Source organism: Xenopus laevis, chromosome 1L (genome assembly GCF_017654675.1).
Source record: "Xenopus laevis strain J_2021 chromosome 1L, Xenopus_laevis_v10.1, whole genome shotgun sequence".
Lineage (NCBI taxonomy): Eukaryota > Metazoa > Chordata > Amphibia > Anura > Pipidae > Xenopus > Xenopus laevis.
The window spans coordinates 138,853,612-138,997,790 of NC_054371.1; the positions used below are offsets into that span (position 1 = coordinate 138,853,612).

Sequence of the window (144,179 nt, forward strand, 5' to 3'; positions counted from 1 at the left end):
ATTTGAAATCCTGGCAGGGAAGGAGGGACTAAACACTGATGTTACAAATTGTAACAACTTCTCCACAGCTTACAGACAGCATGCAGGAACAACATATCCAACAATTAGGGTTGCCACCCGGCCGATATTTTACCGGCCTAGCCGGTAAAACACCTGCCAAGGCCGGGGCCGGTATTACAAATTCTATTCCTTATTGAAATCACGTGTGCAGGGAATTGTGGGGTTTGGAGGATGTAGGCTGAGGACAGATGGCTGTTGATACAAAGTAATAGTAGTCAGACAGCTCAGTAAATTAGTCAGACAGATCAGAAGGAGAGCAGGGGGCTAAGCTTAGGGAATTGTTCCAGACCACTTAAAGTCATAAAAAAGCGGCATATTTTTTAAATTTGTGTATATTGCAAAGTTGCTTGGAATTATGTTTACTTTTCAAAAAGCTTAAGTTATATTTTTGTGGAGTTCCCTTTTAATAGGACATATCTTCAGTTGAACCACTCTCTTTAGAGTTCCTGTCTCTGAAAGTCGTCAGCACAAGAACTATTCATTATGAATATGAGGTTTTTCTGGTTGATCTGAGGCAAACAAACCAAAGACCAACATGTGCCAGGCAAGCGCCGGCTGTATGAGTTTGGCAGATGCCAGGAGAGCACTTGTCTGCCTGAATGCATAATGGTGATGATAACATTCTCTGGTTTGTGCCCTTGCTCCTATATAAGCCATGACATTCTTGACAACTGCCACCAACAATGTTTGAACTTCTAGTAGAAATCCCTCCCAGAGGGGTAAAGGCTGTTTAAGCAAGATATAAAGGACTGATTTCATAAACCCCTTAGGGGCTTCAGACCTTGTTTAATCCATTAAACTAAATGGGCAAAAATTCTTGCAGCAAGTAAGTTCTGGCAGAAAACTGCTTTGGATGAATGCCGTATTTTCCCATAGCTTTATCAAACAGCTGCTCCCATTTACACCACATTTTTACACACGAATGCTGAAAATCAATGCAAAGCTTTATAAACAGGTCATATTTTACACAGGGATGCATGGTATTTTGTCTCAGTTGTTGTACACAGTGTGATATATAGGTCCCTTGGTGTAGGAATGAAAGGTTGGACAGGAAGGTGTCTGCATACTGTTGACCATATAATGTACATGTACAATGTATACAGGTATGAGACCCATTATCCAGAAAGCTCAGAATTTATGGTTTAAATGTTTTTTTTAGTAGACTTTAAGGAATGGAGATCTAAATCACAGGAAATCTGGGAAACCTCAGGTCCCAAACATTCCGATCAGGTCCCGTACCTGTATTATCTCTTCACAATACTTGAGCTTTACTCACAGCTTATTCCTGGTCTGGTCTGAGAATCAAAAAAGGCCCTTACTTTTCCAGCCCCCACCAGTCCACTAAATAGTGACTGTCTATGGCAACTTACAGCAGCCCCTCTAGCGATTGCCAGTCTGGGCCTGGCTTATTTCTACTTTTTAAAGTCTAGCAACAGGTCTTGCTGAATAGTTTGTGGCGTTACCGTACAGTAATGGAGGCAATGGATGCTCTCTTTATTTTTAATGGAAGAACACAGACTTGAGGTGGGACCACATAAAAACACAGTAAATATAAAAGTTTCCTGGTGCAATAAGGTGGATATCAGTGCATGCAGGTGAGCAGTTTGTGGAATGGGCAGTATATAGCAAACACACACATCTGCTCTGATAACTATTTTCTATGTGATAGTCTGTTACATGAGTAATGTGGTGCTAGTGTCTAGTTTCTATATCATATCAGGCTGTTTTTGCCGAGATATAACCTTGTGAATGTTATACAAGTAAGTTGACACAGGTCTAACACTGCCACCCAGTGTATATTTTGTTGCTTGAGTGTGCACAATGCAAGGTTTCCCCTCAAGCTGCCAAACTGTAACAGTATATGAATGCTTGTCTGTAATCTATATTGGCTTTCATGTAAACAGAACATAGAAGCAGTTTAAAGAAGGCTGTACAATTTTGGGAGCAGTTTTCCTATTGCCCTGGGCAGGGTGTGCTACCAGAGAATAAGCCGCCGAAAGTTGTTTGGCAAATACCAGGGAGGGCAGACATTATATTTATTTCTTTGACAGGACAAACATTTTGTCCTACTGAGTGATAATAGCTAAGAAGCTCAAGGGCATGTTTATACAAGCTGTTATTAAGCAATTCAGTCTCATATTGGTTATTTTCGGTCAGCCAGTCAAGAACACTGGGTTTAGACTTGAAACAGTGAGCAGAATGCCCCTGCACTCAAATGCGGGTAACAGAAAACAAACAGAAGCAGGTATTGCAGCATTCTATTTACTATTAGAGGTAGGCCCCCCCAGCAGTGACTGCAAACAGAATGTACCACCCCAAATAAACTCAGCTGGTTAGAGGGAAATACACTGTTTTGCCATGGTCACAGAAATGAACAAGACTTGGATAGGATGGAACTGTTTTCATGGAGTTTGTGTTCACCCTTTTGCTCCTGCTGAAAATAACGCTAATTAATGGGTAATAGCGCCAAGCTGTATAAATAAGAAAATAACAATAGGATACCAACGTATTATAAAAATGCTCCTGCCTGCAATGTCAGTTTAACATGTCCAGGAATATGCATTGCAGTTTAATGGTAAGGAAGCTCAAGACAGTATCTTTATTGTACAACTGAGTGTATGTGCCCTGCCCTATGCTGCCTGCGTGTGCCATACTCTGTCTGCTCTGCCTGTGGAAGGTGAACATGGTGAGTTGTTAGCATTTGGAAATACGTGTTAGGGTGTTTAATCATGTGCTGGGGTTGCAGAGGGGAATCATATGACTTAAAGGTGTTATTCACCTTGTAGACACTTTGTTTAAAGTTTAGTTTCAGCTCACCATCGATAAATGTTTTTCAATTTTTTTTTTTTTACTGTATTTCCAAAATTGAAGTTTAATGTTCCTCCCTCTGGCGTTTCCGTCTGGCAGCTCAGTAATCCAGGTGCAGAATCTGAACTGTTACAATTTGCTACAACAGTTGATACATCAGCATCTGTGGGATATTAGCAACTATTTTATCAATTGAATTTTTTCACAAGTGATATCCCTGCAGTGAGTGCCAACCATTGTCCTACCAAAATAAACGTGTGCATGTTCTTGTAATGACATGACTGTGGTTTAAAAACTGGGCATGGTCATCGCTGGCTTCCATCACCAGCCCTCCACCGATATTAATATACAAACTTTAGATAGGAAAGAAGAAATAAAGCAGATATGGCTGATTCTTTTCTATAACTACCTACCCCACAAAACTTCATTTTTTCATCTCTCCTTCTACTTTTTTAGACTTTTCTCCTTCTCTCTTCATTTTTGTTCCCTCTGTTTCTCCTTTCTTCTTAAAGTAATTCCACTAGAAGTGCCTATAAAACTGGTGAATAAAAAGCCTGTTCATAGGACACAGCTCTGCACAATATACTGGCGCTCTAAAAATACATGTTAATAATAATAGGACAGAGATGGTGAAACCTTTCAAACTTTTTTTGGTGCACAGACAGGAAACAAATAGGATGGGGAAAAATACAGTTGGAGTGGGATCAAATGGGCCTGTGTATATGGTCATTGTAGAGCCTCACTCAACATAAGCTTGAGGTACAAACGCTCAAATGAGTGCACCCCTTTTGCGGCTAAATATCCATCCACCTGGTGGCCCTGCAATGTAGCAGATCTCACCATGTACAGCCATCTTGACTCAAGAACCCTTAAAGGGGACCCGTCACCCAAAAAAATTATTCAAAATCCTATTTTATCACATTAGTCAAGCAAAATGAACTTTAATTACACTATATAAATTATCTGAATATTTTTTCCTTCCGTTTGGGAATTCAAAATGATAGCAAGCAGGCAGCAGCCATTTTGTGGACACTGTTATTAAGGCAAGTCTTGCATCATCTCAGAATCTTGTTGTGCACTAGAATGGGGGACTCGATGTCCATCTCCATGCCCTGGCTACACAATTAAATGGTAAAGAGAACGGGGGGATGTGGGGAGAGCAGTGACATCTAGGAAGTGCTGAATGGAAAGTGAAAGTAATTGTCTGCCCCGCCTCTATGCCCATGGCATAGAGGAGGGGCAGACAATATTTGATTGACAGCTGAGATTTTTAAATAAGTTTACAACAGCTATGAATGCTTTAATAAAAAATAGAAATTGGATTTCATGTTTAATTTGAAAAGGACTTTTATTATACAGATTTGTGTGTCTGGGTGACAGGTCCACTTTAAAGCATCAAAAAGGAATGTGTTGTTCATGTGTCAGAAGTATTCATGTGCCTGGAGAATTCAATTCACATTTTGCAGGAAAGACCAAACAACAAAATTGCTGGAATTTTATTTGCCTCAGGCTTATGAATTGCAACCAAAGACATTGTGCAAAGAAAGCAAAGATTAAGTACACTTTAGGGAAAAGCTGATTATCCACATTGGTAACAAAGGTCAGTTTAAAGAAAGGGGAGGAATAAGCATACACTATATATAGTTTGCAACGTCTGATAACAAGGTTAAACAAACTGTGTATTTTTGATAACAAAGAAAAATAGTAAAAGGAAAAAAAGAAAACGACTTTAGCCATATAGTTTAAATGTGTAGCAGAATTCTGCAATCAAAAGCTTTAAATCAAGGGGGGCAAATAGGGTAGTGGGAGGGGGTGGGGATATGTTTTAACGCCTTGCGAGCTGTGTGAGCCAATATATGCGAAGCAATGTTTTGCAGGCCCCTCCAGCACTCAAAGGGTTAACCCATACTTAAGAATGTGCATATATTGAACCACAATGATAAAAAAAGTAAAAACAAAAAACACAAATACTGAACCACAGCAACGTAAAAACTGCTAAAACTGCCTGATGAAAAATAAAATTGCCAGTTACGTCTGTTGGTGTCTTGAATGACTTGCTACAAAATATCATGTTTTCAGCTCTGCAGGATTGGTAGCGATCTTTAAAGACGGGCAATGGCCCTTTTCCGGGTGAATCTTGACCCACAGTGATAACCAACTGATCCACAGTTTTCCATCAAAGCTTGGGTGACTTGCTTCATGTGGGAGGCCCATTTGCTCACAATATGTTACAAAGGTTTTTATTGTTTACACGATGACATCATAGTTTGGCTGGCACTATTCTATCGCTACTTCTAGATGATGAAAGTACAACCCCAGTGTTTATTCTTAGAAAAAATTTATTAGATGGTTTGGAAATGTAGAAATCTGACCAGAAATCAAGTCTTGTAAGGATCATTCATCATCACTGCCACTTCCTTCTGATGGTTCCTAGGTGAAAAAGAGGGACACCTGTAAATCTGCATTATTTCTTGCAAATCCATTATGGGCATCCTTTAAAATTGATGCCATTTTATTTAAACAATGGGTTCTATAGAGAATACAAGTTTGGGGAAGAGCTACTTACAATAACAAGGGACTTTATATACACCACACTTTTTATATACCTCTACTACACACACATTTGTCTGTGAATGCTGCTTAACCAGTGTTTTCTAGTCTGTAAAATTTAAATATTTCAAGTTTTAAAAAAGTTCCATATTTATCTTTACACATAAAGCGTATATGAAGTGCTGACTTCTAAATATTAGGCATTAGTTGAAGCAGAGACTACATTTGTAAGCATTGATAAGGTTCTGTCTAGAAAAAAAAGCAAGCAGGTGTACATTCAAAGAATGGAATAAACATTATTTAGGTATCACACAATCCCCCACATCAACGCGATTTGGTTCTCTTTTAATCATCGTCAGGATCCATCCTTGAATGGGAAGCACCCGGAAGTTGGCTGAAGGTTGGTGAATGCTGGTGCATATATACACATATATATATATATATTTCAACAATTATATATATATGGGCATTTGGTGTTATGTGTCATATGATTTATAAAATAAGGGGGTTAAACTCACATTGTCATCTTGATCTTCATCACTGTCATAGTCACTCACAACTGGTTTGGCTTTGCCTCGACTTTGCCTCTTTTTTCCTTTTCCCTTTTCTCTGGCCTTGTCATCCTTCTTACTCAGCTTAATTTTGACCTTCATGGACTTAGCTGTGAAGTATGAATAAATCATTAGCAAATCATTTTTTTTTTAAATATAAATATACCACTTCTACCTAATCATGTCTGAAGCACTGCAATATCAGTTTAGCAGAATACATTCTGTTTTACAATCCATTCAAGAGGCACATTTCTCTCCTAACATTGTACATGCTGTATTCTGTGCCATCTGGATATTCAGTTGTTTGCTCTAGATCTTGACAAGACATAGATCATTACATATAAGGGGTTCTGGCCTTGCAGATGTTGGATATTCTGAATGATCATCTACTTGGTACATTAGGCTGAATAATGACTGCAACTACAATGTTTATGGCAACACAAAAGGCCACCACTAACCTACCATTGTCTGCCAATTAAGTTAATATTCTTTATCAGTACATGATCTCATGTAACTCACTAGCGTCTTGACATGATTCTGGCCAGCATAGGTACATATGTAGGTTTTCAGAAGGGAAACCTGATATTTCAATTAACTTGGTGGGAGGCAATGACAGGAAACATTTAGCAAAGGAAAAAAGTACAGTGGACAAAATTGTTGCTATTGTTAGTCAATTACTTTTTTTGGATTGTGATAATAGATTTTATGTAACTGTAGATTGAAAAGTTGCATTTTGATTCATAGCAACATTTTAAACTCTTACACTCAGATTCTGATTCATCGTCTTCCTCATCATCATCTTCCTCATCATTGCTATCTTCTTCACTCTCATCTTCTTTGACAATCTTTTGCCTTGCACTCCTGAAGACTGATTGTAGAACAATGGAATCCTCATAAATCTAAAAACCAAAGCAAAAAATGTATTTTGTAGATTCAGAACAAGCTGAAATTCTCCAAAATGCTAAGCTTTATTCACACTACCTACAGATTGCAATACTACTACCAATTTTTACTGCATACAAATGAGATCAGAATACATTTTGAAGCAACTGCAAATGTATATAAAGATTTCAGTAGGAGGCATTTTTTAAAGGAAAAAAATTGTGATGAAAAATTGCATGTAAATATCAAAAGAATATTGCACCTCACTTTGTTTCTGTATATCAGGGTGTATATTTATAGAAACAAACCAGCAAGGTGCAATAATAAAATGCAATATTCTTTGTGTAATGTCATGGTTAGAGGGATGGACTTTGGGAAATAAAGGCACTAATGAATAGATAGGACTAACCTGGGATCCTTCCAAATTGAATGTCTGAGCATTATGACACAGTAACATGATATCTTTCTCAAGATCACTAATACTTCTGTATTTGTGATTACGGATTCTCTCCTGTTAATAAACAAAAGAAAGGAAGAAGTCAATCAGAAATGTGTATAAACACTAATAAGCCTACTGTCATTGCCATTGGTCGGTGTTTGTATACTATTTATATGCTCAGCTTTCTACAGCAAAATATGTTAGTGTTTTATAAATAATCAGCTGAATATTATATCACTTTACGTGACTTTTGAGAGCAAATAAGTGTCTATTAGTGGTCCGGTGCTTAAGTCAAGGATCCTCCACCCCTATTTATACTTTCCAAAAAGTAACCAAACACATAAGCATTGCCGTGGTTACCATGAAATCAAAACACATCACTTAGAAAGAAAGAGACATTTATATTATATATCATAATCATCAATTTAGAGGGCCGTGCCTGCTGTAGCTTTGGAAGACCATTGTTGATCCTTTCTGACTGGCTATTCATATGTATTGTATTTCAGTTTCACAAAATAAGAAAGTTAGAATCCACCAGTAAATATTACAAGAAAACGACTTATGTTTATTAAAGATTCTAGCTATTGTTTAGCTGACTGTCTAGCTGCACACACACACAGTACAGTGCCGTGAGGGCAGTACATATGGGATCCATTATCAAGAAAGCTCCGAATTACAAAAGGCTGTCTCCCAAATAATCCAAGTTTTAAATAAATTATTTAATTTACTTCTGTAATAATAAAACAGTACCTTGAACTTAATCCAAACCAAGATATAATTAATCCTTATTGGAGGCAAAACCAGCCTATTGGGTTTATGTTTACTTGATTTTTTAGTAGACTTAAGGTATGAAGATCCAAATTACAATATGTTATCCAGAAAGCACCAGGTCCTGAGCATTCTGGATAACAGGCCCTATACCTGTATTATAAAAGCCAGTAAATTGTTATGGGATTTATTTCAGCATTACCTGTACTACAATAAGACATACCTTTATTTTTTTGAAGTCAACAGGTTTGCGGATCAGTTCATAATACTCTGGCAATTCTTTCCTAGAAGGAAGCTGTATGAAAACTTCACTAAGTTGCCTTCCATTGCTGAAAACAAACAAACAAAAAATACTCATGTTGAGAAATACATTTCTATGTGGAAATGTTCATAGATACAATCATTTTGAGAAAACTCTGCTTTTACCTTCCTGTTTACAGCTTTTTGGCAATGTAAGTTTTTCAAGAATGTTTTCTATTAGTATAGGAATAAGCTTTGATTGGTTACACATCCATGCTCAGCATCTCACACTGGGCATGTTACTGGTTCTCAAATAACAGAACAAAAAAAAAAAAACCCCTGCAAGTTTTAAATTTTAATTCAGTATCGGATAATCTACTGGAAACAAACTGTGTTACAGAAAAAGCTGAAGGATTTTTGTCAAATATTCTACTATAACTTATGCAACCCTGATACACAGTCATTTGTTTGTACTTAAAGAATACATTACTGTGATAAAACTTTTTCCTTTATGAATTTTAGTAATCTCTTATTTTCTATAAACCTTACAGATTAGCTGCTAATAAAAATACAAAGGCTTCAGACAATTCTATATGGATATGGTGCCACCTACTGGAAATTTTTATCAGTGTGGAAAAAAAATAAGACAAAGAGAATCCCCCAAACAAAGCAAAATCCCTGTATATATTTTGAAGTAACATAACAAACAGACATTTACATCTTATGATCACCTGACCTTTCTGATCAATATATTAGATTATAAGTCACATGCAGAAAACGGTTCTACTGCTTCTGCACATTTCAGTGTCCTGACATTCATGTTAATGGTGGATTGTAACCTAAAATGGATACCATTCATTTAGTAATAATAAGCTTCAAGGAGGAGACCAATGCATACAAGGAATATAAGATTAAATGCCTTCATAAGAAGAAAAATAAGCATTTTGTAGTAAGTGGTCAGACAACAAACATTCATTGATAAAACCGTTTAAAATAAATAAAACAGGTTTAAGAAAAAAAAAATGCGATAGCAATAATTAGCCATTATTTTTAATAAAATTTGAATTAGTGATGAGTTTTTTGTTTAATGTGCAGAGAACGCGGTGTGTTCTTGCTCTTTAGAATATATAATTTCCTGGCACCTAATATTTGTACATAATGCTGGAGCAGTACATGGCTGCACAAGATAATGTCCATTTGCCCCGTATTGAATGTAATTCTTGCTGGGAGAATGAGCGGTACAGGCTCCACGGAGCTACTACAGTTGCTAGGCAACGGGAGGATGCCTGCTGCAGCCTGAGCGGGACTGCATTAATGGGCAGGGTGATGCAGGTCTAGGCAGGTGCTCCCACACTGGATTTTCTGAATGCAAGCAGCACACGTTTAGCAGCAGACACCCAATTTTGATAAGGGATCCTTAACAAAGGCCCTAATGTGGGCCGAAATGTCGGACATGCACTAAATAAACACATTTACTTCACATAAATACAGAGTGCTGGTCCTTCTATCAAGATATATATATATATAATATATACATACACACACACCGGCAGCCACACTCTTGTGGGTGCTGGATCAAATCTTTTATGTATAATTATTCACATAGAACCGCACTCCAAGTTTTAAAGTGAATCACACCTCCTTTCTTGCATAAATCTAAATATATATATATATATATATATATATATATATATATATATATATATATATATCCCTTATCTTATTAAAACATTTGACTCCCCATTCTCTTTTACTTGTTTTTTTAACTCCTTCCTGACAAGATGCATGTGTCAGCTCTTCAGATCTGTGTTATGATGAACTATTTATAGCCGGTTAACGGAGTGATATTTAGAGCTTGTACAGCACATGTTAAAACAGAGGGCAGCAGAGTATTTTCAGTTATACTTCCACCAACTCTTCCGCAACTGCTGTGGGCCCCCAAGTGGTAGAGCTGGCCCAGTGAGGCATGAGCTCTGCATACCCCCCCCCCCCCTTCAGCCCTTTATTGTAACTGTTTTGGCTTAGGGATAAGGAAAAGACAATTATGCAGTTAGTAATCTACATTTTTAAGAAATTAGAAACATGGAGGACCTTCAGTTTGCCATGTGTGGCCCATCTAGTATGGTATGTCAGAAGTCCTCTACTTGCTTGGCTTTCCAGTAAAGGTTAAAGTACTTCCTGTTCATATAAAAAGTAAGGCTTTGCCTTTATCTAGGACTTCTGGAAAGTGGGTTTTCATATAATAGTTCCCATACATGTATTTTTTAAGGCTGACGGTAATTGTGAGTTTAGAACCAGCAGAGTAGCACCTAAAACTGCTCCTGTCATTTCCCATTAAACACTGCTCACTGCTTGAAAGCACCAGTTCTGGTCATTCTTATGCTGAAGAATGCTCTATTGCCTTTTTTCCCCAAGTCAAGAACAACCACTATTAGTGCTTCCAGATGATTCAAATTACATGACAAATGGCAAGATGGTTTGAGGTGCTTGTCCACAGTATTGTAAAACAGTGGACAGAGTTTGAGAACAGGCAATGCAGTGACCAGGCCATTGCACAACATTCACCTTTTTGTTATTGAACTATTCCAGTGTTGTTAAAGGAACAGTAACACCAAAAACTGAAAGTGTTTTAAAGTAATGAAAATACTATGTAGTGTTGCCCTGCACTGGTAAAACGGATGTGTTTGCTTCAGAAACACTACTATAGTTCATATAAACAAGCTGCTGTGTAGCAATGGCGGAAATTGAAAAACGGCTAAATGGCACAGGATAGATAATGGATAACAGATAACACCATTAGACAGACAGAGCTTATCTGCTGTCTGCTGTGTAACTTGAGCCTTTTCTCCTTTGAATGGCTGCCCCCATGGCTACACAGCAGCTTATTTATATAAACAATAGTAGTGTTTCTGAAGCAAACACAGCAGTTTTACTAGTGCAGGGCAACACTGCATTATATTTTTATTACTTTAAAACAATTTAATTTTTTGATGTTACTGGTCCTTTAAAGAAAGATACATACAGTTCTTTTCAAAAGTAAAGATCCCAAACAAAAGGGCAGTCTGCCTACAACATAATTTTAACAACACAAAATTGAATGCCAAAGGAGCTCAAGATATGCGGTAGGTGGCATACTAGTTTTGGACTAATAAGGAATCATCTAATTAGGAGCATCCTTACAGTGATTCTTATTGCAAAGCATGCACTCAAATCGTTACCTGACTTTATCATGAAAATGGTCCTTTAAAAGAGAAGGAAAGTTAATCACTGGGAAAGAGGGGGTTAGCCAAAAGAGGATTTTATTAATATACCGGACACCCCAGGCTGGTGTTATTTTCCAGCAGATAAACATGCATAAAGGCGTATATAAGAGCCATTAAATGTCAAGCCTTACCCATCCTTGTAGTTGATAACAGTATCCACTACAGCATTCATCTGCTTAGTAAGCTTGGGTGGATTTGGAGATAATTTTTCTGCAGGTGGCCGTCCTCTTCTCTTTTTGGTCTTTTCCCCATCTTCTTTAACAACATCTTTGTCCACATTTCTGCGTCTTTTGCGTTTCTTCAGCCGTACTTCCTCTTCCATTTCCTCCAAGTTTCCGTCTTCGATAGCCTGAAAGGGTTCAAGTTCAGTTTTTTCAATATTGTTCGTTCCACATGCATTATAGAATTTGAAATGCAAATGCAAGTAAACAGAGTCTAAACAAGAGACTTTTTTTTACAAGTAAGAGTGAAGGGGGGACATTTTGAACATTCAAAACCAATTGTTCATACATTTCAAATACACACTATTCTGTTCTTACACAAATATATTTGAAGCAAAAGGAACATTAAGTGAAGAGTTAACAGTATATTAGACAAAAGAAATAACCTTTTCTAAACTGCAATACATTGATCAATATTATGTAAAAATAAAAATAGTATGTAAAAAAAAAACAGCAAGTGTTGCACTTTATATTCTATATTTTCAATATTTTTGTATGACATTTGTATGTTTTTAAAAGCATGGTTCTCACGCCCTTTATCTGTGTGTTGTACAATAAAATGTAAGAACATCTGCTTCACATTACTTAGCACTGTATGCTGGCACCTACCAAATATACAATTACATGAGAAGACTATTAGAGAAGAAATGTTCTATCCTCTCCTACCTTTGACGTTAAAAAAAACAAAAAAACCCAGTGAATGAAAACCAGAAACATGAAATAAATAAACATAAGGCTGGTTATGCCTGACCAACTCTATATCTCATTACTTACAACATTTGTTCTTTTCTGCTATTCCCAGCCTCATCTTTAAATTAAATTTAAAGATAATCTGCTTTTTTTTAAAAATTTCTTTAGATTCTTCTTATTATTTTTATGTATTTTTAGAGCGTCAACGTTGTGTAAGAATAAGCTAAAGCTTATTTATCCTAGCAACCAGACAGCAGATAGTAAGAATATAATATTAATAGGAGAGGGCTTTAATAGAAAGATAACCACTAAAAATGAAGAAAAAACAGTCAAACTGGAGCCTCTATTTCCATCTGTCCCAAAGAAACAGAAAGCATTTCCAGCTGGAAAGAAATAGAAATAATAATTTCCCTTTAAGCTATTTAAGCTTTATTTTAGCATGATGAAGACAGTGATATTCAAAAAGGTTACAAAAAATATATTATCCAGAAACCTGTCATCCAGAAAGCTCCAAATTATGGGAAGGCCATCTCACATATTTGGTCCAAATAATCCAATTATTTCCTTTTTCTCTTCAATAATAAAATAGTGATTTGTACTTGATCCTAACTAAGATATATTTAATCCTTATTGGAAGCAATACCAGCCTATTGGGTTTACTTTATGTTTACAATATTTTCTAGTAGACAAGGTATGAAGATACAGATTATGAAAAGATCAGTTATATGGAAAATCTAAGGGTCCCAAACATTCTGGAAAATTGGTCTCATACAGTTAGGTCCATACATCTTTGGACAGAGAAATATTTTTCACCCACTGAATTAAAGCTGAAAGTCTGCAGTTCAACTGCATCTGAGTTGTTTCATTTAAAATTCATTGTGGTAATGTACAGAACCAAAATTAGAAAAATGTTGTCTGTCCAAAGATTTATGGACCTACCTGTACCTGTATGTGTGGTTGTTTCTAAATTGATACATTTCTTATCTTTGGCCCGGTTGAGCAGAATCCTTGAGTTTCATTAAAGGCAGCTAATATAGTTGCTAATATTCCACAGATGCTGCTGAGAAATGTATAAACTAATGTATCTAATTGTAACAGTTCAGAATCTGCACCTGGATTACCGAGCTGCCAAATGGAAACAGCAGAGGCACAAAAATTAAACTTTCATTTTGGAAAGAAACTGAAAAAGGTCTTTATTTCTAGCGAATAATCCAAAAACAACTGAATTGAAAATAGTGTTTGGAAGGTGATGATCCCCATTTAATTTGTACCAATTTACCGGTTACCTTCTGGGTAGCTTGGCAAGGTATGGGTTCCTTTAACAGCCTGGTACAAAGTAAACATGACACACTTGATGTATTTATAATAAGAGTAAATATGGAACTCTCTGTTTTACTGGAACACGTAAATCAGAAGCATAAACAAACAATTACAAACAATATCAGTAAAGAGCAAGGTAATACTGTTATTAACTATTTATTAACCCCTGTGCTGCACCACATATAGCTGACAATTCAGGCCTGTTTGTTGTGTACACTTTATGTTGGTGCGCACTTATCTGTAATCCCTGGTGTTGCCTCCATGAATTCCAGTACATCCAGTAATCCATACGGTATTCCCAGAGAGAGCAGTGTCCAATAGATAGTCCTGGCTCTCCTTTGGATAGAACTGGGCCAGTAACTAAGCCGGGGTGACTGATCCTAACGGGCACTGGAACCTGGGGTCTAACCTACTCTGATCAGAGAAGGGACCTGACTAATGAACATTCTGGTTCTTATGGAACAATTCCCCGAGTCCCTAACTGGGCCCTAGATCTGCAATAGCTACAGTGGGGGCCTATTGGAACACGAACCTGAGGGACTTAGATGAAGAGTGAAGTCCTTCCCTGACTGACACTCACTGACACACTAAGTGGAATCTGCAGTTGGTGCAGCTTTCCCTGCACTTTACCAACTTCACCTCACAGGGGATCTCTCTCTCCCTGCTGCTACCAGATCTGTGCCAGCTCTCTCCTTGCTTTCCTGTCTTGTCTTCTCCTTTCCCAGCATTCCTCACACAGTCACATGGCCTCAGCCTTACTGTTTCCGGATTACCTAACACTGCCATCTGCAGGCTGGAGGTGACCTTTGCATCATCCTCATTTGTCTGTGTATTACACTGCCCCCTCCTCTGAAAAGATGCATCCTCGCATCTGGATAACTAAACACAATAGTCTGAGTGCCACATGGGTGCCTTTCTCTGTCTCTGGGGCCTGTGTTGTGAGGCAGGAGGATCTGTGAAGTTCTGTGGCCCAGGATCTATAGTGACATCAGGCATTGGGGTGGCATGTGACAATGGTTCCTCATCAGTTTCAGAATCGGAGTCCTTGGACCCTTCAGCATCAGTCAACTGTAGGTCATCTAGGTTGGAAGGATTGGATCCTCATCAGACAGTAGGATTTGAGATGTGCCAACTGGTGGTTGGTCAGTTGACAGAGGGCTTGGGGTGGGGGGCTGTGCAGCCAACTGAGTCCAAGGACTGAGAAACGGTTTCAAGCATGCATAATGTTGCACGGAACTGTGTTTTCCATCTGTATCACCTACTCTATACAATACATCAGGCAGTTTCTGGACAATTTCATATGGACCTTTATACTTTGGTCGTATTTTAGGACAAACACCTCTTTGTCTGGTTGAGTCTCTTACCCATACTTTTTCTCCTGGTTCATATACATGGGAAGTGATTTTTAAGTCATAGTACTCTGTTTCCCAGTAGCTTTGGCCTGATGATATTTAACCATATTTCTGATGCCTGCCAACCTGTCTGCAACTTTACTTACATAGTTGGTAAGGTTGGAAATTTTTTCATCTACATCCCCACCATTGACAAGGTCTAAAGGCAAACCACAGGGGTTAATAAATAGTTAATAGCAGTATTACCTTGCTCTTTACTGATATTGTTTATGCTTCTGATTTACGTGTTCCAGTAAAACAGAGAGTTCCATATTCACTCATTATAAATCATTATCAAGTGTGTCATGTTTACTTTGTACCAGGCTCTTAAAGGAACCCATACCTTGCCAAGCTACCCAAGCCGGTTTATTCCTTGACTCCACAGTGTTAGTACCTGAAATCCAACCCGCCCAGGTCAGCTCTGCAGGGACTGGAGGCCAGATCCATAAACCAATTTTTAGGCCTGATCCATTTGATGGAGTTACTAGGGAATGGACTGACTGGCTTGAAAAGTTTGAGCTCACTGCTACTATCAATACCTGGGATGAAACTGCCCGGCTGCGGGTGCTTAACATTATGCTACAAGGGAAAGCCAGACAAGTGTATCAAGGCTTTAATGCTGAAATTAAAGGGAACTACCAACTGCTTAAGGCTGCTTTAAAGCAAGTTTTTGATCCTGACTTGGGGATAGAATGGCATTGTCAGAATGTTCTTAATAAAAGGCGAGAACCACAAGAAATTGTTGCAGCATTTGGATATCAACTACAGAAATTGGCAGTAAAAGCTTTTCCTCAGGCTACACCAGAGATGAATGATTCACTAGCTCTAGACCAGTTCCTTCAACATGGAGTACATAAAGAATTACGCATGCAGCTGAGATTATTTAAGCCAAAAAAAACTATCAAATACAATACAACATGCTATTGAGCTAGACATTTTGCAAAAAAATTGAGTCAGGATCCTTAGCAGAAAGTAACAAATGCTATCCAACTACAGCTCAGCCTGTCAATTGACAGACAAATGAGGATGATGCAAAGGTCACCTCCAGCCTGCAGATAGCAGTGTTAGGTAATCCGGAAACAGTAAGGCTGAGGCCATGTGACTGTGTGAGGAATGCTGGGAAAGGAGAAGACAAGACAGGAAAGCAAGGAGAGAGCTGGCACAGATCTGGTAGCAGCAGGGAGAGAGAGATCCCCTGTGAGGTGAAGTTGGTAAAGTGCAGGGAAAGCTGCACCAACTGCAGATTCCACTTAGTGTGTCAGTGAGTGTCAGTCAGGGAAGGACTTCACTCTTCATTTGTCTGTCTATTACAATATCTTATGCAAGCCGAGCACTGCCGAAACCTGAACGGAAGTATGCAACAACTCGTAAAGAATTGCTAGCTGTTGTTACATTCACGCGCTACTATAGACATTACCTACTAGGAAAACAGTTCATTGTATGTATTCATGAAGGATTTGCACATATTGCGGACCCCCTGCACAAACTGGCCGAGAAAGGTGCAAAGTTCATATGGAACAAAGCCTGTGATGCTGCTTTTTTTGGAACTGAAACAACGCTTACTGTTTCCGGATTACCTAACACTGCCATCTGCAGGCTGGAGGTGACCTTTGCATCATCCTCATTTGTCTGTCTATTACACTACTAAACACACAGCTCTGTCAGAAACATATGAAGTAAGGAACTTGAAACCGACCTGGCCACCTAGTCACCTGACCTTGAGTGACTTGAAGAATTGGATAGAAAGGTCAAGACTAAACCGTCAATTATGGCAGTTTCTTAGTGGGCACTCCTGCAGCAGTGTTTGAATTGAACCTTCAGATACCTTTACTCAATAGGCTGCCCTTACTGCCTCTGTTGTGATCACTGCAAACAGTCAACTCCAAGATATAGCCTGTCATGTTTCCTATGTTCTAACACAGGATTTGATCATATCCTATTTTTGGTGCAGTTACTTGTTCAATAACAATTTAATTTGGTTTGGACTGTGACTTAACTTCACAAAATGCAGACATGTCGACATGGATTCTTTGTCAGTAACCATATTTTGCAGTCACTAGCAGCATAGAGTAGGGAGAGCAGGTGTAGCCAAGACACACCTGGGACTTAAAATCTTTGGGGGCAATCTCTGGCAATCTCTCCATAAAGCATACATAGTTGCATTTAAAGGGGTTGTTCACCTTCCAAACAGTTGAGTTGTTTTCAGATTGTTCTCCAGAAACCAAATGGATGACCTATGTTGGGAAATACAGTCACACATTTTCTTCTGCTCCCTGTATACAGATTCCACACATATAAAACATAGAGACATATGTACAATAACACTGTATCTCAATAAGCTCCTGATGTAGGTGAAAACAAACAGCAAAAACAATTACATTGTGTGCATGAATAACAATTATATATTTAACGACAAGAGAGACAACCTGACTTCCATATAAAAGAAATATTCCTCTGTGCACCTATCTTACTTTACCAGTATCTGAATGTATGAAATGATCCCTCTTTAGTCTGAGCAAATTGTTAATATTCAACCCAAATTTGGTAAGCAAAGCTTCTTTGATCGTCAACAAAAAAAAATCCAAATCTAGTTGAGAAAGAGTGATATTAATTTCATGCAGTAATACACACAAGCCTTTCCAGACAACACAGAGCGTACTAGCTAAATGTTTGTAAACAGAAGTGTCAGGAAAGTAACTTTGCCCAAGGTTTGATGAAATCAAACTCAGGGTTTCAAGAGTAAAGTCTTCAATACAGATAATACCAATGCCACAGTTCGCCACACACCGGCAGATAAGGTCATTCAAGCTGAGCATATTGGATTTTGTCAAATTGGGAAGACATGGATAAAGCTGGCCATACATATGGAGATCCTCTCGTTTGGTGAGGTCCCCAAATGAGCAGATCTCTCCCCAATATTGGGCAATAATAATTGTAGGCAATATGGATCATAAAGAGGAGAAACGGGAAGTTTAAAGCCCAGTCGATCGACATGGCCAGATATCGATCGGGGAAGCCCGTCGGAGGTTCCTATACATTGGGCAATAAACTGCCAACTTAATGTAACTTAAGGTAATTATGGCCCACATACACAATACACAAATATCAATCCACTATAGCTGAAATTGACTAAACTTGCCCATGTGGCACTATCTTAAAATGTGTTTAATTTTTATCTACAAAAATGATTTTTTTTTTCCAATGCACAATATCTGCAGTCAGCAAAAATTCTCCAAACATAATTCATTCTAATTCAATACACTGTAAACAAAGTTACTCAGAAGAATAAAGCCTGAAATAAGTTACAGGTTATTTAGGGTATGTTGAACATACTTTTTGTAACAGAATTGTTACACATCTCTTTACATGAATGCAGCTCTGAGCTGTTCTGTCTAGACATGTTTTCATGTCTAAAGCCGATGGACTAGCTAAGCACCCAAAACCATATCATTATTCTTTTGGGTGCAGACCACCCAACTCTGCAGGGACATGTGATTTAAACAAAGTAATAATAATTGGTAGGGAACAGTATTCAGAGATAAAACTGCCCTGGAGCAAGCTTTAAAGAAATAATGACACTAGAATATAATCTTTTTTTTATACCTATCATAACATTGTCTCTAAATGCAATAAAAGTATTTGCCTGATGCTTTTACATTACCTTTCTTACCCCCATGTTCCTCTATGGGCGGGGCTGCCATATTTGTGCAGCAATAGTCTGTTAGCATTAGAAACTCTGACAGGTTAAGAAGGGACAGTCAGGTTGACAAAGCAGTCAGGCTTAGGAACTTCAATTACTTACAAAATTTGGACTATCAGCGAAAAATCATTAACAACCTATAGGCAACTTTTAATGTAGTTTAATATTTTGAAAAGAAAATTTTTAGTGTCAGTATCACTTTAAGGGACAGTATTCACCTAAAAACACCTTTGTTAAAACAATGATCACATAAAATAGGACTTGTGTTGAAATTACATTCTGCCTATTGTTTTAAAAAACAAAACAAAAAAAATCTATATTTTGGCATTATAAAGCACTAATTTGAAATTTGGGACATATTCACTCACCACCCCCTTCCTTTAACAGGGACATTTAATCAGAGCTCCCTATATTTCTTTGAACACACAAACCCCTCCCTTCTCAAATAGCAGCCATTGAGTAGTTAATCATTAGGGGCTTCTCAGTGAACTGGTAATTCGTTTTATCAGCTAATTTGAAGTTTTTTGGGACCAGAAGTAACAGAAGTACTAATCTGAAAAAGGCACCATATTCTTGTTTAGTGCCAGAAATAACAGAAAACACAGATATTTCTTGATTAAAACAATAAAACTATTTTAACATGTTAAAAAAAAAAAAGGAGTGTATACTGTCCCTTTAAGACTTCTAGAAATAGGGGCCCCAGTACAGTTTTTTGTAAAGCCTCTGTTGAATTAAGGGAAACAGTCTTTTAAAGGCACGACTGTAAATGCATGAAAAGATATATGATATTTGACACGGCAATGTAATTTTCATACATGTAACTCATTTACCTATTCCTCAGATGGAATAACCCCAATGCAGACACAACTACTATTAAACTAATTACCTTTATGTTGTAAAACACACACTTGTTACATAGTTAAACCCTTATTACTCATATATACAACAGAACTATCATGCAATAAACAGTGTTTTTGAATGACATATGGATTTTATGGTCCTACATTCTGTCGAAAATAAATTGTGGAAAGAAATGTAAAGCAAGAAAAATAGAACGGAGAACGTTCTCTAACCTGGCATGTTAAAAATCCACAGGGATATAAAAAACCGTCACCTATAGATCCCTCAGATGTCTAGAAGAAAGGTGAGCTGTACATTCTGAGGGACAGCTCTAGTCTAGGCCTTAATAATCAAATGTCAATTTCTAACATGCTTCCTGCGTTCAGACATAACGACACTAAAAAATCTATTGAGTTCAAAAAAAGGAGGGGGGGGGGATAAAGGAAAAATATGTATAATTACTATTCAGATGATTAAACCACCATCCCTCCCCACAACACTTACAAAGGGATCACAATAAAAATTTCCGTCATATTCTCTGTTTTGTCTGAAAGCTATAATTTGTAATAAAAAAATGCAGCAAACAAGGCTGTCAACAGTTAATGGCACTGCTTACCCTAAGCACTCAGATGAGCAGGGAAATAAGAGGAACACAAGCTTTTCAAGTGTTACACATCTACAAATCCCTGTGATACAAGTAACAACTGAATCTTCGAGACGACAATAGAAAAAGGATATTTACCTTACCACTATCAGCAGGCCGGCTATCGGAAATCACAGTTAGTGGGGACAAAATTAACAAGCCAGCAAAGCAGCGAGCTGCTAGTCTCTTCATCAGCTGATCAGGGAAAAAAAAAAAAAAAAAAAAGGAGCCGGAGAAAGGCTATGTTTTCATATATACAAGTAAATTTTATTTTACAGAAAATGTAATAGTTAGAGGATTGGGATACTCAAATCTGCTGTTTCATTCTATCCTACCACAAGGCCCCAAAGCCTTCTTCCTACAGCTTTGCTTTAATATTGACAACTACTTATCATATTTACCCTTATTACTCCAGGCACAAGAAAAACATTATCATCATGGGCATTCATCCTTTCCGACCTCTAATTTAATACCAAAATAAAGGGGAAAATAAGGAAATGAACTGGCTAGAATCGCTCACAAACACATACATGCCTATTATCTGTAATGAAACCCCTGATCACAAACTCTTTTTTTTTTTTTTTTTTTTTTAAATTTCGGCAATGGCTGGGAATGATCTAAAAATACATATTTCCATAGAGCAGAATCTGTAAATATGGGTCAGCCTTACCCTACAGAAAACCTAAGTGAATGAACACATACACATGTACACTTAAATGCCACAGAGCCAATGGGAAATAATCACACCTAATTTGGAAACTAATGATTATATTCTTCTGTCAGACTCAGACGTAAGATTTGCCAAAAAAGAAAAAAAAAAAAAAACATTCAAAAACGTATAATTGAGAACTAATTTGTTTCTGTTTTGCCTTTTTCACCAGCTACTTCTGTTTGGAAATATAGAACAAAGTATACTAATTCTATTCAAAATTAAAACTTGCTGCAAAAAATGAATCAAGCAGACCCATTAACATTACAATAGCATGTCAGTGAGATTCTTAAAAAAAAAAAAAAAAGATCATCCAGTACGGCTACGTTTTTGGTGCTAAATTGTCCCTTTAAATGAAAATGCATGCTTCCTTTGTATGCTAAAGACATAGCTGAAAATGGAAACGGCTGCAGTCCTGATGCACGACAGGCTGCTTAGAGAGAAATGTGTGTATACAATACACAACTAGACTCCAAAGGACAACTTACTATACAAGGCTAGACTTTCAGTGATTAAGGGTGCCATGAAACAAAACAGAAAGAAAACAGAGAATGCCCATCCAAATCTTCAGCACGGTAATTATAAATCACAAAGACAAATCCCACATTTCTGATTGGTGACGTGCTGCAGCGAGACCTTATTCAGCATGGTGACGCCTCTCCTGCTGATCGGCTTCAGTTTAGTGAGGTGAATGAAAAGGGAGGCACAAGGACCGAGCGGAAGGAAGCTTAACCCTTGGCAACCCAACAACCGGACTGAGGATTTCAGTGATTCGGGTCCTTGCCGTCCATGTACTTGTGCATTCTAATGAGCACTGTAATTTATGGCACGCCTCTAAAGCAATGCTATTATATAAACAGAGAATGCAAAGGGACAGTAGAAAACTACATTAGCACAATACACTTGCAATAGCACAAAGAGACACTCAGATAAGTACTGCTGTCTAGGGGTATCCGTCCACAGAACGGATTATAGACCTGAGATAATGTTTTTTATTTTAGCTTTACGGAGATGTGTTTACAGTTGGAGCTTAAATACAGAAGCCTTGGAAGAGAAACAACTTAACCAAATTGTGCTCATATTTTTGGCATCCTTTGCACACTGCTCACCTGTGATGCCCTCTAACACAAACACTATAGCTTAACAGCTGGGATGCTTTTAGAAGTATTATTAAGTTTGGGACAGGTAATTAACCCTATACACACTTACAGTCAGTTTGATAGGGCATCAAACTAACAATAGCTCAGAAACAAAGCAGGATCCAGCTTTAACATGACAAGTGGAATTGCATAATAAATACTATTTTGCTTTAGTGGCCCAGCAAATGAGAGAATTTTCTTTTAAAATTCCCAATAACAAGTGGCATGGAGGTTGATTTAACCAACAAGCGTAGGAGTCCCTGATAGCTTCAACATGGCACTCCTCAATGCTGGAAATACAGGTATGAGATTCATTATCCAGAAAGCCACATTTTTAAAAATGTACTTGATCCAAACTAAGATAATTAATCATCATGGGAAGCAAAACCAGCCTATTGAGTTTAATGTTTACTTAATTTTTTAGTAGACTTAAGCTATGAAGATCCAAATTAGTGAATAATCCGTTATCCGGAAAACCCCAGGTCCCGAGCAGTCCGGATAGCAGGTCCCATACCTATACGCTAAGCAGCAATACCAGTCAACAGAGCAATTTTTAAGGAGAAACATACTCATTTCCCTAATGGAGCAGAACATGGGGATATAAATATAAAGTCATCCATTTTTTCACAAGCAATGATTTGGAGAGATTTTTAGTCGGGTTAGGGCGATGTTTTGTTCAGAAGTTTTACCTGAAACCCCAGGCCAGTGTTCCTATCAGCAGAAAACTGCACCGGTTCGGGGGTTCTTCCAGCAAGCACCACGGAACGATTGGCTTCCTTCTTCTTTCTTCAAATTTCCCAGGGCAGAGACACATTTACAGTGGAACGAAATAGCCGACTTCTTCGTTAAAGTTTGGCTTTTCGTGCTACTGCGTATATGCACCCTTGCGAATTAAGAAGGAGCCGGAAGCTGATCGCTCCGTAGTGCTCACTGGAAGAACGTGTGCAGTTTTCTGCTGATAGAAGCACTGGCCCAGGGTTTAAGGTAAGTATATAAAATCACAGGGTGCCTAACTTTTGGCACCCCCAAGTAAATACAGCCTTTCCTTCTCCTTTAAAGGTGAACCAGCCCTTTAAGAAAAGGTAAACACTAGCAAATATTTTTTCTGAAATCGCAAATACATTTTTTACACTACTGTAACTGTACTTTTCATAATACTGAAAACATCTCGCGAGAGTTTGGCTGCCATATTGAAAATATGCGTCGTATTTCAGGTGTATTTCCAAACCTGCGGATCCCACAGAGATCAATAATATGGCGTTTCCGTGGCGTATTGGCGTTTCTGCTGAAAACCGCAAATACTGGCACACAAGCGCCCCGTGGGATTTGCTATAGTGCATATTCCATTAATTTAATTTTGTGCATTAAAATACATGGTTTTAAAAACAAATCTTAAAAAAACGCCCCAAGTGACCTCGTCCTTAGTGTTCCCTAATGGGAATTACAGGGGTCAAATTTGAATTTGTCTATTACCTGTATATTTTTTTTATGCAAACAGAAAATCAGTCTATAACATCTTCAGAAATCAATTATCCCCAAAATGACTCGCTTAGCATTACACATTGTTGCAGGAAAACAAGTTTGCTACAAACAGACCAACTCATTTCACTTCCAATTGTCAAGAGAACGGTCTGCTTCTCTCCTTTGGTCTTTTTTCAACCCAACTTCACTATGTAATTATGCAAAGCCATTTCTCTAGAAGTGCAAGGGAGTGTTTGCTACAGCAAATGTAACATATGCTGTAAATCTCACATTGATATGATTTGCAGAACCATATGAATAAGACATTACCACACAGGGGTCTCAATACACATCTAGTTTATGTAGCACTGTGCCACACTTTTTAACACAGCTTTCATATGGGCGCTGTTAATCTTAACTTAAGTAGTTATTTTAAAGTTATTAAGCCATAAAACATCTGGTACAAAACGTAAAATATAACTGTCCTGTTCCCTAAAGCTTGTCACCCTGCAGAACTATTTTGGAAATTAGATAGCTAAAACTGAACACATCGGTACCCATGTCTGATATGCACGGCTGAACTGTATTGCAGATTGGAATAAATGTGGGATCCAGCCATAAAGCAGCCATAAAACTACTTGTTCACAGATGTGTTGGTTTAATTCTGTCAGCAATCACACAAATTTATTTGCTATTTATTCAAAAATCCTACTTTTAGCAGCTCTAACGCAGCTCAATCCTAACATAACTATTTACAGTATACACTTTCAGAATCATTTCTAACAGCAAAAGTTTTAACATCAAAATTGATAGAAAACAGGTACAGGAACCATTATCCCTTATTATTATTATTATAAACCTATTAACCAGAAAACGCTGAATTATGGAAAGGCCCATAGACTCCATTTTATCAAAATAATCCCATTTATAATAATGATTTCCTTTTTCTCTGCAATAATAAAACAATTCCTTGTGCTTGATCCAAACTAAGATATAATTAATCCTTATTGGAAGCAAACCACCCTATTGGGTCAATTGAACTACCTTTCTACCTTTAACTTAAGGTAAGAAGATCCAAATTCTATTCTATATCTATTAACCTGAAAGCCCCAGGTCCCAAGTATTTCCATACCTGTACATACTCTTCTGCTTTGATTCAACACAAAAGGTTTCTTCAAATGAATTATTCTGTGATTTGATAGCTTTCTAGAATGGATTTCTGGGGGTTAACACACAATTTTTTCCTAGTTTGTGTTGCATAGTGTTTCCAAATCTTATCTCAGCTTTAAAGAGGACACCTTTGGCAACACAAGCCACTGTATTTCCCCCAACAAACAAGCCTTAGTTTTTAGATCCTCTAATTAATGCATGAAGCCAAACAATTGATCTTATTTGGATGGATAGGTTTAGAGGATGGGTTTGAGATGGCTCAGGACAAACAAATGAATTACCTGTATCCCCCACACAATGAACCACTCCATAAATAACCTACTAGGTTTGCTTGCTGCAGCGTTGTAGACTCATGTTTGGCAACACTTTTTAACGCTTTACCAAATGAAAACTCTATTGAGGGCTATCGAAAAAAAAAACTGGAACCAAATTGGGAGAAAAGTTTTTTTTCTCCCCAAATTGAATCTTGCCCATAAGTTTTCACGTGATAAACCATAAAGAAACGTCTTCTCATGCAACTGAATTTGGCAGATTATATCAGAAGAGTTCTCCATTAACCTGCTGGCTTTACCAATAAAGTTTTAGACACTAGTAGGAAACAACAATGCAGAGAACAAAAACCATTTAAATGTGTTTATTTCATGTTAAACTGGAAGGTTCTTAGAATCATTAAGGCTATGGCTATGTTGTCAGCGGCTCAGTAATTTTGCAGGCTGAGAGAAGCAGATCTGCGGAGTGTCCCTGCTCCATCAATGTTTTTTAAATGCATTCTCGCATGCACGGTTCTCTGTCACTCTCTTTTCCTTAATTAACAAATGCAAATTCGGATTTGGATTCGGTTTGGTATTCGCCCAAATTTTTCACAAAGGATTGGGATCGGCTGAATCCTAAAATAGTGGATTCAGACCATTCCTAGCTATTATGAACCACCGAATGTCAATGGATGATTAAAATCTATGTGACCGTTTCTGAAGGTGAAAACGTCATCAGTGAGATCATACTACATACTACTATAACAAGAAGACACTTGCATAAAATTAGTCAGCTAGTTCTAACTAGCTAAAATATAGTTTTACTCCCCCTTAAATCAATTGCTCTGAAACAGCACAATTTTTTTGTCTTTTAAGAAGTGAAAATTCTGTGGAATCTGCTGTTTCGCTTTTCCGCAACATAAAAACAAGAAAGGGAATTGGAAATAAAGAACAAATCTAACATTTGCTTTTATAAAAGCTCAAAGTACCTCCTCAGAGTGAATTTACCCCACCAAAGCTAAAATAATGAAAAAAAAAAATCCAAACTTACTCTTATCCACTGTTTATCTGTGAGTGCATCACTATAATCCACATCCCTGCGCATACGTGACCCTCTGCCAAATATCTTCTCCTCTTCTTCACAGGTTAACCTCTCAACTTCAGCATCATCTTTAATGATCCAAGAGGGCAGGTCATCTTCTTCCATCAGTCGTGGCTTGCGGTTTGGATTGCGAGCATCCTCTCTACGTCGATCAAGATCCATCCGCTAAAAAAATAAATGATCACTATGTTAAATACAGTTCGCAGATAATATTTCATAGAGTTTTTTTATACTGGTAAACTGTAACCTCCCCATCCACAAGGGGGTTAGTAGAATAACTTTTTAGATGTATAGATATGAAGATAATAAGGGAACAAATAGAAAGTTACAACATAGGAACACATCACAAAGTAGAAACTCACCAAAAAACTAAGCTAGGGTAGTGGAAATCCATAAAGAAATAAGATAATGGGCAATAAAAGAATTCACAAAGGCCATATAAATGTAAAAATTAATTTCATTTCAGCCATCATCTCTGTAGCCTTGCATGTTTCAGGCTATAATTAAGTGCCTTTGGAGCATAAATCAAGTAAAGTATTCCTTGAGCGCCAACTGTTTTTTTTTTAATTGGAAGGCCATACCTAGTAAGAGGTTGGGGGGCAGACAAATGGATATCAGGTGGATCAATGGTAGAAAACTGGGTGCAAGATGGTGGCTCATGTGAAAATAACGGTCGGTTTTTCTAGTTATGTAGTAATGTGCATGTGTGTATTTAGCCTGTCTGCAGCAGCCTGTCTGTACTTTCATGTAGAAGATAAAAATTGCAGCAAAACAGGATTAAAGCACATGTAGAAGATTATGTGGATAAAGAATTTCTGCTGTCTTTCTGGTACTGGTGCAATATACATAATGCCAGCTACTACATTATATTTCCTGCAATCTCCCCAAGTGGGAGAAATTTCAGTCCACTTCAGGTGAGTGCATTTCTGCCTCGTGGTGAGCTAGAGTGCAATGATCCAATCATTTGTTCCTTGGGCCAAGTGGATCACAGAATCACATACACGTCCAGGTGATAAGTCTTCCTCATCTGTACAGTGTTACTGATATTATGAAATGATTCAAATGACTTCCTTATAAAGACGTTGTACTATTTACTCCTAACATGCGATCACAGTACCTGCTGGTACACATTTCAGTGGCATAGCTAGCATGATGGGAAACTGAGTCCTTATGCTTTCCCTAATGGGTTTGTGCAGTGTTTGCAGTGACATTCCTCCCGTCCTTCAGTTTCATTATTGGCAAACTTCATCTGATGACTATAAACTTTCATATCGTGTTTATCTGGTCACTACGCTAACATTTGATTCATCTTTTAATACTTTACTTGCTTTTTGTTCATGGACTTCTATTAATGTCACTGCTTTTAGTTAACTAGTTCTAGATCATTAGTTAACAAGTTCATTTCATCCTTTTTTATACGGCACACGTTATAATTATTAAATCACAGAACTATTTATACTTTATTACTATACAGCTACCACCTCTGTTTTGTTTACAAAATATATGGTCTCCTAAAAACTAGCTTTGCCATTTCTAAGGTGGGGGGGTCCTCAACCACTTTTGTTACCTTGTAACAAAAGTCTCAAAGGAGACTGAATCACTGGTATTTCAAATTATATGCAGACAAAACATACATTGTCCGCAAATTATAATTTACTGTATGAAAACAAATGGCATAAATATTTTATGTATGTACAGTATATGAATATTTGGTCTCAGCAGAAAGTATTTTCAATTAAAAATATTTGAATATAACTTATTTGCACGACTATTTGGTTCGAATGCATTAATGGCAATGGGCGGCAGAATAATTTTGACGTGCGGCAATTATTTTTTTTCGCTGCAGATTTTTCGCCAATATTCTCCACAGGTTTTTCAGATTTATTTGCGGTCAGTGAAAAGCGGTAATTCCCCGCAAATCTATGTATGCCTGACGAATTTATTCGGCCATCACTACCACAAATCAGTGCTGTCCAACTTCTGTGGTACCGAGGGCCGGAATTTTTTTGGCCTACATGGTGGAAGGCCGATAATGGAAGCCACTCCCATTTTAAACAACACCCATGTTACCACAAGACCGTGTCCACATTAATGGTGGTAGCACACCAAAAAAACCAAATGGTTTTCATTCATATGTGAAAAAATTAAGTCATATTAAGAGATACCCTTAAATCCATATGCCTCATTTTCCCATGTGGATAACACAGCACATCCCCAGCACACTATTAAACACCTTAGGGGCCCCAAACAACAATTTTCAACAAACCCCTGGGAGCATAGGGAAGGCAGAATATGGCACACCCAAGGAGAATAGGGCAAGTATAGTATGGCAAGGAATAGGGCAGGCATAATATGGCACACCCAGGGAGCATAGGGTGGGCAGAGTACGACACACCCAAGGAGCATGTGGCAGGCAGAGTATGGCACACACAGGGAGCATAGGGAAGGCAGAGTATGGCGCACACACAGGCAGAGTAGGACAGAAAGTATGGCACACAGAGGGAGCATGAGGCAGGCAGAGTATTGCACACACAGGGACCATAGAACAGGCAGAGTATGGCACACACAGGCAGAGTAGGACAGGCAAAGTATGGCACACACATGGAGCATGGGACAGGCAGAGTATGACACACACAGGGAGCATAGGGAAGGCAGAACAAAACAGGAGACAGGAAAACTTATCAGGACCACTAAGATGTGCTACATACAGTTACACAATGCTGATGCCCCTCCAGCATTTTGTATGAGTGCCTGTCAACTGTCAAGTCAGTGGGAAAGCAGAGAGCTATGGGCCTAGGAGGGCATTATTTGTCCAAGATATGGAATTAATTACGAGTAATCACTTTACTCAGAAGTTTTTAAATATTTAAGCAAATCTTTACATAGTTAACAACCAAATTAGGGATACAGTGAATACCATATTTAAGTTATGTACTTGGCAAAACCAGCATTTTTTGCAGGCTTATTCTAGAGTACCTGGCCAAATAAATTCTAAACTGTAAATAGCAAGCGATTTCAGAGTCACTTGAAACACCTTTATGTCTTTGTATGCTTTAAGTGCACTGCCTCTCCAACAAACAATAAAACAACTGGTGTTCAGGATCACTTACCATAAAAAGCTCGAATTCTTCTTCGTGTCTTGCTATCATCTGATTGAGGGTTTCATCATCAGGAACTTCATCTTCTTCCTGATAACAGGCGACAAACATGCTATAGTGAAGTATGTACGTTTCGCTGCCAGACACTAGAATATCTACTAACAAAGAGAAAACACTTTATATCATTTTGCTTCAGGATGCATAAACCAGGAAAACAATTACTGCACAATAATATATAGGGAAAATATAAGTATTTTTCGCTACACTCTATAATTTACGGTCAGTATAAAGATATATGAAACACCCTACATTCGTGGTTCCAACCACAGTATGCCCATCTTCTAAATATTCTTATCATTTGAACAAAGTGCACAATCGGAAAGAAGCTATGGTTCCTGTTTACTTCCTCGTCTGCTAATGTTCTATGAGCTGGCAGGTACCGTGCAATGGTAACTGAACATTTTAGGGTTCGGGCGACTTCGGAAAATGAAGCGGCGCGTTTGCTTTAGAGCAGGCGACTTTTCCTTATAGTGTACGGGAAGACATGCAAAGGCAGTTCGGGGAGATTGTTGCCAAGAAGAAGAGACGATTAGTCACCAGGCGAATAAATCTCCCCGTATCTGCTCGTGTGGACTAACCCTTAAACCTGCCCATCCCAAAAAAACCTTAATACATGGATATTGTTCAGGACTGGCTGGACCCCATACACAAACCAATAATCGTATGGTATTGGTATGTGAGTAATGATCTAGTAGTTTCAACACAAAGTTTCATCAAAATTTTTAAGGGGTTGTTCACCTTTCAATTACCTTTTAGTATGATGTAGAGAGTGACATTCTGAGACAATTTACAGTTGGTTTTCATTTTTTATTTGTGGTTTTTGAGTTATTTAACTTTTTATTTAACCGCTCTCCAGTTTTTTGTTTCAGCAATCTGGTTGCTAAGGTCCAAATTACCCTGACAACAATGCATTGATTTGAATAAGAGACTGGAATATGAATAGGAGAGGAGTAATAAGTTATAGAACATAGGTAGCAATAACAATAAATTTGTATTATTACAGATCATTTGTTGCTTCAGATGGTGTCAGTTACCCCCATTTGAAAGCTGGAAAAAGTCAGAAGAAGAAGGCAAACAATTCAAAAACTATAAACAATAAATAATAAAGACCAACTGAATAGTTGATTAGAACTGGCAATTCTGTAACATACTAAAAGTTAACTTTAAGGTGAAGCACCCCTTTAAGGGTATATTGCACATTACTAAAATTTGCTGTTTGAAGAACCAGTGAAATAAAAATAGTGAAGATTCCGCAAAAAAAATAAAAAAAAATAAAGCATGAACATAAGCCTTTTTCTAGTTTAACTAACAGAATACAAGCAAATCCAGAGAGATGGGTAGGCATGCAATGAATATAACAGAAGCAAAGCTGCAACTTTCCACTGGTTTCAGGAAGACAGAACCAGTTTAATACTCACTTTCCTTCACTACTATGTATCGGTTGAAATTTTTTTAAGCATAAAAAAAGAAATGCACCTCAACCTGTCCAGATTGCTAATTATACTTACAACATGATCCTCACATAGGCAGTTAAGGGTAGGGACACACTGGGCGATTTGGGGAGTTTTAGTCGCCTGGCGACTAATCGCCGCGACTTTTCTCCCCGAATGCCTCCCCTCGCTCTGCGCCTGGCTAAAATGAAAAATCGCCTGCGCTAATCACACGCGGCGATTCGTTTTCCGAAGTCGCCCGAAGTTTCCTCGTGAGGCAACTTCGGGCGATTTCGGAAAACGAATCGCCGCGTGTGATTAGCGCAGGCGATTTTTCATTTTAGCCAGGCGCAGAGCGAGGGGAGGCATTCGGGGAGAAAAGTCGCGGCGATTAGTCGCCAGGCGACTAAAACTCCCCAAATCGCCCAGTGTGTCCCTACCCTAAAGGAAAATACAGCAAACTTCTCGAAACAATGGGTAAATTCCATGAGTTTGGTAAGAGGGAGCTGAAATTAGACCATGTTCTTTCTGCAACAACCACAGCACAGTAGCAACAATATGCACTTGTCCAAATTCTGATTCCCCAGTGCAGATCGCATGCGAGGACAATTTGGACAATTATTTTCTGCACTGGAACAAATCGGTCCAGCCAGGAAAATTAAATAAATATGAGAGGCTCACTAAAGTTTTGCTGAGCAGCAATGATGTACTTTTAGTGCCAAAAATATACTTGCCAAATAAGTGCTATGTTGTAGTTGTATATCATTTTTCAGTATTTTATTGGGTGATGGGTGATTTCTATATTTCATTTGTGGTATCACTGTATTGCTCTTAATTCCAGGGCTACTTCTACACTTGTACTCATGGCCAGGAGAAATCTACATACTGACACTTTCTTTACATCTCCTGCATATAATCACTGTCACACAACTGCAGAAAACAATCATACAGACTATGCACAGTTACAAACACACACACGGGAATAAGCTCATTATAATTAACTCCGGGGGGCAGATTTACTAAAGGGCGAAGTGACTAATGCTGGAGACGATTCGCCAGCGTTAGTGTTTTCAGGCACTTCGCCGGTTTACTAATGGGTGCAGGCGTAACTTCACTACCGAAAGAGACAGATACTAGCAGTCATTCGCACTGTATTGCCAGGCGAATTTTGGCTCTGGGGAATGGACGTTACTCCGCAAATTCACTAAGATGAGGATTTTACTGAACGTTACCTCTTTTGCCAGACTTGCCTTCTCCAGCTCAGACCAGGCAAAGTGCATTGGAGTGCATAGATCTTCCTCATTCTCCTGTTACTTACATCATATTTTTAGTCCCAAAAAACGCTAGCGTCTTTTCATTTTTTCAGAGTGAAAGCCTTACATTTTTTTTTTTGCATAACCGGGTTCCCCCATACATTTTCTAACATATGGAACATTAACTATACAGTGGGCTCATGTGTAGGGCATTATAACAACTCTATTCTCTTTTTTAAGGTTCCCTGGACTTGTGTAATGTAATGCATTTGCTGCAACATATACGTCCATTCAACTTTACAATTTCCTGCCGTATGCAAATTAGCCTGAGCGAAGACCTCTAACGAAGCTGCAATAGGCATCTTCGCTTGGATTGCCGAAGTAGCGCTAGCGAAAATTCACCAGCGTTCGTTGCCCTGGACGCAACTTTGCATTTGAGTAAATTAGCATTGTCTGAGCAAATTTTCGCATGGTGAAGCGTTGAGATGGCTGCAAAGCCGTCGCTGGTGAATTTTCACCAGCAACGGCTTCATTTACCCCCAGGACTATTAGGCCCTTACTCCAGCCCTGGGTGGCAGTGCACACTGCTCATGTGTCAAGAGTACCAACACAAATATTTCACTGTTAAGAGATAATTCAAGATACCAAAAAAGGTACAGGCCTAGGAGTGCAATAACCCTCTGGGAAAGAGGTATGATGCCTCAGGTGTCTCTGTCTGGGCCCCATTTACAAATTCTGCACAGCTTTCCAACAGGCTGGACAGAAATTACTTGGAGCGCTAGAAATCGAAACTCCAACTTTTGGTTTCATAAGTCATAGAGCAAAGTCTGTACAAGTATGGGATATTTTGTCCAGATTAAGGGAAGGTTTAAAACCTCTAATACAAAACTTTGACAGGTAAAAATTGTCGAGGTCCTACAGAAGTCAATGGGAGCTGCACTGATCCTGATGGATCGCTTTTATTCAATTCAGATTTTTAGAGGCTTTTGTATTTATTTCTTCAATAGGAATAGTCAGAAAAGCTGGAAGGTATCCGTATTTTTCTTTGTACTTTTTTTTATTTGGATTTTTTTTATAAATCTTGCGACATTTGTAGTTTTTGAGTTTGTAAGTTTAGTCGTGGTATCAAAAACCTCTAAAACCACTAAAATCCAATCTTTGATAAATAAGCCAAAATTACTAGCCTTATCTGGAAAACCCCAGGTGCCTTTCTGGATAACAGGTCTGTACCTGTTCTATACCTCTGCCTCACTGTAATGCAATCTGCAATGCTCATAATGAGAGTTAAATCTAAATGTGCAACATTGGTCCTTGGTAAGAAGGACTGAAAAGTAGTGTAACAATGACTTAAACCAAGCATGCTGCTGCTGATGGCATGCTAGGAAGACTCATGGGAATACGCTATAAAGGAACCAATAACTCTCTCTCTGTGTTTTTCTATGGGAAGTCCTTTTCACATTCTGGGTGATTTTCTGTTGGGATCTAATAACTGCTGAAATATTTCCAGTTGGCCATTCGCCTCAACGGGAAGCTGAAGACACACTGTAAATAATGTCTTTATTTTTTCACAAGATGTTACCTGCTCATTTACTAGTTTTAGTTTTGTATGAGCTTTTCATTAAATGTTCCTAATCAACATAAACCTCCAGTAGTAATACCATCATATTGCTCTTGACGAGGTATAGTCTACTGTCCCTACAAGCTTTCAATAGGCATAGTGGATATTCCAGAAAACATAGCTATATTGTATGCAAGCTCCTCTAAACAGATGGAGCCACAGAAGAAAACCAAAACAATAGATGTAATATCAAATCCAATATTAATTTATTTAAGAGCTCCAACTCCAAGACTCATGAGTAAGAAACATTCACTGATACACAACCCAACTAAGAGAATAATGTATTAAAATTGATTGTGACAACATTGGCCTGACTGATGTTCTTCGGTGTAAGTATTTCTGTACTGTTTAGCCAATGGTACAACTAATTGCACAGTAAAGGAAAAAATAAATAAATAAAAAAAAAAAAAAAAAAAAAAAATGATATATATATCTTTTAACAGTATGCCTAACTATATAAAAGAAACAGGGAAATGTTAACCACACATTATGTGAAAATATACATACATAAGAAAACACAAAAGCAGTATAACAAATACAGAAGCTAGAGCAACAGCGACTAATAAATTTGGCACGGTGTGCAAAGTGACAACCTGTGAATGCAGTATGCAAAATAAAGAAAATCACAAAAATATGAATGAATGAAGCACTACATGCATAACAGACCGACAACTGTAACAGTCCATGAAAAGCACCAACCTGGCTTGCAACTTCTTGGGAATTATCTCCTGTAAGGTCATCTTTCTTTTGGCTCTAGGTCAATCAGTACAACACTATATTAGGCACATAACTTGAATCACAGCACACCAGCAAACCTACAATTCTACAGGGTCAGGACAGAGACATTCAGACACACACCCATTCAAAATGCAGTGGTGTCAGGACAAGATCCAACCTTTAAGAGTATTAATGATTCATGTAAATCTGACTCCATTCAAATGAAAGGATCATTGTTAAGTAAAATAGTCCATGTTAGCGAATGCTGCAGCAGAATTATGTATAATCTGCCTAAAACAATCAATTTCCCAAATTATAGAATTAAAAATAAATCTTTAAATCATTTACTAAATGGCTCTGGCTGAAAACAATAACATTACCGTAAACTGGTTTTTCGTGTAACAACTGGGCAGTCAAAGTTATTTTGATTCTGATTTGAGTTTGGTAACGTTCAGTAAACCAACTTTTAATCAAAACAGGCAGTTGTAATACATTGATACATTCTTTTTTAATCAAGCACAAGATTGGCATGCAAACTACCAATAAAAGTAAGTCCCTTAAGGGAATAAAAATATCAGTGAAACCTGTAATGGTGATTTAGACAGCTCAACCTGCAGTCCCTCATATGTACTGAACTGCCAGAAAAAGAAACAAAGTTTCTAACTTAATTGGCTTTTGGCAGAGAGACCAGAACAGCTGCAACAGACGATAAGATACATTTGTAACAATTCAAATGTATCTAGATAAGCAATCTAGATAAGCAAATAAGTAATTGTAACAATATAAGATAACAGGTCCCTTGGGAAAATTTTATTAGGTATGCTTTATCCTTAGGATTTTTTTTAAATGTTACTGTGAAGTCTATATAAAAAATATATATCTGTAATATATGGGTATTGGACCCATTACCCTATGTCCAGGTATCTGGAACAATCCTACAATCCAAAACCCTTCTTTTGAACCAGAAGGGCTCCTGAGTTAAGGGTAAGTGCACCATGGTCTTATTACTTATTAGACCATTAGTCACATGGTCTACTTGGGAACTTAATTTTAAATGCACTACAAACTTAGGATGCTAATAGATAGTACAGGAATGTAAATACTCATGTGTATGTTTGTTGGCTGGGGTTTAAAAGCTCCCTGCTTTCTCACTACAGCTCCTGAGCTAAGGGTAGGTGCATACTGGTCTTACTACTCAGTCACATTGGTTGTTGGGGGACTTGATTTTAAATACACTACAAACTTAGAATGCTCACAAATAGTGTAGTACAATGAGGGGCCTTGATGGAGCATGTGAGCTTACATATTTTGGCCCAAGTGTGGTACCAACACCTCATTTTTTTGTAATAATTATTTTTAAAGGCAACACGAGCGCTGGCAATTTTTCTCTCTCTCTCTTTGTGTACAAATATTGCCTTTTTATAGCAGCTGGTCAACGACAGATTGTAGTTTGGACAGAGCGCTGGCACATAGCAGCTGGTCAACGTCACAGCGTGGGTTAGACCGAGTACTGGTGATTTTTTTCTGTGTTTCTTGGCTTTATAATGTTGGTTGACTGACAGTGACCAGACAACCAGGCATTTATTGACTAAAACGCTGGAAAATTAATAGCAGAGGGTCTGAATGAGTACAGGTATTATCCAGAAAACTCAGAATTAGAGATAAGCCGTCTCCCATAGACTATTTTATCCAAACAAACAACATTTTTCAAAATGAATTCCTTTTTCCTCTATACTAATAAAACAGTACCTTGTACTTGATATAAACTAAGATTTAATTAATCCTTATTGGAAGCAAAACCAACTTATTGGGTTTATTGAATGTTTACATTATTTTCTAGTAGACTTGTGGTATGAAGATCCAAATTACAGAAAGATCCGTTATCCAGAAAACCCCCCATATCTCGAGCATTCTGGATAACAGGTCTCATAAATGTGAATATGAATACAAATCTGTCTACAAGTATAGGACATAAGAGTCTAGCACTAAATTGCCATATAACAATTTAATGAGACAAATATATATAAATGCATAAAATAAGCGCACCCCCCCCCCAGAAAAAACAAACCACATTTTTTTGATCATTCTGCAGTGAACAACCAGTCTGATTACCAAACTCATGAACAAACTATATACCGTTACACTCAGTCAAACAAAATTCGAAATATTTCACAAGTAATATGCCCTGTAAAAGTTGCATGCGTGTAAAAATAGCAGTAAATAATTGTACTATGACTATCAGATACGTCAAGGTCATAAATCCAGCACTTTGCAGTTGGCCTCTGTGGCATAATCCTCACGTGACCATATCTGTTCATGAACTTCCCACAATAATGGTTGTCCTACTAGAAACCACTTTCTACAGCTAACATGGAGAGGAGTTATATAAAAGAGTGCATCTAGAAGGGACCCAGATAACAATTTTATATATGATGTATTATTGCATATTTTATGTAGTTTACATTCATGAAGAGTTGAGGGATATGGCTAGTCTGTGGAAGAGAGTGGTAACTGGACACAGTGATGTTTGGGTACTATCTAATAATGCAGTTGGGCCCTGAACTATTATATACAACACTGATTTCCAATAAACATAATATGTTTTCTGCCGTGTTTCTGGGACCTAAAAAGTGGCATCTAAGGTTTCTCAGTACTGGGAAATATTAACACAATTCATAGGCAAATTATTGTAAAATGAAGTGGCTGTGCATTTTATATATCATATACGATGCGTGGGCACTTCCATGATGCAGGTCGGAATTTATTTCCGAGAGTGTGCAAACATGGTCAGGAGCCAAGAATACTAACAGATCTAAGTGATTTATAAGGGCTTGCGACATATCATCTGTGGGTGTTCAGTCTTCTCTGTTACTTCAATTAACATTTGTGACAAAAGCAGACAGATACTGTCATAAGCATCAACTGCAACTTATGTTTATAAAAAAAAAAAAAAATCGACAAGACTTTACACCCACATTCAAAAATATTTTGACAGAAGACTTTAAATAGATAGGAAGGCAGCTAACCCATACGTGGGTATGTCTTCCCTTCTATTAGAGGAAATCAGACCTATGCTAAAAATGTGTTCAGCCTATTGTTATAAAGTAGAACCCGCATTTTTATATTATTCAGGGACAAGAATGTAATGGTATAAAATCATGGAAAATGTTAAATTAGGGAAATGTGTTAATCACAGGATGTGATGTGATAAAGGCACAGGAGGACAATAAATATCTTACCTCTGTGAGGTATCTGACCCCATACTGGTTATACTAAACAAATTAGAGTAAGATTCCATGGTATATGACCACAAATAGCTTTGTAAAAGTCATTCTGAATTTAGAATGCCAGTCGGATGACTAGTGAATTGTCTTCAAGGGTAGAAAAAAAATACAGCAAGTCCAGTTGATTTGACCTGGTTGAATAAGATCCTTCACAGACACACGCACAGGAGGGCATTTTACTATGAAATACAATGTTTACAGTGAAAATGAGATGCTTTGCAGCATTAATATTACACTATGGGGCAGGATGTGCAAGGTTGTAAATCAGTCAGATGCACAATCCAAAGCAATATAAATCTGATTTATGCATGGCTGTATGGGGTGCACATTAATTCAGTATTTCCAGACAGAACCAAGGCAAATTATGCCCTGGTATCTCCTAATGTCACTAAAAAAACAATTGACAGAGGACAAATAGTCATTTTGGGAAAATCAGGGCAAATTTGGTGGAAAATCTAGACATTCATCCACTAAATGGATTAAAAGGATGTAAAATGAGGAAAATCTTAAAATAAAATTGAAAAAGTTAATTTATTTACACCCAACTTGAGCCCTTTATTTACATCCAACTTGAGCCCTTTACATACAAACAGGCTCCTTAGCAATCACAAAGTCTGCTACCCATATTATTAAACCTCTAATGAAAGTGCGAAGACACCCCTATTAATAAGCTTACAAGATATGATATTCTTTGAAAATAGGCAAAACCTATACAAGTATATAAGTCCAGTTTATTGGGCATTGGCTGAACATACTGCCTCATTAATAAGGGAAGGGGCATTTACAGTATATATCCTTTTGGTTAACTTTTTTATTGAATATGATTTTGCAGCAAGATAAACACTGGGGATGTTGTGGGGATGCTGTTTTGTGTTGAGCTAAGAAAAACTAAATGAGGGTGACACCTAGTGGAAATTATGGGGCAATCAAAATGTATGCTTTCGGTTTTGCCTTTAAAGCACATGAAACCAAGCATGCTGTGGAAGCAATTGTACACTCTACTCCTTCTAAAACAATTTAAAACAGCAAAATCAGCCCACGGTTTACTAAAGCATTGCACCCCCATATCATAAATAGCTGGCTGGGAAATAAGCAAATCAATCATTGGTTGCTGTGGGTCCAAGTTCAGGTGTAATTCTGCACAATGCTCTTAAATAAGCCCCCTAAGTTTTCTATGCTGGGCTACTACAGAAGATAAGACTGCCTTCATTGCTCCTGTGCATTCCTTTTTCATCAGGTTAAAACAAAGCAGGCTTGGTGATGTATAAACTGTATATCAGAGGAGAGAATGGCATGTAAACCATGAGACCTACAGATGATTTTCACATAAAGGAAGGTGAGTGGGCAAGTTTTATGAGGAATGTACACCACAAACTCAAAATACCAGTATGCATATTATTAAAGAACAGTTAACCACTGACATTATTCAGAAGTAGATCAGTTCATGCCTATCCTATACTGCAACTCCTCATGCCAAAGGCTAAACTCGCTTATAGCTTTTCTTAAAATACTAAGCAAAGGAAAAGTATGCAGAGTTTTTTTTCCATGTAGTTTTCCCACCAGATTTTACAAGACAAGATTATATTCTAGATAGAAAATTCAGCCATGGAACTAATAATGTACACGTACAAATACATAGATAAAACCATTATATCTAGTTAGGAATATCACGAAGGAAAGAAAGAGGCAAGGTGCACAGTGTTTGGATATCAACAGGCTTGTGATTAAAAGGTAAAATGCAAAGTGTTAGTTTTCACTGATATTCTGATGATAATGGCTACTTTTAATATGTGTTTGGTTCCAATAAGCATGCTCCAGAATTCACTGGTTTGCCTCAAACGGAAGGCTTTACAGTGTGCATTTTACATGGTGCCTTAAAACAGAGCACCATGGGTTTGAACAACCTTAATGAGCTGACTAATCCATTTTATCACTTTTGCTTACTGTGTTTATTCCCCCTGCAAGTTAATACATGCACAAAGATTATAAATTAGAATGTAATTTCTTACAAAAGCTGTATTTAGTGACAACTGTACCTCATTCTGTTCTTCATGCTCCAGTATAGCTTGAAGGAATGCCCTGCGTTCATGGCCTGAAGATTTCTGGTCAAACATGCCGGCTTGGATAACCTTCTGATCCACATTCAGCTTGTATTTGGCAGCTGCCAGAATTTTTTCCTCTACACTATTCACAGTGCATAAGCGAAGCACGCGAACTTCATTTTGCTGGCCAATCCTGTGGGCTCGGTCCTGTGCCTGCAAGTCCTGTCCAAATTTGTTTAAAAAGTACACAATGAAAACTTTGACAAGGACTACAGAATGACTTGTTAAAAAAAACTAGAATCATTTTATTGTCAGCAACCCTAAACGTATACATTGCATTTAGCCTGGAGTAACATTTCGTCAGGAAATTCTAAAGGTCTCTGTACCGAGAACCTGCTGACAGCATGTTGACAGGCAAATAACACAATACAATGGGACAGAGGATGAACCTCAAAACTTCTATGCATTAAACACCTTAAACAATGGGCATAATGAAACTAAAAATACAATATTTACATAGTAAAATAATTACAAATACAGTTTGATAGCTAAAGTATGTCCATTACAACTTCCATTACAACTGTGTTTATATTACCTGGGGTAAATGCTTAATGTGTACAAAAGTTAGGGCTTCTTGGTTTAATTAAAAAGCAAAAAGTACATTATTCACAAGCCCTCTTCAATTAAACAGTTAAAAGTGCCAAAATAAAGTGAAAAGATGTTGAAGAGAATTATTTTTCGACTTTTAAGAGAAAAACTGGCATTAGTTTGAGAGCCCTTATCTAGAACCCCAGTTACCAGAAAGCTACAAATTAAGGAAAGGCCATATCCCGTACACTCCATCTTAAGAAAATAATTCAAAAACGATTTCCTTTTTCTCTGTAATAATAAACAGTGTATTTTACTTGATGGTAACAAAGCAGTATGCATCCATATTAGTGGCAAACCAATCCTACTGGGTTTATTTAATGCTTAATGATTTTTATCAAAGTATGGTGGTTCAAATCCTGGAACGACGCATTAAATGGAAAATTCCAGGTCCCAAGCATTCCAGATAACAGATTCTATATCTAAAATCAGCGAGCACTGTATCCAAGGGAAGGCGAACAGTGTTTGCTGCTATTTAATACATATCTACAAGAAATGTGCTAGAGATTACATAATCATTTTTCTAGCACATTTCCTTCAATCTGTTTCACCACAGCAACTTGGAAGACAGTTAATTATGGCATCATTTAACTGAAGGTGGTGGCTTTATTTTTAGAAACATTTTGACAAAACAAAGCTGTTGTGTCCGATGTCCAAGATTTAGTTTCATATTAAGCACCATTTAATTTTCATATTGCCACAAAGGCATTAAAAGGAGTGCAGTGGTATGTTTTGAGTCAGCCTCCATCTGCTGTTTCTGCTGTGATACATTTAAGAATTGGCATTCACACACTGCAAATAACAATCCAACATTATCAGCCTTGTTAATTATTTCCAATACATAAACAGCATACAAATCTAAAGGTCAGTGTGACTGAAATGGTTGTTTGTCTAAATAGTATGTATTTACAGCCAGAACATGTTATGATTCCTTGTTATATATGGCAGGGAAAATAAGTATTGAACATGTCAACTGTTTTCTCAGTAAATATATTTGTAATGGGGCTATTGCCATGAAATTTACACCAGATGTCAGTAACAACCCAAGTAATCTACACATACAAAGAAATCAAAACTAATAAGTCCAAAGTCCAAGTTTCACCAAAGAAAAATTCTACAAACCTGGTGAGGATTCCAGTCACTGTCAAAAATAACGACTGTGTCTGCAGCTTGAAGGTTCAGTCCAAGACCTCCAGCTCTGGTACTCAACAAGAAGATGAAGTACGGAGATCCTTCTTCATTAAACTTTTTCAGCAAGGCAGCACGGTCCTCTGACTTGGTTGTACCTTAAAGAAATATATTGCAGTCAAAGGCAACATATCAAAATCCTTTAAAGGGGGAGGGAGAAATGATGTGTATATATTAGCTGTCAATAAATTATGAACCGATTATACAGACTATAAAACAACACATTAGGGCTCATTTACAAACTAGAAGGCAAGGTGCAAAGTGGTAAAAAAAACAGGTAAAAATCTGCACCCTACCTTCCAGCCTAAAGGAATTGCTCCCTGAGAACAAAGGGGCTCTTGTGCTCCTTCAGTGCTTTTGCACTTCTACCCTTCTATCTAGTAAATTACCCCTGTTTTGTGTAAAGTAAAACAAAAGATAATTCTGCTAGCTACAGTGGTAACAGATTCAAATATCTTCAGACCACACATACATATCGACACCATTGCAATACTTCAAGTTGCATATTAAAAACATCAGTAACCATTCCCACTTTGATGAGACTAAACAACAGCTACCTACCATCTAATCGAAGGTAAAGAAAGTTTCGGAAAGCAAAATAGTCTTCCATGATAGTCATGAGTGACGTCATCTGACAGAAAAGCAGGACTCTGTGGTTTGTGGCTCGCAGCTTTGGTAGGATTCGATCAAGTAACTCAAACTTTCCAGAGGTTCTATAAAGATCAGGCCTAAATGACAAATTCAGAGTTATTGTTGATTTCATTTTTCAGATTCATTGCTTAATATCTTAAAGTCATGTAAACATAAGCTGAAACTGTGGCCTATCAGATTTCTGTTCATGATATATAATTTAAAAATAAGTAAAAGATAAGTAGCACCACAATCAAACCATATATTATTTAGGGGCACATTTATCAAAATGTGAATTTAGAGTTTAACAAATAAAAACTCACCCATAATCTATTAATTTATATGGGATTTTTAGAACCGTATGTATCAAATTGGGAGTTCTAACTTTCACCCACTGATAAATTCAATTCTTAAAATTCTATAGGAATGAATAGATTGTGGGTAATTTTTTAATTTATTAAGCTCTAAGCTCACATTTTGAAAAATCTGCCCCTTAGTCGCTACCCCTGTGAACAGGGAGAAGAGACTGGGGGATTACAAGGTCAGTATTACTTTAATTGAAGGTAGTTCATAAGTCATTAAAGGAATTGTCCAGCGTAAAAATAAAAACTGGGTAAATAGATAGGCTGTGCAAAACAGAAAATGTTTCTAGGCTTGAGTGACTGGATGTCATAACAGCCAGAACATTAATTCCTGCTTTTCAGCTCTCCTGGTTTCCACTGGTTATCAGGCAGTAACCAGTCAGTGACTTGAGGGGGCGGGGTCATAATTGTTGCTTTTGAATCTGAGCTGAATGCTGAGGATCAATTGCAAATTAACTGAACGGTTATGCCCCATGTGGCCCCCCTTCAAGTCGCTGACTGACTCAGATTTAGAGAGCTGAAAAGCAGGAAGTTGTGTTCTGACTATTATGTTAGACATCCAGTCACTCCAGCCTTTATACATTACATTTTTGGCTAACTAACTATATTAGAAACATTTTTTATTTTGCACAGCCTATCTATTTATACAGTTTTTATTTTTACACTTAACTGTTCTTTTAAGGGAAATATTCCTCCTTTTTGACATAAGCTCATTCAGTTGGAATTGGGTAGGTCTGTTTAAAATATGAATTTATGTTTATTATTGGAAGTTCAGATAATGTTTATGCACCTTTTCTACATAAGCCCAACTGAATCCACTTATGCTAAAAAGGGGGTATGTTTTCCCTTTAGGAAGACCTATTGAGAGTCTCAGTAAATAAAAGTATACAATATATTGATGGTGAAGTAGTTAACACAAAATATAAAATTAATTTAGTATTACTGAAGTTTCATATACAAAGTCTCCTATGGGAACTAAATTATATAAATTAAAAATTCATAAAATGTTTTCTTAACAGCACAGTCTCGCATTAAGAAAAAATTGAAATACCCATTGATGATGCCATTGGCATATCCCAGATGTTCAGCAAAAGATTCCTGAAACAAGTTAAAAAAAACAAAACATATGAATTGTATAAAAAAACCATCAAAATGCAAAGCTTTCTGCAGAGTCTATATTCGTAGGAAATTTAGGGTTACATCAAATAGGGTTATCTAGCATCAACTACAATGGCACCTATAGTCTTTTTTGAAAAAGTTTCAAGTACATACTGTAGCAATTAGCAGTTTATTTGTGAAAGTGAATAAAAAAAAATAAAGGTGTCATTTCTTAAAGGGATCCTGTCATCGGAAAACATGTTTTTTTCAAAACGCATCAGTTAATAGTGCTACTCCAGCAGAATTCTGCACTGAAATCCATTTCTCAAAAGAGCAATCAGATTTTTTTATATTCAATTTTGAAATCTGACATGGGGCTAGACATTTGATCAATTTCCCAGCTGCTCCTGGTCATGTGACTTGTGCCTGCACTTTAGGAGGGAAATGCTTTCTGGCAGGCTGCTGTTTTTCCTTTTCAATGTAACTGAATGTGTCTCAGTGAGACATGGGTTTTTACTATTGAGTGTTGTTCTTAGATCTACCAGGCAGCTGTTATCTTGTGTTAGGGAGCTGCTATCTGGTTACCTTCCCATTGTTCTGTTGTTTGGCTGCTGGGGGGGAAAAGGGAGGGGGTGATATCACTCTAACTTGCAGTACAGCAGTAAAGAGTGATTGAAGTTTATCAGAGCACAAGTCACATGACTTGGGGCAGCTGGGAAATTGACAATATGTCTAGCCCCATGTCAGATTTCAAAATTGAATATAAAAAAATCTGTTTGCTCTTTTGAGAAATGGATTTCAGTGCAGAATTCTGCTGGAGCAGCACTATTAACTGATTCATTTTGAAAAAAAAAATTTTTCCCATGACAGTATACCTTTAAGACTTTGAAGCAGTGCTGTCCAATTTATATGGTACAGAGGGCCGGAATTTTTCTAATCTACATGGTGTAGGGCCGATAATGGAAGCCAGTGTTAGCCACTCCCTGTTTTTAGACCACACCCACTTTAAACCACACCCATGTTACCGCAAGACCATGTCCACATTAATAGCACACCAAAAAAACAGATGGTTGGTGCTCACTGTAGGGATCAGGGCTGGAACTAGGGGTAGGCAGAGTAGACGGCTGTCATCATTGAGGGGCGCACTTTTAATGGGATTTTTTTCTCTTTCATTTTTTTATTTTTTTCAAGCGTTTATTTAATAATTTGTTTCAGTAATCATGGTCAGTCAGTCATGTGGAATCCCCCTCTTTCACCTTCTCCCTCTTGCCAGCAAGTAATAGCTCCTTCTGTGTGGTGTGGCAGTGCAGAGCAACGTGCGTATACGCGTCAATGACGTCACTGATGCGGTTGGATGGCAGAGAGGCGCAGAGAGCTGGCGGCCTTCTTGGTGTGGCTCGCGCTTGCTACTCTCAGCCTTGCACAGTTGCTGAATTGAAGACATTCTTTCTATTACTGCGAAAGTGTGAAGCTTCCTGCTTGCACAGCCAGGTACAGATTTTTGCTGTTGCTGCTGGGCGTGGCACAGGTACATAAATACTTGGGGCAATATGATGTGATCAGATTTATTTTTGGCTGCTGCTGGCACAGGTAAAGATTGGGGTCAATATGATGTCTGCTGGAGGGCTGTACAATGGATGGCTGCTGAGCTTGCTGGTACAGGTATGGGGGGCAGTATAATGGATGGCTGCTGGCACAGGTACAGGGGAGGGGGGCTGTATTAGGGATGGAAAATCAGGACCACTGTATGTACTACAAACAGTGACAGTGCTGGTGCCTCATTAGCATTTTTAATTAAGTGTGAACAGGTGAACAATGTGGGCAGTTTCAGTCTGGGTCTCAGGAGTGAACAGTACAGGGCTTTAGGGTGTAAACAATAGAGGTATTACGAGTGTGAACAATGCAGGGGGATTACATGTGTGAACAATACAGGGGATTACAGTGTGGATTTGAGGTTTAAACTATGCAGGGGCCAATTAATCTCTGTAGTGATACCTTTTAAACCTTACAAATGGTAAGCAAGCACAGCAGGCAGACTTTGATGTGGAGGGGGGGGGGATCGCGGGCCAAAAGTTGGACAGCCCTGCTTTAAAGCATAGAAAATGGACATTTGTAGACTGAATATAGTATGGTCTGAAGTATAACTATAGACCTCGGTCTAAAAATGGGGTCTACTATGCTGTGTATAACATAATCGTTATATAAACCACTCCAGAAAACTTAGAGTATGCCAGCTAACTGTGCCAATATATGGCAACAAAGCTTTAAAGAAATGTACAGAATTTGTTACTAAATGCATATTCTTTCTTTTAGTAGTGCTTATAACCAGGGTTGTGGAGTCGGTACATAAATCCTTTGAATCCATCTCCTCAGTTTATGGTACCTCCAACTCCTCTGTTTTTAAAGTTACAGTGACACCAAAAACTGAAAGTGTATCAAAATAATGCAAATATAATGTATTGTTGCTCTGTTCTGGTATATAATGTATTGTTGCTCTGTACTGGTAAAACGGTGTTTGCTTCAGAAAGACTACTATAGTTTATATAAACAAGCTGCTATGTAGCCATGGGGGCAGCCATTCAAGATGAAAAAAAGGCACAGGTTACATAGCAGTTAACAGATAAAACACCATTGTATTAGAAAGGGCGTCTCTGTTATGTGCTATGTAACCTGTGCCTTTTTTCTTATTTTTTTCAGCTTGACTGGCTGCCCCGAGGCTACACAGCACTTGTTTATATTAACTAGAGTTGTCTTTCTGAAACAAACACGCATTTTTTAATAACTTTAAAACACTTTAAAACGTTAATAACTTTAAAACACTTTAATTTTTTGGTGTTACTGTTCCTTTAATATACCAATGTATTTTCCATGTTGATTAAAAGAAATTAAGTACAACAAATAAGGCATTATTTTATCAATGCCAAAGATCAAAAATATAAACCATAATTCTAAACCAAAATCAAAGTTAAACTACATAAACCAAAAACAATCTAACAAAAATCTAAAACAACTTATATATTACTTGAACCTGGCATCTAGCTGTAGAATAGCTGCTGAATACAATCTAAAATTAACTGTTAAAGTATAGTTCTTAGAAACAGAATTGCTTCTGCCATATCTTCCTTTATAGAAGCTCTTAAATCTGATTTGATTATTTTCAGTGCTTCTATTTAAAGCAATTAGGAGTCAGAGTTGATACATTTTTGGCGACAGCGACGCCATAGCTCTGCTTATAACTAAGTGCAAAAAGTACAGTCAATCAGATATGCAAAACAAAAACCTACCTCAATATGCTGGAAAATGAAGGGGTGGTTGCATATTTTTCTTAACTGCATAATGGTGTTCATGAGAGTTTTTGCTCCTCCTTTACCCTATGGAATGATGACATTTATAGTTAGCTCTTTCCTTGGGAAAGAAAAAAACTTAGAACTCATTTTTGTTCTCAAGTGCAGGATGCTAATTAAAATTCTGATTGCAATTTGCCATGTATGTTACCCAGAGTGCAATGTTTTCCTCCACTACTCTAGAAGTATTGCAGCCACAAGGGGGATTTGCACAAAAACATTGCCAATGGCATGTGCACATGTAGACTTGGATGCATTTGCCCCAAATCAGGATTGCATAATTTCTGCTACTTCACATCAAAATTATGCTTGCGTGATTCTTTAGTCGCAAGTATGCCGCACACAGTAGGAACCCTGGTATTATGACCAGCTTGAAAGTGACAGTAGCTCTAGCTCTCCTGCTTCAATAGACACTTGCGTGCAAGGTCATACGTAGTTGAAAATTCAGATCGGCCAGAACAGTACGGTATTTTAAGGTAATTTCTATCGGGACACCTAAATATTGATTTCAAGCACTTCTGATTTATCAGTTTTTATGAAATAGCTATATTCTAATTCTATGGCTCCTTTAGGGCAAGTACAGCGACATGGTGGGTTTATCTTTTGCACACTTTTGTTGCTGTGATGCCTGAAAGTTCCCTCCTATTGCAGGTAATGAGAATCCCTGAATTTACAGTGCAAATGTGCCTTCTTATGCATTTCCATGCATTGCGCCACTGCAACAAAATACCCAGTCTGTCACTGCCCTTAGATGTGCAGCCTTTTAAGTTGCTATCTAATCATAGTAACACCGCAGTATCAGCTCAATAAATATTGCAATTTATACACACCTTCTTATCTTTTTCCGAGCCATCTGTAAGAAGGATCCCCTTGGCTTGCATATGGCGATACAGAATCTTCTGAAGAGCTGACATATCACATTTAATCACATACTCAACCTACAAGAAATGAACAGAAATGAAAGATCTCTTTCTACATATATATCTATATATATATATATAGATATATATGATCCTTGGTGCATCATAAACAACACACTTTTACATATTTAGGTATATTTCCCCTTTAACTTATTTTTACTGTATATGTAGAGATAAAAATAAAATAAAATTTTATCTTAATGGAAAACTAAACTCCCCCCCCCCCAAACAATATATTGTAAGAAACAGCTCATACAGTATGTAAACCCCTGCTTCATGTAAATAAATTATCTTCATAATAATATACTTCTTTAGTAGTATGTGCCATTGGGTGATGATAAATAGAAAATTGCCATTTTAAAAAACAAGGGCTGCCCCTTGGGATTCTAGGATTCACGGTGCACACAAACAAACCATACATGTTAGGTCACATGAGGCAATTAACAGACAGACAGAGTTCTGTCTTTTGATTCCACGCTTCTTTCTGTTATACTTATTGTAGTATTTCTGATGAGGTGAACTCTGAGGCAGCACACAGACCATCACAAAATGGTGGTTCAAGGCAAGAGATTTAAAAGACTTAAAATATTTACTTAATATATATTCCAGTTTGATAAGATTCTTTAATATGCCACTTAATTTGATATAAACGATCTCTTGCTCATGTATTCATTTTGGGGGTATAGCTTTCCTTTAAAGGGGAACGATCGTGAAAATGAAAATGGAATATAAGCTTCATCATACTGAAATAAGACACTTTCTAAATTCAATTAATCAAATATTCGGCATCGTCTCTGAAATAATCAAGTTTATCTTAACTATGCCTCTTCAGCATCTGTTTCTCTACATTCGGTCTTCTTGCAGGAGTTGGGTTTCAGATATTCATTGACAGTTAGATCCAATATATCTTGTAGGGGGGGGGGGTCCCTTTCCTAGCAGATGTATTAGAGCTCACTCAAATAATGGATTCAAGTACAAAAAAAAAAGCTTTTGCACAAATCCTTCATGTAGCTAGACATGATATCTAGTGATTTTAATAGAGCGAGCTCAATGAATATCTGACACCCAACTCCTGCATAAAGAGAAACAGATGCGGAGAGAGGGATAGTGAAGACATACTTGATTATTTCTGCAAAGTAACTGACTTTGGCACAAATTCTGCATGTGGAAAAACAGGATTTCTGGTGGTTTTAAGAGTGAGTTCTAATACTGCTTCTAGGCAAAAAGCCTGAAGCCTGTTATTCAGACTCCCAAATCCCGCAAGATGAGAAAGTGAAGAGAAACAGATACAGAGAGGGGGTAGAGTGATGAGTAACTTGATTTCAGATATGGTTCAGAATTTTTAATTGATTATGTTCTTATTTCTTATTCAGTATGATGAAGCATATAGTAAATTATATTTTTTGCATTAGTTCCTCTTTAGAAAGTTTGTATTTCACACTAATTCACAGCTCTTATATCACAGCCTCTTAAAGGAACAGTTCAGTGTGAAAATAAAAACTGTGTAAATAGATAGGCTGTGCAAAATAAAAAATGTTTCAAATTTAGTTAGCCAAATATGTAATGTATAAAGGCTGGAGTGACTGGATGTCTAATATAACAGGACAGAACACTACTTCCTGCTTTTCAGCTCTATAACTTTGAACTAGTCAGTGACTTGATGGGAGGCCACATGGTACATTTCTGTTCAGTGAGTTTGCAATTGATCCTCAGCATTCAGCTCAGATTCAAAAGCAACAGTTATGGCCCATGTGCCCCCCTCAAGTCTTGGATTGGTTACTGCCTGGTAAACAGGGTAAGCAGTCAGAGTAAACCAAGAGAGCTGCAAAGCAGGAAGTAGTGTTCTGGCTATTATGTTACACATCCAATCACTCCAGCCTTTATAAATTACATTTTTGGCTAATTAACTATATTAGAAACATTTTTTATTTTGCACATCCTATCTATTTATCCAGTTTTTATTTTTACACTGAACAATTCCTTTAAGACAGCCACAAATGACCATATAAGCTGCGGACTCCTTTCAAGATAGAGTTGGCATCTTATTGGTTGTATAGACCTTGTCCTACAAGCTGTCCAGGAGATGTCTGGTCTGTTTGGATGTGTGGGCTAGAAAGCCAAACTTCTATACTAGCCCAATTTGGCTCAGCCCATGTGTAGCAGAACTGAGCTAATGAGCAAGCTTGTATGTCAAGCTTTACTCTCATCTACCCCCTATATGGCAAAACAAAAATATAAAGATGCCAAGCTAGGATGCTGTAAACCCTTGGCCATGGGCTTGACTCATCTTAAGGATACAAATCAATACACAAACCTTTTCAGGTAACTGAGATTCCACCTCTTTCTTCAGTCTCCGCAGCAAGAAAGGACGCAAAACTTTGTGTAGACGTCGAATAATTAGTATGGTTTCCTCTTCATTTAAATCCACCTACAGAAATGTACATAAACTTAATGGCAGTTCTCCTTACATAAAAAATACAATTTAAATCAATAGGTAATAGATAGATATCAATAGAAAATTCATCAATAGGCTTTCTGTGTTAAAGTTCCCCTTTATAGACCAACATTTGATCTAAGTCCTCCTTACATGCATACATGCAAAGTTTTATAGATTGCTTGAGAAAATAACTATATGGATTATGCAATAAATACAACACTTAAAGGAGAACTAAACCCTTGACCATCTCCACCCCTCCACTGCCCCACTCTAAGCTCCCTGCCCGCAGTATTTATTATTTTTAGAAATCTCCCTTCTGCTGACCTGCTATAAATTTGCAGAGTTGCGCAACAGAGTTCATAGGCGCCATCTTCAGTCTTCTGATTCTCTTCTGTAGAGCAGTGACACAGATCTTCAAGGAGCATGCGCAGTTCAATCTATGTCCTGGATCAGCTTCTACTGCACATGCTCCTGCAATATCCGTATCGGCAACTGTTAGAAGAGGATGAGAACACAGACGGAAGACGGTTCCTTTGAACGCTGCTGCGCAAATGTGCAAATTTATAGCAGGTCAGCAGAAGGGAGATTCCTAAAAAGAATAAATACTGCAGACAAGGGGGGCAGTGAAGGGGGTGGAGGGGGGTCATGGGGTTATTTCTCCTTTTAGGTGGCCACATGAGTACAGATATTGTCACATAACATACACAGGAAGATTGCAGAGTTGTAACTATAAGACAATCATAACTATCCATTTTTGACATGTTACGGCCCTGTAAAAAGTCCTTAAAGGGGTGGTTCACCTTTAAGTATGTTCTAGAATAGCCAATTCTGACCAACTTTTTAATTGATCTTCATCATTTATAGTTTTTTAATTATTTGCTGCCTTCTTCTTCTTTTTAACTTTCAAAGCTACAAATTTATTGTTACTGTTACTTTTGATTATTCATATTTCTTTTCAGGTCCTCTCCTATTGATATTCCAGCCACTTATTCAAATCAATGCATGGTTGCTAGGGTAATTTGGACCCTAGCAACCAGACTGCTAAAATTGCAAACTGGAGAGCTGCTGAAAAAAGGATGAATAACTCAAAAACAAATAAAATTGAAAACCAACTGTAAATTGTCTCAGAATATCACTCTCTAAAACATAATGAAAGTAAACTCAAAGGTGTACAACCCTTTAAATATTTCCAATATCAACATTTTTTGGGTTTCCGGATAACGGACCCCATATCTGTAATCGCGTGCAGACTGACAGATTTCAACTTTTATTTACCATGTCTAATTTTTTGTGGGTCAAAAGTCTACACTGTTGACAGTTTAAAGAATCTTGAAGATTCCATAATGTCAAAGTTGTAGAAATTTGTGTTTGCCCAACTGTCTTAATTATTACACTAATGGGAGTGCACCTCTGGCTGTATTTAGGGATCTACCTTACAGACACTTTTTATTTACCCTTGATACAATAAAAAAATCAGCATTCAGAAAAAAAACTGTGGACCTCCACAAGACCAGTTGGAACAATTTCCAAAAACATGACGGTCGCACAAGAATCTTTACTAACAGTTATACTCAAATATAACAGCACTGCATTTTTTAAGAAGGAGATAGAAACCTGAGGGCTGCCCCTCTAAAGCTGCCATCCTAGGAATCGGCCATTGGGTGCCGAAAATGGTAATTATAGCCCTCTCCTACACATATTACATTCTAACTTTGTGGTTGCTTCTTATAAGTCCACGTTGATGCAAAATAAATTTAAAAAAATATGAAGACTAACTGCAAATTGCCTTAGAACATTGCTGTCTACCTTACACTAAATAACTTTATGTTCAGGTGAACAAAAACTTTATCTGAAGCGGTATCCCAATGCTACAAAATTCACTAAAGCTTTTATACATCAGGCAGAATACATTACCCTTTCTCCTGTCATTGCAAATGGAGCATTAAACCACTGCTCAAATGTGCTGCAGCTCTTAAAGATAGTAGGTAGTAGAAAGTTCAGAAGAGCCCAGAGCTCTGGCAGCTTGTTTTGAAGTGGAGTGCCGGTCAGTAGAATGCGTCTTGGAGCAACATAGTGAGTGTTCAACACCTGTGTTAGCTTGCAGTGATGGTTCTTCATTCGATGCCCTTCATCAACGATCATATATTTCCATCGGATCTGTTGACAGGTAAATGAAAACAGTTTACACAGAAGTATCACATACATCTACAGCAACTATGTTGAAACTGAATAAATATATTGTTTTTTGTAAAATATATATACTCAGCAACACATTTCAAAAAATTGGGACAGGGGCAACAAATGCCTGGAAAAGTTGTTTAATGCTAAAAAAAACAAAAACAAAAAAACCTGGAGGAACTTCTCACCAATTGGCAACTGGTTAGTAATATAATTTAATATAAAATGAATGGAACCAGAGAGGTCGGGTCTTTCGTAAGTAAAGAGGAGAGTAAATCAGCCAATAAATTGCTGGTAATTTCATTTACAAGTAACTTTAGAACCAGTGAACATTTTTAATTAATGTGTATTTTTAAGTTGCTTAGAATGACATTTTCTTTCATTATGCAATAAAAAAACTGACAATATTCTGTAAGGATGGAATAATTATAGCATAACAGTATTTGGGGGTCCCAAAGAGGGAAGTGGGAGAAGCTTGAGAAAATATATGAAAAAATCAAATATCAATTAGCACAAAAAGACCACTTACCTTTGCCAGTATGTGCTTGTCTTTTATAATATACTCATAGGTGGTTAGCAGAACATTAAACTTTCCGGATCTTAGTTGAGGAACTAGAGAACGCCTCATTGCTGGTGTTCCCTGAAACAGAAGAAAATATGGGAAGTTTGAAGAAGCCACAGTAAAGTGTAATGTCATATAACACTAAAGCAGACTTGTATACCTAATTCCACAGTAAAACTCAAGTCTTTATCACTAACCTTTATCAAAACACATCTAACCAGCATCTGATTGACTATGATAAGAAATAAAGTAGAGTTAACAATACAAATACATTTTTGTTCTGCAAGGTGTGTGCATGCTACCTGCTAGTCCCCTTAGTATCATACATCCATATTAGAAGAAAAGAGGTGCGATTCCGCCAAAGTTCTGCATATACAGCAATTCTGATAAAAGGTTGCAAGAGTAGAATAACAGCTTTGATGTTTTTCTGTATTGTTCCAATATGGAGTGCAGAGACCTCAGCGTGCCTCATTATAGTGCTGCATTCATGAGGCATAAAAGGTACTTATGCACTCCCCTCCAGCCCCACTGGAGCAACACCAAAAAACTAAAGTGTTTTAAAGTAATGAAATATCATGTAGTGTTGTCCAGCACTAGTAAAACTGATCTGTTTGCTTCAGAAACACTACTATAGTTCATATACACAAGCTTTTGTGTAGCAATGGTGAAAATTGAAAAAAAGCTATATGGCACAGGTTAAATAGTGGATAACAGATAAGACCATTGTGTTCCACAGAGCTTATCTGCTTTGTAACCTGAGCCTTTTCTCCTTTGAAAGGCTGCCTCCCATTGCTACACAGCAGCTTATTTATATAAACAATAGTAGTGTTTCTGAAGCAAACAGCAGTTTTACGAGCGCAGCGCAATACTGCATTATATTTTTATTACTTTAAAAAACTTGAATTTTTTGATGTTACTGTTCCTTTAATCAGACGTGCAAGGGAGTTCTAAGCAGGCACAGTCTGCAAAAGAAAACTGTATGGACCTTTGGCAAATAAGTACAGGTTTGAACTCTGTACCTCGCACTAAATGTCCAATCTAATACTAGGTGCCGGGTGTAGTCAGACTCTGAACATAAGTTCTTTTTAAATGAGTAATAAGCAATTGACACTTGTGTCTGGAATCATAGTAAACAACCTCTAATATCTTACTAGGTTTCCTACAGTACGCTCAGTATTCTACATGAATGAGGTCAACTAGACCTAATACTCTGGTGTTCTGCCTTTAGAAAATGCCAAGAGATCTTCTATTGGGATTTTAAATTAGGTCTGTTTTTAATCTATATTCAAGTATATAGGGTTTTAAAATTAGGATTTGCACACTTTCACAGAAAGCAAAATCAAGCCTGAAAATTGTTAGACATGTGAAAGTCGCTGCAAAAAAAAAAAAAAAAAAAAATTGATTGACGTTCTCCTTTAAAGGGGAACTGTTTTGAGAAAATTAAAATTTAATATTAGCTTCCTCATACAGAAATAAGAAACTTTATTCAAACACATTCAAATATATATTCTATACCTTTTTCTGAAATAATCAAGTTTATCTTCACTCTCCCTCTCTCAGCATCTGTTTCTCCTTATTCTGTCTTCATGCGGCAGTTGAGTGTCAGATATTCATTGACAGTTAGATTCAATATAACTTTTATTTTTGCCTAGAAGATGTATTCAAGCTCACTCAAATAACTGATTTCAGTACAAAATCTAATAAAATAACTGCCTTTTGAATAAATCCTGCATGTAGAGAGACATGATGTCTGGTGATTTTAATGAGCTTGAATACATCTTCTCGGCAAAAGGAGCCCATCTATAAACTATCTTGGATCTAACTGTCAATCAATATCTGACACCCAACTCCTGCTTGAAGTCAGAATGAAGAGAAACAGATGCTGAGAGGGGAAAGTAAACATAAACTGGATTCAATCGGAAACAGTACAGAATTTTTAATTGATTGTATTTAGAAAGTTTCTTATTTCAGTATGATGAAGCTTATATTAAATGTTCATTTTCGCAATTGTTTCCCTTTAAGGAACATGGTGATTTTTACTCTTGAGAATTCAGTATATGAAAAAAAAAAAAATAGGTGGGAGAAATAAGTCCTTCTCTGAGGACTGCCAGAGAGATGAACAAGAATTCAACAGAATGGGAAGTTCACGAGTCAGGGATTTCTACCTCCAGAATATAACTGACATCTTCCTTTTTGAAACTAAATTCACAAGGTCAACTTCTTGATGTAAATAACTAGGCTGAGTGGTTGGTTACATTACAAGACATTCATTTCAAAGAAAAATGGCCCAATTAGAACAAGCAACTTTGTTGTGTGCCTGGTTTGTTAGGAATAGGTGTGCTCTTTCAATCAGTCAGCCGTGCCCACAAAACCACACTCGGTAAGAATGATTATTTCTCTCATTCTAGATATTGGATAATTAAACATTTTGTGCAGCATTTTTCCATCTGAAAGTAATTAGTCCTTATTGCAGTAATGCCTTTAGGATGATTAGCTTGCACTAAGACGCATTTGGCTATTTTTGCAGTTTAGCAATGTTATGCAAGGATGGAATGAACATACACACACACACACACACAAATAAACAACTTTAGCAAAGGAATAATTATATGATCATTTATAAAAGAGTAACACTGCAAACCTTGTAAGCGATTTTCACTACTGTAGGTGCCCATTTATCAAATTCATATTGCCAGTTGGACAAAGTCCTAGAAGAAAGAAATTTATATACAGTGAAGCCTCAATTATGCATCCCTTGAGTTTAAGTTTTCCCTTAGGGTAGGACTCCACGAGCGCTGTTGTCCCAATATATCATTCATGGTGCATTTCCTTAATTTACATTTTCCAGGATTTTACACCATTTTTTTTCTGGTCCTCAAATACATAAAATGGGGTTCTTTTGTATTAGGCTTAATCCAATTTGCTTTATTTTAAAATCTAGGCATCTTTTCTATGGTATGCAACGGACATAATAAAAATAGATAAAACTCAACATGACACCAATTTGTTATACCAATTATTATACTCCTTTATAGTAACAAATGCAGTTTTTACTATAGCAACGTCTAATTCGAATTGTTTGTGTAAATATGGCAGATGCAAGTTTTCACAGATAAGAAGGGGTAATTTCATGATACACATTAGAAAGCTACCGGTGCCCCCTTTATGAGATTAACTGGGGCATACAGTCTGATGAACATGTCAAATTTAGGTACATGTGATTGTCAGCATTTATTTGTTTTAACCAAAAAAAACACATTACATTGCACCAAGTTAGGTCAGAGAACTCAATACTGTAACATACAGAAACAACATGCCAGGGAAAAGTTCTGGCATCATTATCTTTTTCATCTTGAAGTATTTATTACTATTCCTACAGATAATTACTAGGTCAAAGATGATATTAGTACCTTAGGCCTTTCATGATAGATTGTTTCCCCTAAGTTGTCTACTTTACCTAATAGATACAACAGAGGGCTCATTTATAAACAGAAGTGGGCCTGGTAGGTACAAAAATGCACACAAGTTGCCACATTTTCTACCCCAAATTAAACGGTTTCCCCCTAAACCAGAGAAATAGTGGTTTGCCTGCCAGAAACCAGGAGCACCAATTGAACATTTCTGACATAAGTGAATGCATTTTATTTACTGATGAAGTATTACATACCTTACTTTTATATTATTTGTATCTCCCTCTTAATATTTTTGGGTACTAAAATCATTATATCTTGATTTTTAAAGTTGGTCATATATATGTATTTGCAGCTAATGACTGTCCTTGTATGAGGTTAAAACTATGAGCTCACTGATTCTTACCATTTAGATATTGCTAGAAAAGGTTGGAAAATTTAGTGAGCTGAAATACTCTCCCAGCAAATCTGTACAGGAACTCTGCCATCAGGATGTTAAGCCAGATGTTAAGATGATGCAACTATTTTCTATTTGTTATAACATTTTCAGGAAGGGAACAAAAAACAATACTTACGAAAGAGGAACTATAATAAGGTACGGCCCATTTAGCCTCTTGTATTCCATCAGGTAGGTTATGAGTGCAATAGTTTGGATGGTCTTTCCGAGCCCCATTTCATCTGCCAGGATTCCATTTAAATTGTTGTTGAACAAAGAGACCATCCATTCCAAACCCTGTATCTGAAATATAAAACATAGTGGCTTCTAATAAAAGGAAAAAAAATCTATTAACTTTTTATTTTATATATATATATATATATATATATATAGAGATATATATATATATATATATATATATATATATATATATATAGAGATATATATATATATATATAGAGATATATATATATATATATATATAGAGATATATATATATATATATATATATATATATATATAGAGAGATATATATATATATATATATATATATATATATAGAGAGATATATATATATATATATATATATATATATAGAGATATATATATAGAGATATTTATATAGAGATATATATATATATATATATATCTATATATATAGATAAAAATATATTTTAGTGCAGACTATAATTGTCTGTATGCTTTCACCCATAAGCTATGCACATCAGGGTGCACAGATGATAGTGTTCAGCATTGCTCTTGAGCAGCACTAAATCTACAACCCCACAGAACAGAACTGTGGCAACAGTATCAACATTGATAAATGCATCCATTCATTAAAAACTTTCATGTTAGGAAAATGTTTAACAGTCAGGAAATATCAAACTGCTGGTAATCCTTCAGGATTGCCCACTTCAATATTTGATAAAACAGCTCTATGATACTAAAGTGCTTGAAATAGCAGCCCTTATACGCTGACATGTGCATACCAGTGCTTGTCAGACGACTGCAATGTTAATTTATGTTGTGGAACACTCTGAGGAAGTGCCATAGGGCATGAAACGCGTCAGTGGTGATTGTCATGCACTGTACCGAAGCTAACAAATTTTAATGGAACCAATAAAGTAATATATATTTTTTAAATTTGAAATCGTGTTGAATATATCCGCATGTGTGATGTAGATTAAAGTTCCTAAGCCAGGAACCCGGATTCTAAGACACGTGACGTCTGGAGCCAATCGGAGATCCCCCCCACACTGAAGTGAATGTTTGTTCCGATAAATTAACTTTCCCTAAACACAACTTAAAAAAAAAAAAAAAAAGATTTTCTGTAAACAAACAAGTTTTTCATTATAGTTTAGTTACAGAAGCTTAAGCAAACAATTTTAGAAGTCCTTATCCAGTGAGCAAGGCCATGGTATATATGTGGCTAGTCTGACAGTGACCACTTCCACGAAAGAGATTTATTTATGCAAACACATATAATTTAAAGGAGACTTTAGGCAACTTCACACCTCGTATGTTTCACCAGCAGCGATTTGAATGTTAGCCAATGGAAAGGAAACAAGGGATGTTTTGTCGCCCCCACTGAGATCTATAGCGGGCAACAAAATATGCCATGCGCCATTGCCCTTAAAGGAAAAGTAACGTCAAAAAATAAGTGTTTTAAAGTAATGAAAATATAATGCAGTGTTGCCCTGCACTGGTAAAACTACTGTTGTTTATAAGCTGCTTTGTAGCAATGGGAGCAGCCATTCAATGGAGAAAAGGCTCAGGCTACACATCAGATAGCAAATAAGCTCTGGTCTAATGGTGTTATCTTTTATCCACTAGTTATCCTAGCCGTTTTTCAATTTCCGCCATTGCTCCCCAGCAGCTTGTTTATATGAACAATAGTAGTGTTTCTGAAGCAAACAGATCAGTTTTACCAGTGCAGGGCAACAGTACATGATATTTTCATTACTTTAAAACACTTACATTTTTTTGTGTTACTGTTCCTTTAATCTCCCTGTTTAGATGAAGAACAATAGGCAAAAGATATGTTTAGCACAACCCCTATTTACTGAACTCATGCTGAGCAAAGGATGTACTGCCCCTTTAACTCCTTTATACTCAACAATGGATAACCTAAATGACAGTTTACCTGGTAATGTTTTAAGGTGCCGTTGACTAGGAGAGAGGACTGCTTTTCAACCCTTTCTATAATATCGTGAGCCACACCATAGTAGGACTGTGATTGACGGGCATCCGCTTGCATGCTGTACTCGTCGTCTACATCCTGCTTTGCTGTCCTAAAATATCAAACATCTTTTACCAAGCAGTAAATGCCATTATAATAACTAACTTCTTTTCATTCAACTTTAAGAGAGCTCCCTCATTCACTGAATAAAGGTGAATGAGTTAAACCAAGCCATGTCAAACTACTTACACATGATACATATTTCAATGTCAAACATCATTGCTTCAGCACTATTGCAGCTTCCTAATGGACAACACAAGTCTATATACAGTATGAAGCACTGGGCTAGTGGCCCTCATTACCGCTTGTATTAGATGTATTTATTATCTATTTGTATATTCAATTTAAACACATATTTATTGTATGATTCTGTGAAATACTTTGGAGCTTTACAAATATGAGGCCAAAGCAAAGGCATGGACTTGCTACCATTTTTAACCTCAACTGTGTTAACATGTATGCAATTGATTATGGAATAGTCTTTAAACCTTTGCTAACAGGCTGCACCCTGCAGAATGATCACCACGATTATATCTACTGCACAATGGCAGATCATGACGGGAGGCCGGGGTAGTGGGGTTTAAAGTGGGTAAAGGGTAGCTCCCACAATTCCGTCATGACTTCTGTGGAATGTTCTCATACAGATCATGCTCTTTAGATATATAGGGGTTGTTCACCTTTAAATTAACTTTTAGTATGATGTAAAGAATGAAATTCTGAGACAATTTGCAATTAGTTATTAGCGTTTTTTTGATTTCAGAAACTCTCCGGTAATTTGAAATGTAGCAACGATATACTGATTTGAATAAGAGACTGGAATATGAATAGAAGAGGGCCTAAATAGAAAGATGAGTAATAAAAATTTGCAAAAACAATAAATTTGAAGCCTAGCAGAGAATTTGTTTTTAGATGGGGACAGTGACCCCCATTTGAAAGCTGTAAAGAGTCAGAAGAAGAAGGCAAATAATTAAAAAAATATACAAAAGAAAAAATGAAGGTCAAATGAAAAGTTGCTTAGAACTGGCCATTCTATAGTATACTAAAGGTTAACTAAAAGGTGAACCACTTGGATCGGAGCCCTTACATCGTACATGAAAAGATTTTTTATCACCTTCATTGGCCATATTATTTTTTGTATACAATAATAGGGGTTGTGGGAGCACTCAAAACGCTAAGTTAAAGGGAAGTGCTATTTTTCAAGGCACTTCCCTGGTCCCCTGTTTCACAAATAATTCAGTATAAATGCAAGTGCATATGTTTACGAAACAGGGTTTTTTTTGTTACATGATCATAAAGTTGATAAGCCACCATACCATGTCAAGGAAAACCCCATATGGCGGTCCCTAACTTGTTACCTCTGGTCATACTATAAAGGATCTAGTGCCTCTCTGCATAGTAGAATTGATTGAAGTAAAAGTCTGCTGAACCTTGGTTTCAGTCTGAAGGCTAAATTCTCCCCCGCTGCTAACTCGCTGCTAACTTGCAGGTTTTGAGAGTAATTGCCAAAACCAATGCCACATTTTTTTAAAAAAATTATAAGGATGTAAAAATAGTGAAGGCAAAGTAAAATTATATGTATAGGTGCATACTATATATAAAACTTTACTTTGCCTTTATTATAGTCTCTTCAAGATCACATTTTTTTTTATAAATGGGCGTTGGTTTGGGCAGTCTCTCTTTCAAAAGCCGCATATGCAGGTGGCGGGGAGGATCTAGTTCACAGATTGAAACCAAGCTTCAGGAGATTTTTAATTCAAGTAATGCTGTTAAGCAGAGAGGTACAGTATATGACCTTTTATATTTTGGTCACAGGTAAACAAGTTATGGACAGCCGGTTTTACTTTGACGTGGTATGGTGGCTTATCAATTTTATGATCATAATTTTGTAACAAAAAACCCTGTTTTTCTTTTTTTAGACAGGGGACTATTGTATTTAAATATGTTTTTATACGGCCTTAGGAGTGCACCCACAACCCTCCTTTTTTGTACCTGAAATATTATTTTTTGTGTCTCTTTTAATGTACCCTTCCCAAATATGGATATGGAATTACTTTTTTTTGTCATCATTTGTGTATAGTATAACAGGTTAAGGAACCCTTTAATTTTCATGTAAAAGTATTCTGTATAGTGCTTTACATAATTGGATTAAGCATACGGTAAACCCCTGCCCTTAAACTTACATTCTTATGTTAAAGCCTGAGCATCAGGAAGGGTATGCGCTCAAGGCCAAAGAAGCATTATAAGGCATAATACAATTCAATAAAAATACTGTGTGACTGACTTTCTGTGGATAAGTGGCTAAAAGGTGGAGCTAATAAGCAATTTTGACAGGGTGAATGCCTTTAAGCAGCCCTGCTACTGTAGAAATCTACCAGTTTTGTATGTGAATACACTATTCATTATCTAAAACTATCTATTGTTTTAAGATTATTAAGATATGCTGTTCCAGTGGAAAAGCTTATAAAGTTGCAGACTGTAGATGTCAATAACATCTTCCTCTACTGATGACATGAGGTTGAGAACCTTAGAAGTAGCAGCACTGGAGTTCTGTAGCTGGCATAAAAGAATTGTATATCTGTGAAACTTACACTGAGTCATAAGACATGATTTCTTGATGGTAACAATCAGAAGGAAAAATTAAGCTAGTGGTTACTCCAAGGAATTTACTAGATTGTAGAGAGCATGAAAAAGCACAATAAGAATGTGGAAATGTCTCTTATCTTTCAATGCCCCAATTAAAGATACAGGAACATTACTCATCATCAACCCTGGGACTACCAGAGGTTTTAGGGCAACACTCTCTTGGCATTTCAAAGCTATGAAGCTGAAGTCAAGACTCCATCCCCTAAAAATATGCATTTCCATCGCAGGATATTCATGTAGTGATGACTAACTAAATGCACACATGTCTGTGTAAAACAGCATCTCACACAAAACAGCTTAAAATAAACACCGCTTTTAAAATGGGTGGAGATGAAGGAACCATTGATGCAAGTCCCTTCCCATATTGTCATATAGAGTAAAGGCTTCAGGGCACAATCACGCAGTGGAAGTTTAAGGCGGAAAGTTTACCAAGCTAGATTTGAGCCTAATGCCAGTTATCAGTGCTGGGGAAAGGGGGGAGTGGTCAGTCCATGGGGTGTGCTGTATGGTAATTTCCCTCACAACCTAATTAAAATTTACCACCTGCCATAACTATGCCAGCAGTAGACAGGTAAGCAGTGGACAAGGACAGAGGAGACTGTGAGATAAGAGGTCCACTGTGGCTGCCAGCTGGGCCCTCCTGAAGTTTTTGTTTTTGCTGGGGGGGAGCTCTGTCAGTCATAGTTACACTAGTGTTAAAAAAAATTAATTTTGTAACACAGATGCTGCAATATTACAGAGAAGCTGGATATATGTAAATAAAACATTATAGACAATTATGATTATCATATACTATTAACAGATGTACACTTTTACATCTGATTGAAAAACAGATCAAAATTGAAGCATTTAGCCAAAAATAATGTACATTTATATACAAAGTTTACCTGGTAGTAACTAAAAGTGATAAGGGGCACAGTAATGAGCAAGCACCATAAAAGAAATTATTCCAGTTTACAGTAACTGAATCACATGAAACAGAAGAATAAATAAGTATAGCCCTAGACCCAGACATCAACGTTCAAGACAGAAATTTGGTGCCAACCTCTAAGATAACCTTATTACCTCATATTTATCAAGCTGCTACTTTGAAGGAATAATTGCAGGGTTTTTTTTTTTTTTTAAATGCTGTATGACAAGCTTACTGACAAACTGCAAAATGTTATAAATAACTACTACAGTGCACTTTCTTTTACTTTTTCTCGGTAGATAATCTTTTCAGACTTTCTAAATATTCTTGTGACTTACTCTATTATCTGCTTAGCATCATGCGCTACATCTTCTGTGAAAAGACCAAGGCGTTTCTTTTCCTCTACGTCCAGCCTACTAGAGTCTTCTTCATCCTCCTACAACAATTGAAAATAGAAATCAAGTACACTCTAAAAATATTAAAGTGATACTAATTCAGGTGAGTGGAGAAAGCAAAATGACAACACAGTCTTGCCTTGGCTTTTTAGACAAAAGAAATTCACTACAAAGAATCCTATACTGAAAAGTTGATTTTAATGCAACAAAAACAAACATGAAATATCTTAATTTCCTATGAACTGCTTTCAAATAGTAGGTAAAATATCCACTCAAAACATACATCATCTTCATACTCTGAGCTACTTCCTTCACTGTCAGACCTCGGAGCAACTTCATATCTAGAGAAGAGAACAGAGTGATATTTCATGAGATTAGCAATGCAGAAAAGATAGATGACAAAAGTTAAAGATTAATTATGAATACGATAAAACATTTAGGCAAATTTTAGTGGATGTTGATAATGGATAAAATTGATTTTATATGAAAATATCCACAGTTAACAAAAAGCATGATGTGATTTCAGGGATGAATTTAAGAGAATTAATTTTGATGAAGGTTTTACACCTGTGAGGTTTGACATCTATAAGAAAACAAACAACAAACCCTTCCTAAAAATAGTGCATATATTCCTCCTTAAGTTGACAAATATAAAATAGACTTACCCTGGGTTCATCTCCAGCCATGTTTCAAGCTGACTTGCTTTGGGGGCTTCAGGAACAAGAAGTACTTTTCCCGTTTCAGTGTGAATAACCTTGACCGGTAGATCACTCATTTGGCTGCTCTCGTCTATTAGCTAAATGAAGCAAAAATAATTTATCATTATGTCAATACAGTCAAATACAATTTTCTAAAACAACTACTATGTCAGACAAGCTTTACTATAACATATAACATCTTGTATACTGTTTTATTGTAATTAGCTCAGAATATTAGACTTCAGTTATAACATAATAATTAGAGATGCACCAAATATTTTGGGATTTGGGCAAATCCTGAATCCTTCGTAAACAATTCGCCGAATACCAAACTGATTACGAATTTGTATGTTAAACTAGGACTGGGAAGGGGTAAAGAGAATTTTTTTTTTTACTTCCTTGTTTTTGTGAAGTATAGTCACATGATCTTAAAGATTTGGATTTGGTTCGACCAGATGCTTGGATTCAGCTGAATCCAAATCCTGCTGAAAAAGCGGAATCCTGGATTTGGTACGTCCCTAATCATAATACACAAGAGCCATTAATATGATTTAAATCCTTATAAACAATGCAATATATTTAAAAAAAGACTTATTGTAACCAAATAAAGAAATATATAAATATACTGTACCTCTCCATCAACCCCTAGGCCCGAGCCCACACCTTCCACGTTCTCCTCAGTCTTCTGCAATAAGAACACATTTGTAATGGGTGGATGATGCGGAGAAACAATATTTACACTACATCCACTGAATAGAGATACAATTTTGCAAAGACAAGCTTACTTAGATTTACAAATATATAAGGAATAAGTGTAGAGTGCAGCATTTCTCCTATGCACCTTGCCACCTCCCACAGGCGCAACTGTTCTCAGTATCGAGTCCATCAGTGCATGCAATTATGTGGCATTAAAGGGTCAATTAGCAGAATTCTGAATAACAGGTTTTTGCATAATAGGCATTTTATGGTTAGAATTATAATATATTTCTCTCAACAATTAAAATGATCAACTATTGTTTAGTAATGCAGACTTTATATGTAATAATTAGTTATAGGGATGCTAAATAAGAATGCAAAATACAAAAATACAGTGGTTTCGATTGTCAAGAGTAATTTTGGAGCAAAAAAAATGTATGGGCAGGAAAGTACAGTTCTGGTTGCATGGATACGGACATTTAAATGCTACTAATGGAGACATTTGCGGGAAATCACTGGAACACACTTCAGCTCTCAAATGCACTCAGAAAAAAGTCTAGCAAGAATGAAGTAAACAGAGCAATTTAAAAAAATATCTTTAGAAAAATAAGTCCTTGCAGAAAAAGTCACTGATTATAGGAGATCCATGCAGCAGTTTGATAAAAGGTTTAATAAAAATGCATTAATGTAATAGGTATCAGAACAATTAAAGAGGGAAAAAAACAACCAAACAATGTAAAGAAATATGTTGAGTAATAAAACTGAGTAGTCACTGAAAGTAAGAAAAAATATTTTTTAGATCAGTCCGCTTAATTTATACTGCACTAAAATCAGAAAGATTCCGTTGGTACCATTATTAACATGTATGCATGAATGGATTCTGCAGGGCTGTACAATAAATAGGTGTATATATTGAATACACAAGATTACATAGGAACATGAAATAACTTATACAAGAGGTAAAGAGGACCCAGCCCATAATAGCTCACATTCTAGTAAAAAAAATGGCCCAAAGTAAAGATAAATAAATCTGTTAATTAGCAATGCACATTATGAGCACCAAGATGAAGCAAAATAGGTCAGTTTGCAAAACACTTGCCACTGAACATACAGTGCTGCTGCAATTATTAAAATACTAGGTCTGTACACTGTTGCAAGTTGAACTACATTTCTGCTATTCTGATGCTCATTTGCAAACTGGGCAATTGGAAACCATTGCATCCATCCAATTGCAAATGGATCGAACAAATTGCTACATTAGTTGATACATTTCCCAGCATTCATATAATGTTAGCAACTATTGCTACCCTCCAGGGAGACATGAGAAGTGAAGAATTAAATTGTAAAAAACACACTTTGGGGCACATTTACAAAGCTCGAGTGAAGGATTCGAAGTAAAAAAACTGAATTTCGAAGTAAAAAAAACTTCGAATTTCGAAGTATTTTTATGGGTACTTCGACTATTGAATAGGCTACTACGACCTTCGACTACAACTTCGATACGAACGATTCGAACTAAAAATCGTTCGACTATTCGACCATTTTATAGTCCACGTACTGTCTCTTTATATAAAACTTTGACGACATACTTCGGCAGTTTAAACCTACCGAGGTACAATGTTAGCCTATGGGGACCTTCCCCATCAGTTTTCTAAGGTTTTTTTGATCTAAGGTAAATCCTTCAATTAATTAAAATCCTTTGATTCGAAGGATTTAATCGTTTTCCTTCTATCAATCGATCGTAGGATTTGCGGTAAATCCTTCGAATTCGATATTCGAATTCGTAGGATTTTACTTCGAGGGTTTATTAACCCTTGATATTCGACCCTTAGTGTATATTTTGTTTTAATTTAAACTTCAAGTTTATAGAAAGTCAAAAATAAACAATAGAAAGCAAAGAAAAAAGTCTTTATTTCTTGTGTACTATCTGATATGAGACCAGCTGAACTGAAAAGGTGTTTGGAAGGTGTTCAATCCCCACTTATTGGTGCAATTCAGGGGGGGCAGTAGCTTACAAATATCAGTAAAGGCCATGATCATTTAAATATTTTCTTTCCAGGGTCTGTAAGAACACTAGTGAATATTTATATTAATATTACCATACCATTAGAGGCTATTAAACTAGGGATTTTTTTTTAATCAAGGTTATTTAAACTGATTTGGAGCTTATATAGATAGACACATTTGTTTTCATATTATTGAAAACAAAAGTTTCCTACACATTTTTTGTAAAGGTAAAAATTCCCCAGGTATATTATGAATTATGCTAACATGCAGTGCATGAATCATCTTGTAAATTTCCTTTCCATATTGCTCAGTTTTTGTCACTGATTGCTTTTTACATACAATGCCATATATATGTCATTTAACATATGATTGTTGCATGCAGTTTAAATTAATTTTCTTTAATAGCTGAGAACCTGCTTTGTTTTTGCATAGGAAATGCTTGATTATGAAATATTTTCTAACTTGTAATTTTTCAATGGCCAACACTGATTTTAGGACAACTGCAGAACATGATCATATTGATAACTGCAAAATTAATTATCTCTAATAATAGTCACATTGACCACTAAAATTGTACTTTAAATACTATTTGTTAGTTCCTGGTAAGTTTTCTTATGCTTCTTTAAACCTATAGAAGTTATTCTTTTTTTTAAAATTTATCCAGTAGGAATATTGTGGCTAAAAAAGTAAAATACACCCAGAAGGAGCTATAAGGAACCTATGTAATATTGAAGTGCCCATGAAAATCACAAGTTTGTTCCACTGTTAGTACTTTTGACATGATCTCCCTTTACATTAGTGTTTCTTCTACTCCATGGCCTGACAAACTATTATTCTTCTTACCTTCTTTCTCTTCTTCTTCTTTTTCTCCTTGGCAGCTTGAGCTTTCTTGTGCTCCCACACCAAACTGGTCAGATTAGCCACATATTCATCCGTTTGCTGCAGAAGGTAAGCCAGACGCCGGTCTTTCTTTTGGTCAATCAATTTTCGGTAACCTTCCTCATCTTCTGCCTGTTGAAAAGTATTAATTGCCAAATTTACCTGCTTCCAGAACAAACAAGGTGCATACCATAATGTACAACAAATGTTTTTGACAATCACCAACATAATACAAATTACCTATTAAAGAAATGTTCCCCAATTTTATATAAAAAAGAAACCCCAATGCATAAAACTCAGGGCAAAAAGATGGTTTCCGTTATCCGGAAACCTGTTATCCAGAAAGCTCCGAATTACAGAAAGGCCATCTCCCATAAACTCCATTTAATCTAAACAATCCAAATTTTTAAAAATGATTTCCTTTTTCTCTGTAATAATAAAACAGTACCTTGTACTTAATCTAAACTAAAATATAATTAATCCTCATTGGAAGCAAAATTATCCTATTGGATTTTTTTAATGTTTATATGATTTACGGAAACCCTAGGTCCTGAGCATTCTGGATAACAGATCCCTTCCTGTAGTTTACGGTTGAAGAAAAGTCACAATATTTTTCTCAAATAAGATCTAGCTAAATTCAGTTTGATTACATTTTGATTACAAATGTTCAAGGAAAAAAAGCTAATTTGATGCTGTCTTTAATTTGTCACAGGAAAGAAATCCTCACTTTTTAAAAAAAAAAAAAAAAAACCTTTTTCTCATCATTGAAAAACATATCATTAATCACGCATTATAAGATGTTTCACCTGGTGCTAAATGATTTTCAGCAACCTTTCAACTCAAATCAACCAATAGAAGTCTGAAATACAAGGCTATTTTTGTAAATAGAAAAGATCGCTTTTCACATTGCACAAAGAGAAGAGACAATTTTAAAAAAAATAAAATAAATCTACCCATGCTGCAGGCTAAGCTTCATGTGGTTTGTAGCACCCCATACCCACCCCTTTAAACCAATGGTGGCCCTATGCTTTTAAAAAATGGGAATTGGTTTGGGCAATCTCTCGCTGTCTCTCTTAAAAGCCAGTGGTGGGGAAGGATCAGCCCTCAGACTGAAACCAAGGTTCAGGAGACAATAATTACAAGTAATGCTACTATGCAGAGGTACATACATTTTTATACTATGACCGAAGGTAAACAAGTTAGGGACCACCGTATGGGGTTTTTCTTGACGTGGTATGGTGGCTTATCAATTTTTTATGATCATAACTTTGTAACTAAAAATCCCTGTTTTTGTAAACACATGCACCTGCAAATATATTGAATTACTTATGAGACAGGGGACCAGGGAATGTGCATTGAATAATTGGCCAAATCAGTAGCACTTCCATTATACTTAAATATATTTTAACTTATATATGCTCCCATAACCTCCCATATTACAATCAATATCACTGTCAAATATACAATTTCCTTTCTTTATAGCAATAATAAAAAGCTAAAATAAAAAATAAATATTTACTATGAACCTGCCTTCTTCTAGAACAGAATGTCAATATTTAATGTTGTGTTCTTACCATAAGCCTTCTCATTCTTTCCTTTTCAATGCGCTCAGTTTCTTTCTTCTGCTCTCGCTCTGTGTTGGCATGCCATGTGGCAACCGCTTTGGAGAGTTTCTGAATCTTGCCTGTGACTGATCGATGATATTCTTTAAAGTCCTTAGCATGTTGCAATATACTGTTCAAATATTCCTGCAATTACAACCATAGAGAAAAGAAGAAAACATTTATTTTGAGGAAGCAGGAAAAGGGCAGTTTTTCTAGCTCAAGTCGCAAAGTGGAAGGGAAGTCATGTAATAAAGGGTAGTGGCTAGTGTTAAGTTCTCATAGGTTATACAAACCATTTCATGGCATGACACTACATTGTGAAGATAAGTTAACATGATTTGTACAGCTGGTCTTTGAAAAGTCAGCAAACTATAATGTCCTTTATGTGTACAGAAAGCTATATCAGACCTGAGACTTAAGAACTCACTTAGATAAAAGGATGCATTAATTGCCAGAGAACATATAGGTAAATGCTGCTGCTTTAGGTCATGATTTTTCCAGAGCAGCCACAATGCTGGGGAGCAAACTGTTCCTGCCATGAAATACTGGGCGGCAAATTTTGCCTATCATGAAATGCTGGGGGGCAAACTGTACCTATCATGAAATGATGGGGGGGGGGCAAACTGTGCCTATCATGAAATGCTGGGGGGGAAAACTGTGAGGCTTCCTATATAGAATAAATTTAATTTCAATTTTAGAAAGTCAATGTAAAGCCTAGTTATAAATAGCATATAGTATATTAACACATTTTAAACAATGCAAGCTAAAACTGGACCTTCAAACTCCTTTGTCTATTCCTGCCCTAGCTATAAACAACCATCTTTGTAAGCAACCCCTTCAGTTTTATCAGTTTTCTCACAGTATGAAGGGCATTAACTGAATACAACCCCAAGCAAGACTTTGGATATGGTAAGTCTGACTCCATTATCCCCTATAATATGAACAACCTTCCTAGCCTTCTGTTATCTCAATGAGAAGAACAGACTGGAAAATTTACATAAAGGCAAATAACATTAAACATCAACCTAAAATAATATCAGATATTGCTACATGTCAGAATGTAAGTGGTTTTGCAGATCAGTACAGTACAATTAATTAACATACAAGTCCCCTCTTGAGTCACCAATTTCTCCCAACAACTGAATATTGTTTGAAACAGGCTGGAACTATATGTTGCCATCTTGTATTAAATATGCTTCCTGCTTTGCCATTTCTCATACCGCCTTAGAAGATATTTCTTGAGGAAGATGGAAAGGGACTGTAAGAGCTATAGCTGTGTAAAAAAAAAACCTCATACATGTTGAGCTTGCTGGGCTTGTAGGACCTATTTTAAACAGGCATAAAAAAACCAAAACAATTTTTCTATTTAAATGACTGCTCCTCTCCATAGAAACTGAAAAATGTCTGTAGAAACATACAGTATTTAGTGGAAAATGAAAAATGCAGTTCAGCGATACTGTGTCTCATACATATAAAAAGTAAAAAACAAAAATGATGTATCATTTGTAAACAAATACATGTATAATATCATAATGATTCCTTCAATTCATCCATAAAATTCCCTCCAATTAAAGTGAATTTTTAGAAAATGGCCACATAAGATGTATATGCCAGAGATGCTTTTCTGTGAAAATTTACAGCAGAAAAAAACAAATCAAAATAAAAATGAGTTTTGCCTCACCTGATGTTTTTGCCTTCGTTTTCTTTCCTGCTCAATCTTCTGCTGCTTCTCAAGCTTTTCAGTCATGCGGGCCTCACGCAAAGTCTGCCGCTTGCTTCGTTTGTATGCTTTAGAATTCAGAGCCGTCTCAAGTGTAGTATCCCGTCTCATGCATGCCACCACTTCCTGTCTCAGCTGACACACAATCAACAGTCGTAAAGGACTTAATAATTGTTCATTAAGGGGAATACAATATTTTAGAAATTCTAAATTTTCTAACTGAACAGTATAGCATCTGGGCTTTTTGGCTAGATGTGCCATCACATGGCCTTTTCTTAGTTATGGCTTCTTTCCTGCCATTCTCACATACAGACCATTATTATACAGGGCACAGACAATTGACCAATATCAACTGTAAAAGTATGTCAGCACTTCTTACATTAAACAATATAATATTTTGTTGTATTACGTATATGATATTTCCAATAACTTCTAAAAATGCAACAAATTGAAGTCTATATTACCTGCCGCTGAAAATTTAGAAGCCGAAGTGCTTTTAACTCCACTGTTGCTTTTGTTCGAAGATCAGGTGGCAGTGAGCCAGGTAAGTTTTCCAGTTCTTGGATCCTATGAGCAATACGAGCTTGAAGCCTTGTGACAAAACACAGACACAATAAGAATCAGCACAGACATAGACAAAAAATGCCAAAAAAAGAATCAGATTTGTTGACGATTATTTGCTCTGAAAGGTGATTGTGAGCATTTTTACTCCATTTCTATTTACAAAGGCTGAAGTATGTGGCACTATATACAAAATGTATATCAAATAAGAAGCCAAATTATCATACCTTGTCATTACACAAATACAAAGCAACCTCTACAGTAATGCATCAATAGTGAATTTAGACTTGTGAGTTGTTCTATACTATTTACTTTTGGTAGAGGACTAAATTTAAAAAAAGCAATTAAACTGTGTTTTATTCATTTGTTGTGTCGATTAGGCCGCAAAATTAGCAGGTTTTAATACAACAATTACTTATGAAATTGGCTTAAAATGATACTGACAGCAGAAATTATAACTTTTTTACATCTATCATAACATTATCTTTGCATGCTATTTATAATTTTGCCATAAACGTATTTGCCCGATGCTTTTACACTTCCTACCTAGTTCCCCCATGTTCCTGTATGAGGGGGCTGCCATATTTGTGCAGCAGTTGTCCGTTAGCATTGGAAATTCTATCTGACAGTTTGATAATGTCAAGTTGGTAGTCAAGTTGAAGTTGGCACAACAGTCAGGTTTAGGATCTTCACCAACAATTACTTAAAAAAAAGCAACCCTATCAGAGAAAAATGATCAACATGACCTATAGGTAACTTTTAATGTACATTAAAGGGATACTGTCTTGGGGAAAATAATATTCAATTTTGAAATCTGACATGGGACTAGACATATTGTCAATTTCCCAGCTGCTCCAAGTCATGTGAATTGTGCTCTGATAAACTTCAAACACTCTTTACTGCAAGTTGGAGTGATATCACCCCCTCCCTCCCCCCCCCTCCCCAGCAGCCAAACAAAAGAACAATGGGAGGGTAACCAGATAGCAGCTCCCTAACACAAGATAACAGCCACCTGGTAGATCTAAGAACAACACTCAATAGTAAAAACCCATGTCCCACTGAGACACATTCAGTTACATTGAGAAGGAAAAACAGCAGCCTGCCAGAAAGCATTTCTTTCCTAAAGTGCAGGCACAAGTTACATGATTGGGGGCAGCTGGGAAACGGACAATATATCTAGCCCCATTTAAGATTTCAAAATTAAATATAAAAAAATCTGTTTGCTCTTTTGAAAAATGGATTTCATTGCAGAATTCTGCTGGAGCAGCACTATTAACTCATGCGTTTTGAAAAAAACATGTTTTCCCATGACAGTATCCCTTTAATATTTTGAAGAGTAGTTTTTTAGTGTCTATATCACTTTAGCCCTTAGCAGTCCTATACTTTCATTTCTACTTCTTTGTCCAATGTGAAAATTAACAGCTGTAGTGCCGGACTGGAGACCCACTGCCAACAGAGGACCTGATTTCCAGGGCCTCACTGCACAACTCACTAGGGAAAAACAGGGCGCCATTGATACAATTGTATTTTGCATGAAAAAAAATGAGATGCAAAAAAAAAAAAAATTTAAAATAAAAAATGCCCATTGGCTACAATGTGCGTAGCATAAAAAAATGCCTATTGCCTTCAATGCATTTTGTGTGGAAATAAACAGTGCAAAAGAATGCTCACTGAATTTTACAGATTCATCATCACTAATCAGTAGCATCTTTTAATTCCCATAACAATATTCCAACTCATTAATTTTTGAGCATCCACATAAAGATGTACACATATGTATTCCATGCGTGCGCAAAAATACATGAATTATCTAGTATTCATTAGTTATGACCCAAAGTTAAATCCACTGGTTCAATTTGCCCATGCTGCAGAATTCAGAAACTTTTCTGAACCTGGATATCTGTTGCTTAGAATAGAAACCTATTTCTTGCTTTAATAGTAAACCTTCTTTATTTGGAGTTCAGTCACTGTGAAAAACCTGGCTGACCCAGTTTTGAGGCAATTTTTGGTATTCTTGAGGAAAGAAAATGAGTCTCTTGCAGCATTCTACAATTACATCCTTGTGGTTTGGTGGGTGATTTCAAGTTTCCAAGCAATTTTATCACAGATTGACTGCCTTATCCTTGTTGTATATTTATAGACCAATGACTATAGAAACGAAGGTTAGTGCTACTGCCACATAAAAATAAATAAATGTGGTACCACTTAATGGAAAAGTATTAAATCAAAAATACCAATTGAAGTAAAGAATGAAGGAGAAAGCACTCACAGTTCAACTCAGTCCCAAGGTGCAAAGTCAAATTTACTGTGTCCAAACGGAATGTGAGGGTCTCCAAAAAATACGAAAACAAATGTAAAAAAGTAGAAAATTTATTAGGACATGATACCTAACGCGTTTCGTGCCTATTGGGGCACTTACTCTTACTATGAGTAAGTGCCCCAATAGGCACGAAACACGTTAGGTATCATGTCCTAATAAATTTTCTACTTTTTTACATTTGTTTTCGTATTTTTTGGAGACCCTCACATTCCGTTTGGACACAGTAAATTTATAGACCAAAACAGAATATAAACTACTACCCCTACCTTACCCTGCTTCTGTGAGGTCAGATACTACTTAGTTTGGCCCATTTTATTTTCAGCGTTAGTTTGCAGTAACACCATGTCTAATCTGAGTGTGAAAATGTTTTTTCCGCACGTAGCGCAGTAATTTTTTTGACTACACCCCTTTCTGTGGCCACACCCCCTAATTACCATGTTTGTTTTACAAAATTTGGCAGGTTATGAAAGTTTGAAAATATTTCTCCTTATCTAAACTGTGTTTTTGTTTTCAAAATTGTTGCAAAGTATCTTATTTGACCTGTTAGCTGTTCTGGACTCTCTGCTAAAAGCCAAATAAATGAGAAACTTTGTTTCTTTTTCTGGCTGTTCAGTGCAGAGAAAAGAGGGACTTTCCAGTACAAATGAGGGACTGTGGGTTGAGCTGTCAAAAGAGGGACTGTCCCTCCGAAAAAGGGACAGTTGGGAGGTATGAACATATACCTCATGGATTCTAAACATGTTTGCAACCAAAACATGCACAGAAACTTTAGTGAGAAAACCAGTTCTACAATTGAAAACCTGCATTAAAATTTGCCACAAAAATTATCGATTCTGAAAACAATACATTTTTCCAGAAGGAATGTCTTTTTCAGCCAATAAAGTCATTACCTTTATATGTATTTATGAATGTATAACTTTATATAGCGTTACCAAGTTATTTATTTTCCAACATACATTTCCATAAAACAAGTAAACATAAAAATGTTAATGTTAAATGTAAAAATGTGTTTTTCATTTCAGAAGTACTACCCTCAAAATCTGAGACTGACACAACCTTGACTTTAGAAGTGCCTATATCATTTCTATGAATAGTTATTTGTAACCATGGAGGCCGCTATTCAAGAGCAAACAGGGTTGTAGGACGCATATTTGCATAGCAGATAAAAAAGTACATGAAACCCTCATTCATATAAAATAGCACTTGTTTTCACAAAAGATTTTATTTGCAGGATAAACAAAAAACCTTCAAATGTAATAAATTATTTTCACTTTATGGTGTTAATTGCCCTTTACAGGAGAATGGAAAACATTACTCGTGTAAACATTTAGGAAATATATAGGAATTATATGTTCCTCTAGTTATACATCTTAATATTCTTCCAGCACCACAGTAAATATAAAATTAAATGATTCATTAGCGTTGTTTTTAATTCTACATTCTTCAGTACCTTGCATCCCACAGAATTCATATAATGAGGATTCAGTCTGCAGATTTGCCATCTGCTGACACAACTGTAAATAAGAATACCCAGCACACAACTGCTGAATCCACTGAAAATAACATGTTAGGAGCATAGGAACGATGGGGCCAAAGCAACAGCAGTAGTTCAGTACATATAAAGTTTAATGAAACCTGAAATATCTGGTTCAGTATCAGGACACTAATCACTTGTTCTTAAGATCCATGAAAAGTTTTCCTAAAAAATACACTGATGTAGCAGCTTGCATCATGTCGATTATCTGCTGAAAGTATTGGACAGAAAGTTCCTCCTTCCCTGACCATGACAGCTGCCTGGGTACAGCTCAAGATCTAAAGGGAAAAATAGAGAGATTTTTCCCCCTTGACCTGGTAAACCTGTCTCTGAAGTCACCCACAGTAATGTCAGTTCCAGGGTCAGTATGAAATTAACCATTGGGTCGCGGGTGGGCAGAACCTGTGCAGGACTTTGCACTGACATCCATATTGCACCCTGCTGACATATAATACTACCAAGTATGGGCAGAGCTGTACAAAAAGAGATGTGCAGCTCTAATCGAATGATGGCTGCAACTGACTGTCAGCCCTGCTAGAAAATATTCTGTTGACAACACTGTGATAATATGTTCTGAATGTTTAATATGCCGTTCTGTAGTGATCCATAACTGGTACCCGCAAACTAGCTACCAATAATTTTATTAGGAGCTTTTGTTGCTGGACTGGATATATGCAGAAGCACCTGCAGATATAATTTGTCCCCTTCAGAACAAGTTGTCAGCTTATCTGCTTGAGTATGGGGCCCTTTGATATGCCTACCCCACCGAAATTGGCCACAAAACTGACTCCACCACTTAATATATTCCCCTGACTATAACTGGTTTACCTAAGCTCTCTATTGTGTGGACACCAGCAAAATATATTGAAGACGCAGTGGCACAAAATTACAGCCATTGGTTTGTAGTCTGGTTTGAAACTGGCATAGATTTCCTTCATTCAGTGTATGGTGATGGAGCTATTACATTGATGCCGTACAGATTAGCCCTTTTGCACATGTGGTGGTGGGATTTCCTAAATTAACAGCCATAGACTTGCAGTAATAGTTTATCACGTTAAAACAGAACTCATGCAAATGGTTAACCCTCAAATGAACCATTTCTTTCACAAATTTAAATTGTCATGATATTTAGAGCCCAAAAAATACCATGCTAAGCAAGGATAAACTATATAGTGAATAATCTCCTCTTGTAAAACATAAGGATATTATAAGTTACCGAGGAGTTCCATGAGCATATAAAAGCACAAGGCCGAAGGCAGTTTTTTTATACGGGTCATGGAACTCCAAGGTGACTTCTAATATCTTCATATTTTGCAACAGGGGGTAATTTATTTTTTATAATACACAAATTTCAGTGAGTCATGTGACAGAGATGACATCACTAATCTCTGATTACAACAGATGGCATCACTAAGCACTGTTTATAAGGATATAATTTCTATTCATGGCTCTTGTGTATTATAGACATATCAGTGTATTTTATCAGCTGTTGCTCCCAATAGCACAAACAATAGCAACATGTACACAATAAGAACCCCTTTATCAACACAAAATGCCATGTTCCTTCCCACCAGAAAGAACAAATTACACATGCAATTAGATCATACAAAACAGCTGCCAAACTTCTATACAGGAAACTGCGGAATTGCCAGGAAAATAAAAAATACTGGGAACTTGGGACGTCTAAATAAAATCAAGCACTTTCCACTAGGCATATATATATATATATATATATATATATATATATATATATATATATATATATATATATATATATATATATATATATATATATATATATATATATATATATAAAGGACTGCCTTCATAAAAAGTCACAAAGGATTAAGTGATCATATATGATTATTTAATTTAGCCACGAAAAGCATTATCAAGTTATACAATTCTTCTCATTCATTTGCTCCACAGAACAAATAACACACATTATGGATTGCTAATTAAAAGCAGGCCGATAATACGGTAAATGGTTTTGACGAAACTGTAAAATGCACTATAAAAATGGCTGCTATGGATTGAGGAAAAATAAAACCTGCAGTGAGGTACACACAAACATAGCTGCAATTAGAGCAAAATAAAGCCTCATTACAGATACTGCAGGGTGTTTGCGAGAAGGCTGGCTTCTCTTTCACTTGAAGTGATGCTATTCAGTAAAACATTATATGACATTATTAAAATTCCTTGTACGCCAGAGTTGAAATAGTGAGTCTGTTCAGTGTAACCAGAGTCACCATAGTCAGAAATGGTTACATGTACTGTATAAAAAGAACCTGATAATTTAATGCAGAAAGCCCAGAATGGGAATTCTAACCATTTTGCTGCAGAACTTCACTCCTATAGAGAAACACTATTTAGGAAAAAAATCTCACCAGAAAATTAATTTTGTTGCGTTTTCTACTTTCCTCCCAAGAAAATACTGGCAACATATTACCTCTGCCCAGTGATCCTGCATAATTACATTTCCTGAACTGTTTGGAGCTTCGAGTTTAGGACCGGTTATGCAGAATGCTTGGGACCTAGGGTTTTCTGGATAAGAGATATTTCCATAACTTTATCACCATACCTAAAAATAGTAGTCTACTAAAAATAATAGAATTGTTTTGCATCCAACAAAGATTAATTATATCTTAGTTGGGATCAAGAACAAGGTACTGTAATTATTACAGAAAAATATTTTTTTACCTGTAATAAATGTTAACCCATGGTTGCCTAAAATCTAGTGATCTACCAGTAGATCTGGGCTAGAGAACAGTAGAATGTCAATAAATGTAAAACCCCACATCAGTATGGGCACCCTAGCAGCATTTAAAGTGTTTAAGCACATGTTTAAGCACCCCTAAATTAAGTGCATACAGCAGTATCCCATGTATGCTGTTGTAAAAAAAATCATTATTTACCCTTTTTCTGCTCCTACACAGCATTTAACATGGTCTTTTCTTTAAAAAGGTAACATTTGTCCTTAGCCATACCACAGGTGAACACATTGCATTGCCTGCAAGTCCAGAGGTGATCAGCAAAAAATAATGTGCATTTTAAAAAGGACAGAGATTAATTAACATACAGAAGTGTCAGACTCAGCATCTCTACAAGTTTTTTATTTGGCTCAAGAGAATGCAAACTTGGTAGTATTTTTCTGCTGAATTTGTAAACCGTCACTTTCCTGCACTAAGGAGCCACTGCCTGCTTACTGTTGTTTACTCATGTATGTAACGAGAAAATATAAAGTAGGTAATTGGCTGACATCTTCAAATTGACTTTATGTTATTTCAATAGACCTAACACTCTCAGGTGCAATAGTTAATGAAAATCTGCATTACTACATTGCTACCTCAGCATCACATTTAATAGTACACAGGCTGACTTGTCCATACAACTAAATTATATGATCTTCAGTCCATTTGCAGGGATCAAACAAAATACATTTACTGTACACTTAATATCAGAAAATACAGAAAATAAATTACATAACAGACATAAATAACTAATAGCAAGGCAAATATATTTATATCATCTAAACATATCTGATCTGTCATATACAGGTGCTATCAATATTAAATCACAGATACTGGTAGAGTGTCATGCAAATTATTTAAACGTGAATGTTAAAGGGATACTGTCATGGGAAAAAAATTTTTTTTCAAAATGAATCAGTTAATAGTGCTGCTCCAGCAGAATTCTGCACTGAAATCCATTTCTCAAAAGAGCAAACAGATTTTTTTATATTCAATTTTGAAATCTGACATGGGGCTAGACATATTGTCAATTTCCCAGCTGCCCCAGGTCATGTGACTTGTGCTCTGATAAACTTCAATCACTCTTTACTGCTGTACTGCAAGTTGGAGTGATATCAGCCCCCTCCCTTTTCTCCCCCAGCAGCCAAACAAAAGAACAATGGGAAGGTAACCAGATAGCAGCTCCCTAACACAAGATAACAGCTGCCTGGTAGATCTAAGAACAACACTCAATAGTAAAAACCCATGTCCCATTGAGACACATTCAGTTACATTGAGAAGGAAAAACAGCAGCCTGCCAGAAAGCATTTCTCTCCTAACGTGCAGGCACAAGTCACATGACCAGGGGCAGCTGGGAAATTGACAAAATGTCTAGCCCCATGTCAGATTTCAAAATTGAATTTAAAAAAATCTGTTTGCTCTTTTGAGAAATGGATTTCAGTGCAGAATTCTGCTGGAGCAGCACTAATAACTGATTCATTTTGAAAAGAATTTTTTTTCCCATGACAGGATCCCTTTAAGATCAAAAAATAGGTCAAACAGGAGCCACAGCAATCAAACTCAAATTTGGGTTTACAAAGAAACTGAAGATTTATGAAATACACCTAATGGTTATCTGCAGATTTTTTGCATAATAACATAAAATTAATTTTGTATAGAAATAAATTACCTGTATTCTCGTTCTTGAAGTATTTCAACGGGATCCAAGCCCTGAGGTTTTTGGATTGGGCTAATACGGTTTTGTTTCTGCTGAAGCTGAATTGGAGCAGGAGTTGGTTGGGGTACAGAAGGTCCAGGAAGAGAAACAGAGGGTGGAGCTGTTTGGGGTGCTGGAGAAGGTCTTCCGCTAGGTGGTGGAACCACAAGCTTCTGCTGAGCATTTGGAACATTCAGATCTGAACTTTGTCCTGCTAATTATAGTTCAACCAGAATTTATAGGTCAACATGGTGCTAATGTATATGTGAAGAAAATACACTGCTAGAAAAATGTAACTAATAATGACAAAACCAGTTTTGGCTTACAACTAAATGTTGTCAACAATAGGGAGTCAGAAACAAAGAACTGGTCAATCTGTAATTGGGATACTTGGAATAATGCAATGATAAAATCGTAGAGCCAACAATCCTATCCAATGGACCTCAACACTCATATTAACCCTGAAGTGCTTTGTCACAATATAGTTAGAGTATAATATCAGCTTTTGCAGAAAGAGTTTCTTCAAAAACATATATTATTATTAGGGATGCACCGAATACAAGATTCGGTTCGGGATTCTGCCTTTTTCAGCAGGATTCAGATTCGGCCGAATCCTTCTACCAGGCCGAACCCGAATTTGCATATGCAAATTAAGGGCAGGGAGGGAAATCACCTGACTTTTTGTTACATAACAAGGAAGTAAACAATGTTTTCCCCTTTCGACCCATAATTTGCATATGCAAATTAGGATTCGGTTCGGTATTCGGGGGTTCGGCCGAATCCAAAATAGTGGATTCGGTGCATCCCTAATTATTATTAAAATAGCACTAGAATATAATATTAAGAGTATTTTATAAACTTAATAGCCATATGTTGTGTAGCCTCTTTGGTAATAAATACTAGTGACTATGTTTTTACCTTCTCCCCAAGGCTTCTGCATCATGCCCGCAACATGGCCTGTAATTCCGGGGACTGGCCCTGTCCCAGCAGGGGGGACAGGCATTGCATGCATTGCCATACCTTAAAACGATACATATTTTTATTCTATTTGCAACAACAATAGAGGGAATTACAATATATACATTATGTATGTCAATCAAAAAAGTGGAAAAGAAAGGAGTAATACAAAACGTGCAATGAAAATGTATTCAAACCATTGGCCAATTCTCCTTTTACTTAACAACAGATACTACACTGAAATTTTATTTTGCTTGTGTGATCGTGATCTTCTTTAAAAAGAAAAACTGCGGTATTTAGCAACTGACCATGAACAACCACCTCTGAAAAGTTTGCAAACTGAAACACATTTGCCCCAAAACACTAAAAGTTGTAATTGCTGCAGAAGGTGGCTCTAGAAAATATTAACTTGCAGGGATTAATTCAGTATAATAAATGAAAAAGTTGGAGCTTGTTATTTAAATACATTTGAGAACTGGTTAAGGGTGCAAATAGTTTTTACAAGGCTGATTTTTTTTCAGTATTTTTCAGTATTTCTTTTCAATTATACAAAAACACAAGTATAAATCAAACTAAAATAAAAACTTAAAAAGGGATGCACGGAGACTGCGATGTTTGAACCTGACCAAATCCAAAACAGAGGCTAAGTGCACCCCAAGAAGAAATGGGGGGGGTGTAGGGAGCACAATATTAAATGACTAGACAAATAGTGTGTGGACTGGGATATGTTTCCAAAGAGGAAAAGTATAAAGGGAATATTAAAAGGTTTGCTAATCGGGCATGTGCCAACTCCACTATTTATGAATGGCCAAATTATAATACAGCAGGCAGAAAAATTCCTTTGGGTTGTTTCAGACTCTAGAGTTTTGTGAACTTATTACCCAGGTTTCAGGTATTATTGTCTGGATACTGTTTAAGTAGGATCAAATTTGCACCTAAATACGTACATATGAAACCATAAAGTGAGATCCAGCAATCACATGAAATACAGAAGTCTGAAAGTAATTTTGATTACTGCACTCTCTAATATGAGAGATACTAGATCTTGTTCGGGAAATCCCAAAATGCAGAACAGTATTGAAAGGGTTTAATTATTGACTTACTAGGTGGCCTACTGTAAGTAGCAGGTGGTTGTTGTTGGGATTGCTGCTGCTGCTGTTGTTGAATAGCAGGAAGAGTTCTCTTTCCCTGCACTGCAAGCTGAAGATTTTCAGATAAAGACTGTCCTCTCGCCAACATTTTATAAGCTAAAATTTGAGCTCGTAGTTGATGAAGCTGAACCTGGCTAAAAGCGGAGGGTCCACGAGTAGGCTGGCTCATAACTTGGGATTCTCCCTGAATGAGTAGTCCTGGCTGAGCTGCTGGTATCTGTGGTGGTGTGGGCCCACCTCCTGACATTGGACTGGACACATGTTCAGGTGCTCCCAAAGGGGAAGGATGTGGAGACATATACCCTGCAATGCAAAACAGAAAAAAAAATACAGTTTAAAACTATAGTACAAAGTAAACTGCAAACAACTGTTACAAAATGACTGCTCATCATGTTTAGGGCTTAGAAGTGAAGAAAGTGGAGTGTAACAAGGAGTTTGCTGATATGTTTCATGAGGAAAGTGAAGCAAATGAACTTGCTGATGAATACGGTTATTTTTAGTTTTAGGAAATTTAGGCATTTTAAACCTTAAGTCACTCAAGCCATATAGAATAGTCTCTCGATTAACTTGAATGGCTGTCACCTAGACTGTGTAGTGATGACTGCATCTAAGTAAATGGAGGGCCAAATCCCAGTGACAATCAATCAGAACTACCATGGCTGGCAGCTCCCTGGGGTCTAAAATACTGTAAGAACTTTACCAATTACAGTACCTAAATCCTTTCTCAAACAGGCACAGAGAAACCTGGACACATTCATATGAGGAGGGAAAAAGCCCAGACTCAAACGTAATTTGATGCAACTCCAACAACAAGAAGGAGGATTTGGAGTCTCTAATATAAAAAATTATAATAGAGCAGCTATAATGGAACAAACAGCCATGTGGAACCTCCCCGCAAATCACAAACACTGGCTCAACACTGAAACAAACCCACCCAATTACATTACAACAACTAATTTGGACAAAACAGCCAATGCAAATAATAAAGGACAATAACTTATATCACACTACAATAACAGCACTTAAAATATGGAGCCAGATAAAAACGAAGAACCATGTCTTTCCAGCAAAGAATACACCAATTAAAACCTTGGAAATAATGATCCCCGATCTCTCAACCAGAAACTGGGAATTACTAGGTCTAACAAATATATCACAACTACTCTTAAACACTACTTTGAAATCATATGAAGAATTACAAGCCAACTACAACCTTCCCAAGTACGATTTATACAAGTACCGTCAGATCTGACATTTACTAGCTCCACATCTAAAAAGCATATGAAGACAGCAAACAGCAAATATGCTTCCACACAACGGGACAAAAGAAAGGCCTGTCCAAGACATAAAAAGCAATTTCAAACCAAACTGAAAACAAGAAGCCAACATACATTTAGAAATGGGAACAAGATCTCAACATAATGCTCAAAATATCTAATTGGCTACAAGCGGCCAATGCAGCTTTTAAGTTTTCAAAATGCCATACCATATAGAAAACCAAAGAAAACTTTTCTATAGGTGGTACAAAACACCCTCTACAGTAAACAAAATGTTCCCAAACACCAAGAAAAATCCAGCAACATACTGTAGATATGTAACAATTAACCCTCCCCCCATAACCCCATTCTGACTAACAACCTGTCTCTTTTACTTTTCATTTAATCTATTCATTTTTGTCTTCCTATTGTAATTCTTATGTAACCTGAAAAATTTAAGTGAAAAAAAAAAAAACCGAAATTCACCAGGGCCCGAGTCACATCCAAATAACTGTCATTCAAGTAAATGGAGGGCTAATGTCAAAGATGATCAAAAATGCTTGGATAATAACAATGCATGATATAAAATTAACGCTGTATATTCATTTAAAGATGTGAAAATTTAGTAAGTGCATTAGACAGTGGTAGCTGGCAAACAAGTGGATAAAATTCCTCTAATCTGGCACCTATCTTTCATCAGTATAAGGAAAATACATTTAAATGCTGTCAACTGCATTCCCACATCAGAATAGTACCAACTTCAAAATGCTATTTATTTTGTGCACACATCCCCTATAACATATTTAGGAGTGGGCAGAAAGAGCCAGCTAGAAAAAAAATGAAATTCAAGAGCATACAAAGAAACCAGCAGAGGATTCTCTCCAGTATCCCCAGAAATGCTTTTCCCCCTTTCAAACTAACCTTTTGCAGTGAGATAACATTACAATTTGACAACATATTACATAGAAAAAAAATCTGAATGGAAAAGCTGTTTATTTTTTAACAACTTTCCTCATTTAAAAGCCATATAGACATATCCATTCCAAGAAGAGCCCCCACTACCAACCATCAAAACACACAGGAGTCCAAATGCTTGTCTAATGATGAGCCATCTGGTTGACAGCCCATGAATCTGACAGAGGAAACATTAAAACACAGCCTGTGACAGAGCTGTGGTACTGCTGTGCACTAATAGCACACTAAAGGCCTTACTTAATGAACTTTTTAGTAGCAAGCCGTATTTTGTAAAGTTAAAGGTAGCTATGCATAGGGTTTAAATCCCCATCAAGAAAACGCCACACAACACTTATCTATGCACTGTGGCCACAATGTCTTCCTGCACAGTCATGTCCCCCAAAAATACATTTAGAAAAAGAATGCAAATGTTTGCTCTTTCTGCGAAATGCAGTTTAGCAGCTGATTTTCTCCTGGTTTTCTTTTAACGAGACTGGAATGCTAAAATACAGCCCATTCTACAATAATAGTGCAAGTCCTCAAATGCAAGAAAACAAGAGACACAAAAATACACTTTTCACTTCATACCAATGATTTCCATATTTAGGAAACCTACGTGTTTTCCAGAGCTACAGTACATAACACATATGTATATACAAACATACATACACGAGAGTGTACAGATAGGTCTGTAAATGTATTTGTATTTATGCACTATGTTTCATTTGGAAAGGCTGGACTTGAAGAACTATCACAGTTGAGTTTAAAATTTTGGGCACTCTAGATCAAATTACATTTTTGCCTAATTTTTTAAGTAAAACGAAGAAAAAAAATAAAAAAATAAAAAGAGCACAACCAGTGCAGGAATACCAGATTAGCTATGCAGAATGATTAGAAACACTCCTTAGCATTGCATGTAAAATACATTAAAATAATCTGTGAAAACAAGTATCAAATGCACAAATCTTGTGCCTGTGTGTAAAAGCCCTTAAAAGTACAAGCTATCTTTACTTTTAGCTGTATTACCTTAAAGGAGAAATCAACCTGTGGCCCTTAAAATGGTAAAATGTGACAATATAAATTAACTCATTTAAATATAAATTATTTAAAATATTTTATCCAGGGGTGTTGCAAAATATTCAAATGTCACACTAACTATCTTAATTAGAAAATCGCAAAACAGTACTCCAATTTTGATAAAGGAAAGGAAGAAAATATATATTATTAAGCTGCACATATTTTTTTTATATATGTGACGATCATAGTTGCTAAATGTACTGAAACAGCTGAAATGCACAAAAGCATTTTGCTTTCCCAATAAAGCAGTGTATTGGTAATGATTTCCAATAGACACAACATATATATGGTGTTTGTGCTGCACTATATAGAGCGTAAGCTTGTCTCTTGATGATTAACCAACAAAGCATCATGTGCCCCTAGTTTTTAACATGTTTGACATCAAAAGTAAATTTTAAATAAAGCAAACAACCAATGTATAACATGGTTAGTGCATGTTCTTGTTTCTGTCTGTTTTTACAATTTCACACAGAAGAAATAAACCAACAGTACACTGGGATTATGAAAAACATGGTCTCTGGCTGTATATTTTAATTACTGAACTTATTTAAGATACAATTTGTATTAGAGCATTTGTTTAAGCATAGGTAATCAATCCCACGGGGTACACAAGCAACTAGGACATGATGACAGAAAATCTGTATAAGGAAAATGTAACTTGTAATAAAGCCTAAGGAAAAGCCTTTTTAGAAGAACAGTTCTGCCCAAAATGTTACTTAAACTCATATGGGCTCTGATGACAGAATACATACAACTATGCTATGGCAGTTTCCTCAATTTCCTTGTATTTCTCTCAGTAACATCCTTGGTTTCTGTGAAGTTTCGCCATTGGCTAGACAAATACCTTGACTGTGCTGATCCATAGGGCTCTGTGGGGGTCCCATTCCTGTGTGAGGAGGTCTCATGCTTGAGCTTTTCATGGTACCACAGTGCAAATCATCACTCATTCCTTTTTCATGCATGTTATCCATTGGTTGCTGGAAAAAGCAAACAAGCAAGTTAATGTCAACCAAAAATCAGGAAAAAGAACAGCAATCAGCATTGCACAGTACAATAGTTCCATGATTTACACTAGATGCTGTTTCTTTTATTAATCTGAACACAGAGGGGCAAGTTCCAACAAACACTGCAGGGAAGATGGCTTTCATGATGTGTCTACCTTGTTTATTATTTATGTAGGCAAGAGATTTGTACTCTGATCTTTAGCCCTCTTGTATGCCTAGCATACAAGAGGGCCAGCTGCATTTGTAAGAGAAACCATACTATTATTTATTGTGTAGTGTATACAACTTCTGTTTAACATCTTCCTAGAAAAAGCAATGTTTGTGTGTGAATTTTCAGGTTTGGCTAGGTTTGGATCAAATAAAAAGTACCAAAACATTTCTACAAAAAATTTAATTAAATAGTTGCCTAGTTACTTAATTTGGAATAGCTTCAATTGTCAGGGGACAGCAAAAAAAATACCTGTGTAAAATCCTGCAAACTACAAATTGTAGGAACGTAAAGTTATGGTTTGACCGTGGCAGGACTACAAAAAACGGTGTATCACGCAGAAAGTAAAACTGAAGTTCAACTGTAGTTAAATGTGTCCTGGTGTGCTAAGGCTTTCATGTCTTATTTCAGTATTACCTTGTGCATCTGATGCATACTCTCTGGTGTGTAATCTGATGAGCCCATGTTGGAAAGCTGGTGGGAAACACTAGGTGGGCCTGGACTTGGCCCCATCATACTGTGAACTGATCCTGGAGACAGGCCTGGACCTGGACTAGGACCCAGAATAGGACCTGGAGATGGTCCTGGACCCGGTGAAGGCCCAGGGTGAGGCATTGCACCCGGATCTGTTGGCGTAGCCATTTAATGTTCTGGAGCTAAAAGTAAAACACAATAAAGAAATTATTAAACAGACCTCATGAACCTAATCAAAGTTCAAAAATATTTTATTTAAAGGGGATCTAAGCTAAAAGAGAAAATGAATGTAAATTTACGCAGATTGCTATACTGAGCACTTTTACAATTTACATTTAAAGGAGAACAAATAGGTAGGCTATAAATGCTACACTAAAGGTTATGGGTTTCTGGACAAAAAGCCTGAGCACTGCAGCAGCAGCTCTTTAACAGTGAATATATGTGCCTCAGACATGTCCTAAGTTGCTCCCGATCTTCTATTCTGCTGATTCACATCACATGATATTGGCTACTGTTGGTTACCTGAGCTTAGAGATCAACTATACAATATTGTATACTGTGTGTGTATATACATTGTAGAATATAAAAGTCACAATACATATATTAAATATACATTCATTAAAATTCAAATTACATAGCAACTCAGAATCCAATAATAAGCTTTATAGCATAAGCTTCTCTATCAAATATAGCCTAGTTTTCTGCTTGATGAATTACAATGACCACTAAGCTTAGCTTCTCAACAGCAGCCCAGAGCACTCTGAGCATGAGCAATGTCACTGACACACTAAAGGAGAATCAAGGTGGGAAGCTCCTGTGGACATTATTAAAGGCATGGATCATTACTGCTATATGCCTCTTAACCTTTGGGGTGGTGCATTAAGTTCAGTATAAAAATAACAGTGTTTCATGATCATTTTACGGTTTTAGTTCTTTAAGGGCTTATTTATTAATATTTTTTACATTTATCAAAATGTTGCTGACAGAAAGAAACAAACCAGATACCTTTATCAATTTGGCAATATATATTTAAGCCAATTTGAGCGATCAAATAACTTTCTAAACCAATATTATCCAACATATGTGGTACAGAGGGCTGGAATTTTTCATGCCTACATAGTGGAGGGCCCATAATGGAAGCCAGTGTTGACCACTTCCTGTTTTTAAACCACACCCACTTTAAACCACACCCATGTTACAACAAGACCATGTTCACATTAATTGTGATAGCACACCAAAAAAACAAATGGTTGGTGCTCACTGCAGGGATATCACTCATATGTGAAAAAAAGTGGTCATATTAAGACATACCCTTAAATCCATAAGCCTCCTCTTCCTCCTCTGTGCATAACACAGCTCCCCCAGCATATGATTACACAATTTAGAGACCCCTTACAACAATATTCAAATGCTAACATTTGGATTCACATTTGGATTCACATTTGGATTCACATGTCATATTAAGACATACCCTTAAATCCATAAGCCTCCTCTTCCTCCTCTGTGCATAACACAGCTCCCCCAGCATATGATTACACAATTTAGAGACCCCTTACAACAATATTCAAATGCTAACAAAACCCCAGAACAAATACTAGGCTTATGTTCCACAAGCAGAGTATGGCACACACAGGCAGAGTATGGCACAGGGAAAATAGGGCAGGCATAGTATGGCACACCCAGGGAGCATAGGGCAGGCAGAGTATGGCACACCCAAGGAGCATAGGGCAGGCAGAGAATGGCACACACAGGGAAAATAGGGCAGGCATAGTATGGCACACACAGTGAGCATAGGGCAGGCAGAGTATGGCAAACACAGGGAGCATAAGGCAGGCAGACTATGACACACACAGGGAACATAGGGCAGGCAGAGTATGGCACACGCAGGGAGCATAGGGCAGGCAGAGTATGGCACACACAGGGAGCATAGGGCAGGCAGAGAATGGCACACACAGGGAAAATAGGGCAGGCATAGTATGGCACACACAGTGAGCATAGGGCAGGCAGAGTATGGCAAACACAGGGAGCATAAGGCAGGCAGACTATGACACACACAGGGAACATAGGGCAGGCAGAGTATGGCACACGCAGGGAGCATAGGGCAGGCAGAGTATGGCACACGCAGGGAGCATAGGGCAGGCAGCGTATGGCATATACGGGGAGTATAGGGCAGGCAGAGTATGGCACACACACAAAAGCTTAATACAGGCAGAGTATGGTACACACAGGGAGCATAGGACAGGCAGAGTATGGCACACACAGGGAGCATAGGTCAGGCAGAGTATGGCACACACAGGGAGCATAGTGCAGGCAGAATATAACACACACAGGGAGCGGCAGGTAGAGTATGGCACACACACAGGAAGCATAGGGCAAGCAGCGTATGGCACGCACGGGGAGTATAGGGCAGGCAGAGTATGGCACACACACAAAAGCATAGTACAGGCAGAGTATGGTACACACAGGGAGCATAGGACAGGCAGAGTATGGCACACACAGGGAGCATAGGGCAGGCAGAGTATGGCACACACAGGGAGCATAGGGCAGGCAGAGTATGGCACACAAAGAGAGCATAGGGCAGGCAGAACAGAGCAGGAGTCAGAGAAACCTATCAGGACCATTCTAAGATGGACAAAATACAGAGACACAGTGCTAGTGCCCCTCCTGCAGCTTGTTTGCATATGAACAGGTGAACAGTGTGTTTCAGCCTGGGTCTCAGGCGTCAACAGTACAGGGCTTTAGGGATGTGAACAACAGGTGTTATAAGTGTGAACAATGCAGGGGAATTACAGGTGTGAAGAATACAGGGGAGAACAGTCTGAATTTGAGGTTTAAACAATGAAGGGACCAGTTAATCTCTGTAGTGATACCTTTTACACGTGGTAATCAGAGACAGCAGGCAGACCTTCATGTGGGGGACCACACAAGGGGGATTGTGGGTATATGTGGCCCGCAGGCTGCCAGTTGGACAGCCCTGTTCTAAACTATTGGATAGGAGTTCTCGGCAGCAAAGTCAAGCACTTTAACTCTCCCCTTTATCCCCAATAGGTACTGCATGCGAGAAAAGAGAATTGGGAGCATTGATACTGCTCTCTAAATACCACTGGGGGTTAATAAATTGACCCCTCATTTTCCATTTTTTCTGAATATTAGTAGTTGTAGCTATTAATACCAGGCCTTTAGATTAGCAGCTTTGTCTTCCCTATGGTTAACCAACTATGCAGAAGAATGCTTAAGGTTTCAGTAACATCAATGGTATCTTGGGGAATTTCCAAGCTAATAATCAAACACATTTGTTTTGTCATTTAAAATAACTAGGGTCAATACCAGTTCAGTTTCTCAGAGCAATAAGAATAGCCAATGTCCACTGAGAATATTACATCTTTATACATGTTCATTCTTTTTTATCTGCAGACTCATAAATAATTACTTCTCTGCAACACAACAGATTTGGGAGTTTGTAACCTAAGGGAAAGCACTCACAATGTAGCTTGCATAAAGTTAGTATGAGAGGAAATCTTGGCATAGATGCATATTGTGCCAGGCATCACTGGCTTCAATTCTGTACTTTTAGCGGCAGTCAATCTGGTAGTATTATTAAAGGGATCCCGTCATGGGAAAAATCTTTTTTTCGAAACGCATCAGTTAATTGTGCTGCTCCAGCAGAATTCTGCACTGAAATCAGTTTCTCAATAGAGTGAACAGATTTGTTTATGTTTAATTTTGAACTCTGACATGAGGCTAGACATATTGTCAGTTTCCCAGCTGCCCCCAGTCATGTGACTTGTGCTCTGATAAACTTCAGTCACGCTTTACTGCAAATTTGAGTGATTTCACCCCCCACCCTCCCTTCCCCCCAGCAGCCTAACAGCAAAACAATGGGAAGGTAACCAGAAAACAGCTCCTTGACACAAGATAACATCCTGGTAGATATAAGAACAGCACTCAATAGTAAAATCTAGGTCCCACTGTGACACATTCAGTTACATTGAGGAGAAACAACAGCCTGCCAGAAAGCAGTTCCATTCTAAAGTGCTGGCAAAATGACCTGAGATGGCTGCCTACACACCAATATTACAACTAAAAAAATTCACTTGCTGGTTCAGGTAGAAATTTTATATTGTAAAGTGAATTATTTGCAGTGTAAACAGTATAATTTAGAAATAAAAACGACATCATAAAAATCATGACAGACTCCCTTTAACCTTCCAAACGCTGGCTTCCGACTTCCGGGTTGAACTTTCTTAGCCGTGCGCCTCACGCCCGCCCCTTTTGTGACGTTATCGGCGGGGGCGGGTCAGCGCTGGTCTATAAAAGGAACCGGGAAGTTGGGTGCGGGTGGAGGGAGGGCAGGTTTTCCCGACCCGCACATCACTAATTCTTATATTGCAGCTGGGCGGTGTGTGAATCACATTTGCACATGACCTGCACTGCACACATCCTCTCTTCCTCCTGTATTGGTCAGTATGTGTTTGTAATCTCTATGGTTGATGTATACACCATTAATTACAACTCTGCAAAATATGTTGGCTTTATAATAAATGTTATTATATTATCTCAGTCATATAAAGGCAAATAAAATGACGTAGTTCAGTGTTGTTATTAATATGTAATAATATATATTAGTGACGTGCAGGCCGGCCTGATAGCCGTAGGTCCAGGCCGACCTCGCACTTCCCTTTCCGGGTTCCCGGCGGGTGCGGGTTGAGCTCTGCTATGTAACCTGTGCCTTTTCTTCTTTTTTGCAGCTTGAATGGCTGCTACACAGCAGCTTGTTTATATAGACTATATGCTAACTATATATTATATGTTAATTACTTTAAAATGCTTTCAATTTTTGCTTTACTCTTCCTTAAATATACTAATATATTTTCATGTTAATTGAAAGAAGTTAAGAACATGAAAATATAAACCACAACCTTTAGTAACTCTAAACCAAAATCAAAGTTACAGAACCCAAAAACAATTGGAAAACCTAAAATAATTTATTTATTAATTGAACCTGGCATATAGCTTTAAAATAACTGTTAAATACAATCCAACATAAGCTTACATATTGCTCTAAGAAACAGAATTGTTCCTGTCATATCCTCCTTCATAGAAGCTCTTAAATCTGATTTGATTATTTTCAGTGCTTCTGTTTAAATATTATTAGTCGGAGTCAATAAATTTTTGGATTATAAATGTGGTTTATGCTAAATTTGGGAATAAAAGCAGATAGGTGGCACTCTGGATAAAATGAAAGGAGAATTTATTCCAACAATGGATGGATTCACATGGCCATGTGGATGGTGGTGACCCGGGTGTAAAAAACGCCCGGTCCCGCTCCTGGGTTCACAAATGCCTAAGACAGTATCAAGGGTAATATACCAGATCAAACGAGTGGCCTGGGTGCATCGCCCCAAGCCCGTAGCTGTAGGTGAGTCACTATCAGTAGAAAGTAATTGACGAGCACTCTGAACACCCGTGGAATTAAAAGAAGTGAACTTTTATTTTCAACTTGTTAAAAACATCAATTCCCTGATGCATTTCGTATCAACCGATACGTAGCCCTAGGTATTTTTGGCAACTTCAACTTCTCCACAGCTCTGCGTTACATTATAAAGTTATGTTTGAATTTCAGCATTAAGGGTTCAAGCACTCTTATAATGACAATCTCCCCGAACTGCCTTCCCCCTGCTATAATGACAAAACGCCAACGACAATGCACTTGCGGAGCTTCGATTTCCGAAGTCGCCTCACGCCATTTGTCATTATAGCAGGCGGATGGCAGTTCGGGGAGATTGTCGCCCCGCAGAAGAGGCGATTAGTCGCCAGGCGACTAAATCTACCCGAATCTGCCCGTGTACTTAAACCGTTAAAGGGTTGTTCATCTTCAAACACTTTCTTCAGTTCAGTTGGTTTCAGATAGTTCACCAGAAATAAAGTATTTTTCCAATTAATTTCTTTTTTCTATGTGTATTTCTAATATTGAAGTCTAAAGTTTTACTTTTCACCTTCTAAAGCAGCTCTGGGAGGGGGGTTCGCCGACACTGTAAACTGTTCTAAATGGATACATTTGTTATCTTTGTCCCTGCTGAGCAGAGTCCCTGAGTTTCATTAAAGGCAGCTGTTAGAATTGATACAATAGTTGCTGATACTCCAAAGATGCTCCTGAAAACATGTATCAACTAAATGTTGCAAAACTTTAGATTAGTTTAGAGTCTGCGCCTGAATTACCGAGCTGCCAGTCTAAAACAACAGAGACAGGAACATTAAACTTTAAACTTTTGAAAAAAACAGTAACAAAATAAAAAATGGAAAGTAGTTGAAAAAAAGTCTTTATTCTGAAAACAATTGAACTGAAAAAGTGTTTAGAAAGTGAATAATAACCCCTTCAAAAATATTTTTTTTTTCTGAGGCAAACTAATTTTAAAATGACGAGGCGTGCATCCTTAAGTAACAGGGGCCTAAGGGCTAAGTGAATGTTTTAAAATATACATCTGAACATGTTTTGTTAATCTCCGATACATGAACATTAAAAATGGGGGTGGGAACACAAAATCAGAGTCCAAGGAAAGCATACAGACTTCCAGAGACAGCTGTCTGAAGGAAAAAAAATGATCCAGGCAAAAGCAGAACAGCTGGCAACACTTCTTTCAGGAGGGCTCAATAAGGCTGGATAAATTCCAGAGCAGAGAGAACCCTGCCTCAATCTCTTCAGTACTAGCTACCATTCTTTTAGGTCTTTCACTAATGATTATGTATATACTCCCATTTCTAGTTCATTAACCTCTTCTATTTTTTAGAAGATGCTGCCTAAGCCTTGAAAGTGTGAGCTGCACTGTTGTTACAATACAAAAAGTCACTGCTTACCAGCATAGCAAAGCTGTTGGCACTAGGGATGCACTGAATCCACTTTTTTGGATTCGGCCAAACCCCCGAACCCTTTAAGAAAGATTCGGCCGAATACCGAACCGAATCCGAACGCTAATTTGCATATGCAAATTACGGGTGGGAAGGGGAAAACATTTTTTACTTCCTTGTTTTGTGACAAAAAGTCAAGTGATTTCCCTCCCCACCCCTAATTTACATATGCAAATTAGGATTCGGCCGAATCCTGCTGAAAAAGGCCAAATCCTGGCTGAATCCCAAACCGAATCCTGGATTCGGTGCATCCCTAGTTGGCACGGACCTATGAAGCAGCAGAGAATATTTCATGTAACAGCAGTGGATTTGAGAAAGTCACCTAAAGCATCCGCCAGGATAATTTAAATACCTATTCCACTGGCAACAAATGGATTCTGAGAACTGACTTGAAAATGAAGAGTTCTGTAGAGTAGAGTTCTGATCCATATCTAAAGCATGTACACATGGGATTTTTTACCTGCAGTTGATGTGTAATTAATTCCCTGATGAGATGAAGGCACCTTGAACATACAGATCTTATTCACACAATAAAGGGAAACATTGGTGTTAGAATAGTATCTGTAACATCAACACAACACCTGCATTGTACATAGTACTCTGATGGCATCAGGTGCAGGTACTGTGTTTGCAAAATATGCTCATGGTACAGGTATGGGATCGGTTATCCAGAAACCCATTGTCCAGAAAGCTCCAAATTACGAAATTATGCAAAAGCTGTGTACCATAGACTCCATTTTACCAACATTTTTTTAAAATTATTTTCCTTTTTCTCTGTAATAATAATAATAATAATAATAATAATAATAATAATAAAACACTACCTTGTACTTGATCGCAACTAAAATATAATTAATCTTTATTGGAAGCAAAACCAGCCTATTGGGTTACCTAGTAGTTGTATGGTATGAAGATCTAAATTAAGGAAAGATCTGTTATCAGAAAAACTCCAGGTTCCCAGCATTCTGGATAACAGGTCCCATACCTGTTGCTGAAAGCCATCTAAAGAGACACCATAGCTTTAAATGCCTGAATAAACATATACTGTTGCCACCTGGAAAGAGATGCAGCACGTCTAATTTTTTAACATTCAGATTCTATTCTATAACTTCAAAAGCCTAATTTCTATAGCAAGGTAAGTTTACACCTGCAAAAAGTAATCAAGCTAATTATCTGTGCTGTTTTAGACTGAAGACATGGGATCAATGTCACAAAATAATGTTATCACATTATAAATTCAGCAGTTTCATATAGCCTTGCAGGCAAAAGAAACAAGCAATCTGCGCCTTCTTTATCGATGGAATGTTGTTTTTCAAAAAAAAACTCTATGCTAACAAATCTCATCAAGCCTTCCACCACTCAGTTTATTATAAATCACACAACATAAAGCCTGCATATATAATATTCCAGAATATCAGCATGCTATTCAAGTCCAGTCAACCCTTCTTCCATGAGAATCAACCATAATGAGCTCTACAGAGAATAGGATGTGGATAACCCAGAGCTGCTTGTATTCTCTGCTCATTGAGACATCTGGGACTCACAGTGCTGTCCTTCATATCGAAGAAACAAAGAAATAAATCCAAAGGTATTGCCAAAAATTGTCTCTCCTGGCTTTCACAATATGGCCAGGTAAATGCTCTGCACAGAAGATTAGAAACACAGCAACCCTGTTAATTATTCTTACAACATTCAGCACTTGTTCTGATGACAAAATGATCATATGTAGTAAAGCAAGTAAAGCTTATAAATGTGTATTTGTTCCCAAATGAACAGGTGTTTGATCTTATATGTAATCTCTGTGAGCTAGCTGTGAGTATATGCTTTACATATATATGATATTCTTATTGAAAGCAAAACCAGCCTATTGAATTTATTTAAGGTTTACATGATTTTCTAGTAGACTTCAGGGATGAAGATCCATATCACGGAAGTCCCAATCGTTCTGGATAACAGATTCCATATTAAAAACAATAGTGTGTGTTATTTCACGAGTTCATTGGAAATTGAGGTCTCCGAGCTAATGTTTTCTGGTAATTATAGTTATTGGTAGTTAGGTAGTAGATCTGGTAGTTAAGCACCACACAGTTAGATGTGCCAAGACTTTTAAATTCCAGAATACAATTTTAGCTAATCAAATACAAGCTACTGTTTTATTATAACAGAGAAAAAGAAATTGTTTTAAAAAATTGGATTATTTGAATATAATGGAGTTTATGGAACACTACCTCTACATAATATGGAACTTTCTGGATAAGGAGTTTCCAGATAATGGATCCCACACTGTATTTTCTTCGCTACTGACAACATGTACCATAGAAACAATGTAAGTAGGAGAAGCCTGCTCTCCTTCATACAAAACTCAGTTTCTTACAATACCTTCTTGACTTCTGTGACTCTCCTTCTTTAAAGGTTGGTTATTAACAGAAAATTCAAAGTGTAGGAAACGGAGTCTTGGCTGGAGGAAAGCTGGAAACATTGTTTTAATGGTACATGTAGGCAGTTGGGGCAAACACATCTTGCTTTCAATAGCAATAACTGTTACTAATAGTGATGGGCAATTCACCAAATAAATAGAAGTCGATAGGCAATTCTTCTCACAACATTTTTTTTACTATACATTTACTAGTTACTAATAACACTGAAGTCAATGAAATGTGTAAATAAAGGGGTTGTGAACCCAAAACATATATTGCTGCATAATATAAAAGAAAATGTCAGTCTAAGCAACTTTACACATTTTCATTGGATTTGAAGTAATTTGCAAATGTAATTAATACTAAAAGCAGTATCTGCCTATTCCATGCACTGCCAGTTCTGACTCTTAAAACAATGTACAGCGGATTACCTGAAAAAGCATACAAGGTATTTTGGCAAATGGAGTAATAGACTGAAGACAACAAAAATACTGCTTTTAGTATTTTGCAACAGCATTTATTAATACCCCTGAACTGTTTAATGTAATAGTTACTTAGAATCATATTTTATTTGATTAGCTAAAATTGTATTCTGGAATTTAAAAGTCTTGGCACATCTAACTGTATTGTGCTTAACTACCAGATCTACTACCTAACTACCAATAACTATAATTACCAGAAAACATTAGCTCGGATACCTCAATTTCCAATGAACTCGTGAAATAACACACACTATTGTTTTTAATATGACTGGGTTATTTCATATACAACACCATGTATACATTACAATAAACTTTGGTTTAATCTCCAACAGCATGCAATATAAATGTATTATTTGTTTGCATGTGGGCGGTGAATGGGTAAAGGTTGCAAATGTATGCCTGTCTGCATTTACCACTCCCCACAAACCCTATGATTACCAAAAACGTGAAGTCTGCAGATTTGCATTGAGCACCTGCAATCACCATCTGCCTACTGTCACCCAGTAATGCTTAGCAATAAGCTATATTTCCTGTGCTTGTGCATTGCAGTCAAAGGATTTAATGGCTCCCAACAAATGAGAATGTGCACACTTTATTTCAAGAACATCCTTGCTAAGCTGGTAATTGCTAAACAAATACAAAGCTGCTTAACACCAGAACTGCCTTTTATAGGAGTATAAATGAGCAGCGGTGTACCTTGAGGGGCAGAGCTGAGAAAAATGGAGCCTGCCGAGAGGGAAGGCATGGCTGCAACATAATTTCATACATGACCTGCAATGCACATGCAAAATCAAGGGACAATAGTGATTTTGTGCAGAGGGGGTAACAGACCTCAACCTGTGGGGCATCAAGTAGAACAACTACCTCACGAAGGCATGTGAGCACCGAATAGCAAAGGACCTTAAAAGAATTGTGCAGTGTAAAAATAAAAACTAGGCAAATAAAAGGACTGGGTAAATAGATAGGCTGTGCAAAATAAAAATGTTTCTAATATCGTTAGTTAGCCAAAAATGTAATGTATAAAGTGACTGGGTGTCTAACATAATATTCAGAACACTGCTTCCTGCTTTGCAGCTCTCTTGGTTTCCGCTGATTGGTTACTGCCTGGTAACCAATCAGAGAATTGAGGGGGGGGGCACATGGTCATAACTGTTGCTTTTGAATGTGAACTGCATGCTAAGGATCAATTGCAAACTCACTGAACAGTTAGACATCGTTCACTCCAGCCTTTATAGATTACATTTCGGCCCAAATAACTATATTAGAGACATTTTTTTTTTTGCTCAGCCTATTTACTCAGTATTTATTTTTATTGTTCTGAACAGTTCCTTTAAATGAGTGCTAAAGCTTAACTAAGAAGTAGGCTAGAAATGTTGTACATTACGTTTTGGGCTTCTGTACCAGCCCAAGGCAACAACAGCCCTTTAGCAGCAAAGATCTGTGCTTTCAAAGATGCCCCAGTGGCTCCCCATCTTCTTTTCTGCTGATTTACTGAACATGGTCTGTGCTGTTGTCACTTACTGAGCTTGAGGACCAAATTACTGTATATGCAGAATAGAAATGTTACAATATAAGGCTGAATAATAATTAATAAGGATAATTACATCAGTTCAGAAACCAGTGCAATTAGCATCAGAATGTAATCAGTCTCGTAGCATCATCTTATATTACAGACAAACCATTTTCTGTCTTGTTGCATTTAATAAGTAAATGTATATGTTTCAATTTACATACAAATTGAACTTAAGAACAACGCTACAGACCATATCTCATAAGTAACCCAGGGACTGCCTGTATGTAAAATATGGCATTTTTAACCATTCCTAATTAGTTCTCCTTTAAAGATCTTTAATCGATCTAAACCCAAAAAAAGACTAGGGGGCAGATTCACCAAAGGTCGAATATCGAGGGTTAATTAACCCTCGATATTCGACTGGGAATTAAAATCCTTCGACTTCGAATATCGAAGACGAAGGATTTTAGCGCAAATAGTTCGAACGAACGATCGAAGGATTATTCCTTCGATCGAACGATAAAATCCTTCGAATCGAACGATTCGAAGGATTTAAATCCAACGATCGAAGGAATATCCTTCGATCAAACAACTTAAGAAAGCCTATGGGGACCTTCCCCATAGGCTAACATTGAGTTCGGTAGCTTTTAGATGGCAAACTAGGTGGTCGAAGTTTTTTCTTAAAGAGACAGTACTTCGATTATCGAATGGTCGAATAGTCAAACGATTTTTAGTTCGAATCCTCCGATTCAAAGTCGAATGTCGAAGTAGCCCATTCAATGGTCGAAGTAGCCCAAAAAACACTTCGAAATTCAAAGTTTCTTTTACTTCGAATCCTTCACTCGAAGTTAGTGAGTCGGCCCCTTGGTGTAAACTTAGGGTGCTTCTTTACTTACACTATTTATATTCATTTTAAATACCATTTAAGATCATTCTAATAACAGGCTGTTGGCTCAACTTGGGTCAGCAATCCTAGGGTTACCTGAAACCACAAAATGCACATAACCAGTGCATAGACCCCTATTTATCACACATTATTCATTATTTCTGGCCTCAGAGCAACTAAAAGTTAAATAAGCATTACGGTATGTAAATGAACACTTTATCAACTTCATTACTGTAATTCTGTACTTCCATGATAACGACATGGATAAAATATGTTAGTATAAGCACACAGTCTACATCAGTCACTAGCTAAGATTGCATAATTATAATCAAGAACGTTCATTTCACATAAATGAAAGGCAAGTGATATTCACATAAGCCACTTCAAACATTAAAGAGTATAATGAAAAGAACTACTAGTCCACAGAAGGAGCATAATGAATGGATAAAACCATAATTTAAATATAACCACACTGAAGTCTTTGTTTTTATTTAGCAATAACATAAAAAAACACTGCACACATGCATAATAAAGGGGATGATTAGATTAATTTTTTATGCAATGCTAGGTATGCTTCATAAGTCATCTTTCAATAGCCTCTTCAGCAGGAAACCCCACTTTAAAAGGTGGTTCAACTTCTTTGTAAAAAAAAAAAAGACAGTTTTTATTTCTTGAAGTGGCACTGACTCTAGGGTCTTTCTAAATACAGCAGTATTGTTCCACTTAGGGTTCTGGCCACACTGACCGATTCGGGGAGATTTGTCGCCAGGTGACATATCTTCTCTTCTTCGCAGCGACTAATCTCCCCGATCTTCCTTCCGCCAGCTAAAATGTAAATCGCCTGGGGGCAGGCAAACGGAGCACTTCGTTTTCCGAAGTCGCCCGAATTTTTCTCGTGAGGCAATTACGGGCGACTTCGGAAAACGAAGCGCTCCGTCTGCCTGCCTCCAGGAGATTTTCATTATTGTAGCGAAGGAATCTGCAATCTCCTTTTTTAGGATTAATATTTATGCCTCGCCAGCAAGTCCAGTGTTGCATTGCTTTGGTAGCTCTTTAAATTATACACAGAACCCAAGGCTTCTTAACTGTACACAGGAGCCAGTTTTAAAGTCTAAATGCTATAAGCAATGTGGCCTCTCTTGGACCACATAAAATATAGTACTACATATATAAAGAGACTTATCCAGAGTCAGAGATCATTTGCCAGGCTAAGAACAAGCATTTATCTTCCAAAATTGAAAAGAAAAATAATTAGAAATTATTTCTGCATGCTTGCATATGTAAAGCTATACAAGCACACCTCGATGACTACAATAAAACACCTTGACAAATTTCTGCCATTTCTGAGGATTAATAGTTTTACAATTTCTATTGTGAAGCTTAAGGGTTAACATAATTGCTAATGTACCCGATAAAGGTTAAAGATTTTAGAAATCCCCTATGACTTCTGTCATACCCCCTACCCTACGTAGACCCCCTCCTTCCTCCACCCCCACCCCCAGTTTAGCTGCTACCTCTGGAAAATGCCCCTAACTTTTTACTTATCCCTCGGTGCATATTCAGGTATCACAGTTCACGGCAGCCATCTTCCAGCTCTTCTACTGGCGCTTTGACAATTTCTTTCTTTTTCAGTGCATGCACAGTTGTCACGAACCGGGAAATTGCTCCAACTGCGCATGTGCCGATTCACCGGTCTAAGTCTCACATTACCTAAGACCGGAAAAATGGCTGCTGTGAACTGCGATCCCTGAATCTGCACTAAGGGGTAAAAGGTTAGGGGCATTTCCCCAGGTTAGCAGCTAGGCTGGGAGGGGGGAGGGAGGAGGGTCTACCTAGGGTAGGAGGGTAGAGTTTTCTTTAGTTAAGGGTTGAGTTCTCCTTTAAGTCTGCTAAAAATTATTTAAACATGAATAACCCCAATAGGATTGTTTTGCCTCCAATATTGATGCATGCAACTCAGTTATGATCAAGTACAAGGTACCATTTTATAAAGAAAAAGGAACTCCATTTTAAAAATATCAATTATTTGCTTAAAAACAGACTCTGGAGATGGCCTTATATAATGCAGAGCTTTCGGGATAACAGGTTCCACCAAACACAAAGCTACCTTGGCTTATAACAAATGGGAGTCAACAGTCAAACAGAAAACGAATGGCATCTCACCTTAGTGATTCAATCAACTAGCAGTGTCTGGGCAATATAATATTGATTAGTCTGTGGGCTTGCGGCTTAGCAGTCAGTCAACTTTATTGATGGCTCTGCTTCCTTAATGGGATGTTTCATAGATGTGAAGAATTTACCTATAATCGGATGACTAGAATAGGTTTCCTGTTATGTGTGGATAAGAGCTTGGCAAACAAGTATTTGCTCTTCAGTCTGTGCTTAGAGAGAGGCTTTTACATTTGCAGTATAAACCTATACATACCCTTTTCCAACATAAGCAAAATAAACAGAACTTATTCTGAACACTGAAGAACACTAGGTATGTTTTCATAATAAAATGCTTAATTCTTAGTTATTCTTATGATAAACCATTATTTTGTCTTCGCACACCATAATCAGTTTAGACTAACTAGCGATGAGTTCTGTATGAAGACCAACCTCCCTTCACCCTTTGCTGTGACTGTTTTGTCTTACGGATATTGCTAATCTAAATATCAACCTCATAATAACCAAACATGAAATAGCTTCAATTTCCCCGTTTGACCTGTTTATGGCAACCTTAACTGTAGCATACTATGCAAAGATTACACATAGGGTGTATTGTAAAGTCTGACTTTAATAGAGCTTGATGTAGTGTGTCATTATTACCCAGAAGGCATTTTAATGGAAAAAAAAACATGACTGTTTTTGATTACTATTATTCACTGTAGAGTACGGTATTTTTTCCAATTCACAATCATCCAGACATCACTGGTCTGCTTGATTTCACCAGTATAAGTATGAAAAATGTACAGAGATAATTCTCTTGTCCCTTGTGTTTAAGACAAGATATGCATCCTGTTCTACTGTGTGATTCACAGTGTATTTCTATACCTTTGGGGGTTACTAGACAAACCTCTATAAACTGCTGCTGCTACATAGCACATGCTGACAGTTGCAGTCTGCATGCCAATTTTCAGAGAAAAGTGCTTTTGTGCTAGTCTGCAATAAAGGTGTGTGTGTATCTAGATCTATCTACACACACAGGAACCCAGGGGCCACAAAAAATCTGGAAAGAAAATATGCAGCCTGACTGCAAAATAAAGAAAAAGTACTATGCAGGTACTTAAAAGTGGGGTTCCACTGTGTGTATTGTATATATTATGTATATTTGATGACCCCATGAGATTTTTAAACCTGCCCAATACATGCCTGACTGACACCCAGCCAGTTATTAGTCAAAAAGACCACTGGCACGCCCTTATACACAAACCAACAAGTTGTTATAATCAACTTTTGACTTTCACACTCCATATATAGGGGCAGCAAGGTTGGCAAGTGGTTAGCACTGCTGTCTTGCAGCCCAGGGTTTAGTCAAAAACATACGGGTAAGTTTATAAGCACATAGTAAAATTGACCCCAGTGTGTGTTTATGTGTGAATGTGATAGGGATTGTATGTTGTAAGCTCCACTGAGGCAGTAAGACAGTTCTGCACAATATGGTGGCACTGTATAATGAATAATGATCATTCTTGTCCTTGCACGTATTATCCACAATAAACCGTTCTCTAAGATTTTGTTTAATCAAGTATGTACACTGTACTTACGTATATATACTAAAAGCAAAATCTGTTCTATACATGCTTCTTATGCTCAAGAGTAATACAAGCCAATTCAAACAGGCAATTTAAAAAAAAGTGGCTAGAGGTCTCTAATGAGAGAGATGTAATTTCATACAGATTACTGAGGAGGATGCATATAGGTTATATATTATGGATTAGTACTCGTGGCTCTTTGAAGTTTGGATTTTTTATATTTTCTTAGTCACAACATGTGTGTCAGAATGGCACCATACATTATCAGTATTGCTCATTTAAAGTGCATCAATCGCCACAGAAAACGGTCAGCACAATATATAACAGCTAAAATGGTTAAATATTGATTTCCCTGGTTCCACTTAGTGGACACATTCTATAGCACTAAATTCACCGAAGGCATTGCAATAATTTGATTAAATTTAGGGATGCACCGAATCCACTATTTTGGATTCAGCTCCCAAATCCTTTGTGAAAGATTCAGCCAAATACTGAACCAAATCAGAAACCTAATTTGCATATGCAAATCAGTGAGGGGGAGGCAAAATATTTTACTTATTTGTTTTGTGACGAAAAGTCACATGATTTTAAGGATTCGGATTCAATTCGGGCAAATCCAAATCCTGATGAAAATTCTGGATTCGGTGCATCCCTAATTAAATTGCACTGTGATGAATTTACAAAAATAAACTGTAGTTAAAAAGAAGAATATGGGATTCTAGTATGGGACCTGTTAGCCAGAATATGCGGGACCTGGGGTTTTCCGGATAATGGATCTTTCTGTAATTTGGATCTTCATATCTTAAGTCTACTAGAAAATCATGTAAACATGAAATTAACCCAACAGGCTGGTTTTGCTTCCAATGAGGACTAATTATGTGTTAGTTTGGATCAAGTACAAGGTACTGTTATATTATTACAGCGAAAAGGGAAATCATTTTTAAAAATTTGGATTATTTGAATGAAATGGAGTCTATGGGAGACAGCCTTTCCATAATTCAGAGCAATCTGAATAATAGGTTTCTTGATAACGGATCCCATACCTGAAATATTTCACTGCATTCAGAGAAAACAAAATACAAAGGCAAAATTGGACACATGTGAAAAATGTCATCTGGCAAACTTCTGGACCAATTCTTATTTTAAGCTCGCTAGCACATCTTATATTAATGAAGCTGCTTATGTCACACAAGCAATGAAAACTGTATCATAGGTGATGCTACTGGTGACTCTATGGTGTATCAGAATAGGATAAATAACAGCGAATATCAAGTACTGATTAAAAAAAAAACAAAGAAAAATTTTGATAAGTCATAACCTCAGTAATTAAGCAGATTCCCAGAGGAGGATGCCCCAAACCATTTCAAGGCTAATGTCACATGTTGTTTTCTCCAGGGTCAGAGTTACACCTAATATTGCCCATGTAGACTGCATTTAACAATAAGAGCAAGCCCCTTTAGGCAACTGCAGTTGCAGTCAGCACAAGAAGTATTGGGTGCTATTGGCATTTTTTTTGTGCCAGAGAATGTGTCATTTGTTCTATTCCACTAAGAATTAATGACCGTGAAAAGCTTTAATCCACGCTAATGGTAATTAAAACTATAGTAGCACAATCACTGTTTAAAGGGGAACTAAACACAACATATTTTTCATTATCGAAAAATATTCTAAGCACAACATCCAATATATAATACCAATTTTCAACAGTTCCACACTAATGTAAGGCAGTTTAAAGTTGCACAATGCACCATTTTAAAATATTTTGTACCAAGTTATGTCGTAATACTTTAGCCTCTAAATAGACCTCATAGTGCTAATTGTCTGGCATTGTACCAGGAAAAAAATACTTTTTTATATTTGTATCATATTATGAGCTTGAGTCATTTTAAATAAAATAGTAAAGACTTACATTTCTTTTAAATGATTATGGCTGATCTTGTTTCATGACATACATGAAATGTTCAGTCATTTAGGAAAGTCCTCAAAATTTTTAGATCTGTGAAAATAAAAAATATATTAATTTACTTTGAAGTCATAAGACTTAGGATCTGTAAATATGGGAATGGGAACCATGTAGTCAATAGCAGACAGTTGTGTAGATCAGGAACCAATAAAGAATATGGGTACTGAAGAACTTCACAGAAGTAAAAACATCCATGCAAACAGACCAGTCCTCTTGTGCTATTTGCATTTATGTGATAGTGGCCCTTATCATAGTGCTTGCCTGGGCAGGGGTCAAATAGCAAATGCCACAGAGAAAACAGCAGAGGACAAATGGTAATTTATCAGGTCTAGGTAGAAAGTTTAGCTGCGGAAAGCAGTACAAATATTCTCACTTACTGTATAAATGACTGTAATTATAAAAGAGTTTTCCACCTTTAAATTAACTTTAATATAATGTACAGTGATACAATTTGCAAATAGGTTTTCATGATTTATTATTTATGTTTTTTGAGTTATTTAACTTTTTTTTCAGCAGCTTTCCAGTTACCAATTTCAGCAATCTGGTGGCTAGGGTCCATATTACCCTAGCAACCATGCTCTGATTTGAATACAAAATTGAAAGATTAATAGGGGAGGGCCTAAATAGAAAGAGGATAATAAATGAGTAATAAAAAATAGCAATAACAATACATCAAAGAGCCTTTGTTTTTAGATGGGGTCAATGAACCCATTTGAAAGTTGGAAAGGGTAAGAAGAAGGCAAAGAATTAAAGTTATATAAATAACAAAGTAAAATTACATTCACTCATTTATGCAACTAAATCTTTAGAAGTGTTGAAAGAGGATTAAAGTAAAGAGTTATACTACTAAACAGAGATCTTTTTAAAGGTTTTTATGATGGTAGATAGTAAATGGGCCCATCACTGGGGAAAAGGGGCAGTGTAACCAGGGACGATTGGAGGCACAGTTGGGGAACAGCCAGAGCCAAAGGCATGCTGAGTATATATAAGGCACGTATATTGCATTTATATGTGTATTTTCAATGAGTTCAAAACACATCAGTTTTATTGTATTATGAATGTACAAGTACAAGCAAATGCTGCATGTTTTGTTTCAAAAGAATCAATGCTGCAATAATATGTAAATTGTTACACACATGACCACAACAGGCACAATATAATGGGATCAATTATCAGATGTGGTTAGATGTGCTCAAACCTGCATCTCTGACCTTACTTAGGAATTAAATAACACAAGCTGGGTGGGCTCAAATAGTATATCTTGTATAAATAAAAAAGTATATCTTGTCCATGTGCCTAAAACTGCCATATTAATGCACAGTGCAGACTCTTTACTGAAAACACAGTCAGATACAGATCACTTGCATATAGTTCATTAAAACATGCAGATTAATTCTTAACCAGGCGAGCAGTTTCTGAAAGATTTTATGTGCACAGGAAAAGCCAAGACCCCTCCTCCTCCTGGTAGCATGTGCTTTACGTCAGGGAAGTTGTCAAATACCAAACATGACTGCAAGTCAAATGAGAGCAACAGGGGCTTGAATAGACAAGGCCTTCTCACATTTCATTAGTACAGCTCTCACAGCAGGAAACCTTTAGGCCCCTGTATTTTTTTTTTTTTATTATTACCGATGGAAGAATATGTCTGCTCCAAAAACCAGAGTGCCAACCTGGCTGGACTTAACCACATGTGTCTCATTTTAAAAGCAACTAAATAATGCCAATATGCAGTTTATTGTGCAGCATTTGCAGGCACTACACACAAAATGTAGATGGAGAAGGTGTTTGATGTTTAAATAGGTTTATTTCTGAACACAAATAAACATAGGAAGTAATAAGGTTCCTGCTTAATGCCTGGCAGACCAAAACAAAATGTCAACTTCTGCGAGTGGGCCTCCAGCTGACACTCACTGTACTACAACCCCCAGTATCCACTGCTGTCAAAAACACATTGATCATTGTACAAGAGCTGTAAAGCAACAGATTGGATATCCTTATATTAGACCTTGACATCAAAGGCTGATAGATAGATAGATAGATAGATAGATAGATAGATAGATAGATAGATAGAGGGCTAGCCAGGATAGTAGAGTATGTAGTAGGAAGACAAAAAGTTAGAGGCCACGGCGAAACAGTAGAAGGCATATTCCCCAGCGACGCTACCCCCTAAGCACACAGAGTGGCTGCTTCCCCCAGTTAAGTAGAAGGCGTCGTCAGGAGGTGTCAGGCCCCGTCATATGTAGCAGCAGGGGGTGCCGGCTTTACTTCTAGCCCCCAACCAACTAACTGCACACACAACATTCCACCACCGGGCCCAAGGCGGCTTAGAGGGAGGCGGGGGAGCCATATTTACTTCCCATCCATCTCTCCTGAAAGTTTTTTTACGCGCGATCGATGGCGGCTCCCCTGCTCTGCGAGGGAGAATAAAGAGCGACTGCGCCACGGCAAGAGAGAAGGAAAGCACCGAATGTAAAGCCTACCTGGCCGCAAGCAAATCCGGGCGTAAGGAAGGTCCAGCGTAGCGCAATGTGCGTGGAGGCGTTCTATTCCCTTGCTAGTGTAGAGGTAGAGCTGCAGGCCCTGTTCCTGTTCCTCCTCCCCTCCGTCATGTCATCGTGATCAAACATGTCTGTGTGTTTTCCTCTGACTTCCTGATTGTGCTCCTGCCGCCCTGTCTATATACATGTACTGCCCACTGTCAGAGAACTACCACGGACTGACAACATTCTCTCTCGCTTATATTAATACACGTACGCGCAAAAACTTCCCTACTTTAACAATACCTCTTTTATTGATTTTACACCTTGAACACTGCCGCCGCCGCCGCTCTGTCATTCACTCGCTGTTTACTAGGCAAGTCCATTAACCTTCCTTGGCCAAGTTGCGCTGTTATTTACCCACCAATGTTTCAGCTAACTTCATAAAACAAAAGGAACATGGCAGATTACTATATCGTATACAGTACAAGAATGCCGCCGCTAGGGGTTTGCCCTGACCAAACTACACATTCAATCATTTACAATTGAAATCACTGTGTTTTTGCAGATTACTAAAACCAATATTACTGGTCGGTTTGGCCTTATTTACTCAAAGAGCTATATTTATCAAAGAGTGAAGTGCCACAGTCCTCTAGAGTGAAATTCCACCACCCTCCATTCCTTTCTATGGGATTTTTAAAAGAGAATTTATCAATGGGTTAAAGTTCATCCTTTCATAAATACGCCTTTCAAAATCCCATAGGGATAAGTGGAGTAATTTCACTCTAGAGGACTGGCCCATAAAAATAATGGTTGATCCCAAAGTTATTAATAGGGAACAAATATAAATATACAGGAAGGCCGGAATTTCTTTCCAGAAAAGGTGACAGTCCTAGTGGCGACCTCTAACTTCATGTGACCTCTAACTTCACTCTTTGATAAATATACCCCATAGTGTATTGAGGTGGGTCTGCAAATAGGCTCTAAACAAGCCAGTTTATGGCTAAAATCTGTTTCCAGGGTTGGACTGGAGCATTGGGGGCCCACCAGGGCTGCAACTGATCCAGGCAGTCACGGGGGCCCCTCCCGACTTCCAAACTCCAACCCCCCACACACACATGCGCACACCGTCGCTCTGCATCACATCTACTTTTCTTGGGTGGTTCACCTTTAAAGTAACTTTTAGTATGTTATAGAACGACCAATTCTAAGCAACTTTTTAATTGGTTTTTATAGTTATTTGTCTTCTTCTGATTCTTTGCAGCTTTACAATGGGCGTCGCTGTCCCCTTCTAAAAAAAACAAATTCTCTGTAAGGCTACAAATGTATTGTTATTGCTAATTTTTATTGCTAATCCTTCTATTCAGACTCTCTTCTATTCATATCATCACAGTCTCTTATTCAAATCAATGCATGGTTGCTAGGGTAATTTGGGCCATAGTTACCAGATTGCTTAAAATGCAAATTGAAGAGCTGCTGAATAAAAAGCTAAATAACTCAAAAACCTTAAATAATGAAAAATTAAAAGAAATTGCAAATTGTCTCAGAATATCACTCTCTACGTCAGTGATCCCCAACCAGTAGCTCGCGAGCAACATGTTGCTCACCTACCCCTTGGATGTTGCTCCCAGCGGCCTCAAAGCAGGTGCTTATTTTTGAATTCCAGACTTGGAGGCAAGTTTTAGTTGCATAAAAAATCATGTGTACTGCCAAAAAGAGCCTCCCGTAGGCTCACAGTCCACATAGGGGCTACCAAATAGCCAATCACAACCCTTATTTGGCAGCCCAGGAAGTTTTTGCATGCCTGTGTTGCTCCCCAACTCTTTTTATTTTTGAATGTGGCTCACGGGTAAAAAAGGTTGGGTAACCCTGCTGTACGTCATACTAAAAGTTATCTCAAAGGTGAACAACCTCTTTAAGGGGTGGACCAAGATATTTACTGGGCAAGCTAAAAAAAAAAAAATGTCATCCAAGTGCCATTGTCGTGGGTACTAAACGCTCAAATCAAACAATTGTTCAAATATAAAAATATTTAAAAAAAAGAAGCAGTTTGGGGTGGGACCCTGAGGGGGAGTTCACATGTGGCACTTTTACTTGGCGTTTTTAAAAACGTGCGGTCGAGCGTTAATACGCCAATGAAACCACACAAACATGATAATATAGTTTTTCAGCCTGTAGTTTTCTTTTCCCAACATGCATTTCTGTTTTTTCTCATTCCTCACAATGCCACTGAGAAGAATTTTAGAAAACTTTTGTGAAAAAAAGTCAAGTGGAAAAGCAATTTACATGCTATATGTAGCCAGACCGATCGTCAAATGCAACGCAATTACGTCACCAGCATACCACACCAGAAATACGTATATATGTTCACTCCATATAGTAAGAGTTTGTCCGCTATATTGAAAAAACATGGTGTATTCCCAACCTGCAAATCCCATAGAGTTTAATAATAGAGCTTTCCTTGGCGTTTTGGCATTTCTGCTGAAAAACGCAAATAGTAGCGTTGCTAGGCGGATTTTGTCTTGCAAGCGCTCTGTGGGAATTGCTATAGTGTGTATTTCATTATTTTCAATAGGGCTTGTGCATCTTTATGGTCGGCTGTGAGATTTATCAATATGTGAGATTAGAGTTTAGTACTGAAAAACTCATCCACTTCCTATTGATTCCTATGGGATTGTTAGAAGCATATTTATCAAATGGTGAACTCTAATTTTAAATCCCATAGGAATCAATAGGTAGTTGATTAGTGTTCTAATCTCACATTTTGATAAATCTGCCCCTTAAAGGAACAGTAACACCATGTAATGTGACAAATGTAATGTACTGTTGACCTGCTCTGATTCAGTGTTAGCCTAGTGATAATTGTTCATACTAGTAACATTGCAAAATAAAATACTTGAAAATGAAAAAGTGCGTATAGACCCTGAACTGTGTAAGTCTGTGTGCAAAAGCTCATCAAAAAAAAAGTGTGCATAAAACATGTCTTTGTGTGTGTGTATTATCTGGTTGCAGACAAGCATTAGATGCCGGAGGGTCACTTGGACAGCAGATGGGTTGTTATGTGGATAAAGATTGTGGGTTGGGGGAATTGGGAGCTAGGGGCCTATAAATGTAGATACCCCTAAGGGAAAGATTTAGAAGAATTTAACCAGCAATAAGCCTGGTTCGGCTCATACATACTGCATATCATATCATTTACATAGCATCTGTGCCACAAAAAATTAAAGAAGCAAAAAGTATTAAAGAATTAAAGAAGCCAAGTATAAAAATGACTCTACTGTGATCATAATACAGTAAAGATGGTGCCCTCTATCATACCAACTACCTCTGCATTTCTGTAGCAATGCAGCTTCCCCTGCTTTATTACACCCCAGATGTTTTTGATTACTTTTTCTTTCAAGCCTAGTGCAGATAGTACAGTTTCCCTCTACAACTGCCAAAATAATAAGCTGAACACCTGAAACTTGGGATGCATTGAATAAATCATTTCATATGTGGTAAATACAAAATGATTCACACAATATCTGCCAATTGCATACCCTAATCAAATTGCTGCTTTGCATATTCATATTTGCTCACAAATAAAACATCATACTCTGTGAATGTTGCCATTAATTGTCCCATGCAATCATATAAAATGACACTAACAATTCAGATTCAGTTTGGCAAAATACTAAAAATGCAGCTGAATCCAAATCTTGTAAAAGTTTCTGGGATTCAGTCAGGGTTGCCATCAGGAAGATACAGGGGGTACTGGAATCAGGGACCTATTACAAAGAGGGGTTTCAGGGGTGGTTCACCTTTAAAACTTTTAGAATGTTATATAATGGCAAATTATAAGCATCTTTTCAACTGGTCTTTGTTATATATTTTTATAGTTCTTTAATTATTTGCCTTTTCCAGCTTTTTTGTCTGACATTAGTCAGAAAATCGATTGGTAGGGTTAGAAAATTTTCATCGTTTACAGTAAACTTTATTCATTGCCAATTGTTTGCAAGGTCCAGCAGGCAGCTACCCACAGTACCCTCCTAGCTTCAACTAGATGATATTGCTTGAAATAGTCTTTTTAGTTGATAGACAATCATACGTTCAGGATAAGCATGGTCTTACAATAATGAAAATCTTAACGTCTATGGCCACCTCTACACTCAGAGCAACTGCTTGGTTTTACCCCCAAACCACTACTACTATTGCTCCGTATATTTTGAATGCCATCCCTGAATTCCTCTGGAGAGTATCTTCCGTCGGTCTTTTCAGAATTAATTTCAAAGCCTACCTCTTTGACTGCCACTCGCACCAACTGAACTAGGAACTAGCACTAATATTGCAGTATCAACCACTGTAACCTGCAGTATTTAAAGTAATACTGACACAAAAAAACAATATTAAATATTTATTTTGGAGGTTATTTAATAAAAAACAATTTCATCTCATAGTTTAAATAAAAAAAGCTTGACTACACTCCCATCTATGATTTGGCCTTATTGGATCAGGAAAAAACTAGATAAAATCAAGCAAAAACCCCAATCGTACAATTTCTTTTCTTTTTTCGGGTTTTTGTCTGAAAACCCCAGATTATTCAGATTATTGGACTAAACCCAGCGCAAACCACAATATCTTCAAATTGGAATAGGGACATCTTCCATTGACTTATACATGGCTTTGACAGGTCTGAGATGGCTGATTTTTGGATTCTGCCTTTTTGTAGCATCGCAGTATAATAAATCTTGAAAAATTTGAGTTTTTGAATTTTTTCCACCAAAACTTTGAGTGTTTGCCCCAAAACGCCCAACCAGAAAAAAAACAAGTTTTAGTAAATAGCCTTAAAGTTACCTATAGGTCATGGTAATTGATTTTCACTTATAGGTCTACTTCCTAAACCTGACAGTTATACCACCCTTTATTTCTTACTGTCCATTTTCAAACTGTCAGTTATAATTTCTATTGCTAGCACACTACTGCTACATAAATATGGCAGCCCCTCTTAGGGGAATATGGGGATCAGATGGGTAATGTAAAATAATCAGACAAATACTTTATGGCAAAATTATAAATAGCATGCAAAGGCAATGTTAAATAGATGTAAAACAAGGTTTAATTTCTGGTGTCAATATCACTTTAATATCCTCCTATTTCTGTCTGTAAGTTACACTCACATTTAAGATTGTAGGCTTTACAGGGCAGGGATCTCCTCCATCTTGTCTCTCTGACACAGTTCTGGGAACTCTGTAATGCAGTGATCCCCAACCAGTAGCTCGTGAGCAACATGTTGCTCTCCAAGCCCTTGGATGTTGCTCCCAGTGGTTGCTTAAAAACCAGATGTACTGCCAAACAGAGCCTCCTGTAGGCTGTCAGTCCATATAGGGGCTACCAATAGCCAATCACAGCCCTTATTTGGCACCACCCAGGAACATTTTCGTGCTTGTGTTGCTCCCCAACTCTTTTTAAATCTGAATGTTGCTTACGGGTTGAAAAAGGTTGGAAACCCCTGCTGTAATGCAACAGTACTTTGTATTTATTATTCCACTTTGTATTCATTTGTATCTAATATTGTTTATGGCTAAATTTGAGACCCCTTAAAAAAAGATTAGAAACTGGGCTGTAGATTCTTATATGCAAGTTTTGCGTTCTTTGCACTTTTTTAGAGTTTCATACGATCTGATCTTTGGTGAATTTGCAGGGATGTCTGATCCAAGGAAAAATGGTGGCTATCTGGATTGGTTTACATTTGTATTTACTTAGACTTCAAAATGTTTGGTAACAGCCTTATAACCCTTCCCAGACTGATGAGCAGCAACAGCTTTTTTTGAAATAGACTTAACTGCTAGGGTTCTGGGTTTTATATAGAGGTGGCAGAACTTCTTAAGGATTCAGTATTCAAGTACACTTGAACATCAGAACCTGGTTCAAAGTACCTTTTTAACAAAAATTAAAGCACTAAAAGTGTAGAGAAGGGTGTGCTTCTTTATGTTCACTTATTTTCTGTTGAATAAATAATGTGTAGCCCTTTATCCCCTACTCTTTTCAATTAAGCAATAGAGCCATTAGCAATTGCGATCCGTTCCAATCCCAACATTGCAGGTATTAATATAGGAAAGGAGCATCATAAAATTAGTCTCTTCGGCGATGATCTAACCCTCATTATCTCCAAACCAATGACTTTGCTCCCAAATTTATAGAAACTTTTAGATATATTTGGCACCATTTCAGGACTGCAGGTAAATCACCAAAAAACAGTGTCCCTGAATATTAATCTTCCACACCAGGTTGAAAAATTGCTTCAGCTTAACTTTGAATTTGCTTGGCAACCACACTATATTTCCCTATTATGTATTAAACTGACCAGATCTTTTGACCACCTGTATAAATTTAATTACCCACCAATGTTTAAATCCTTGACCGCCCTTTTGAAGAAATGGAGCTCTCACCATATATCCTGGGTTGGCCATTTTAACTTCATTAAAATGACCCTCTTACCGAAGCTCCTATATTTATTTAGGACTCTACCTGTTCTGATCCCAGCAGGCAGTTTAGAAAGCAGGCAGCTTGGGAAAAGACCCAAGATATCTAGCAGGTGCCTCCAACATACCCCGAAACTCTGGGATACTTTCCAGAAGAAACTAAATTTATGCTCTCCCTCTAGGCCCTTTTGTAATTTCGAAAAACGGTCCGCACACACCAATATTGCAGTCGGGGATTGTGCCCCTTTTATTAATGCCACCAACAATCAATAATCAACGGCCCGCAACTCCCGTTTTAAAGGAGGAGGAAAGCTACAAGACAGTTTATTGCCAACAGATTAGCCACAATAGTGCAAGCTAGAATGCTATATTTATTCTGCAGAACGCTTTACCATACCTGAGTAAACAGCTCTGGACACTGTCTCTGTTTGTTTAGGATAGAAGCTGCCATATAAGCTTGGTGTGACATCACTTCCTGCCTGAGTCTCTCCCTGCTCACTAACAGCTCTGAGCTCAGATTACAGCAGGGATGGGAGGAGGGAGGGGGAGAGGAGCAAACTGAGCATGCTCAAGCCCTGCCCTGGAGGTTTAAGATGAAAACAGGAAGTCTGATACAGAAGCCCATGTTTACACAATAAAATGAAAGAAATGCTGTGTTTCTTTTGACAGAGGACTCAAAGCAGCATTACTTTGAGTGTTTACTGGTGTATTTATGTAGACCTTTCTGATAAAGCTTACTTAATTTTAGCCTTTCCTTCTCCTTTAAGGAATCCACAATTTTTTTCAGGGCTTCAGGCCTCTCAATTTGTGTGGTGGACGGAACATAACATCTGCGCATTGGGTCAGTTTGGTACTTTCTCTGGTCCTTTCTCCCTTCAACAATTGATAGATAAGTACTCTATCCCTCAGGGGGAAAGGTTTAGGCTTTAACCAATTCTCCATTTTGTTCACTGCCAATGGTCTAGAGTTATGAGCAAAGATGTTCTGGTAACAGCCTTTGAGAACTGGTGCATTCGGTCTCCTTGATTACGCAAAGCAGTTTCGTATATATACAATTTATTTTTTGATTCCCCGCAGCCCCTGATGTTGCCATATATGTTAGCTTGGCATAAAGATCTCTCGAGAGAGAACTAGATCTGAAATATTGGGACCGAGCATGGACTACGGAAATCATCAAATAATGTGTCCCTGCAGGAGTCCAATTATAACGTTCTTTTTCGCTGGTATCTTGTCCCAGCATGGATAGCTAAATTTTCTCCTTCAGCTGACCCGGATTGCTTCAGGGGGTTGGTGAAATAGGCACAATGTACCACACCTGGTGGTCGTGCCTTATGGCTCGTAGATTTTGGATCAGAGTATTCAACAAGGTCTACTCTATATTTGATGTTTCTCTGCCTAGGGACCCTGCACTAGCTTTATTGGGTGTTAAACCTGAGGGATTAAACCATGCCCAATTCCAATTTTTCACATTTGTTATGTCTGCTGCGCATCCCATTTGACCCTGTAAAATTAAGAATTGATGTGATTATATCCCAAGAGAAGATGACCAGCATTTTATTAGACACACACCAGAAATTTTTAGTAACCTGGAGTCCCTGGATTGAGTATAGATTTGGTGTTCCTAGCATTCTCTTTTCACTATAGTTAGATTCTGTTTTTAATTTAGTGTCAGTGTAGAAGTCATTTTATTTTTCCTTTCTCTCTCCCCCCCCCTTTTTCTTTACTTTTTATTGTTCCTTTGACATATGTTCATTATTGAGTACTTTATGGTACATTAAAATGCTGTTGTTATCATGGTAATATCTCAACACCAACTGTAACAACATGTGTCACTTATGATATGTTATGTCAACATATGTATATTTGAGATGTTTATTGGAAATAATGTTCTGTACAAATTATTTGCTGCAATCAATAAAAAAATATTTTAATAAAAATTTGAGATCAGATAAATCTAAATTAAGGACTTTTGAGGATGTGATAATTATTAGTGGTGTCCTGATATGTAAATCCATGTGGGTGTACCTTCTTTTTCCACATAACTGTATATTATTATATATTAAACTTTTTTTTTACATGTAATTACTAAGCACCATTTATAAGGATTTATATTTTTACATGGTTGTTTTGTATAAAATAATATACAAATGCCATGAATAGCCTGTAATGTATATATAGTGAATAATGTACCCCCCATTGTAAAATATAAGGATATTGTAAGTCACAGAGTAGTTCCATGACAGAATAAAGACATGAGGCCCTAGCCAGAGTGCTTTTATACAGGTCATGGAACTCTACCAACAGGCACAGCAGACTTGTGGTAAAATAATCTCATGCTGTCAGAAGTGATGCAATCTCGACTGTTAGCACTTGCATTTGATCTACTACTCACACATGAAAAAATGTGTTTGTTTTGATGCAGCAGGTGCAACCTCTTGTGGCTGTAATTATGCTGTAATTGTGAGGAAAACACTGCATTATGGGTACCCAACATTGCTTCTTGCACATTGCACTTGTGCGTGACCCTTATATTTTGCTAAAAGGCCTTCTCCTATTCATATTTCTGTCTCTTGTTTAAATCAGTGCATGGTTGTTAGGGAAATCTGGACCCTAGCAACCATATCAATATGGGGAATTTCTGAATAAAAAGCTAAATAACTTGAAAACCACATATAATAAAAAATCAAAACCAATTGCAATATCACTCTTTACATCATACTAAAAGTAACCTCGGAGGTTAAAGTGATCCTGTCATGTTTTTTTCAAAACACATCAGTTAATAGTGCTACTCCAGTAGAATTCTGCACTGAAATCCATTTCTCAAAAGAGCAAACAGATTTTTGTATATTCAATTTTGAAATCTGACATGGGGCTAGACATTATGTCAATTTCCCAGCTGCCCCCAGTCATGTGACTTGTGCCTGCACTTTAGGAGAGAAATGCTTTCTGGCAGGCTGCTGTTTTTCCTTCTTAATGTACCTGAATGTGTCTCAGTGAGACATGGGTTTTTACTATTGAGTGCTGTTCTTAGATCTACCAGGCAGCTGTTATCTTGTGTTAGAGAGCTGCTATCTGGTTACCTTCCCATTGTTCTTTTGTTTGGCTGCTGGGGGGGAATGGGGAGGGGGGTGATATCACTCCAACTTGCAGTACATCAGTAAAGAGTGATTGAAGTTTATCAGAGCACAAGTCACATGACTTGGGGCAGCTGGGAAATTGACAATATGTCTAGCCCCATGTCAGATTTCAAAATTGAATATAAAAAAATCTGTTTGCTCTTTTGAGAAATGGATTTCAGTGCAGAATTCTGCTGGAGCAGCACTATTAACTGATTCATTTTGAGAAAATTTTTTTTTTCCCATGACAGTATCCCTTTAACAACCCCTTTAAGCAGTTCCGTTTTTTTGCCCAGTTCCCTGCAACCCAGGAGGCTGCTGTGATTTCTGCCTGTCCTTTCAATGTACATACCTGCTTCAGTGTCAGCATGGCCACCTATGTTCAGGTGTGTACATTTTGGTTTCTCTCTGTGAGTGCCTTTCTCTCTAATGCATAGATGCACATGTAAAATGCTTGTCAGTATAAAAATACAATGCCCACAGTGCATTACAGAAATATTTCTATTTCAGCAGCAAACAGGTCTATTTCTATGAAGGTAGATATGTTATCAGTTCAATTATGCCCTGGGTCTATTCAATTATGCCCTGGAGAATGAAAGTGACAAGTTGGTTGTCACCTCCCTGCAAACTTCATTGCCAAAAAAAAAAAAAAAGAAGAGAAAAGGGAGGCAGCTGTAAAGCTCCTAGTACTGGAGCAGCCTGCAGTTGTGATGCCCAAAGCAGATGTGCTGATCTTCTTACACTCCACCATCCCCCTCATTCTGTGCAGGGCACTGTGCCAGGCTCCGAATCACTGCATGTCCCTATTGTGACCCCACAAGTAAAGGTTTGATGAAAAAGCCTCACTTACTCTCAGAGGGTTAAATGGCTCAAGCCAAAAAGCAAATAAACTGACAGTGATGTGGCAGCTACAAGGCGAATAAAGCCGGCACCTGCTGGGAATGGTGCTCAGGCAGAGATGATTATGAACAAGTAAATGTGAAGCACAAGTCTTTCTCACCTTCACCCCTTCCCGAAGAGGCAGAGCTCGCAAGTAGTCCTTGTGCTGAGCTTTATGTTGCCTGTCCCTGTGCTGCGTCCCCCTCACAGAGCGGATAATGCTGCTGCTGCTGCTGAGGTAACTGGTCAGTGGCACCTTTTGACCAACCCGAGCCCGCCCGTCAGTGCTGCAGACACGCCGTCACTCACAGGGGCTGCAACTCTCGTTGGCAGCCGGGCCATGAGATCATTATCCGGATCATGGCCTCTTCCCCTCCTGCTCAATCCTTCTGCCAACTCCTCCTCCTCCCAATTCCTCCTTGGTTTTATTTTTAATCCTGCTGTCTGTAGTTTTCCTCTGCTTTGCCACTTCCTCCGTGAAGAGGGTGCCAAAACCACACCTCCTACATAGTTTATCTGTGAACAACTGCACAGGCTACAGAGAGACGAAGACACACACACACACACAACTCCTCACAATAATCCCACACACACACAGCACACACACTGCTGCTGGGCTTCAGAGCTTGCAGGTGACTCGTGAACAACTGCACAGGCTACAGAGAGAGGAAGACACACACACACACAACTCCTCACAATAATCCCATACACACACACTCACACACAGCACACACACTGCTGCTGGGCTTCAGAGCTTGCAGGTGACTCGTAAAGTTGCTGCTGCTGCTGTTGTAGAGGTGCCACACAATGACTCATCAGCAGAATGCCACTTCTAGTCACGAGAAAGCAGCACATTTGTGAAGAGCATCTTTTTCATTTTAAATAAAGGGACAGGGCTGTTCCCATGGGTGCAGGGAGTTGTGGGTGCATAGATGGGATGTTCACCTTCAGACATTTTTATATTGCCATTTGATAATGCTTCTTACATTTTCCCCTGATTGTTTAACTTTTTTTTAGTTATAATATTAGTTTTGCTCTTTGTTTCCAGCTATACCATCAGTTCTGTTAGTGGTTTCACCATCCCTGCTTAATACCATTACCATCTGGCTTTAATATAATAAAAGGCACATTGCAAAAGGCTAATGGCTAGTGACCCATTGCAGCCAGATGTTTGCAAGGAGGTCCCTCATAAAGGCACCTGTTGGCCACAAATATTATCCCCAAAGGTGTGGGCAAATGGAACCTGCACTCTGGTTGGGGGTGACATTTTTTTTTTTTAAATTGCCCCCACCAGCGCTAGGCCACCCACACTGGAAGGGAGCTCCTGATACGAGCAGCCATGTTGGGTAACACAGGGGCGCTTTGCCAATGAGGCGAGTTGAGGCTGTCGCCTTAGGTGGCAGTGCCCCACTAGGTACCAGGGATGGCAAAAATGCTGCTCCTGGTACTTTAAGAACCGAATTTCCGGTTATCAAACCGGAAATTTGGCTCTTCTAGCGCAGAGAGCACAGTTAGGCTCTCTGCTCTAGCGTACTGGCCCTCTCTGCTGCCCTCGTGGACCCCCCTGGACCCCCTCAGGCACAAAAAGGTAAGCGCACGGGGGAGGGGCCAGGATCGCCCCTGGGGGCACATGCATGCGCAATTGCGCATAATGAGCGAATGCCACGACTTGCTCATTATGCACATGCACGTCAGAAGCACATTATGTGCATGCGATATATACACTCCCTCCCGGTGCGAGTGCTGGAGGTGGGTTGCCCCCAACCAGACTGTGGGCTCTATTAGCCTGCACCTTTGGTTGGGGATAATATTTTTGTTGAACAGTTGCCAGGCTAAATATAATCAATTAAAAATTCTGTACCATTTCTGAAATAATCAAGATATTCTTAGTGCAGTGTTTCTTAAACTTGGGTACCTAGATCAGTGGCAGAACTACCGGGGGCGCAACTGCACCAGGGTCCACACCCCCACTAGTCCAGCCTGATGTTTGCACACACACAAATCTACCTTTATATCCATTTCTGGCTGGGGGGGGCCTGCACCCGGCCCAGCACAGGGTAGTTACGTTATTGATCTAGATCTTGGTGGTTTCAGGTCCCTGTGTAATCCAACATATAATAAGGGTGAGGCATTTTGAGAGTTCTAGTTCTGAAACATCTACACATTGTTGTGTGCTATTGCCTTTAAAATTAACATGCACCTGGATTACAGAGCTGTCAGATTTAAACTCCAGAGACAGGAACATTAAACTTTAAACTTCAATGTTGGAAAAAAACGGTATAAAGTTAAAAATGGAAAGCTGTTTAAAAAAAAAGTCTTTATTTCTGAAAACAACTCAACTGGAAAAGGGCTTGAAAGATGAACAACCCATTTAAAATTAAAACTTGAGAAGCCCTGTTATAAAATATGAGGATATTAGAAGCCACCTTAAACGTACATAGCTTGCAGCTACATGACTTCATATGGTTATTGAGCTATAAAATCTATCGTGTTTAAAGTAGGGGGTACATAATTCATCACCCACACATATGTATGTATATGGGGTGAGGATATATATATATTTATATATATATATATATATATATATATATATATATATATATATATATATATATATATATATACATACATATATATATATATATATATATATATATATATCCATATATATCGATATATACACAAGCCATCTGTGAGTTAGGGCAAATGCCGGTTGGGCCGCTGTCTGTGCAATGTAAATGTGCTGCACAGGCCTCTCTGCACAGCCTGCTATCCTGATCTAATGAGGCTGCTGTTGCTGACAAACACCACTAGATGTCGCTTATTTCTCTAGTGACTGCAGCTCCTCTGCAGTTCTTTAAAGTAACCATTAGGTGTCAGCAATTCTGGAACCTGTTACTGCCAAATTTTAAAATTTTCCAGATCACCAATCCCATATCTGAAGTGGGCTGCTTTGATTTTTTTTACCAGGGCTGCTTTTTTCTCCCAGTCTGGCCAACAACAATACACAAAATACTACAATATATTGTTCTTTTTGCTATTACTTGTTTCCCTGAGCTTTTTTAGCGCTGACTCCAACCTACTAAAAGATTTTGTCTTTTGCTGCACTCAAGGGAGATCGAGTTTTTGTGAGTCGGACAAAAGGGGAGACTCCGGGGACTTTTGGATAATCTATTTCTAAGTACAGCAAAGAAGTGTGCCAAATTTGCACAGGATTTACCAATGCAGACACAAATTTGCAACTAAGATTAATTGGGTGCAACTTGTGTTTTTATGTGCTTTTAGGAAAGCACTGGCATGGGAAAAAAGTAGTGAAATGTTTTTTTTTATACCTCGAATAAACTGACAATTTGAAAGGTTTCTTATTTAAGAAAAAATTTGAATGGAAAAACTCAAATCAGCGAGTTTGGGGTTAACAACCCTAAAACTCGAATTGATTGAGTTTTTCAGCAAAAATAAACTCGAATTGTTCACATTGATCGAGTATTTGGCCAAAAACCTCGAACATCATGAAGGCTATTAACAATTGGTTCAAGGGATCTCTGTCATTGATTCTACATGATCACAACAGGTTTTAGATTGTGTATTTTCTGATTCAAGTTATTTCTAGGGTGGGGGTATATTTAATTTCGAATAATTTGAGTTTTTTAACCCGAAAACTAGATTTTTGACCTAAATAATAACCTGGAAAACTTGAATTTTCATGAGAAACACAACTCCTCGATCCTTAATAAATCTGCCCCTTAGACTTGCTCATGTGCAATTGAGTACAATTTTTAAATTTTACTCTACTGCACATGCCCACGTCGCTAGGGCCTCCTGGGAAGGGTTTGAAACAGGACAGAGCACTGCTACACAGTTACCTGGGCTGCTGCATTTTTCCTAAAAAGATCACTGGGGCATGCTTGACGTATTGTCATTCATGGTGTATTTGGCTTTCCTTGTCCTTTTAATGTACTGATTCAGCAAAGTTTAATATTGTCAGGTTCAGACTGGCCCCGTGCACCTGGAGCAAACCCTATCAGAAGGGGTTGTTGCAGAACCCTTCTGTCTTTTCAAAGGTAGATCACCTATGGTTCTTTGTTTGATTGTGGTTTTCATTATTACTTGTGGCATTTTTTTTTTTGAAAGGTTTCTAAAACTGCGACCTTTGTTTTAAATTGTGCTAGCACAAACCAGCCACTCCTTTTCTGCTTTAATAAAGGGTAGACATTTTTAATGTGGTGCTCATTTAAATACTCTTAATTCTGATTCTGTCTAGTTTTACCTTTTGATCACCATTATTTTGAACTAAAATGTCTATTAGAATAAAACAGGTATAAATCGCACAATTAGGCTAGCCACATTGATGGTCCCTTTAGTTTGAGAGGTTTTGAGATTTATCAAATGACACTTTTATTTTATTACTTGAAGCTACCAGATGGCGGGACTAAAATTACTTTGCGTACCCTACTAGCCTGTAGTTAAAAGGAAATGATTTCTTTCTCAATATTTTTATTAACGTGTCATCAAAGAAAAAGTTTTACAATAAAGAAAAACTGTCCAGTACAATATACAAGTCATAGATGTTGCTCTGTTTCAGTATACCTAGGTGACATGGTTTCGTATGACACATTGTTTTATATAAAAAAAAGCATTAACAGTAATATGTAATAATGTATAAAATAATAAAAGAAAACAGAAACAAAGTGCCTCTTGGTATCTCATTGCTAGCCATATAAGAATGGGCAAACGTTTCATAATGTGTTATGTGTTAGACCTACACTCAGAACATAGAAGGGCCGATATAGCAATGGACCCATACGACCTTCCAGCTACCCAGATCTATTCCCATAGCATCCGTGATCTTCTATAAGGATAAGAGGTAACCAGACAGAGAACCATGGTATCTATAATCTATCCATGGCTGCCAAGTTAAGCAAAGGTATGGTATTTATCCAAATGGATGCTAGTCAACTTTTCATTAGTGAAAATCCAATCAAGTTTAGTTTTTACCCATTCAACTTTCAAATATGATGACTTCCATGACTTGGCAATTACTTGCTTGGATGCTAAAATGATATTATTCAACAACTCTGGGAGTCTTATTGTTCCAGATAAATTTAAGAATTTTGGAAACACATTTGTTCAGGTCAAATAGCTTAAGTGGAATGGGAAAGACTCGGAAAAAATATAAAAGTTTCGGGAATAATGTAATTTTGACTCCCCAAATCCTGCCAATCCACGAGATGTGGTATTTGCTCCAATCTTCTAGCAGTTTCCCAAGTTTATGGTAAACCCTAGGATAATTAGCTTGATAAAGCTTATCATAGCTATCATAGCTATATTAACGAAATTCCCAAAATGAAATTGCAGCTTTCTGCCATTGGAATGTAAAATTAAGGGCTAAAAGTTTAACTACATCTTGAGGAAGACCAATATTGAGAGCTTCCGTCTTTTCTGGGTTTATTTCCAAACCTGAAATACGACCAAAAGGAAATGATTTCTACTGGCAAATATTACCATACAGCATGATTAAATTTAAATATGAGGTTGACCGTTTCGTTTCTAAATATATTTACTTGTGCTCCTTGACAACAAGCGTATCATTCATTATCTAAATTTAGCACTATTGCATGATATTATAATTAATACATATTTATACAGCATAAATATATTCTGAAGTGCTTTGCATATTCTACAGAAATGTTTTTTTTATACAGAAATAATTAAATGCAGAAAGTGATAGTTAAAGTGCAGTTATAATATAACAAAACCACATGTTGTACATGTCTATGACAATATTGTTTATAACAGTAACTCTCCTGTGGTTCTCACCCTAATTATCCTCTATGTTTCCCCCAGTTTTGGAAGCACAAGGTGGGCCTGTCTCACAATTCTATAGACTAAGGGGCCCATTCACTAAATTTGAGTGAAGGAATAGAAGAAAAAATACTTCGACTTTCGAAGTGTTTTTTTGGCTACTTCGACCATCGAATGGGCTACTTCGACCGACTACAACCTCGACTTCGAATCGAACGATTCGCACGAAAAATCGTTCGACTATTTGACCATTCGATAGTCGAAGTACTGTCTCTTTAAGAAAAAACTTCGACCCCCTAGTTCGCCGCCTAAAAGCTACCGAAGTCAATGTTAGCCTATGGGGAAGGTCCCCATAGGCTTGGCTATCTTTTTTTGGTTGAAAGGATAATCCTTCGATCGATGGATTAAAATCCTTTGAATCGTTCGATCGAACGAATTGCGTATAATCCTTCGACTTCGATATTCGAATTAACCTCGATATTCGACCCGTAATACATCTGCCCCTAAGTGTATACCTTCATTTCTTATTTCCCAATGGATTTTTTATGGAAAAATATTAAAAGCCTTTTGTGAAGGCATTAGTGACTTAGCTTGGTGTTTTCTGCAATGGCAAATGTAGCCATTCGCCTTTCACTGTTTTCAACAACAAACTGTCAGAAAATTCCTTGCCATTGAAGGTGCTAAGAACAACTGCAGGCAAAATACTATAAAACACAAAAATGTGAAATTGAGTGTTTTACTTGCAGTGAGTGTCAGAAACATCGCTATTGTCCAAGATTTCAAAGCCCTGGTTTGCAATAAAGGCTTTTTAAATGTATACTCTACATGGTCTATTTAAATATACGAAGATCCAAAGTATAGAAAGATCTGTTATCTGGAAAGCCCCAGGTCCCGAGAATTCTACATAACAGGTCCCATACCTGTACTCAACACCATCTTTAATTGAAAATATATTGTTATTCTATGCAGAAGTATCTTGAACCATGCTCCATTTGAGTTAGACGGACATAATATTTTTAAAGGGGCGGTCAGACCATTCCTAAAACTGTTTTGCATGCATATGAACAAGATTTCTCATAATCTCTACAATTTGAATTTAGACTGACTAATAAAACATTGTTATTGTTTTCCCTCAGTACCCAGATAGTCTTAATAGAGTCCTTGCTCATATACGTTTATTTTGTGGATATAAATGAAAATTGTTGCATTTTCTCTAGACTGTCATTTCACCATACAGAAGTAGTAAGACAATTTGCATGATTTTGCTTATAATATTGAGTAGTTGCCTATGAAAAAAAGAATCTTTGATGAATCAGCTGGAGCTATACTTGATGAAATTGTATGTATCTGCCAGAAGGGGGGAAATAATTCTTCATCTTGCAACAATCTGTGACCTTGAAAAAGCAAGCAAATGAATAGTCTGCTGAGCATCATCAGTAAAGGAAAACTTACTTACGGTAAGACTGTGTATTACAAGCTTTCCTGTATATTCATTCTGTCTTCGTGCAGTTCTTTTAGTGGTTAGACATACATTTCACTCAGGTCAGGTCATCTCACTTCTTATTCTCTGAATTCAACATAATATTTTGGTTAGCCTTCCCTGTCCATCCCCAACCAGGATTCGTGCCACCAAAATATTATCATGTACACAGAGCATAAGGATGGGCAATATGTATCTAATTAATTGTGTCATCTATGGAGCATGGCCACTTTAAGTCACTGGTGGGCCCAGAGCAAACATACTGTTACCTATACCCCTTCTCAAAGAAGGGGTGGAAGAAAAGTAAAGAGCATAAAAGAAAAGTAGTAGAGAAGAGTAGGGAATAAAAGTAAAGGAAAGGAGAGAGTAGAATGTTAAAGGAGAAAATAGGAAGAAAATATTTTGCTTCTGCTTGATCAATGAGTTTTTACATAAATCTAGTATTTATATAATGGCAAGCAATGTAGCTTTCTAGCAGCACATAATTAACCAAATGCTTTTAAAGTTCCCTGCCACAGAAATATGCACTTCTTGCTCATATCTTGAACATCACGTGTAATCACCGTATAAATGCTTACAATAACCTTTCAAGTTGTAGAAAATGCATTTCTAATGGAATTGTTGGCATTGCTTCTACTACATTCAGAAATATTTGCTGCAAAATCAAAAACGTAGATTTCTAAATCAAATAGATGACAAGTAGAAAGCAGAAATAATAATAAGGTGCTTCATTTCATATCTATTGATGGTAATACAATATCTCTAAGTGATCTTTGAAAGCAGTTGGCTTCCTAGATTGTGAATGCTCAACTGAATGTTCTTCTTCATTGAAAATGACTGTGGACATCATGCCACTAATCAGGTGTTTAAGAATAGCGAAGATCAGATGAATTTGCTTCTGCTGATAATACCTTTTCTAATGATGGATATGATCCAAAAAAGTCACTGGCACAACTCAGTAACACACCACAGCAAAGACCATTTAGATGCTTTATTCTCTTTTCTGATTAAAGAAGCATAAGTATTCAGTCCTCAAACTAACATTATATAGCACCATATTTTGTAGCAATAACTTCCTTAAATCTTTTGGATCCAATATGTACTAGCTTTGCACGATTGAGGTGTTGAGGTGCAATTATCGAGATGTCATACTTGAAGGGGGAAGACACTCTTTAAATATGACTATGAAGATTTTCACTCATCCAGGTCATGGTATATAGATTTTTAGATTTTATAGTTTTTTAGATTTACTTATACTAGATATTCTATGGGGCAGATTTATATAGGGTGGAATATCGAGGGTTAATTAACCCTCGATATTCGACTGCCGAAGGTAAATCCTTGACTTCGAAGATCGAAGTCGAAGGATTTACCGCAATTATTTTGATCGAACTAAAAATCGTTCGATCAAACTAATTGCGTTAAATCCTTGGACTTCGATCTTCGAAGTCGAAGGATTTACCTTCGGCAATCGAATATCGAGGGTTAATTAACCCTCGATATTCTACTTAGTCAAAGGTCGAAGTAGCCAATTCGATGGTCGAAGTAGCCAAAAAAAACATTTGAAATTCACATTTTTTTTTATTCTATTCCTTCACTCGAACTAAGTAAATGTGCCCCTATATGTACCAAAAGGGAGTGCTATACCAAAAATGGGGGGCAGATGGTTGCGAGCTTGGACATACATTTCAGTTTGTTTTATAATTTAAATAACTGCCCTGCTTTTTTTACTGCCTGCAATTTCAAAGCTCCATAATGCTTGCACTTAAAAGATTTGAAGTAATTCCAAAAGGTCTTATTAAAATATCTTGTTTACCATGACTTCCACTTGCTATTTTATGCACCTAATTATCAGTATGATGCTCTTGTGGATTATCATTAAACAACATATCAATTTCATAGTTGTACAGTAAACTCATGGGGATAAATTCTGAATTTGTCTATTTTTCAGAATATACAGCATGTGTGCACCAGAGAGCAAATTTATTTCTGCCACAAATCTGTCCCTTTTCCACAGTGGTAGAAGGGTAGAATGAATGATTAATGTTTATTTTGCTAAATAATGAAAACATTAAGGGGTTATAGGTCCTAAGCTGAATGAACACTTACAAAACCTTGTACTTGATTCTAACTAAGATACAGTATACTTAGTCCATACTGGAGGCAAAACTAGCCTATTGGGTTTATTTAATGTTTACATGATTTACTAGTAGACTTAATGAACGAAGATCCAAATTACAAAAAGATAAGTTATCTGGAAAACCCCAAATCCCGGGCATTCTGGATAACAGGTGCCATACCTGTATATTATAAGAAATACATTGACATGAGTTGTGTCTAGCTGTTATCCAGACTTCTCAATCCTTCTTATAATGAAATTAATTAAAACCGGTATTACAGGTATATGACCTTTTATCCAGAATGCTTGGATAACAAATATTTCTGTAATTTGGATCTTCATTCCTTAAGTCTGCTAGAAAATCATGTAAACATGAAATAAACTCAAGAGGCTGGATTTGCTTCCAATAAGGGTTACGGTAAGTATGTCTTAGTTTGAATCAAGTACAGGGTACTGTTTTATTAATACAGAGAAAACGGAAGATCCAAATTACGGAAAGATCCATTATCCAGAAAACCGCAGGTCCCGAGCATTCTGGATAACAGGTCCCATACCTGTACCTGGCTACACATACTAATTATTATCCTCTTTTATACAAATTTTTAATCTGCTCAACACAACGCCTGGACAAGCGGTTGTAAAAAGCTACACATGAAAAGAAAGTTTCAGTTGCTTATCTATATTTCACCTACCTATCAATTGTACCGAAAAAAGACTGAGAAACAAAAAAAAATATATACATATATGTAGTGTCAAGTGCTGTAAAACTCTTGTCTTTTCTCCTACATTTTGAAATGCTGACAACAATGCTCTAGTTTTCTTCATAAAACAAGCTGGCTAGGACCCAAACCGGTGTATCTAACTAAGGGACTGATGGATCTTCCAACAATAAGGCAGTTAAAAGGGAAGCTTACACATGACTGTCTGAAACTGGGATAGGACATGTAAAATGTGCACTACACAGGCCTTCATTATGAACATTTTTCAAATTAAAATGTAATGTGACCCATGCTAGCAGTTCTCTCTGTTTCTCTAATCACTGTTCAACTGTGCTGTTTAAAATACAGTAACAGATGTGTTTATTTCAGTGCAGATATCATGTTTTTATTAGGGTGGCATTGCTCATTGTTATTGATCGTTAAATCTCGTATTTTTGGTATATTCTTATTAAAACAATAAATCATAGTATAGAAGGAACAAAACATCTGCATTGGCCAAGAAGGTCTATTTTTAAGATGACTTAACAATACAGCTTCATACAGATTAATTCCTGACAATTATATATAGTTGTTTACCACACATAATTTGTACTAGCAAAAATGAATGCTATATGCAGTTCCAGCTTTACTGTAGCAAATCCAGTGAACTACAGAATAGAGATGTTCTCAAAGGCTTATACTTGCTATTAAAATGTTATACCGACTTTACACCAAAAATATAGTAAGACATACAATTGTTCACATGTGAAGAGAAATTGGGTCTTTCTAGTAAAATGGTACTAGTGTTTGGTACTATAGCTAGTATAAAAAAACAGAAAAATATGTATATAGTAGCTGGGTCATTGTACATGATTGTTTTTTGGAGTACTGTGCCAACCATACTGTCTAAGGAAATGTCTAAGGTTAAGAGTACATATATGGCTCCTCAATGTACAATTTTAATTCATTTTCACTCAAACTAAGTTTAACGGCATGGACACAAATACTTGGGGGCAGATGTATGAAGGGTCGAATATCGAGGGTTAATTAACCCTCGATATTCGACTAGGAACTAAAATCGTTCGACTTCGAATATCGAAGTCGAACGATTTAGCGCAAATCCTACGATCGAACGATCGAAGGATTATTCGTTCGATTGAACGATTAAATCCTTCGAATCGAACGATTCGAAGGATTTTAATCCAACGATCGAAGGAATATCCTTCGATCAAAAAATCTCAGGCAAGCCTATGGGGACCTTCCCCATAGGCTAACATTGACTTCGGTAGCTTTTAGCTGCCGAAGTAGGGGGTCGAAGTTTTTCTTAAAGAGACAGTACTTCGATTATCGAATGGTCGAATAGTCGAACGATTTTTAGTTCGAATCGTTCGATTAGTAGTCGTAGGTCGAAGTAGCCCATTCGATGGTCGAAGTAGCCCAAAAAACACTTCGAAATTCGAAGTTTTTTTAATTCGAATCCTTCACTCGAGCTTTGTAAATGTGCCCCTTGGTCTCATTTGCACACACTGGAAAGAATTGCCTTAGATCAGTAACCCATAGAATCGTCTACAGGTAGAAACTGAAAGCAAATATCTGATTGGTTGCTATGGGTTAGTGCACTGAATCAGTATTGCCAAGTGCTAGTAAATGAGACGCACTGATAGCACACTTATAAAAGGGCCCTTGTTGACCGAAACATGTTGTGTGGACACACAATAAAACACTAATTAGCAGGTATTCTGCTCTCTGCCCATACTTTACAATTGAACTTATTCCAGTGGTTGCCTAATGGAGCACCAGAGTGAATCAAGGCTTTTCAATAACGCTTGGCTTTTTGTGTGTTACCCTGAGAGCACTGATAGTACTGTATTGATAGAGTAAAATGTTTGTCGGTAGCTAATTCGCACCTTAGTTACTTGTAGGGATGTAGCTAACGGCGGAAAAAATGTTCGCAAACTTGCGTCAAAAATGCGAACGGTCCGCGAACGTCGCGAACCCCATAGACTTCAATGGGAAGGCGAATTTTAAAAGCTAGAAAAGACATTTCTGGCCAGAAAAATGATTTTAAAGTTGTTTAAAGGGTGCAACGACCTGGACAGTGGCATGCCAGAGGGGGATCAAGGGCAAAAATGTATCTGAAAAATACATTGTTGACACAGCGCTGCGTTTTGTGCTGTAAAGGGCAGAAATCACACTACGTCACTCAGGTGATGTTTCTGGACACGGAATGTGAAAAAGCTCACACAGCTAGGTGGCACTTGGTTAAAGACTGGGCAAACAATGCCTGCAAGGGCAACGTATACAGTAGTGGGTACGGAATATATTATTGCTGCTTGGAAAACGTCACTCAGGTGGTGTTTCTGGAGACGGTATTATTATTGATATTTAGACAGAATGTGAAAAAGCTCACACAGCTAGGTGGCAGTTGTTTGAAGAACACACTGGGCAAACAATGCCTGCAAGGTCAACATATACACTACAGCAGTGGATACGGAATATATTATTGCTGCTTGAAAAACGTCACTCAGGTGGTGTTTCTGGAGACGGTATTATTATTGATATTTAGACAGAATGTGAAAAAGCTCACACAGCTAGGTGGCAGTTGTTTGAAGAACACACTGGGCAAACAATGCCTGCAAGGTCAACGTATACACTACAGCAGTGGATACGGAATATATTATTGCTGCTTGGAAATGTCACTCAGGTGGTGTTTCTGGAGACGGTATTATTATTGATATTTAGACAGAATGTGAAAAAGCTCACACAGCTAGGTGGCAGTTGTTTGAAGAACACACTGGGCAAACAATGCCTGCAAGTTCACTACTATTGGTGCACTACTATGAAGAACAGCAAACAGCACTGGACACGTTAAAGAACAGTAAGATAAGTAAAATAAAAAAAAATATATATATGTATATTAAAAAAAAAAATTACTCTGGTTGGTACTGAACTACTAGGAGCAGCACACCAGTCCCACTCCCCAACACAGCTAGACTAATAGCACTATAGTAGCAAAGTAAAAAAAGAAAAAAGAAAATAAAAGCAGTCCTTACAAGGACTATTGGGTTATTACAGCAGTCAGCAGATGAGATCAGAAGCAGTGCCCACAGCAGCTACATACAGAGCACTGCAGTAGAAGGTAGATTACTAGTCAGCAAAGCTAACTAACCTAAACTCACTGTCCCTCAAATCCCTGCAGAGTTCTGTCCCTACAATACAGAGCAGTATCAAGTAGATTACTAGCCAGCAAAGTTACTATCAATCACTAAACAGCTCTCTCCCTACACTAGCTCTTCCAAGCACACACAGGCAGAATGAAAAAACGCTGCAGGGCTTCAGTTTATATATGGAAGGGGAGTGGTCCAGGGGGTGTGGTGGTGGTCTAGGAGGGAGAGCTTCCTGATTGGCTGCCATGTATCTGCTGCTCTGGGGTGAGAGGGCAAAAATAAGCGCCAGCTAAGGCGAACCCAAATTGGCAAACGTTGTGCGACGTTCGCGAACATTCGGCGGACGCGAACGGTCGATGTTCACGCGAATTAGTTCGCGGGCGAACAGTCCGCGACATCCCTAGTTACTTGCTATGTTGGGGTTCAACAGATAGCACCAAACAGCTTCATCCCCTAAAACTGCTTGTGTTGGAAGGCAATGAATGGCCTTTTCCATTTTATATGCACATAACTGTTTAACTGCTCAGTGTCAATTGAAGCAGGCTGCATCTTACATAATTTAGCTTGGTCCCTCATCATGTTTTGATTGAAGGCAGAATTCTGGCTATGGCCTACTCCTAATAGGAGTACAGTTCCTCCCTTGCCAATAATTCAAATGCAAATACTTGAAGTATTGTTAACTTCTTTTGAAGCTTCAGTTTAATATTTCAGCTCCTGAGCCAGAATGTACTTTATATAATACGTTGTTCTATAATTTACAGTATTACAAACAGATTTCTTTTATAAAAATGAATCTGCCCTTAACTGTTCTTGTTACAGGTGATGTATAATGTAGTCATAACTAACGACAGAGGACATTTTAAACAAGTGCAACTGGAGAAATACCTGTTTCTTCTAAATGACCTGTGACATGACCACCATTTTCCAAACTTTTGATGAGGACTTCTAACAATTAATTAAGGTAAACATTGAAACCTAAGTGTTATAAAAACAAACTGAAGCATGAAACACATATTAAATCTGCATCTAGAACTATTATTCAGAATATGCATTAGAAATGAAATATCCCAGCTGAGCCACAGACGTAAATAAAGTAACAAGATTTCAGGAAATGCTCGAAAGACAGGAATATAAAGTACACTACAATGAAATATTCATAGCTGTGGTTTTTACAGACCTCCGATACTTACATGATTTACACAATTTTGGTGTGGTCTGGACTCCACAGTGTGTTTTGAAATAAAATAATAAAAAACACTGAATTAGAATTCATACAACTCAGTCCTAGGAAAGGAGTGACAACATTTAAGCAAAACTATTTTTAGAACATACTTAAAATGAAGTATAATTCTGCCACCTGCTAATTACTCTCATCAGCAGATAACATTTCTCTAAAATGTATACACAGAAATGCACAAACATATACAGATTGATTGCCAATTTGTAGGAGGCACAGCTGAATTCTCCACTGCACTGCAAGATTCCATACACTATGTTGTGCATATCAATTTTTAATGCGGGGGGGGGGGTGCTGTGTAAAATGTCCTGCCAATCTTCTCTCCCACACTGTTTTTGTTTGCAGAAATAGCACATAGTAAATAAATATATTAGGATTTCTAATCTAGGTTAACGGAAAAGGAAACATTGTTTTCTATAGAAAACTATATATATATTTTTGTATTTCAGTGTTTTGATGCATTCTTTAACTGTTACTTATTGCAATTACAATTTCTCACAGTTCACTAAATCAATAGGCACAAAGAGCCACCTTCTAAGTGCTGCTACAAGAATGTCTCTTCAACTTAGGTTCAGTGTTATATTTTACAAAGTACCTAATAGGAGAATCCAAAACCCCTAATATATACTGAAAACATGCTTACAGTGAACATATACTGTATGTTTAAGGAATTCTAAATGTATCAATACAGGGGCAGAACTACTGGGGGTGCAGGGGGCCTGCCGGAAGTTCGCTCGTGTGCAAATCTGCCGGCTGCGATAATTTCTGCACTGCGTCTGTGTCGGATAGTTACGGTACTGCATCAATACGTCCATTGGTAAATACCTCTATAGACTGCTTACTTTCAAGATAATTACATAATTGCTCAGTTAATGATGTAATGATAGTATATATATATATATATATATATATATATATATATATATATATATATATATATATATATTCGAATGCTAGTGCGGCAAAGTGAATGTTTATCTTGTTTTCAATTTTTATACAGGCAAGACACAGTAAAATTTTTTTGGGGGAGCATACTGTATGTATCACCCAGCACTAAAACTAACACCCACCCTCCCCATTAAGATAAGCTTTTGCAGCCCTTGGTCTGTATGGAAAGATTTATGTAGAAGGCTTGTCAGCTGATAGTATAGAGATGCTGTATAAAGGAATTATAGTAAGAGACATATTCGAATAATATAGAAGCAGGACTGGCAAACAGAAACCTTAGATAGTGATTTGGTGGGTCCCCTTGGTGCAGTAGCCACAGGTATCCATACCCCCCCCCCCATTACTATACAATAATGCACACTTTTGCACACACATATGCAAGCAGACTCACTCCTCTCCTGGTAACTTCACAATTGAAAATTTCAATTTTTAAATGCACTCTTCTAGTGCAGGGAGCATTATTGATGCACTAGGGATGCTCCCCCCCAACCCGCTCCAACGCAGGAAAACTGATCAATGGGGTGGCATTGGCTGGGTCACCTCAGGGCGGCCACATTGTTGTGTTTCTTTTACACGCACAGCATTATGTTTGTAGGCTGTAGACACAAAATAACATGTATCAGGACTACAACAACTACCCGAGAGACCTGCAGTGTTATCAGGAGAGAGGCACAGAAACAGCACTTGTGATCTTAAATATTGCTGTGGGGATCAGGGGCACATGCTTTTGCTCTGCTTGAGGAGAAACTTTAAGGAGGGGGACGTTTCTCTCTTTGGCCCCCACTGGAAACCCATGTATAAGTCGTGGTGGCTCCAGGGTTCTCACAGTCATCTAAGTGAAAAAGCTTAATGCACTCACATCTGAAGAATTAGACACACACTTGATGACACATACGTCAGTATTGGAAGTGACACCAATTGGACCCATAGGCTGCAATTGCAGCAGGCGCATCTCACCCTCATATTTGCAATTACTCTGAAATTATGTGAAAATGCTGAATATGAGTAAAAAACATGGCAATTATATCCAAAACTTCACTTTGCACACTGCACTTGCAGGTCATGGCACTTACCAACCCACCATCAGCTGAACTGCTGGACGGATTTTGAGAGTTCTAGTTTCATAGAAGCTTCACCCAAAGGTTACATTACTGCAGCCCTTTTAGTGCGGTATTAATTTGATTGATTAACAACAGGGAAACTATAAAGACTCATATATCTACATATTTGTTTTTTTGGTTGAGAATGTGTTAAATGATGAGCAATAGGAGACATGCATTTTATTCACCTGTGCTATTTAAGATGAATTTCAGGTGTTCTATGCTGGTTTCTGAGCTGAGCACCCAGCAGGAGGTTGCACACGCATGAGTAGCAGCTCGTATCAGTGCTTAAGGACACACATACTGTTTAATGAGTCACATTCTAATAAATGCCAAGGAGAACACTAGCAGGTTGGCCACTATGTGTGGTATCATAATGGCTTTGAGAACAAATCAGATGTGTGCAGATGTGCAATTTGCTCTTAAAAAGACATTATTTGAACTATAGCGAAAAAAGCAACTTAGCATGTGTGCTACCATATCTTTTACAGAGTCTAAATGGGCTCTGCTGTGATGACACATGCAGAGAAATCGTTGTAACAATGGTAATTCCAATTAGTTTGATACAGAAGGACCTGTGAATTGGGATGTGCAGCATAATGAAAGGAACTGCAGGCACAATGATACCACAAAGTTCACGGAGGTGAAATCTCTTCCTTGTTACTTCTTCTTTAGCCAGAATTTTTTCTTAATAAGTGGCAAGTTTAAGAGCAGAATCTGCTTGTTGATAAGTGCCTGTAATGTGCTTCATTTCCTTAGAAAAACAATTATATCACTTTGGGTGTAGCAAAAGTTGCAGTAACAGACCAAGTAGGGGTTCTGACAAATCCAGAATTTCAGTATATGGTTTGGAGCTTGGTGTGCGACTTTTTTAAGATTTCATTTAGTGTATAAACCAGTAAGAGATGGGGTTCTAAGTTATCTGTGTTATTTTGCACTCTTAGTTACAAATACCATATATTTTATCTTTAAAAATAATAAAAGTTATACTTATAGCACAATGCTGATGCAGGCCTATATGCAGAGAGGTCAGACTTAATGTCATTTTGCTGGGTATAACAACACTAATATAAAGAAACATGAAAGCTGTGTCCCATTTATTATGATTCAGCATTTAAACAGGAAGAACTGAACCTGCCAAACTTTATGCCTTTTTTTTAATATACCTGCAACACTTGACAGTTATGAGTTACAAGTCTGCCCATATGCAGGCCTGCACCTTGGAATGGTACCATAAATTTGACCTCAATGATTATGGTATATGTGCCTCCAGATCACTTCACATTTTTTGCTGAGAGCTTTCTTTTTATTCCTCTGTGTCAGTTTCCTTCTTTTGTATCATACTTCAATGCCCCCTCTGAAACCTTATTCTGGCAGAATAAAAGGTGTGTGATTTATTGTCATGCCTTCACCTCTGAGCTCTTGTTCCCTGATCCATAACAAAGCAGTGGCCCAGCTGAAATAGATGATGAAATAGGCAACATGATGCATTAAGGTGAATATAATGTAAAAACATCATAATAATTTGGATCAAAGGAGTTTTGAGGTTAGACATTAATTAAGTGTTAAAAAAGGACAGCTTAATGAAATCATGGTGTGCTACCATATAAAAATGTTATACAGAAATTAAAAATAAAGTGTAATTTTTCCTTGATTATAAGTCATCCTGGAGAATAATTAACATCTTACATTTGTCATTAATAACTAGACTTTTATTCAGGTTCTGAGCATGACACAATTGTGCTATGAAGTTCTTCTCTGTAATAGAGACATATGCTCAGAGGTTATTGCAAACATAGACTCTTAGCTGAACTACAACTGGAGTTTCATAATTCAGGCAAACATCTCACTGCAACACAGAATTCAATATTGTTTCAATAACTGTTGACTTGCAAGACTTTTGTTCTCATGAACTAGTACTATAGCAGAACTTGCACTGCAAATTTCCTGTTATTTAGGAAAATTAAGCAAAACAAAAAACCCAAACAACAACCATGCAGACTGAAAACAAAAACCCTTTTTATAACTGATACTTACCGTTTATAAGGATATAATTTACAGAATTCCAAAGGGCTACCAGCACTCTCAACAAAATTAATTTGTGTGCGTGGGTGCAGAAGCATCAAACATTTACGCATACTTCACAAAGAATCCACACTCTCATGGCTTATAAAGTAAAATAAATATTTATTTACAGAACTTCAATCTGACGTTTCGGCCCTATCCAAGGCCTTGGATAGGGCCGAAATGTCAGATTGAAGTTCTGTAAATAAATGTTTATTTTACTTTATAAGCCCTGAAAGTGCGGATTCTTCGTGAAGTATGGTATATAAATATATATATATATATATATATATATATATATATATATATATATATATATAAATACTATACCTTTTATGTACTAGGTTATTATTAATGTGTATGTTACAAGGCTTGCATTACCATGATAATCATATTTCCCACTTCCAACATATCTATCAGTACAACTAGAAAGCAAGTGAACATAACATTATAATCTTTTTTTTGTGGCTCAAGGATAGTGAAAACAAAATTAAGCAAATTACCCTGGAGATTAAAATTCTGCACCACACAGTCCCAGGTTTACAAGTCAGTTGCTTTAGAGATTCTTTTATTAGAATGAATGGGGAAAACAGTAATTACTAGAGACAAGCTTTAGCTGATTCAGATGCCTATTTAACTCTAACATAACACTACTGAACAAATTCAGTAGTGGACTTAATCGAGCAAATAAGACTTTTTTCATATTATTTGTGATAAACATCATTCATTGTTTGACACTGGTCTCCCTTACCACTGCTTGGACCATTTATTAAACCTCATTTTCTGGTTGAGTTTTTAAAGGGGAAAACTCGAATTTTTAGAGAAAAAAACTCGAATTTTCAGATTTATTATACCCTAAAGCTGCCAAATCTGAAAATACTCCACCCCAAACCTGTCGAGGTTATGGAGAAGTCAATGGCAGATGTCCCTGAAGATGTTTTTTGACATTGTGATCTGTGCTGGTTTTCGTCCGATAATCCAATAAATACGTTTCTGCGGCGACAATTCGATAAAGTCGAGTTTTAGGAGTGTCACTTCTAGACAGCAGTCTGTGCATATCATCAGCCGGCAGTCCCTGTGCTCTGCTGTTATTGACTGCCAATAAGAATAGTGTAGGCATGTCTCTTATTATATGCATCTACAGGCAAGTGCTCTGTACAGACTGACATAGTATCTACACAAGCCTGCACTATTCTTATTGGTGGCCTGTAACAGAAAGTGACTAACAGAAAGTGACAGCTGGTGGCTGTTTAACTTTAATACATTGAGCTAAAGCCAGGGGATTTGCCCGAAAAACGAAATTCGAGGCTTGCAAACGGTAGTGAATTTTTAGTCAGTTTAAATTGCAAAATTGTTGCACATGGCATAGAGAATACATTAAGAGATTATTAATTTTGCCTTTAAATCTCCTTTAAGTCGACACTTTCATGGTTGAGGTTCTCATGTTATTAGTATTAGTAGGCATGACATTCCAAAGCTACATAGAAACTTTTTTAGGAGGAATATCCAGCAGAATTACTGGAAGCAATATTGGCGCTATTGGCGCAAAAAGAAGATTTAAACCACATCCTGTCGGCCCGCCTAGAGACACTGGAAGACAACCACCGGGTGTTAGCCGAACAATCCGGAAACCATGAAACTGCACTCAAAGAGCACCTGTGGATACGGGGGCTTATAGGAGACATACAAATACCAGAGGCAAAACAGCTCTTGGTACAACTCTTTAACCGACTACTGGGGAGATCTTAATCGACCTGATCCACAGAGTAGCCACAGCAAGAAAAGGGTAACCGAGAGACTTGCTATGCTGCCTCCACAATTAATCGGTACGAGAGCAGATACTCAGAAAGGCAAGAGACACCAAAACACTCAAGAAAGAGGAAGATGATATAGAGATATATCAGGGACCTATCATATTCTACAGTATTACAGAGAAGACTCCTCAAGCCTCTCACCACAATATTACAGACAAGTGAGATACAAATGGGCCTTCCGGTTTCTCTCTCTACAAGTGTTCTCGGGAGGACGGATCCACATTATTAAAGACCACATGAAGTACCTCTACTCAGCGAACGCCTGCCAAAGGTAGACCTCAGCCGCTGGACAGCATACCTATATGGAGACCTCAAACCTGTGTGTCAATGCGAACCCAGCAGGGAGGAACACAGAGATGACTAAAATACCCAAAGGCACAGTGAGTAACTGAATATACCGGTACACCTTATGTACACTCGCACTAGACTCTTGACTGCCTGAGAACATTGCCCCTACGATACACACAGCACAATACAAAAATGACCACCCCACAGAACACAGACATGCAACATACCCCAAGGCTTAATAAAGAGCAGACCAATGAGAAGGAAAGCACAAACAGAGGGATTCCAACAATTCCCCAGCAGCAACCAGACTACAGAGAGAGAATGAAAGGCCTAAAGGAACAACAGGAACAGACAGACAACACAGAGACAGACAAGAATCCACAGACGAATAAAGAGAAAAACTGAAAGACAAACAGATAATAGAGAGATACAGAAGTCCACAAAGACAGTCAAAGGATATTAGACAGGCCAAAGGTTAACTGTTAAAGACACAGTTGCCGACATTGCAACTACTGATATTGAAGTTTTACATATTTGGGTTGTGTTAGACTTTATATGTTTAAGAATGGGTGGAGGGATGGAATGCACATAAGGTTATTGATCACATGTTGTTGACATCGACCAATATAAATGGACTGTGCAACAGAACCTTCTCCCCCACAGGCTGATATCAAGCAAGACATTACCCATACCCAACCTAAATTAAGTGGCCAAATCTGTGACAGAGCTTTCACAATTACCCCCACCACCACTGCTCACTAGAGACCTCATTGCAATTACTAAGATAACATGGACCCCCGTGACCCCATGTAGGCTGCGCCTATAGAGCATCTCTGTGTAGCAATGCCTAACCCCATCAACCAACCTATCTACAACTTCCTTTCTTCTCTTCTCACCGCAAACTCTTCGTTCCCACTTTCTCCTCCTCCTCACCCCCATCTCCTACTCGCCTGCTTTCTCTTTCCGCTCCTACTCCTTCTTTACTAGGCAACAATGCTTAACAAGCCACCAAGCTACAACAAGCAACCCATCCAAGACTACACTTTTAACCTGGTGATCTTAAACGCTAATGGCCTCAATTCACCGGCCAAGCGCATACTACTTTCCTCAGAGCTGCAAAGAACGCACACCAATGTAGCTTTTATCCAGGATATCCAGGACATAAAGCAGGAGCAGATGGATTTGATATTCATCAAAAGGCCTCATTGAGGGACATAAATACACTTTCACATGCATCTACCTCCCGAACACCGATCAACTGTCAAACTTGAGACAGATCTTGGACGTACTGAACCAATTTACATGGGATCATGGGAGCCAATTTCAACTTCCCCCTAGAAACCACACTCGCTCCAGTGGATAATCAAGTACAGACAAATCGCAAGAAGTAGAAAACTGATACACAATCTCCAGCTACTCGATTCCGAATTCAACACCCGGCAGAACATGATTACACTTTTTACTCCCACAGCTATCACTATCACATTAGAGGAGATCACTAAAGCACTACTAGACCTACCAGGAAATGTCCAGGCCCTGATGGCTTCCCAACAATATACTACAACTTTTAGGAAACAACTCCTGCCACAACTGGTACCCACATTCAACTACTTAACACAAGGACACCCCTTTAACACACAATCACTAGAGACACACTACTAAAAGTGGAAAAGATCCCCTAGATCCTGGCAACTACCGCCCAATATCACTAATTAATGGTGACATCAAACTCCTGGCAAAAGTCATAGCAAGCAGACTTCAAGCTTATATACAAAACCTAATCAACACAGACCAAGTGGGGTTTGTACCCGGAAGGGAGGCCCGAGACAACATGAACAGACTAATAAACCCAATGTTTTATAACAAAAACGATAATTTACAAAGCCTTCTTCTCTCCACAGAAGAAGAGAAGGCCTTTGACAGGGTCAATTGGACCTAAAAACCAATCAGGCTTTATCAGATCCATTCCCCAAAATGAATGGGATGCGGCAAGGCTTCCCTCTATCCCCAACACTCTTCATTCTCATTCTCGAACCTTTACTTACCAAAATCAGATAAAATCCAGATATAAAGGGAATTACAGAAGGGAACATAGGCCACAAACTAGCAGCCTATGCAGACGATTTACTCTTCTTTATCACTGAACCGGACAACTCACTACCCCAGCTCAACACAGAGCTACAACTATTCAGTTCCCTCAGCGACGTCAAAATAAATCTGATGAAATCCTTTACTCTCAACCTGACCCTCTCAAATGAACAGACCAGCCAACTGACCAAGAAACACAACTATACTTGGTCAAAGGACTCTATAACATACAGTATTTAGTGAAAATCACAAAAGATTACAGCACATGGATATTAGCAGACTTGACAAAACTACTAAAACAGATAGCAGCAGACTTATATAGATGGAATAAGAAATCGATATCCCGGCTGGGAAGAATAAACGTGATCAAAATGAACCACAATGTGGACACCAAAAAGTGGATATCGCTGGAACAACAAGCCTCCCATATCTATTTCATCCACTTCCCGTGGATAGACCTAATACATAGAAGATATTGAGACCACCCCACGCTAGTCAACACATTAGGACTATGGGACAAGATCAGAATCAAGTATGAGCTATACAAATACCCATCCCACTGCTTCCAATAATACTCAAACCAGCCTTCCCACCACAAGACTACGTAAATGGCTGATTTATGACAACTTATAACTGATTCACTTAAAATTCATCTCAAAAGAAACACTAAAGCTGGCCATAGACGCAAAGATCCGATCGTACGAATCGTGGATTCGTACGATTTTCGGACTATGTGTGGAGAGTCCCGACATTTTTCGTCCGTCGGAGATCGGTCGTTTGGTCGATCGGACAGGTTAAAAAATTTCTGTCGCCTGCCGATAATATCTCTGCGTGTATTGCCAATTGTACGATTTTCAGTGGGAGACTGTCACTAGTGTTGTCAGACATAAGTATCGTACGATTGCTGTCAGGGGCAGAACATTGGGTGATCTGTTCTTATTTGATCGGAATGGTAAAGACTTTGATCTGAATGGTTAGTGGAGGGTCGGGAGATGGGAAAGTCCGATCGTACGTTGATTCGTACGATCGGATCTTTGCGTCTATGGCCAGCTTTAGACAAAACAGGCAATGAACAACATCAGACCTGGTCACAATATCCCAAATACAACATTATTATCTACTTGACAAAACTAATAAAACAGATAGCAACAGACTTATCTAGATGTAATGAGAAACCGATATCCTGGCTGGGAAGAATAAACGTGATCAAAATGAGCATGCTACCAAGACTACTGTACATTTTTCAAACCATCCCTCTACCCATCCCCAGGAAACATTTCACAAGCATGAACACACTTATCAAGAAATTCATCTGGAGTGAGCTTCAACACCTTGACCAGGGATAAAATAAAGGGCGAACGAGCTCTACCAAACCCAGAGAAATACTAGCAAGTGGCCATCCTAAACAGGATAATAGATTGGTCCCACAATGCGGACGCCAAAAAGTGGATATCGCTGGAACAACAAGCCTCCCAAACCTATCTCATCCACTTACCGTGGATAGACCTAATACATAGAAGAATTAGCTATCGAGACCACCCCATGCTAGTTAACACATTAGGACTATGGGGCAAAATCAAGTATGAGCTATACAAATACCCATCCCCGCAGCTTCCAATAATAAACAACCCAGCCTTCCCACTAGGACTGTGTAACACAAGACTACGTAAATGGCTGATTTATGACAACTTACAACTGATTCACTTAAAATTCATCTCAAAAGAAAAACCATAACAAAACAATGCAATGAACAACAACGGACCTGTTCACAATATCCTAAATACAACATTATTACTGGAGCCTAGGCAGGACACAGGCTTTTAACTGACCGCTGCTACCATTTGAGTCACTATGCTACACAGACTCCTCCAATCAAAATCCAAGCTGCCACAACCAGAGTACTTCCAGAAATGGTCAAGAGACCTGGAAAATATCTAGAGGAGGTACAGATGAGCACAATAACTCGTATGCTGATTAACAGTTCGAATCAAAGAGACCAACTACATACCTCCCAATATTTTGGAAGTAAAAAGAGGGACAAAAAATTTTTTGTCACGTAGCGCGGCAATTTTCTTTTGACCACACCCATTTTGTGGCTGCACCCCCTAATTACCATGTTCATTTTACAAAGTTTGGCAGGTTATAAAAGTTTGAAAATATTTCTCCTTATCTAAACTGTTAAAATTACTTATTTTCTTATCTCAAAATTGTTATAAAGCATCTTAGTTGCGCCTGTTAGCTGTACTGGCCTCTCTGCCAAAAGCCAATTAAGTTAGAAACTTTGTTTCTTTTTCTGGCTGTTCAGTGCAGAGAAGAGAGGGACTTTCCAGTACAAATGAGGGACCTCAAGTTGAGCTGTCAAAAGAGGGACTGTCCCTCTGAAAAAGGGACAGTTGGGAGGTATGCAACTACAAACTACTGAAAGATGGTACCTCACCCTGACCAGACTCCACAAAATATGGCAAACAACAACAGATCAATGCTGGTGATGCCAGCAAACCGAAGGAACTTTACTCCACATATTCTGGGAATGCCCCAAAATCCAACCTTTCTGGCAGCAAGTAAGGAACCTATAAGAACAGATAACTAAATCTACAATAGCAGATGACCCAATCCGATATCCCACTTTCTCTCAACCATAGAACAACATTTATTGAATGCAGCTAAAATCCAAATCCCAGCAACATGGAAACAGACACAACGACCCCAGGATGCAAGACTGGATAAACAAAATAAATGAGATATACAGTATAGATATGAAGAACTCTCCAACCCAGCACCAGACCAGACCACAAAATTCACAGCCAAATGGATACACTGGGCCCACCACCCCTACGGATCTATCCATGGAGTATGGAACAGAACCATTAAGCACAGAGTTATGGTACAGAAGTATAATGCAGGAAATTTCTATGAATGTATACTCGACAAAAGTTTTTTGTTTCAAAAGATGCTATTGATATTGAGGTTCTGACTTCTAATTGTCAAAATATTCAATAAAAATCTGAATTACAAAAAAAAAAGATTATATATATATATATATATATATATATATATATATATATATATATATATATATATATATATATATATATATATATTTTTAAAACCATTAGGCGGGGGTGCACTGAGGGTGTGACCACAAAATACATATAGTCAACTACAAGAGGTCCTCTGCACTCAACCCATTATCAATATATTTAAGACAGAGACATTTTGTGCATACTGCTACTAAAAAATGCCTTACCCTTTAAACAACACAGGGATTGTTTGTCCATATATTGCAATATATTTAAGCTGGCCAACTACGTCAAAGTCATCCCATATCTGGCCAGTCCTACGCTTAATTTTCATCTATAAAAATTATATATATATATATATGTATGTATGGTCTTGAGAAAGGTCTTAGGCAAAGACCGAAACGTTGACCTGTTTTTAAAGATGTATTAAATAAAGAAAGAAATTTTTAATCCTTTAAAGGCTCCTGGTGTGCACCTCGCTTTTTTGCTATTATATATATATATATATGAGTATGTATATATATGTGCCTAAGCAGATTTTGACTGGTATACCATTTTATTTTTAATTGTATTGTGGATGGCATTCTTAAAATAAATTGTCTTGATTTACAGCACCATTCAGCTACAAGAGAATATAGGCCTCATTTACTAATACCATGGCAGGGTGCAAATGCAAAAAAAAGGGGAAAGCCACTATGTTTGACATGTTTGATTTGGGTCAAGAATATAGGGACTAGAGGTTGCATAGCCAAACAGGCTGCTGTAGAGCAATATCATATCTCCCCAATCTTTTGTGTACTCAGTAGTACAGACTAAATACCTTGAATGCTTACAAGATCCGAATAGCGTGGTAAGAAAATGATCTTGCATT

General features: G+C 37.5%; 1 protein-coding gene across 9 annotated transcripts; it reads right to left on the reverse strand.

The window, feature by feature from the left end:
- Positions 1 to 4,349: 4,349 nt before the first annotated feature.
- On the reverse strand, positions 4,350 to 117,864 carry smarca2.L (SWI/SNF related, matrix associated, actin dependent regulator of chromatin, subfamily a, member 2 L homeolog). 9 transcript variants are annotated; one of them, XM_041564111.1, is made up of 36 exons: positions 117,605 to 117,864; positions 104,497 to 104,583; positions 86,590 to 86,828; positions 85,805 to 85,937; positions 81,626 to 81,976; positions 80,484 to 80,585; positions 79,539 to 79,779; positions 71,169 to 71,295; positions 70,666 to 70,839; positions 68,955 to 69,128; positions 67,345 to 67,512; positions 64,430 to 64,483; positions 63,766 to 63,896; positions 63,384 to 63,441; positions 63,044 to 63,141; positions 59,057 to 59,204; positions 57,053 to 57,216; positions 55,709 to 55,775; positions 53,035 to 53,145; positions 52,242 to 52,484; positions 50,205 to 50,318; positions 47,801 to 47,908; positions 46,911 to 46,997; positions 43,580 to 43,626; positions 42,098 to 42,264; positions 41,471 to 41,634; positions 39,695 to 39,922; positions 34,357 to 34,410; positions 29,309 to 29,386; positions 26,148 to 26,363; positions 11,693 to 11,910; positions 8,282 to 8,387; positions 7,261 to 7,362; positions 6,733 to 6,868; positions 5,937 to 6,079; positions 4,350 to 5,298 (listed from the first exon to the last, which is right to left on the reverse strand). In XM_041564111.1, exons 3-36 carry the CDS (start codon positions 86,812 to 86,814, stop codon positions 5,263 to 5,265), a joined length of 4,773 nt encoding a protein of 1,590 aa, XP_041420045.1. In that variant the 5' UTR covers positions 86,815 to 86,828; positions 104,497 to 104,583; positions 117,605 to 117,864; the 3' UTR covers positions 4,350 to 5,262. The 9 variants fall into 9 exon arrangements, with proteins under 9 accessions (XP_041420045.1, XP_041420051.1, XP_041420042.1 ...); XM_041564117.1 differs by lacking the exon at positions 117,605 to 117,864 and adding an exon at positions 107,031 to 107,219 and having other exon boundaries at positions 79,539 to 79,776; XM_041564108.1 differs by lacking the exon at positions 117,605 to 117,864 and adding an exon at positions 107,031 to 107,219.
- Positions 117,865 to 144,179: the final 26,315 nt, after the last annotated feature.

Bases quoted from the DNA above. Each gene is read 5' to 3' on its own strand.
- smarca2.L (XM_041564111.1), bottom strand. From the start codon at position 86,814: ATGGCTACGCCAACAGATCCGGGTGCAATGCCTCACCCTGGGCCTTCA. The intron at 11,911-26,147 runs GTAAGTTTGGAT...GAACCCTTTCAG, and splicing joins CAGATAAACAGTGGATAAGA to GCTATCGAAGACGGAAACTT. The intron at 7,363-8,281 runs GTATGTCTTATT...GTTTATTAACAG, and splicing joins TTGACTTCAAAAAAATAAAG to GAGAGAATCCGTAATCACAA.